Source organism: Falco punctatus, assembly GCF_963210335.1.
Source record: "Falco punctatus genome assembly, chromosome: 2".
Lineage (NCBI taxonomy): Eukaryota > Metazoa > Chordata > Aves > Falconiformes > Falconidae > Falco > Falco punctatus.
In genome coordinates, this window is record NC_137581.1 from 81,493,579 (window position 1) to 81,637,757 (window position 144,179).

The window sequence follows — 144,179 nt, forward strand, 5'->3', positions numbered from 1 at the left end:
AAGCAAGGCCAAAAGTAAACTGGGCTATCCAGTACTACCAATCCAGTTAGATTAAACAAAAGAAAGAGAACCCTGGGATAAATCTGAGCCAGCTGGGAGGACAGAGGGATGCCTGAACCTGAAGCAGCACTTCCCGGCTGGCGAGGATGAAGCGCAGGGTCACCCACCCCACCTCGAAAGTATGACAGAGATGACAGAGTGGTCAAGGCGGGCACTTGCTGGAAACAAGCACGGTGAATTTAAGGCGGAGAAAGGGAAATGTGTGAGTAAAAAACATGAGGAGGGAGAATGGGGATCAGTTTTTCACCAGATTTTCTAGCCTCTTGGATTTCCCAGTCCTCCTCCTTGCCAACAGGGGAAGCCCCCTGTTCCCTGCTTCTTTGTGCTCATTCCCAGCCTGGCTTTGTGTGGCAAGGCAGCAATATTCATTGAGGGACAAATTTGAAATTTTTTATATTAGTATCCTAACTTCACATTTGCCGGGTAATTAAAAACAGACAAACATGCATGCACAAGTTGAAATACAGCAATGTATTTATAAGTGTAACTGAGCTGTGATTAATTCCTCACATTTCATTACAAACTAATAAAAATCCATTACAGGGCAATGAATGCATCCTGCTAGGAGCAGGCCTGCATCCCCTCTGCTCTGCATAATCTGTGGCTGCATACAACTTTGTAAAGCATGGGTAAACGCTAACAGGATGATTTGGCAGTATTACATATATGCGTTGCATATGTGAAAGTGACAGTGCAAGCTGTAAGAACATTTAGCATCAGAATACCAGCAGACCTTTTAAGTCTTACGTAAACTTCTGCCTCTGCGGAGGGTAACAGCGTATCTTCTTTTCCTGAGATAAAGAGCAACTTGCTTTTCTCTCCTTCCCTTCAAAACAGACAGTACCGGGCCAGAGGGATATGATCTTCTTGCTAGTGGCACAAAGGCAGCATCTCAGATATGGATTACCTCAGAATTATCCTTCTTGACAAATAGGTTGTGAAACCATCTCTTAGTCTCGTGGCAGGTCCCAACCCTGCCTTCGCCCAGGGAACCCTGAGCAGCTGCTGCCTTCCCTTTGCCACTGAGTACAGGTACGCATTTTCCTTTCCCTTTGTTACCCTGTGTATTTCAGGGGGTTTTAATCCATCTGGTGCAAAGCAGGTAACTGCACAGAGCAAGCACGGTTAGAGGGGCTTTATCTGCTGCTTGTTCCGTTAGCTCAGTTAAACGCAGAAGCACCTGCCAGCTATTCCACCAGAGCCACAACCCATCTGTGTGTAGCTCTAGCTAAGAAGTTCTTCTGAAATACCCCTTCTGTGCTAAATATACTGATTCCCTGATGGCATCTTACACCATTTGCTCCTGCCCCCAAACTCGTGCAACGGTAGCATCCAGTTTTGCTCCTCTAACATTTAGGGAGACAGGGAAAGGCACAAGGGGTGGGGGTGAGGGGGGTGGTGTGCAATATTTTTAGTTCCTTTCATTGCATTTCAGTATGATTGCTTTCTGGTTTCAAAGGAAATGTAACTGAAACCCAGTGTGGTTTTGGAGTAAGGAAAATGTTAGATTAAAAACCCCATTTTAAATCAGGGAAATTATTTGTGAATTTAAATACTTTCTTCTTGTGGCTTTGCAGAATCACCTTCCCTTTGCCTTCAGGGCAGCCAGAACAATTTTCAGGCCAAACCAATATTTGAATTCGTGTTCTTTCCAAAGAAAACTGTTGGGTGGGTTTCCGTCTAGGATCTAAACCAGAAATTTGCCTTAGGGTTTGGCTGCAGTTCAGCTTTGGGGAGGCCACCGTCCTGTCTGGCTCGCTGGCTTCCACCAATAATGGTCACGTGGTGCCATGCAGCAGACACAGGGACAGAGTTATACCAAGGTTGCTACAATACCTGCTTTCCCACCGATCATGGTAGAAACACAGTCTACAGCAAATACAGCTTCATAAAGGAGTGATCCCCTGCTTCAGACCAACAGCCCTCAGCACTGTCTACAGTTGGCTGTTCTGACTAGCACAACCCAAAAGGAAACAGGGAATATTCAACAAAAAAAAATCTTGCAACAACCTCAACATTGTGTTGCCTTTTTTTTTTTTTAAAAAAAAGTTCCTTCTCTTTGTGCTACGACACAGCCAACTAAGGGAGAGGTTTCTGTTCTTTGGTTTGTTTAACAAGTATGAACAACAATGTTAGAGTCTCTTTCAGTCTTTTGGGCAACTGGAGCTAACAATGTAAGTGCACCATACTAGGCCAAGCAAGGAAGGGCTAGAAGATATGCTTGGTGAAAAAAAAAGAGAAAAACTGCTTCTCAGCCCTCCCTTCAAGCCCCACCTCTGCTTTTCCCTATGTTTGTAACCTACAGTCTCCACAGGGTAGGGCACGATGGCATTTGTTCCCTTAGGTTCAGGATGAGTTTGAGGGACTCTATTATTCATTAAACTCTAGAAAAGGGAATTATTTTCAGTATTGTTTCCAAAGCAGAAGAGTAATTTGGGTAGGTTTTGAACTGTGAACTAGGGAAAATATGTTGGAAGAGCCTAGGCTGTGAAAGCGTTGGCTGGCTGCAGCCCACGTGTAGAGCTGGTGTTGGTCTGCCCTCCCTCGTGGTCTGCTCAGACCACCATCGGAGGGGCCCCATAAAATCCCAGAGACTGCAAATCTAAGATGCAGGAACGGGGCCATGTCTTTTTGTGACATGTTTCCCTGCACTACGCCCCTTTTGGGGGCAGAGTGCCTTTCAGCTCCCATCCCTTCCTTGACCCACTGGCAGCGCGGCAATGGGAGCTGCAGCGCTGGCATTGACGAAGGGCCAGGAAGCCCCAGCGAAGGGTCAGGAGCAAGTGGCTGCTCCATGGGGGCAGGCACCATGTAGGCTGGCTTCCCTGATGGACGCACAGCCTTGTGAGGCTGGGTCCCAGGTTCCCAGCCTCATCTACCTGGGAGCAGAGAGACCTGCCACTTTGGTCCTCTGGAGATGGAGGTTTCCAGTTAGATGCCTGCAGTGCCCTGCAGTGGTGGTGTGAGAACACCCCAACATGGCATGAGTAATTTTTTAAGTCTATTGCACTTTACCGTAATGAACCTTGATTAAAACCAATGCCAAACCACAAATAGAACTTGCTCAGTCAACAACTATAACAGAATTCTTCATTGACAGCACCTTTCAAACCCCGTGCTACAATCATATGATATCTCAAAAGTCAATGATCAGCAAAAGGTATTTCTGCAGGCCAGGAAACACGCAGTAGCAATTCCCACAAAGAAATCCTTTAAAAAAAATCTTCCCATTATTATTTTGTTCATCTAAGGTATCTAGCTAGCCATGATCACTATAGATTTGAGTCTTTCATTCTTTAAAGCATTTATCCTCATAAATTTTCTGAGCTATGGTCCAGATAAGGTGGAGACCCCACCTAACATGATGTAGGAAATGTGAGACAAAATAACACATGAAATCCCAGGCTGTGGTTTTGACCACCGGGCCAACTCCTATAATCTTGCTGGGTTTGGAGAAAAAGAAATTATTCATTTCACCAATAATCTAATAATATGGATTTTACAATATATATATTTTTTTATACACAAAGACAGACATATACAAAATAGAAATGCATGTGCATTTATTTCTGGTAATATTTCTAACTTAATGGCATTTACATAATACATGCATGGTTTATATTACATTTAAATTGTATATACGTTTATGTTTTCAAAATGCATTAGTATGACACAGTATGACATGTTGTCTCTTGCTGCAGAATTACTATTTTCTACTTTTTCTTTCCTGTTCACTGTAACCCACAAGAAACTAGCTTCATCGGTAACTTATTTTGGCTGACATGCACCTAAAAATGTGTAGCATTTACTTGCCATCTTGCTGCTCACAAAATGTTTCCATGCTGTTGCACTCCTTTGTTTAAAGTTCTCCTCTAAAAGGCTGTCTGCAAGGGCTGTGTATGAGGCAAGGAGGTTTGAAATTGTTTTTCTGAAAATTATTCTGAAAAGTCTTTCCTTTTCAAGGTCTTGGCCAGCTGCACAGCTATTTTCCTCTTTTCATTTTCTTTATTTCTGCAGCACTGAATAATAGCCCCTATATAATATTCTATGTATAAAATATATAGTTGAATTTCTACCATCTGCTTCACTCTTTAGCAGCTTTTACTGGGCACTGAGGCACTTTTCAGCGACCCTCCTTTTGCCAGTGTAGTATTCAGTGCCTTAGAGACCAGCCCATCTAGGGGCTGATTTTACCACCATTACACTCATCACGCATTCTTATATTGCATGTCGTCCCTCTGGTGTCAGCAGGTCTGTCATACTTATGGAGTAAACTGATACCACCCATGTCAAAACCTAGTCTTCAGCAGTTGTCTCTTGCTCACCTGTGATGCCAGACAGCTTCACAAGGTATTTCCAGGAATACTGACTATTCAGCATCAGTACAGCCACCAGACCACTGACAGAAAATTGCCTCCAGTTTTGACCACAGCCATGGAAAGGACAACCAAACCCCCCGGCACTGGTAGTCTGCATGGGGTCTTACACTCAGCTCATGTCACCAGAGAAAAAGCACTAGACAGACTTAGAGCCAACCAACTTTTTACACCAAATATTGTAAAGTAGGTGTTGCACTGGGTTAGCAGCCAGGAGTTTGGTCCTAAGCTCCTAATGGATGGGAGCAAAATGGCCCACAAGTGAAAATCCTCATCTGCTTCAAACTGTGACAGCTCCTTTATTCATGGACATCACGAGTATCCTACACAAAACTCAGCACTGATCTGGTTCCTGCACACCCCTCAAGGCAATTCAGCCACGTGAGCAGCGACACTCTCCTCAGCCTACTCACCCAGGAAACCTACCTACGTCCAAAAGTCCTTGCAGGATCCATCCTCGGTTATGCTGTGGCACGGTGCATTTCACATGAAGACAGGAGCAGCCTTAAACTTTTTGCATGCATTGACAAATACATGGAAAAAGTGGATACTTTCCCTTGTTCCAGGCACTTGGACTATAAATCCATAGAGAACTTGAGTAAACATAACTTTCTTAGTATGTTAAAAAGTTCACACTGTGGAAAGAAGACATTTCTGAGAAACAGATTTTAGTCTTTGAAATAATTAGACTGAGCTGAACAGATTTTTGGCATGATTCGTAAGCCAGTCATTGTTCAGCCTTTGTACTTAGAAGAGCAATTATGACTCCTTTGGAAACATCCTTAGTTGAACTCTTAAAATAATAAAAACACTCCTCCATAAGACCACATCAACATATGGTTTTCCTAATGACAGCACAAACAAATCACCCACTCATCAAACACATTTAGGAAGAAGACAGGAACAAACAGAACAAACAAATTTTCTAAAGATTACTTACTGGTCCTGATCAATCAGGAAAAAAAATTAAATTGAATTCAGGAACTGCCTATGGGATATAGAATACACATGAAATAAGCAAAAACATAAATATCACCAAATACTGTAACGCAAAGTTTATAGATAATATGCTGTGAAATTGTATCTCAAAAATATTGAGCAGCTGTTGCCCAGCTTTATGATCCACCCACTGGTTTACTTTTTAACTTTGGTGATACATCATGGGTAAGCAAGAAAGAGATAAAGTACATCGACACTAGTGTTCACTATCAGAACATCCTCCCTGGTTTCTCCACCTTGCTGCTAACTCCAGGGTGAGTTCCCAGCTGAACAAAAGCTGGTGGGTGACGGGCGTCCCTGCTGTAGTTCTCTTTAGTAGATGCTGCTGTGTGGTGACTACGTGGGTGTTAGCTGCTTTGAGATTCACGGAGCCCTGTCACCCTTCTATGGCTCCATCCAGCTTGGCATAGCTCATTGGTGCATTCTGACGAGTTAGTATCACTTCAGAGAAGTGGAGTCCCAAAGCACGTCTGTCTGGGCCTCCGGAGGTTAACGCTACACAGAAAATACTCTGGCAACATAAGCGTCCATGCTTTCCAGGAGCACAGTCCTTGACAGTCCTGAAAGCATCCACATCTTTAGAAATGTGGAAGCTGAGGTAAATGGACACAGGAAGGTTTCAAACTATAAGTCACTCCTGATCTTACCTTGTGTAATATACAGCCATGTGCATGCGCACACACATACAGAAAGCCTATACCTTTTCATAGCTGCAATTTTCTCAGCTCTTTTGAGCACCTTTGGGGTACCAGTCAGGTTTTTCCAGAGCATCGAAGGACTCCCCTTCTCCTTTGGATCACGATGTCTCTGTCTCTGCTTACTGCATCTTTTCGTGCATATGCTGGAGACTGTGCCCAACAGCTGCCGCTCCATAACCTTTTCCTTTGCCAGGCAACACACAGCTCAGTCCTCCTGCATGGCCTGTGTCTGTGCAGCACACCTATGGCTTCCCGGGCCGAGCACTGGGAAACAACCCGGCTGCCAGCAGCAGCCACTGCAGCTTCCACACAGCTCTCTGCAACAACTTCAGCCCAGCCCTGGGATGCAGGAAAAAGGGAGCAAAGCTAGGCAGTCAAAATGGGGTTCGCCATCTAACAAATACCCAGAGAGAGCCCTCAGTATGGGACAGTATTTAAAGAATGAACATAAAACCTCCAGATTCCTACAAGAAGCAACCCTGCCTGCATGTAGCTCTGTTGTTTTTCTTGCCCTCTTCTGTGTATGTGTTCTCTGGCTGTAAGAATAGACTAGAAAACTCTACCTGCTAGTTTTGATTCCAGTCGGAATGTGGACCAAGCACATATCCCACACTTCTCCTCCGAGTAACTCTAGATGAGACTGAATGAGAACAGTATTAAACCACCAGTGGCTGAACCGGAGCCCCTGCTACCATGTTCTCACTGCTGCTGCAGCCTGTAGGACTGGGCAGATGGTATCAGCGCCAGGAAATACATAGCAACAAAACTTCTGTCACTAGAGCCAGTGTCATGCTTGTTGTCAATGCAACGAGTTAATGACAGGATTAGAAACCAAGTTTCCTCCTCTAATCCCTACCCATGCCATTTTCAGGTTTAGTCAGACTCGGGACTGCTGCTGCTACAAATGTTTAGCTCAGAATTATGTCCCAAATAGCTTCAGCAGACAGCACTGCTTCTGTCCTGCCACGTGCTGAAAGCTCTGCATAGTAGTGCTTGGTCTTCTTTCAGGGAGTGTAGCTCTCGCTCTGCAAAAATCATCGTCAGGTCCTCGGAGAGACCATAAGTGCTGAAGATGATCAGTGGTGATAAGTCAGGGTGGGTGGAATACTTCCATGGAAACAAATATTAATGAAAAGCAGGGAGAAAAGGTGAACACTATCTGTCTTTGCACATTTTTGTCAGAGAAAATGCCTGCTTTCAATTTTTGTCGAACTGCATTACTGCTTTATCAGAAATCAAGATCTGAGTATTTTAAAACTGGAAAAATTAACAGTGCTACTGGAAACTACACTGTGATATTCTCTAGTTTATTATTATTGAGCTTTGAAAGGTAACCAAGTCTGATCCTTTGGGGTGTTTCTCAAGACTTAATCTTTGATATAAGGAAATTATTTAAATGTTATTTGACATTGTTGTTGCAAACTTAGGAAGAGTCTTGGTGACGAAGTACCGTTACTTTGTACAAGTGCAATCAGGAACACCTCTCTAACCCGTCAGTCTGTCTGCCCAGTTGCCCAGGGGCCTCAATCTTTGCAGGAAAATTACCCTTGAAAAACAAATCCAGTCCTCCTAATCTCAGTCCTGCTAAAGTAAGCTAGCCCTTTGGCCAGAGAAATGTTATTTTGAGATCTGCAATTCGGAAGGGGATACAGCCACAGGGATCGGGGCAGTTGGCGGAGCCCTGTACTCCGGGAGTCTCATGTTTGAGTCTCTTGGCATGTTTTCAGTTATCTAGGGGGAATTTATATAGTTTTGTTTCAGCCAAAAATGGAAAGCACAGAAGACGATGTAGGAGGGCTCTTCATAAGCTTGAGGTGAGCTGAGAGCAGCCAGGTGTTTCCATGAATACTACCTATGACTAGCAGAGCACTATCTGATTGAAGGTTTTTCCTTGCCAGCAGTGATGACTCACATGAATTATCTTTCCTCTTTGTATACTGTCTAGTGTTTACTCATCACATTTCTGTATTGTTTTTCATTTCTTGCAAGAAAATGAAAAACATTATTACCACATTTCCCTTCAGTTTAGGATTTTTAGACTTTTCTTGGTGCAGGGCTTCACAAACAGAAAAGTGAAATTCTTTGGGCTCTGTGCTGCTCCAAGCATTTTTGGAGGGTCCTCAATTTTTTCAGTGTGGATTGCTTCTAAATCTGCCCTGCTGTCTTATTATCCTATTTCTGTTAGCTTTGTAAAAAGCTATGCAGAAGAGTTTTATTTTTCTCTGAATTGTTTATGTGCACTTACACTACAGAAACTTAATAGGAACATCTGTTAGCTGTGGAAGTGGTATGTATGACTGATCCATCATCACAGCTTCTCTAAAAAAGTAATTCCTTACATTTCCTTTGCAAGCAGACTGCCAGAAGGTCCTCGTGTCAGTCTGTGTTCTCACTCTCTCCGTTGGTTTGTCTGAGTTCTTAAGTTACAGTGGCAGGGAACTCCAGAATACCTATAAGATATAACAAGGGAATCAGATATTTGTCTCTGAAAGACAACTTAAAAATGAAATATACTGCTATATTCATGATCACAGCTAAGAGATATTCTCTAAAATAATACAGCACTACAGTCAGTACCCTTTTCTGAAATTTTATAATATGGATATACAGTAGACAAAAGGTTACCCTGAGAAAGTTCAAAACCTTTTATTTTTTTACTTAGAACAAAACTGCAAATCAAGAACACAAACATTGCAGAACCCTTTTTTAAAAAAAATAAGTCACATTGCATATACATGAGAACAGATTTAACAAGAATATGACAAGAGCTGCATCTCACTGAGACCTGTATCACATTAAAGACAACCTTCCAGTGCATTGCAAGACTTCCAGCTTTTTTAAGACTCTCAGTTCCCCTCCCCACCCTTTATTTGCCTAGGTAATCACAAGAAGCCTCAAATTTTGCTCAACACTCCAGTCTTTATTAAGCATTTTGACTGTGCAAGATTAACCTTCATGAGTCACAGTAGTCCTCTCCTTCTGCAGTCTGCTCCCACTGCTTAAGCATTAGGTACCTCCTGGAGAGATCCTAAAGCAATAATAAGCTCAAGTTCACCAGACGTGTGCTCTACTGCAAAACGTAGCTCCCCTCTTGCCGCGATCTCAGCATTTGCCGCCTGCGTGGCATGCAGAGCGCCCGGACACACTGGTGGGATTTATACAGTAACATGAGGTCATGGACAAAGCTCTGTGCTGCAGTCCAAGTCTAATAACACATCAGAGGCGAGATCAAAAGACTAATGGATCATCAGCTTCTATTATTAATATTGTAAATGAAACAAAGAGGAAAGATCAGTCTCTCCCCTAAACTTTTTATTTCCTTACTTTTCCAGGCTAGGGTAACGGGCATGCATCCTGTTGCAGCCTGACCTGACGCTAACCATCAGTTCTGTTTAGTTAGTAAAATGCAGGTGCTGTGGATCCAGTGTGTCTCGCTTGGGTGATGTCTTTGGTTCTTACCTGTTTAAAAACCTCTCACAGCATGCTAAACTTAGGTTGTTTTTTTTTCCTTTTTGTACCTATTATTATAATGCATCAGTAAGGGACAATTTAAATTCTTGTTAGTTAATACAAACAATAGACGTCCCTTTCTCTGCCCTTTCCTCCCCTCCTCATATATGGATTGTGGTGGGAATTTCTAATTGAAATTTCATTAGGATAAACAAATTAAGATTTATGGTTGGACTCTATGATCTTAAAGATCTTTTCCAACCTAAATGATTCTATGATTCTAAGATGAAAGAAACTGTTGCAGAGTCAGAGGACTACAAAATTGAAAAAAACAGAATTCATATGATGACCACAAAACAGAAAAAAATCTTTAAATAACTTTTTACAAAGTTAAGAAAAGCGACACAGGAAGGTCAATGACAACCAATACAAGCAAGCCAACAAAAGTCTCACACGGGGATAGCACAGGACAGCAGGATATGTATTTCTTAGCATAATAACTACAGGGAAGAGGAGATTTTAACATCTTCCTAGTGCATCACAGTTCAGATTATGGCCCATCTTGGCCAGGCAAGCAAGAAAGAGCTGGGATAACTCCTGGTGCAAACTTTCACTCCTGCTCCAAAAACAATCTGGTGGCTGTTGCAGAAGGGTCATAATGCCCAAGAGTCAGAATCTGCTACCTTCCCACCACAGCCCTTGCCCAGGCTCTCGATGGACTGAGAACCAAATCCCTTCCTGCATCTGAGAAGACATTTCTCTGCCATTTGCCAGCCTACTGAGCTTTGAATAACAGCATGTCCAGTTTGGTTTTTGAAAAATAATCATCCTCTCTTTCCAATATGTTTATTGCCAGGTTATTCAAACTGTATTTACTAGGTTAAATCTGCTGAGAATGTAAGTTCCACTCACATATATGGCCTAGTGAAGATGGTATGCAGTGTGTGTTGCCTTTATTTTTTATAATTAACCACACAACACGGTTAAAAATCCAAGCATGTGCAGCTCAGCTTGGAAGTCCGGTCAGCACCACAAAGGAGCTATTAGGATTGGAGACAGGCAGATGTTTGAAGGTTAGGGGGCTCTCCTCTGCTTTTTGGGTTTTGGGTTGCTTATTGTGGTATATTTTAGTTTTTCAAGGTAAGTATGCCATGTATGTCCTCTTGCAAGCCGTGGTAGGGAACTTGCTTGTCATAAGTATGTGGTCAGATGGTGAATGCACAGTCTGAACATGTAGCCACTTACAGAGCCACTTACAGGCTTGCAGAGCCAAGAGAGTGGTTTTTCTGTACAGTCCTTCTGATGCTACAGGGAAACTTTTTGTTTCTAAAGAGCCTTCAAGGGTGAAGCCAAAATGCAGCCCAAGTTTAAATTGCCTACCTTTCCTTGAAAAATTTCTGTCTGTGGATAGCTTGAAGGTGGCACCTGTGTGCGCTTGATTTGAATGAGTTTGTGGGATTTTATGTATCATGATGGGGCTGATCAAAAGCACTGACTGAGATGATATGAAACCAGATGGCTATAATGACCATCCTGAAAACCTTTTCTCTCTATTCTCTCCAGCCTTACCTACACAATGAGCAAGAGAAGGAAAAGGTTGCAGGAGCTCCACAGGGATGCGCTCAGCCAGAAGAGTAAACAGTAGTAAAAAAATTATCTTCTGGGATCTCCCCAAGAGATAGAACTAGAGCTGCTGAAAGCCAGCCGTACAAATTGCTGTAAGGTTTGCAACTGCCTCAACAGTTGTGAAACTGGCAACAGCCAGCAAGTCTGTCTGTGGTAGCCAAAGCACCTTCCTCGTTCTCCTGGCCAGGAGGAGATCATCTGCTACGGCAACTGGTACCATGCATGCACACACTCAGGTACAAACCCAGACCGACAACAATGAGGAAGACCCAAAATACCTAGATAATGGGAACCTTTTCTAGAGATACCACGGATGAGTTACCTGGGTTGCCTTTTGTCCAGTCTTGGCATCACGAAGGAAGCCAGCAAAGCAGCTTTTTTAGTGTTATTAGCGTACTTCCTTCCACTGTTAGTTATAAGGACTGCATAACACTCTCCAAAGTTGTTTTTTTTTTTTAACAAACTGCTAGTGTTAGAAAAAAAGATTGCAAATCATTTAGTAGTAAAAGTCAACAAGCTTTTTGTTATTATTGGGAAATGAATAAAAAAAAAAATTATGCTTAAACATGAAAAGTCCAAAGATGTTAGGTGTTTGTCAAAACAAATCATGAAAGACACATTTGTGTTCCATACAAAAATAGATTTATTGAAAATCTTAAGGAAAATAGTATGTTCCGCCTGTTGTGCTATCACCTGCTTATCACAATGGCCAATGTTTGTAATAAAAATGTTAATAACCAAACCACTATTTCGTACACTAACTCTGAATTTTATACACCAACTTCAATGTCAAGGCTGATTTAAGAAGTACCTTTACACAGAATATAAGTTTTTCTTGATTCTTTTTTTGCATGTCTGTTAAAGTTAGTGTAATTAAGGGGTTGATGAGAATCTTAAGTGCTTAGTCTGCATGTTGCACGGGTCTTGCTCCATAAAAAATAGCTGTATGACACTGGAAAAAGTGGGTTTGTTTTCATTATAATTGCCCATCTTGTGCATTGGCAGCATGAGTTCAAACGAGAAACAGTAAACCTTTTTAAATCGTATATTTCCCATTTTCTGTTATTATTCATAATAATTGAACCCTCTTGCTTTCTTGATGCTCATATTGCTGCAATGTTCCTGGAGCTGTACATTCTGTATGGTACCCCTAAGTTACGGCTATAAAGGTTGTACAGAGCTGCACACAAAAACCCCAAAATAAAAGCAGTAAAACGCAACAGCGTGGCCTTCAGCCCGCCAGGCCACCACCGGCAGCACCCACTGCTACAAGCAGGGAGGGAGTACAGGGCGTCAGGAGATCCCGAACTTCATCTTTTGAAACGTTCCACGGCTCACATTGATGTCACCTTGGCTCTTTGAGGCGCCTGGGCTGTTCCTTCCCGGTTGCTCATTTTTAGGGGCGTTGAGCGCCCCCGGCACGGCGACGGGCGGCCCTAACCGGCCCCGCTACGGCTGCGGGCGGCCCCTTGTCCAGCCGCGACCGCTGCCACCCCCGCTTCTCGCCCGCGGCAACGGCCACCCTGAGGCGTCCTGCGGCCCGCACGGCTATCACCGGGCTGAGCCGGGCCCGCCGCCCAGGGCAGAAGCCCCAGGCCCCAACCGTCCGGGCCGCCACGGCAGCGGGAGCGCCGCACCATGGGCCCGCGGCCTGCCCGGGCGAGTTCGGGGGGACGGGCCCCGCCGCCGAGGCGCTGCCCGCGGACAAACCCGACCCCGCCGCGCCCCCCCTCCACGGCCCCCCGGGAACTGCCGCCCCAGAACCCTCCGCGGCACCGGGGGACCCGCGCTGCCCGCGCCGCCGCCACGGGGAAGAGCCCCCGGCGGCCCTCGCGCTGCCGCGGGGGGAGGGGCGGGGAGGGCGGCGGGCGCACGCGCGCTGTGGCCCCGCGGCCGCAGAGGGGGCGGCGCCGCGGCGAAGGGGGAGCGCGGAGCGGCGCGGGGCGGGCGGCGCAGAGCGGCCCGCGGGGGGCGGAGCGAGGCGGCCCCGGGCCCGGCTCCGCTGTCAACACCGGCCAACATGGCGGCGCGGAGGCCCCGCGCCGCCTCAGGTCAGTGGGCGCCCCGCGGGCCCGGGTGCGTCCGCAGCGACGCATCCTGTACCGTCCCCTGGCGGGAGAGGGGAGGAGGCGCGGCGCGGCGGCCGCCCTTCCTCTCGGGGGCGAGGGGCAGCCCGGTCCCGGTGCCGGCGCCCGGGGGCGGGGGAGGGATGGCCCGGACTCTGCCCCTCCCCCGTCCCCGTCGTGTCGTCCCCCCCCTCGCCGCGCGCGCGGCCGGTGGGGGAGGGGAGGGGACGGGCGGGGCGCCTGCGCGCCAGGTTGTTGTCGTTGGCTCGTCCCGGGGGGAGGCGGGGCTGGGCCCTCGGCGGGGCGCGGGAGCGCCTTTCCGCACCGCACCGCACCGCACCGCACCGCACCGCGGCCGTGCGAGCGCCGCCCTCCTGCACGGGCAGGGCCCGGCGGCCGGGACAGCCAGCCCAGCCCAGCCCAGCCCAGCCCTGTCCCGTCCCGCGGGGAGGGGGCGGCGGCCACCCGCGGAAGGTGCTCTAGCGTGTTCTCTTTTTCCACGCGACGCGTTACACTTCTGTGAGTTTTGATCCGAGCCATACTAATGAAGGGGCAGAATTAGCTGACGCTCTGTGACAACCTGTTTGTTTTCCTCCACTTAAAAGCAGCTGAACAGTTTGCACTTGATACCCTAAAGCTGGAAGGGCCATTCAGTACCTTCTGAGCATTATGGGCCTTGCTATTTATGTTCTAGTATTCAGGAACGCTTAGGTGATAATAAAGGGAAATAATTCATATCTACGTGTGTATTTCTTGCATTCTCTAACTTTTACCCATACTTGTAGTAATAGTTTAAAAACAGCTGCTGAAATTCTTAATGTTACATATCTGCAGTCTCACTTTATAATTCTAGGAAGTAATTCAACTTCTCTTCCTTTCTGGAATCACCCGGTATCATTGCTGAACTTACATTTCACATTAAATCTATTTAACCAAAGTAGACTTTAGTTCATTTATGTGTGTCCGTAGAGCTATGATGATGCTTTTAAAATATTTTTCTTTAAAAATTTTCAAGCCATCTCTTCCCTTTGATGTCTGAGTATACGTGGTATTTGGGTTCTCTTAACTTGGAGTTGCAGGATGCCTGTTTTGAAAATTTGATGGAATTGTACTGCAAATACGGAGCTTCATGGAAGTCCGAGCTTCATCTATTTCACCTGTTGTGGAAAAGCAGCAGAAGTGTCTCTTCTTGGTTTATTAGTGTATGCTAGTGCGTAGCCCTCTGAGGAAAACACTAGGCTAGAGGTTCTCAATCTTTCAAAGTTTTAGTCTGTCCAGTGGAGATGTGTGAGCTCTTTCATAAGTTTGACGTGTTTCACATTGCTTAAGATCATAAAAGACATTGTAGTAGGTCAGATGAAAGCCCAGCATCCTGTGTCTGAAAGCCATTGGCTGCAGGGTGATCTAAGAAAGATTTAACAGGGTAAGCAGGTATTGTTACTTTCTCAGAATGTTTGTAATGTTTTTCAGCCCAGGACCTCATTAGCCATGGTTAAGATGTTTGTATCTGACAGCCTTTGGCAGATCATTTGGGTCCATCTCCCCCTCTTTAATTTCTTCTGTTGTTATTTGGAGTCCACATCAGCTTTTGGTATCCACAGCATCCTGCGGCCAGCTGTTCCACAGGTTAACTCGGGCTTCCAGCAGGGGCTTGCTTTTTTTGTGTTGAACAAGCTACCTGCTAGTTTCATCCAATACATCTTAGTTCCTGTATTTGAACAGGTAGGAGATCCCTGTTCACCTTTTCTGGTGATGGATTTTATAGATTTTATTTCCCCCTGTGGTCTTCTCTTCCTTACCTGGAACATTATGGCATAAAATCTCAAAATTCTTTATTCTTTGAGCTGCTGGATCATAGGTAGCCTGTATGCTGCAATTTAAACCATTGGATTAGCCAGTTAATACCATAACCAATTCTGTTAACGTTTGGGTTTTTTACATAAATTGTTAATTTACTGTATAACTGAGAAAATTACTTCTTTTTGTTTTGTTTTTCTTTTAAGAGCATGAAAGTGACGATGATTCCTATGAAGTGTTGGATTTAACAGAATATGCACGTCGTCACCATTGGTGGAATCGTGTGTTTGGCCGGAATTCTGGACCAATTGTAGAAAAATACTCTGTAGCTACTCAGATTGTGATGGGTGGTGTGACTGGCTGGTGAGTGAGCATCACTTTTTGTAACTGTCCTAGACATTTTACTGTGTTAGAAGATCCCTTTCCAAGGCTATTTGTATCAGATAAATGTATCCTCTCTAACGGGATTTCATTTATCATTGATCAAGATTATCCATGTGTGAACAATTTCTTAACTCATTACTCTTGACTTATCATTCTGAAGTGTTTTGTAGTATTGGTAAAACACCATTTATTCATACCAGTTACTGTGAAAAGGATTTAGGGAAATGTCAGAGCTTTAAAAATACAAGGAATAAATGGAAAATTACTGCGTATAGCTTTTGTTTGTATGGAAAAGCTTATTTCCTTGCTAGTATAGATTTATAAATCTAGTTATGATATTATGGCTAAGACATACTTTATAAGTAAAAGGAATGAGAAAGGAAAAAAATTGTGGCAGAATATACTTTTAATTAAGAGCCCCATTTCATAGAGACTTTTTTTTGCCTCTAAATTCAGCTGGAGCCATTTTGTACAAATTAAGTCTGCTCTCATGTTAACTGGAGAGAGATACCACAGCATAGTTGTGCTAAAATAGTTCATGGTGAAAGCTAGATAGTACAGATAAGAACTTAAACTGGAAAATATGGCCACAGCCTTAGCAGTTATGTCAAGGTATTTGTTATTCATGCAATGTCTCTATTCTAGTACTCTAAAAAAATGATAAGTACAGTGAAAAGCAGCATTATAGTAGCAGAGTGACTTTTAAAATGGAATTATGCAAGATTTGGAAGATGAAATAGACCAAAAATGAAATTGTCACGTCCAGGCTCAGCACAGCTTTGAGGAGTGTAGGCTTAGCTTTCAGTCTGATTTTTTGGGGTTGTTTTTATTTTGTTTGTTTTTTGCCTCTGTAGCCTTAATATTATTTTTAGAAGTTAGATGTGTATACATAAACTCTGAAGCTTCCAGGGAATAGTTCATCTGGCATCCATAAAAACTGGCTTCTTGAAAGCTGGAAACTGTGTTTCAGTATCTGTAGATGTATATACCTCTCTATGCATTTCATGTATATAAATACAAATTTACTTTTCATGTGCAGGGGGGGAGAAAATTTCCCTCTGTGTGTGGGCTGGGGGCGGCAGGGGGGCAGGTCAGACACCAGCAGAGTTGTCCAGGGAAGTTGTGGAACCATTAGCCTTGGAAAAACTCAGCGCTTGCCCAAGTTAGGACCCTGAGCAACCTGATTTAGCTTGGAGGCTGGATTGGACTTTGCAGGTGGCCCAGTTTTGGGTAGGCCGCTGGACGAGATGACCTCCAGAGGTCCCTTCCTGCCCAAACTATTCTGTATCAATATCTGTGCAGCTCTGTGTTTGATATGAGAGGGGAGACTGCAAACAAGATAATTAATTTTCTGGCTGCCTTGATCCCATTAAAAATAGACTGAGGCCGTGTCCCAGTAGAGGGGCCCCACTGGTTTTTAAGTGTTGTGGTAAGGATGTAACTTCTTTTTACCTGAGATACTTAAGTTATGGGTTGTGTAGTTAATATAAATGATGGTAGAATATATTTACCTTTTGGTAATTACCATTTGGGAACAGTTATAGTGGCACTTTCATATTACTACATTGTGCTTTATTAACATGCTACATTTAATAGGAGCATACAGCTTTTCTGTGCAGACGAGGTCTGGAGATCTCAATCATACTTTAAAGGGGCCATCGGACAGCCACGAATTAGCAACCATTACTCATGTTGACTTGTGTTAGGTATTCTTAATTATTGTTTGTATTAAATATTCTGATTTTGAAATTTTAAAATGTGAAATGATACAGTTGCTTTGTTAAATTAAAAATAATAATAGTTGTAGTTGGGAATTTTAGAGTGTGGCATTTTTCAGCAGACAACTTCATTGGACTGGGTTTTTTTTGTTTTGTTCTCCTAAGGTGTGCGGGATTTTTGTTCCAGAAAGTCGGAAAGCTTGCAGCAACTGCAGTAGGTGGTGGCTTTCTTCTGCTTCAAGTATGTAGCATTTCATGCTTTCTAAGTTGGCAAATATTATTTACTAAACAATAGGAAAAACACAGCTGTTGGGTAAAATTTAATTAGGAAGGCTTCTTATCTACTTCATCTTTTTAGTCTTATCAGTCAAAAACTTACATTTCAGCTGTAATATTGTGTACAAAAGACACATTTCTAAAAAATGAATGGTGAATCAGAATCTACACTGTCCTGTAAAATAGTTTGTAGTAAGCCAAAAGAAACCGGTGTGCAGAAGCTGAGATGCTGTATGTGATTCAGTGTTGTCACATCAGAGGAATTTCCTGTAAACTTGTGGTTAGGGAGATAAGGAATTTAAGCTGAGTTTATATTAAACAGGTTTGAGAATTTTATCAGTGCTTTAGAAGAAGTAGGCTTCTTTGGCAGTTGCTTGGAACACTTGCTCTGGTCCCATTATGAAGCCGTGTTTTTGTCTTTTCTCCCCATGCTGTACTATACTAGTTATATCTGTTGAACCTCTGAAGCTTTGCTGATTTATGATAGCATCGTTGCATTCCTCTGTTCAGTTGGATTTCACATCCAAAAATTTTTAATGATGTTCTCTGGCACGACCATTTCCATTTTTCATCAGGTATTGTGGTATGGGGAGGTCATATTTCCAAAAAGCCTTTAAATTAGATGATGAAACTTTTTAAGTGATGGAGAATTGCACATACCCTTCTGTAAGATGCCAAGTAATTCTTAATTTTTTTACTGGCATTTTTTCATGTTTTAATGCCCATGAGCTTGTCATTTTTCCTCAAATCATTCCAGAGGAAGTAGACCGGTGCCTACTTAGGTTCAATCATATACCATTTTTTGAGACAGGCTGTTAAAGATATATATTTTTTTAATTTATTTAATCTTTTCAGCATCACCCTGGAGGCTTTCTGAAAGGTGTATCCCACTTCCAGTTACTCCTTTGATTGTAATGGCTGTTGCAGTCAACCAGTGATCTGGAAGATTTGGGTAGTACCTGTGATTGTTGCTGCATAATGCATCAAAACATCACAGCTGTGTGAAGTACTTGTAACTTTCTTCATAATCATGTTCGCTACTGGGTTTAGGTTTGGGTTGGGTTTTTTTTTAAGCCATGTACTAAACTTACAACATAGAACTGCAGCAGTCTGTGTGAGAATGTGGACTCCTGGAACTATTTGGTTTAAGTTTTCAACAAATATGAAGTGTATTTTATTTTGAGTTACTCGAAAGCAATGGAAATGCATCCACAATGCAAAAAGTCAAAGAGAAATAGTTCCGACACGAAGCTTTACAGTAGTAGCATTCATTCCACTTCACCATTGTACATTGATGACCTTTTTGAATCTGGAAATCACTGGTTATTGGGCTTGTACCTGAACATAGGGATGAATTTTACAAGGGTGCTGAATCTGAAATAGTTAAGACCATACAGATGTAAATTTTTGGCAAGATGCGCTATGCCAGCAAATGAATCAATGTGATGGAGTACTTTGGACATCTTTAGCCCATAATGTGTATTTCTGGATCATGACGGAAGAATTAATCATTTATTGAGGTATATATATACACACACACAGTGGATCTTGAAGTACTTGTCACCTCTTTCATCCAGTTGACTTTAGGATCTGAATCCCTCTTCCTGTGTTGTGTGCCACTGGTCTTAATTCTTTTAATGACAATTCTAACCTAAGTATGACTGAAGAGCCTACAGAACGGTGGGCTGGCATCCAGGGGTAGCAGGTAGACAATGTTGCCTGCAGGTACCTTCGTTAGTACTTCCAACTACAGAAAGCTGAAAAGTTAAAACTAAGACCTGTAGAGAAAGGAGACTAGAAATTGTTTAAAACACATTACTTGCGCAGTGTTTTTGCTTGTTGAGCTGTGATGCTTGGAGAGCTTTCCGTTACATAAAACTTATTTGTCATGAGTTTGAGTATCTGATTTCTTAGTTGATCTCATTTACAGTGTATCTGAAAAGAGATACTATTCATGAGCAAAAATGAGTTTCATATTTTGAGTTGTCGATATCTTTAATTAAGTAAGACCACATTCTCTTGGAAGGGAATGAAGTAAATGCCGTGGTCTTTCTTTTTAATTCAGAATGTTTTGCATTTTAAAGGTGAGTCATAAATTCTATAGTGTAATTACATTTCCGTAGTCTTTAATTTTTTCATTTAAAGATCACACATTGTAAATTTAATTTCTGTATGAATACATGTTCAGCACTTCCCCTGAGTGGGCAGAGTCACATTTCAGCACATGACTAGAAACTTCCTTTTTATCTGTAAATTTCTCTGAAGTTGCAGATTTCATTCAACTGCTGATTGCACTATTGACATTGTAATTGTGTGCTAAAACAAAAACTACAGAAGGCAAAAGTCTTGGCTAAAGCCCATTCAGTGAATCATTTCAGTCCTGAAATTAAAAAAAAATATGTATTTTTTTCTTCAGCATGTAATGACTTTTCAAAAAATCTAGTAGCAAACTGAAAGCAATACATTTCTGGAGTGTCAGTTTGTACAAGAAGCAAAAAAGATTTGTCAGATTTTTGTAAGTGATCTAAAAGGTTTTCAGTCTTAATACAGATTAAATGAAAAGTAGTCTGAGGAAGAGAATAAAAATGATATTAAAGAATTTTCATAGTCTCAAAATGAAGATCTATTATCACATCTTTGATCAAATTAAGCTGTTGAAATATCCAGCACAATTAGCTATCCTTTTTATTGAAATAGATGTAGTTTTTCAAATATGCTGGTATGAGAGCAATATCCATATACTGTATTAAGGAAAATATAATTCATTTCTCATAACAAGTACAGAATTTTCCTTGGATAACTTCTGTTTTATACAGCACAGTTCAGTGAAATCCTGAAGAGCAGGGAAGTGTGAACTCACGTGGTTCTGCTATAATGAAGTGGTTAAAAGCAGTTGCTCTTAATGAGTGCCTGTTCTCTCTTCTGTGTTTTTAAACTCCTGTATGCTTAATAGTGGTTTCATTGCTTTTTGCTCTGCAGTCAGCGTAAAAATTACAAGTTTTTCCATTGTGTGTTGACTATTATTTGATCATAAAATTGTGGGGGGGGTCAGTTATTTGTGCTTTCACTAATATATTTTGCCTCGTCCTGTTAACATACAATTGATTCAATGCTTCATTAAATTATCTTCTGACTTTAAAAAAGTAAATTTTTGAAAACAACACAAGAGGCAAGCTAAATGCTAAAATATCCTTGGCTGTATCTCGTAGAGTGGTTTGTTGATACCATGCCATGATGATGATGATGATGATGTGGCATTTCAGTGAAGGGTGGAGAGAACAACATGCTTCTAGGGGTGGGGACTTAATAAGAAAGAGTTGTATTCAGTTTTGCCTTGAACATCCCACTTGACAGTTGTGTGCAGACTTTGAGGGAACATTCTGTGGAACAGCCAAAGCAAATGGTAGTTGGAAGTTGACCTTTTAATGAAATAACGTATTTCTGGCAGGTTTTGACATGAAATGGAGGGGTATGGTTTCTCTGTCTTTGTAAATTGGAGTAGTTTCAGTGGTTACAGTGGAGCTGTGCTAGCAGATGACGGCTGAAGATACAGCCTCTGCAGTTTAACTCTTACAAAAAAAAGGTTGTGTCATTTCTCAGTCCCTCATTTTCTTTATGTATTGAAGTTAGAGACTTGTCAGATCTGTTCCGGAAACTGGTTGAGTGTGATGGGGGTTGCTACCTATCTAAATACCAGAAGATACTTAAAAGTGCGCATGGTTTCTGTGTGCTACACAAGCAGCTGAGCACAGGGAGCTCACGTGTATCTTCTGGGCTTAGCTGGACTTTTTTTTAGTATGAGAGATTTTTGTCTTTGAGGAAATTAAGACTCTTTTGTCCCATCTTACCATATACAATTTTTACTCTTAAATATTTTTTGCTCGTTAGTCTTAATACTGTTTCACAATAACAAAGTGCTAGCATACCTCTCCAGTATCACTCCCAAAATGACATCTTCCCATCCAGATTCTCTCTTGAAAGATGCACTTATTTTTAGTATTCCTGCAATGATGTATTTTTCAATTGCCTTTTTGGAAAAAATGAATTCTTTTTTTCAACAGTTTTGGAAGGTCTTGAACAAAAATAAATTTTACTAATGTGATACATGAGAGAGAGAGATGTATGTATATAATATATATAATGCCATTATCATATGTACTTCTCTAGATAGATTTCTGTATATACAGAAATAGATGCACCCCACCCCCATGTCTTTTTTTAAGAGACATGATCTATATGTATAGACTTAGATGACTCTTTATCTTAAGTATGGAACTGATAATGGAGTGTTATTTTAGTTTGTTATTGTAGGGGCTGGGTTTAAGAATACTAGTGAACTTTTAAGAAATTGTGTTTATGTAAATTTACTGTTGAAAGCAAATAATTTTTTTATGATGTATTAGGGTCTAAAAATTGAAAGCTGTCTCACCAGCATTTGAGTCCAGTGGGATTATTTCTGCGCTTGTATACAAAGTTATGTAATTAGTAGGATTGCAGCCAAAGCCAATACGACGCAGGCTCTGACTATCACTGCAGTGAAGTACAACATTTTTTTTCTTCTCAGTTATAGATCTTACATTGAAAACATTGATCTCTGTTGCTTATTTCATAGATGTGTACAAATGCTCAAAAGCAGAACTTAAGATCTCTGCTGCTAAGTTCAGGGAGAAAAGTATAATTTTTATTGTGTACACTGGAGTTTTGGTACAAATTGAAGTTGTAACTACTGCAGAGCTAAACAGAACTTAATTAAAAAATTATGCCTCATCTTTGTACTGTATAGATAACTGAGCTAATTAAACTAGTCTTAATGAAATACTTCCTTTAAAGTCCTTTTACTTAGAATTTTTTTTTTTTTTAATGAGCAAGCAAATATATTAATTTCATACATTTTGTTGACTGGGTAGATCAGTCCATATTTACTTTTCAGTTTTATGAGTTAGAAGGCACTAACTTAATGTTTGGGCCTTTTTGAAATTCTTGTAATAATGTTAAATTCATAAAAGAAAAATTGCCCCAGTGTGCAGCCTTTTCTGTTCCTGGTATGTCATCCAGTGACTGGATGTGCAACCAGTACAGCTTTAAAACCAGTTTTATGTTTTCATACTGTATAATAGACAGTCATTAGTTAGCTATCCCTGCATAAACACCGGTGCCCCTGTGGATAAATGGTTTTACAATAGGCAGTCAAGGTCAATGAATCTGTTACGAATATAGTAACTTAATTTTGCATTTGTCCAGTTAATTGTTTTTTTTTAATCTTGTGCAAAGATGGAAACTGAAATTTACTTTCTTACATAGGTGGTCTTTTAGGAGCTTTGTTTTGAATTCAGACAAAATCTGTCTGAGACTTTTTTCATTTTAGTCTTTCAGGATCGTGAAATTCTTATTTGTGGTAAGGTATCTTGCTTACTTATTGTGGCTGTAGTAAAACAAGCTAGATGGTCTACGTTTAGTTATATGGTATGTGAAAGTCAAAATTCAGTACCAGTAAGCAGTATGAAACATTTCTTTTTATGTCAAACCTAATAAATTGTATATTTAAATGTGTTCCGTGAAAGTTCATCATCTGTGACTTTGATTTACCAATTGTACTGTTTCCATAGAACACTGTTACGTAAGTGACATAAATCTGCCAAACATGACTTTAAGAAGGACCTGAGAAATCTCACTCTTTATGAAGAACTTTTGGTATAACAGTCATTTACCCTGTAAAGTCAGTGGTCTGTATCTATCAGTCTTAGCAGTTAAATAAGCAGTAATCGTTAGTTTTGGGGGGTTTCCTTCTCTCTGTTTTTTTTTTTCCCAACCAGTGAGTTGTTTAACTGTTCTCTAGAGCATGCAGTAATTGCCTGATTGTTTTGGGGTTTTTTTAAGCTGTGATCTTATAAACATTTAAATATTTATTTCTTTTGTGAATTGTCTTAAAGAAATTGGTCAGACTGTCAGTGTTGGTCAAGTAACAGAACATCTTACTTGTTTCCAGGATCAAATCTTAGTCACAGAAATAAGGCAAAATCTCACGGATGTTTAAGCATTTTGGGAGTTCAAGTGTAAATTGGTATGAACAATCCCCCAAAACTTACTCATTTTGCTGATGTTACAGAACTTGTGCTGTACTCAGGTCATGTTATTTTTCTACTCACTGGCTTTGTGTTGTAGAAAGTATGAGAATTCTCTTGTATCTAATACTTTTTTGTTGGACACTTTAAATGATGTAGGACAAAATAATGGTTTTCAGTATTTCTAAGGATGATTCTGATTAGCCCCAGATACCCTCTCACAAATCAGAATTCCACAATTCTGAAAGAAGCTGAAATTAAAGAGTTTTTTCATTGTTGTCCTATGATTGTGGTTTTCTTACAAGTAAAGTTACAGTAAATGCTGAAGGAAAAACATTTTTATTTAAACCTTTTATAGCTGAAAAATAGAGAATGGGTAAAATTAACGAGAGTCTACTGAACTTTGCTGTTGCTTGTTCTAATTTGAACTGCTGTTACTGTGGAAAATATTAGTGTTTGAAGCAGTGTACCTGCTATAACTGAACAATCTCTTTTCCTGTATCTGTAACTATAAAAAAAAACCCCACACCCCTCCAACTTTGTAGGCACTAAGAAACTGTATTTTGACTTGTAAAATGTTAATGACAATTGTACTAAATACCCTTTATTTTCCTAGATCGCTAGTCATAGTGGATATGTACAAGTTGACTGGAAGAGAGTTGAAAAAGATGTAAACAAAGCAAAAAAGCAGTTAAAAAAACGTGCAAATAAGGCAGCACCGGAAATCAATACTTTAATTGAAGAGGTAAGCCTAAGGTGATAAACTCTTTTCTACCAGCCGGTTTTTCTTACCTTCAGCTGCAGGTGATGATTAATTGAAAATGCAGGTGCAAAACTGGAAGGCATCAGAAATACTCTGGCTGTATATTTTATTAAAAGTTATCAGATTTTTCTCTCTTTTATTCATTTAGCATTCTATTTTTTCACTCTTAAAGATGACACAAACACTTCAAAGTTAATGCATTTCTACAGCTGATATGGCTTATGGACTGCTACTGACTTTGCCATTTAGTCTGTGTGGATTCTTGGCTAGCGAGAAAGCCAGTGGGGTCATGACACAGTAAAAAGTTGAAGATACTGTGGTTAAAACATGGTGGCTACAAAGACAAAAGACAAATTTTCTTAGACTGCTGATAACAGAATTACTTGGTTGTACAAGACTGACCTTTCTTTCTGAATAAAAGCTAGGACTACTTCGTAACTAGAGTTGTGGTTTTTACCTCATTTTTATACAGTTCCAAGAATGTCTGTCTGTGGAATCTGTCAGTTATGTACTACATTGAAAAGAGGTAGCCTGTGATACTGATGAGTGTCACTGGGGCTATTTTGTTCTGTCGTTTGAAGACTTTAATTATTTGGTCTTTGGGGTTTTTTTAAAAGTACGTTTAGCCTTTTCCACATATTTTCACACTTCATACAGGCCATCTGAGCTGCTTTCTTAGTGACTGTGAATCCTGGCTTGGAAGATGCTGCAGATAGTGTAACAGCAGCCACACTAACACACTCAGATGTAACCTGTATGGAGTTGCACAGAGGCTGATAACAATTACGTTACATTTTAATGTGAATATGAAGTGGAAGTTGGAGAGATGGTTTTCTAGCTTATTCTAGCTTTTTCTTTTTTCTCATATTTTATTACTTTCTTCTAATTGTGTATTAATAGTTTATCTGAAGTGTTTGAAGTGGAGGATTTATGAAATGGCACGTTTGATATACCGTGTTATACTCTGCTATTAGTTCATGAGACACTGTACACAAATGTCATCATACCTGAGTGTTTCTTGTAGAATGAAGTTGTTAGGAAACTGGCTGATAATGGAGTGAAGTATATCTCTTTTCCAGTGATCTAGTCTTCCAAAAAACAGTTGGTTTGTTTTTAAACGTTTTTCATGTGATTAAAATCGAAGTCATGGTGGTGCTTATGCTTTTTTGCCAAGGGAGTTTGTAAAACATCTGTCTTGTTTTAATCAAAACAAGAGTGGTATTGGCATGAAATTGCTATGACAGTTCCTCTGTATTTTGACTTTGAAAATACTAACTGTATTTTAAATATATTGTTAAAGACAGCTGAGTCTCAGTTTTCACTCCCTTGGTGCCAGCAGTTGCCACCTAGCTTTATATGTTTTTAAACACATTGCTTTCCCCTGCACCCCTCTCCCTAATTTTAGTATTCTTGTTTCCAGGCACTTGTGATTAAGTGTTAAATGCTACAATCGGACACAACTAACTCAGTTCTTTACAAGTATTATTTTTCTTCTCAGTCAACAGAATTTATCAAACAAAACATCGTGGTGTCCGGTGGATTTGTTGGAGGTTTTTTGTTAGGCCTGGCATCCTAAGGACCTGAATCTTCTATTCCTGATGGCATTCATGTCGGCAAAGAACGGTTGTGGTGACAGGCTGTCTATAAGCAGTGTGGGTCACTGGTCCTTCCAGAGCAAGACGAGTGGACTAGCTAGACAACTTGGAAGCTTTTACATTTCAGGCTTTTGCCTCTTGAAGCTTGGCAAAACTAGAATTTGCTGAAAAACTGTGCAGTGCTCATTATAGCATTTCTGGGCAAAACTGGTTCATCTTCATCATGACTCTTTTTATGTATGACCTTTCAAGATCTAGCATTTTTTAAAATGTTAATTCTTGGAATATAGATATGTAGCCATACTGTAAGAAAGAAAGCTCCATTTCTATGTTTTCAGTTAAATACTGTTTATTTTAAAAGTATTTTTCTTCATGCTGTAGTAGATAGTATCAATGACTACATAATGTATATGATACTGTAATTTCAGCCTCATGGCTGTCCAGGTTCTTTAGAAGTCACTGCAATAATGATCAATCTGTAATACCTTTTTACAGAGTATTAAGTAACAAAGAATCATGAGCTTATTAAAGATGAAAATTAACTTTGACTCTGTCCTTTGTGTACACAGAAAATAAGAAAGCCTCGTGTTCATAGCTTGCAAGCATCTGGTACAAATGTTTGCAGAGATGCTTGTGATACTTGTGTGCTAAGTAAATGTATGTATGTTATTTTTCCCAGATGTGTAGATATGCGTAAACTCATTGATAAAACTGTACTACACAGATAATCATTGCAAGCGCATACTCCACAGCTATCTGACGCTTAATTGTTTTGCGTTCAGTAAACCGTGGAGGTCGTTTCAGATTTCAGTAGTTGGCGAGGTGAAGAGATGAGGCTTCTGCCTGAGCACTTCGCAAAGGCTGGTACTTTGTAGGGCTCGACAGGGTGTCAGCACAACGCGCCTGCGATGAACTGAAGGCTGCTCTTGCAGCCCATTTTAGCTGGAAATGATACTCGCTTTCATATTCACCTCTGTTGCCACTGTGTTCTCCCTAACTTAGACACAGTTTTTTGGATTTTTTTTACAGTTGTCACTTAATTTGACTTTCACTGTCTAGGGTGCCAGCTATGGAAAAATGAGGGTACAGATTGGCTTCAGTTAGCTTATTGGAAGAGTGCCTATTTCTTCTGAAGTCTGGGAAAGCAAATGGGACTTAATCTGCTCAATGTGTTTGCTGCCTCTGCCTTTGATGGATCAAAGCAGGAAGTGGATTCTAAAGGAGGTTGGAGGCATAATTGTGGGTGGGCTGGAAAATTTACCCTCAAGTAGGTTTTTAAGGTAGTTTTGGTAATTTGTTACTAGGTTATTCTAAAGAAGTTAAGGATCCAAACAAATACTTAATGCATTTTTCTGCATTTAAACTTGGAACATTTTAGAAATTCTACCCAAGAAGGACTGTTTGCTCTGCCCCTCTTTCTCTGGGTTTTACTGTGCCAGCAAGTTAACGTGAAATGGAGTCTCCCTCACGCGGGTTCTGTTGGGTTCCCGTTCACATGTCTGAACAAGAGTGATTCTTTAGCACCGGATGGACGTGAACTTTGGATGTCCAGGACGTGGGATGAACACCCATCAGCTGGGCTGGGTGTGAAAGGCGTTTGACGTAGTAACCTAGTGTATGTTTAGACTAGTGCATCTGTGGACTTCAGAGGTCTGTATTGTATGTTGACTTCATTTATGCATGCTCGTGGCCAGGGTAAGTTATGAAGCACATCATCCGTATGTGTGAGGTTTAAGGATTAGTTCAGCTAAAGCCTGTGAAGGCTTTTGAAAATAACCTGCCCACGAACCAAACCAAACCCCCAAACCCAAGGAATGGCCGCAAGTAACACGTTAGCATCCTAAACATTCTGTTTTCAGGTGAGTATCTAAAGCGATGTAAACGCATTCGTTGCAGTTTGTTGGAGATGGGAAGCCGAAGGAGGAATATGCATGCCGAGTCATCTGGGGTTTAAAGAAAAATTAAGAAAAACATTAAAATGTGGAAGCTTCTTTGCCTCAGGGTTCGATCCAAATGGTAACGGGAAGGTAACCAGTCAGCTCTTTCTTTTCTGCTGATGAAGCTAATGGATTTTTGGCATGTCAAAAGAGTTGCTGAAGCCAACTGACGTCAGCCACCCGACTGGAATCAACTCGGGTGTCCTGAAGGGCTTTGGGAATGAAGTGACCACCTCAGTAGCATGAACCATAAACTTGCATTTTTAAAAAGAGCCTACTCTGTGAAAGGATTTAAAGGGAGCGTCTTTTAGTGTGCTTGCTAAAAAGGCTGTGCATGTGACCAAGGAATATACTTCATAGTTAAAAGTAGAATTTAAAAAAACCCAACACCCACCTTATATAGTAGTGCAGACTGATCTCTGGAGAGGAAAGTTGTTCTGCTGCTCTGTTACTGTTATCTGAGATTCTTGGTAAGGCAATGAAAAAAAACTGATTGAATTAAATATTTTTGCAGGGTTTATTACAAAAACCTTTTTATTCTAGAAAAAAAAACCCACACCCATATTCTTTGGAATAAGAAGTGTAATGTTGTAAAACAGTCTGAGGGACAAAAAAAGAAAGGAGAAAAGGTATAATTGGAAAGGTGAACCCTGGTGGTTTGTATCGGGATTGGCTTTACACAAAGCATTCATGAGAAGAAGGAGTGCCTGCTGGCGCAGCAATGCTTGCCAAGTCCTCCGATGGTTCCTGTGGTTGGTGAGGTCGAGGGGATGCTACCAGGAACTGCAGCTGGGACTGACAGGGTGAGGAGGCAATGCCGTGGCAGACTTTGATAAACATGAAGCACTGAGACAAATACAGACAGCTTTTCTTGCACGTGCCTGAGATTTTATATGTGTCAGCTCGGAACAGAACCTTGTATATCACTGTACATAAGGGAACGCTCTATAAAGTTACAGTCACAAAAATGAATGTTGATGGGAATTACTGAGAATGGAATGGAACATAATAAATGGTGTTTCTGGTGGTGAGTTCTTTTCTGGAATGATTTTAAGGTACTGTTACCCTCACTAACAAGATCTAATGCAGGCTAAGAAGATTCAGAGAAGGGCGAAACAGAAGGGAGAGGGTTAGAAATAAGTTAATGAAGGGCTGAGCCAGCATTTCTGTGCTTTTTATTGTATAGCTGAAGAACTTAACTGAAAGGTGGAAAACATGAATGTAGCGCAGGGAAACAGCTTTTTACAGAACATGTAATTGGCCCCTGGAACTCATTTCCACTGCGTGCTGTGGAAAGCAAGGAGCAGGCTCCCTTCTGGGAACAGTGGGGCAATTGAGGGAAATCGCAGGAGTGCTCAGGTATAGCTAAAGGTGCAAGAAAAGCAACTTTAGGTTTCTCTAGCCATACCTAATACCGCTCGGTGAACTTTGTGCTAAAACTGGTCTAGTGATCAGATTATCCTACCTTTGCCTTCTACAGGCTTGTGTATTTTATTTTTCCCTCAAGCAGTTGTTAGCAGTCACTTTTTGAGACTGAATGCTAAGCTAAATCATTTACTAAGGCAGGTCATATATCTCTCTAGTGAACAGCTGTTGAAAGTTTACTAAATAATGAGTTTGGGGAGAGATTGCTAATAAATCTTCTATTTCTTTTGTATTAATTGGGTATTCCATTTTTTGAAATTATTTCTTTTGAGTAAAAGCAGCATCGGGCAATAAGTGTTTTAAATTAAAGTGAGATGGTCAAAACCACTGTGATCTTATTACTGAATTTTAAGAGGCCAGGATTTGGCTAAGTCTTTGAAGACAGTTTCTGTTTTAGCAGCCAGACTGAAAATTAAAACGTTATAGTTAAAGATACAGCTGTCTCCTTGATACAAGTGCATTTGTCATGAGGTCTTAAGAAGGGGGGATGTATCCAGAGTAAAATGCCAAAGTCAATACTGTAATTCAAAGTTGATGCCTGTGCAGGTTTCGTAACATACATAGTGTACAGTATTGTGAAGAAGCATCAGTAATACCTCCTCCTAACCTTTTGAAAATTGTTGGAAATATCAATTACTTTAAAAATCAAGCTTCTATGGCCTGCAGCTGCCTGTGTGGGGTCTGTAGGTGATAGTGGAAAAAGATAATATTCACCCAAATTCAGCACAGTTAGAACTACATGACATTTTGGAAGTGAGATTGTTGATAAAGAAAAATGAAAGTGGGTTTTGGTCACCCTAGGACTGTGCATGGGGCAGGTGGGTGGTGGAGGAGAAGGACTAGAATTAAATCTGCCAAGAGCAGGAGGTGTCATCCTCCCTTGTCTTTTGTATTATAGTTCAAAAATTAGACAGGAATGATGAGCTTCAAGAGCTGTCTTTCCCTTGTCTGATGGGGGAGCAGGTCTGATGCAATGTGGTCATGTCCCAGTACTGGGACATAGGGAAAAGCTGGCATTTGTTATTTTGGGGCAATCTGGGAAGCGAGTGGTGAACTTTTGAGTACTGAGACAGCTGACATTCTTCAGGACCTGTAAGACCAGAAGCCAGTTTTAATTAAGATAATTGTGGGGTAAATCTGCACAATGCATCTATTCCTGATACAGCACAGCATGAAACCTCGATCGTGTTTGGCCCCACGTTCAAGCTAAAGGGCCACCTAAATTTTGGAGCACTGAGGAACACGGTGCAGAGATGCAACATGGGCTTTTGTGCTCACACACCAGACTGGAAACAGCATGGCCAACCCTAGCGCAAGTGCTGCCGTGCTTTAAGACACCATGCTGGATCCAAGCTGGCTCCAATTTATAGCTTGGGTAAACCAATACGGTGGTAACAAATGCGACTAGTGCATAGGTTCAGCGCCCAGAAGTCCTCTGCCGCCCTCACCCTCTTCTCTTGTCCCCTGACCTCTGCGTGCCCGGTTTGTCAGAGCGCTGCATGTTCCTATCTCCCTGCGTCTGTTTTGCCCATCTTTTTCACAGCTACATAGAACTGAGCACCACAGCATCTGCCGTCACTGATCTGTGAAAAAGAGGAAATGCAGAGCTTGAAAATGAGGTGGAGCTGGGGGATAAATCCCACAAGCCAGGTCAGCTGTGAGGCTTCCTGCTAGCTAATGCCTCTGGGTTAGAGCTCAAGGAAGCTGGAGACCACGTTCGGTTCCCTCTTCCTGGGAAACCTCTCCTGCTTCCCAGACCAGTACCCTACCTACCAAATCATAAGGTCTTTTGGCATGAGATATCCTTGGTCTCTCCTGCTGACCCATTCTGTTGTGTGGATGTCTCTCAGAATTCACGGGAGTGAGGACAGAAACTTGAGTCTCATCTGATCAAAGTTTACCTTGCGTCATGGCTAAATAGTTAAATATGCTGCTTGAAGCGGAAACGCTCTAACAAGAAGGCAGGCAGGCAGGCAGGCAGGCTACACCCAGGATATTTTGCTGCCTGTTTGGTAGGATGCTTACCTGAGAACCGGAATATATCATTATACATCTAATCCTTGATATAAGGGGGTTTGGCTTCACCATCAAACCTCCACAAAATCAATTGCTCACAGCCTTAAGCTGTAAAAAACCATTTCCACTTATGTGGACTGTATATTTAAAAAAAAACAACAACAAACAACAACAAAACACAAACCCAAAACAAAACAAAAAACAAACACAAAAAAAACTTAATAGAAAATGATAACATCCACAAAGGGACTTAATGAGTATTGAACCATACAATTCCCATTTAATATAGATAGTTTGAACTTTCATTGTAACAAGAGGCTATCTACATACACTTGCCAATACGCACACATGGGACCTAGAAAATTAAGAATTGATGTTTCTAGCATGACTTTTAATTAAACATGTTACTTTCTTGAAGTATTAGTTGTAAAGTAAAGGTTACGCTCTATTCTTGTGTGTTTAACAAACTCATTCTGCAGCCAAATATACAGATTTTTACTTTCAGGCTTCAAATCCTCTCCAGTGAGACAATCAAAATGCCTTGATAGCTAAATGTTTCTCAGACAGAAATCTAAGCCAAAATACATCTGAACAAATCTGCAAATGTAAGAAAAACCTACAGATGTATGAAAGGAATGTATGAAAATCAAGTGTTGTCAAATACTGTTTCAAAATCCACTTAGGACAATAAAAAGGAGGAATGTAAATTAACAGCAATAAGGAGTCTATATTCTTAATGCTGCTATAACATTGTATGATCGTTAAGGTTAAAAAATATCGAGAAATTCCCTCTCTATGACATTAATTTTTTTTATTTATATGATACTCACTTTCCAAACTTAAAAGCTTCTTGTGCCAGCTACATTGCATGCTGGCTTCTGTAGGAGCCTTGTTTTGAGGCTGCTTGTGCAAGTAAAGCTCAGCATATGCTTCAGTGACTAACTGGTTTGTATGTGAAAGCAAAGGTAGAACAAACACGGGAAGCGATATACACTTCCCGCCCCCCCCCCCCCCCCCCCTCTTTTCATGTTGTTACAGGAATCTGTAGTTAGGCTTTGAGACCCTCAGGTAGTCTGCAGTGAGCTAGAAGACCAGGGATTGCACACTGCATGAGGAGTTAAGGGTAAGGCACAAGAAGCAGTATTTGTCTGAAATCAAGCCAGGCACCCTGTGACCTGCTCATGTCACTGAAAGGAAACTGGCATTTCTGTGACAAATTTACCTTACTCTAAACCTGACATCTGCAGCGGCTCAGATGAACCTGACCTGGAAGGACCCATTTTCCCGATTGCTTTTAATGGCAGCCCAGGCCACAACTTGCTCACCGGCAGGTACTGAAGGCTGGGAGACATGAATTTCATGAAACATATTTGAACCGCCAAGGGCATGAAGGATGACAAGGTGATTTACCAAGGGCAAGTCATGCTTGACCAGCCTGCTCTCCTCTGATGAAATGGCTGGCTATATAGAGAAGGGGTCTTCTTATGTGGGCTGAACACTGCCTGGGCTGCTGGGCCCCAAGGGCAGCCATCGATGTCTTGGTGTCCAGCTGGAAGCGGTAACAAGCAGAGCACATCAGGGACTGCTGCTGCACAAACACTTGCTCAGTATCTTCATCAAAGAGCTGTGTGATGGGCCAGAAGGCAGCCCCTTAATGAATTGTGGATGACACCAAATCAGGAGAAGCCTTTGGCACCATCAGCTGCGGAGCTTTGATTCAAAGGCAAAGCTGGGGACGCTGAGCATTGCACAAAGGGCAACCTCACGGGGTTCAGCAAGGAGAAGCAGAAAGCCCAGTGCCTGGGGCAGGCTAACCCCATAGACGGCCACTGCCTGAGTAACGGCTGTGCTGGAGGGGGCATGGTGGTTACGGTGGACCTCAAAATGAATTTGGATGAACCCTGCACCCTTACTGCAAATGAAGGAAAGTGGAAATTTGTGATTTGTCTGTCTGTACTCAGCGCTGGTGAGACTGTGCCTGGAATACTGTGCCCGCTTTGGGGCCCTCTGATTCAAGAGGGATGTGGAGAAAAAGGCAAGGGTCCGGAGAAAAACACCTGAGCTGATTAGAAGCCTAAAGCTAAGAAGCATAGGACCTACAAGGGGAGCTCAGGCTGTTCAGCCTGGGGAAGAGAAGGCTGAGGAGCAAGCTAAGGCAGCCTACAACTAACTGAAGAAGAGTTACAAAGATGATGGAGCCAAAGCCTCCTCAACAAGGGGCAGGAGCCACAAGTTGTGGCTTGGGAAGGTGACACTGGACATTAGAAAAAGGTCTTCCACAAGGAGGGTGGTGCAGCACTGGGACAGGTCACCCTCCTCATCAGTTTATAAGATTTGGCTGAACAAAGCCACAGCTGACCTGATGCAGTGTTGATGTCCAACCACCCTGCTGTGAGCAGAAGACTCCAGTGGTCCCATCCAAGCAGCACATCCATGGGACTATGACAGTCAGGTGTTATCCCACTCAGCCCCTCACTCTTTCTCTGGGGTTTAGCCTTGTGTTCCTGCACATCTGAACATTCATCACAAATGCTCTTCTGTGGCTGGTCTCTGACTATTCACACTGAGCAAGAAAAATAGATGCTAAGGGTATGTGGCTCGGCAACTAATGCCAGGGTTTTGCTTAAAAAAAAAAAAAAAAGAAAATGTATTTATTGTATCGGCATTGGAAAGGTTAGAGACCTGCCAAATGTTTTTGTGATATTAGATATGCATTTAGAAAATTAAGATCCTCTGGTAGGTGACATACAGGAACAGGAATGGAGAGAGATGGGAATGGAAAGTTGGTGACAGATGAGGTTAATAAGGCAAAAGGCCTAAAGGAATTCCTCGCCCCAGTAATCACAGAGGCAGCAGAAGGCAATATCCCAGGAACTGAGATTTGTTTTCCTCAGGGAAGGAAGGAAAATGTCAAAAGGTTTTACTCTTGCACTGGAGTGGATAATAAGGCAATTAGTACTATTAAAAGTTCTCAGAGCACTCAGACTGAGGTGATAAATCACATCCTAGGTTTGTAAGGGGAGAGGGAGATGCTGGAAAGCTTTTGTGGGACAGTTGTGATAATTTACTGGAAAGGGAATTACTAAGAACTGGTGAGTGTTTAATGAAATTTCAGCATTTACAAATCTGTAAACTTGACCGCTTTTGCGGGAGAAACTAAATACTGGTGACTCATGGCTGTGTACATTTGTAAGTGGCAACATGAATATATTATTAAAATTACATTATTTTAACATACATGCCATGGGAGAAGTATATATAATACAAATGACTTGGAGTCTACTGCACAAAACATTTATGCAAATGATCTCTATTAATAGGATTTCTCAGTGCAAATCCTTTCTCGTCAATATGAGGAGGTCTTGGCAATGTTACGCTCGTGCTTTACCTTTCCAAAGGGTTTCTGCTGTTTCTACAGTTTCAAATGTTGTTTTTCCCTACATTAATATGTATTATAGAGGAGGTAACTGCTAACCTTTTGCAAAGCTCTGTAAATATGTGAACTATGCAGTTTATCATCTGCAGGTTGAATAAGAAGGGAGAGGAACGCAGATTCTCTGTATGCTATACCTCCACACACCTTCTTGCATCTGGTCTCCATGCTTTTTTATTGCTTCATCTATTGGAGATAGAAATGATTCCTTTATGAAATAGTTTAACTGCTGCCGATAAAATAAAAATAACAGGCAAACTTCTCCGCTTGGTATTGCGGGCTGGTTAAACGCTGTGTTGCCCAGGGGAGCAAGATCCTGTTCCCCGCATTCATCCCCGGGGCTGGGGCAGCAGGGGCTCCCTGTGGGAAGGTGACTGGGCATCAGGCGCCTCTGTGGGTGGGGGATGTGAGCCCACAGGTGGGGGTCAGGATGAGTGGGGCCCATGGCTGCACAGGGCTGCACCACAGCTGGGGTGGGGACCGGGACGAGGGTCTGCACCGGGCAGTAGCTCCCCAAAGGGGCTGCCCACAGCTCCTTCTCCCTCAGCCCTCTTCCCAGCACCGGCTCCAGGGGGCTGCCTGTGGGGCCCCAACCGTCAGCCTGCACCTCCAGAGATGAAGGGTGCCTGAAGGAGTGAGACCAGGTAGGAAGAAGGTCAAAAGCTTGAGTCACCATCCCTGGAGGTATTTAAAAGATGTGTAAATGTGCCGCTTAGGGACATGGTGTAGCAGTGGACTTGGCAGTGCTCGGTTAATGGTTGGACTCAATGATCTTAAAGGTCTTTTCCAACCTAAATGATTCCATGATTCTATGATCTACCTTCTAGAGCTGCATGTAGTATCTTCCTCGTAAAGCACCAAGGGGATATCTGCTTAAGGGGGGAAAAAAGGAGATAAGGAAATAGGCTGGAAAAACCTGAACCTCTTGAGGAGAGCAGCCTCTGCAGAGAGCAGTTGAATAAACAAGCCCTTCTCCAGCTGGCAGGAGGAATCATCTGCCAGAAGATGCCAGCCAAAGGGTGGCAAAGATGCTTTGCAGAGTGTTTCCACTGTACCCAGCACCATCAGCACTGCTCTGACTGGACTGGCTGAAGGAAACCAGCAAGGTAAGACCTGTGGGAGCAACAGAGTGTGTTAGAATAATCACCGCCGGGAAAATGAGAGAAGCATTCAGGGACAGAAGGGCATCCTTCAGGTATTCCCCGTCTACAGTGACCACCCCGCCCAGTACACTTACCTAGCACCTGCCGCGAGGAGTTTCTTCTCCAGGACTTGTGCAGCCCCAGATCCTAAATGGATGTGAATGGGACATGGTCACCACCACAGGGTGGCTGACAGACCCTCATTAGATACCTGCAGTTCTAATCTAGATCAGGCACGTGCCCAAGGCTGGGAGACCTCATGGGACCACTGTGCAGCTGCACTGCAGAGGCAGAAGAGCTGCCAAGGTCAACTTTGCTGGGACGCCCGGAGGTGTGGCCACCCAGTGCTGGGACCTTGGGCAGTCCCTGTGTCCTGCTCCCATCTGAGGAGGAGCTCACCTCCTCAGCTCCCCATGGACACCAGTTCATCCCCCAACACAGCCTCTGCTCTGCTTCTCAGCTGCTGTGTGGGTTTGGATGTTCAAACTCATCTTTGGCTGAATTTCAGGACTCAGGGAAAAATAAAGGCTCAGCTGAGTCCAGCTGGAATTAGCCTGCTGAGGGCCAGAAAATCTGGTAGTGACCCAGGGAGTGGTTCTGTGTGTTTACATCTAGGCAGGCCCCATGTTCCTGGGGTTTGTGCGCTGGTCCACCAAGCGTGACTCACCTGCATCCTTGCTTCACCTCGTGGTGACAAAATTAATACCTGCTTTTCCACGCTGTGCTGCTCAGACAGGACACGGCCATACCCCTGGTGCTGTTGCAGGAGCATCTGTCCTTCTGGAACAGAACGCCTGAGGCTGGGAGGGACATCTGGGGCTCCAAGCAGGATCACGCACCTTTACTACAAGGGACGACAGGCATTTCAAAAAGTTGGTTATCCCCGTGCAGTGGGAGGTAACACCAATGACATGACATGACCATCCCCTAATTTCTGGCCAGCCTCCAAACAACCTAATTATTTTGTTTTTTAAAGGATTTGATACTATTTCTCTGGAGGTGTTTCCCCTCTTGAATTCTTGAGCTCTACAACAAGCCTGTCTCAGCATCCCTACCTCTGACTGTAATTTTACGTCTCTTATCTGTGTGCTGACTTTCTGCGCTGACTTTCTCATGGCTTTCTCAGCAGCCTGACTCAAGGTTACGCAGCTGTGCCATATCAGGGCTGGGCCTTGGGTCCTTGACACACTGGCAGTGAGCTCCCTGGAGGGGAGATGTTACAGAGATAGGAGGGTACAGCACTGCACTGCCCGTGTTATAGCGCAGGTATTTGGGGAAAGATGATGAAGCCTACAAAACCATGCTTTACTCCTCAGGTCACATAATGCACGGGCATTGCTTCCATCCCTATTGACTTGGGGGTGACAAGACAGTGCCCACCACCGTCACCCATCACTTTTGGTCCTCATTGCTATCATTTCACACCACCAAGGAGCTATATAACATGCAAAACTGGCATTTTCAGAGTGAAACTTGAGCACAAGTATTTCTACAAATGGCTAAAAGTGATAACATTCCTGTGCAATACATATCATTCTCAGGTTTGGGTTTGAGTTTCTTTCAGCCTGCTCAGCACTGGGAGAAATGCAGTCTTGTTTGCTCCTTGCCTCTTCCTCAAACCGATCCCCTTCAAGATAACAAGCAGTGATGGACTTGATCGCCCCAGCTCCGTAATCTAAATTGGAACAGTAGCATGAGGCACCCACAGGTTTTGCGGTGCTTTTCAAAGGCTGTCAGCACTTCTCACGGATGAACAGCAGCAGTGCCAACTGATTCTGGATTTCAGACAGGGTTTCTGTTCCTTGACAAACAGGTTTCATTTTTCAGAAAAGGCAAATCGAGTTTTATGCAAGAGGTTTCTTTCTGAAGAGAGGAAGAGATGTGGACAAGTGCAGCCTGAGGTTTGAACCAGGAGCCAAACACACACGGCTGAAGTAGCAGCATCGGTCCTACACAGTTGCAAAAATGCTCCTGACTGATTTCTAAAATCAGTGTGTTTTGGTTTTGTTGATTATATGCACTGCCTTTCTTAATCTTCAGATTTGTAGGAGGTGGAAAGTCTATTGTGTTACTATCCAGATTACCTAATATAGCTTTCCTTGGTTCAGCAGCTAGTCACTTAGGCTACTGCAAGTTCAACAAGGATCAGAGGCACCAGTCAGTTAAAGTCTCCAAACATATTTTTTTTTTGGAACAAAATTGCAAACCTTTATCTCACTAGAAGGATTTACAGATTACACATGACACTGATAAATAAGGGTATCAGTTTAATGCCTGACAGGTCACATCTCAGAGGACTAAAACGTGCGTTCAGAGGGATAGAGATGGTTATCAAATGATCGTTCCTGTCTCTTTCTTTTATGAAAACTGCCTATTTTGTGGCTCATGGTACAAAAGCAAAATAACTTGGAAGAGTTATTTTAAGGCCAAAATCAAGTTCTCAGAAAATCTGTCTCCCAGTCTTCCAGTATGTACAAGGTTGTTATAAAGAGGATTATGATCAACTGTTCATCATGTCCATCAAAAGAAGGACAAGAAGAAATCAAGTAAAGAAGATTTGGCTGGGCAATAGAGAAAACTTCCTAACGACGGGAATTATGCAGCACTGGAAGACATAACCCAGGGATGTTTTGTTCAACTTTTTAAAGATTAAGGAAACATCCAGCACTGATGGTTCAGAAATGCTCAGCCCTGTCTCAGTGCATGAGGCAGTAAGAGTCAGGAGGGTGTCCCTTCCAGCTGTTAATTCCTGTGACTTTGGGAGGCGCTCATCTAAGGCAGCGAGAGGCTTTCCAGGTAGCCTACTGTTGCTGAGAGATTCACAGAGGCATAACTAAGTCCTTCGGGCATTTTGTCCTCTTAAACATACAAAATTTCACCTGATGGACCTCTTTAGTAAAAAGTGCCATCCCTGCATGAATGCAATTGTTTGTCCAGGATGTTGCAGATCCTTGTGCCACCTTATCTCTGGTGGGGCAACAGAGGGAGCAGGACTCAGGTGCCTGAACAGGCACCTTGGGACCTTGTCCAGCACCCTTGGGACATCTCAGGATATCCAAGCCATCAGTATGGGATTTTGTGTCATCTCTGCCAGCTACAAATGGGTGGCTTGGAGACTGTAGGATGTTTCATATGGGACAGGATGCTTCTGTTTAGATAACTGAATCATAGCCTCGAGAAATCCAACTTGTCTCTACAGCTGGGAGTCTCACCCGCATCTCCATACAGCTCCTGTTTGAAAGTATGCAACCAACTTCCAACCTGTCTTCTTCCCAAATCCAAAACTGCTAAGCCCTAAATGTTTTTTTAGTTACTCAAATTTTAGTAACTCAGTTACTCAAACCTCCTGCAAATTACCTGCAGCAAAACAGAGCAAACAGTGCACTCCAAGGAGTCTCCTGGCTGAGGGAGAAGGCATGGCCAGAATGACCACGCTCCACATGGAATGATGTCCCTTCTCTTTTGCAGGCCCTCAAGTCGATATGATATGATTGGAGAGGCAGACACATTCTGCACTCAGCTCTTGCTGGCAGCTTGGCCCAGAAAAAATCTTTGTGCTTTAACTTACCAGTGCCACCATAACAATCCTCACCATGGCTGACCAAGCACTGAAAAGGCAGAAAACTGGTCAGCCATAGCACAGGACAGACATGACCCATTTTTCTTGGTAATGGGCTGACATCATGCTATGTGCCACTTGTCACTTGATGTGGGGACTGTAAAGTTGTGATTAGACAACCTTCCCTCACCTTTACTTTCTAAACTAAAAGAGAAACTTGACCAAAAAATGGAAAATGTGATTGCAAAGTTATATAAATTAGCAGAGGGATCCTGGTAACTGTAAGCTCCTAAATTTATTTAAAATTATTTTTTTAACTGCCTAGTTTCAGTTTGATGGGTCCCTTTGAGAACTAAGCAGGTCATGTAGCTAAACTAAGCAAAAGCTTGTCTTCTTTATGAACTGCTTCTGAGTCATGCTTGTGCTCAAAGGGAACGGTGTCATGCATTAATTGCATCTCACTGGTTTAATTTCCAATTGACAAGTAAATAGTTCTGGTGCTTGAAAAATTACACAACAGAAACAACTCTCAGTAATACTCTGGTGACGGTCTTCCCAGGTACTTTTTTTTTTTTTTTTTTTTGCTTTCCAGATCAGCACAAACTGCAAATGCAGTTGATATTGCATCATTCTGTTTCTATGGATGTTATTATTATAGTCTGTTGTATTAGTCTGATTATACTGAATTTTGGCTCTCATTTACAGTTAAATTAATTTTACTTATTTAATACAGCTGCATGTTTAGCACTTAATAAAGCTGTTAACCATTTCAGTGAATGTGATTTTGCCCCAAAGCAGAATTCATTAAATCTGCCAAACTGCTGGGTGAGGAATCCAGAAGAAAAGCAGTATGGATACCATGTAAGGGTCATCCTTTCCCAGCTGTTTACAGATGCAGAAGAGAATTCAGGCCTGGTGATCTCTCCACAAGGAACAAGGAAGTTGGAGTACTTCCTTTCCTGATTATAGAAATTACAGATAAATCAGCTTCTCCTTTTGCCAGTTCTGAGGTTGTCCTAGGGTCAAGGAATCCTGGTGGGGGAAGACAGGAGGTAAAAGGCAATTGTGGCTGGGATCTTCTGTGTATATATGTTAACCCATCACCCTGGCTCTGTAGCACAAACCAGCCCAGGCCACTTTTGCCTTAGTTGTGTACTTGCTTCTTGTTAGGAGGCTCACAGCACAGGGGAATGCTTGAGCTGGCAATCGCCTGAACGCAGAATTTTGTCAGAAGCTTGGTAGGTACTTAGGAACCAAGGTATGTGCAGAGGAAAAGGCCTCTTTGTTGGGTTGTTGAACTCTGGAGGTCTGTGGCCTGAGAGAGAAAGACTCCTGCTACCTCCACCCCGCCATCCCCTGCCCAACACAGCTAGGAGAAAAGCAGTGGGTGGTAGTGGATACATCCACACCTACAGGGAGGTCACTGAGATGAGGAAAAGAGGCTCTTCACAGGGGTGCACAGCAGGATGGAGAGACAACGGGAATACGTTGAAACAAGAGGCTCAGAATGGACATAAGAAGGAATTTTTTCCCCATGAGGAAAAGCCCAAAGCGGAGAAGGTTCCCCAGAGAGGTTGTGCAGGTTCCGTCGTTGGAAGTTTCAAAGTCTTGTCTTTCTCAAGCCATCAACAACATGGGTTGGGCTCAGAGCCATGCCTCTGAGGCCCCCAAGGTCCCTTCTGACCTGAGTTATCCTGCGATTCTATGATTGCTTTAACACTTGCTGGTGGCAATGCATCTCCCACAGGTGGGATCAGCCTGACTGGGGCTCTGCCCCAACTACCCCCCTCTGCTGCTATTTCCCCCCACCAAGTGAAAACAACTTATCCTCTGGCCAAGGCTACTCAGTGTTGTGTCACCTCTTGCAAGGTTGCTTGTAGGTTCTAGGTGAGCAGTAACTCACCTAGAACAAGATATAAGATGTGAAAGGAGGAAAACACATGGCAGGATAAATTTGAGCCTCGTAACTTCAGCACTGTAATTTCCCCCTTTTGTAAAATACACAAATGTGCTTCTCCTTCTGTGTTATGATATGCCACATTGTGGAGCACATTTCGCAGGTCATCTGTGGAGGTAATTCCCTCACATCAGTGCAGTTGCACTACTGAGTATATATGGAACGGCTTTTGCAAAAATGACAGAATTGGAAAAAATGCCTTTGATTAGGGATATTACTCATTTACTTCAAAGCAGCAATGACAGAGTCTTTATCTCATTTAGGAATACATGGCATTAATCTCAATCTGACTATGTTTTCACACCTTCTTTTCCTTGACCAGCAGCCAATAAAAAATAAGAATTCGTTCCTAAGAAACTTTACATTTATAAAGTATTTTGCTTCACATAGAACACATTTAAATTTACTAATCTGTATGAATTGTGTTCTTGTAAATTACTCAGAACTGTCCAGTGTCTAGGCTGATAATCATAGCTTAGCTCTGATGGTTACCAAGCACCACAAATTTTTACATTTCCAAAACTATTACTATGATGAAGCAGGCACAGAACACAATTAATATGTTCCTACTCCATTAAAGATGGTGGTTTCACTCATCTAAATATGTCCTAAATGTTATAGGTCTTAGAAAGATGGCCTCTCTCCCCTCTTCTTCATAAAACAGAAAAAAAAAAAATCCATGAGAGAATCCTGTACTGCATCTTGAATTCCCTTTTATGTTGTCGGTACAGGCAGCATGGATCAGAAATGGTGCTGCGTTTTCTCTGTGCCCACCTAGTGACAGTACATTTACCCAGAGACTGCATCCTTGGCCAGAAAAATAGTCCATCTAGTCCAGAATCTACACTGCCTCCCAAATGAGAAGGGATGCTCTAAATAATCGTCTATATACCCATGACTAAAACCTATATTGCTGTACGGAGGGATTTAGATCACAACTACATAAGAAGCCTTAATCCTGGCATCTCCTCTCTTTGTAACTGAAATATTTTTTCAGTCTTTTTTTAGATCCTGTATTAATATTAATACACCAATGGATTGTATAACATGATGAGTGGTATTTGCAGTATCTCTTTGTGATCCAGAAAAGAGGTGGGGGAGAAACATTTGAAGGTAACACAAACTTATTTAGGTTAGACTTAGCCAACAGAGAGAAAAGAATTCCCAAAAGTTTTGTCCAGCCTGAGCATGTGGGCAGTGGGATGGTAAAGCTATGTCGGTGCTTGTTAATGTAAAATCATGTCCAGCAGATGGACCAACCTGAAGCACTCTGCACAGTGCTTGGTCCTAAATCACAGACAACAAAGTCAGGGGAAGACTGGGATGTTCACCTGGAAGCTCAGTGTAAACCAGTAGTGAAATCACAAACAAGACATTGGAGTACACAAAGAATGGGGGAGGAAAACACGCTGAGTATTATGACATTATAGTGCCATTAGGGTTTAGTGATTCACCTGGGATGTTGCATTTGGTTCTGGTCAGCCTAGACCTACTCAGAACAGCTAATTTACCTTAAGGAGCTTACTTTCCCTGAGATCCCTCTGCAGAGAGAGCATTGGGCTCTCTTGTGGGAGGTATTTCAAACGCTTTGCGGTAGGTTACTATTCACCATCCTTCAGACAACCTGGTTTTCTCCATTAAAACAGAGACTACTGTTAGTCCTTTCTCTATTAAGACACACAGAAATGTAAGGCATGGTTAATGAATATTGTTAGGGAAGTTGGGAAAAAACAAATTAAGACCGAGGAAGTTAGGCCAGCAGGGGTTAGAACACAAGCTGTCTCAGGGCTTGGGTACTGGGCTTCAGAGTGCTTCAGGTTACGACTGAACCTCCTTGTGTAGAAGCTGGATTCTCATATTTGCCTTTCTTCCACGAACAAGCAGTTTATTCACTGGTTACCCACTCACGCAGCTTCTGCATTTCTCCCTGAGGTGTTCAGCACAGCTGCCCTCAGAGACAAAACGTGCCACCCACTGCATTGGTCCTTGTGATCTCCTCAGCCATTTCTGAGCTGTGCAGAAGGAAAAGAGTCCACAGGGACAAGCCTGAATGTACCCCTCAGAGCAAACAACGAGCCAGGCTGCTGTGACTGAAAGGCCACCCATTTGCTACCTTTCCAGTGGGGTTCCGGCCAGGCCATTACTGCAGATACACACCGTAATATCCTGGGTGAAAAACAGTGCCAAAAGAGACTGCACAAACTCATTTACAGCATCCCATTGACCCTGGGGTGGATCGGCAGTCCCTAATCCATACCCAGGCAGAAATCTGTCTAATCTGTTGTTACAAGCACTGGAAGATGAGGATGTTCTCCTTAGCAGGGGCATGACACTCCTCTTTGCCATCCTCACCACTACAGTATTTTTCTGGTGTAACTGGATTACTTTTTGTCATGTCTTATCCACTACTCCCATTAAACACAGATAAAGAATCACAGCTCCAGAGAGTTATTTTAAACCCTGGGCTTTCCTACATGCAGTACCTTTCCCTACATTTGGTGCTTTCCTCAAGGCATTGGCCCAAGCACCCGGGATGCAGAAGCAGAGCCAGATGCTGTCAGCACTGGGAAGGTTGGCTCCCTCTCATCTGCAAGACTTTTGGGGTCTTCTCCTTGGTGACACCTTTTCCTGCCGTTCAGCTCAGAAGCCCGGGATGCTCAAAGCTATGCAGCAAATGGCCCCGCCAGCCGCAAGCGCTCCCTGCATCCTCCCCTCCTCACTGCACATCTTTTTCTTTAAAAAAAAGGGCCACAACTGCTCTCGTCTGCAAAAGCACTGCGAGAGCACACCCACCACTCCTGTCTCTCTCCCAGCTCCCGTCAGCTCTGGTGCTCCCTCCATTTCACAGCTATTACAGATCGTACAGTCTTCAGTGCAGGCAGCTGCATAAGCACTGGTAGTGGGAAACAGAGAGGATCTCACATTTTGCCTCTGTTTGAAAGCCCCCTCCAAGAGTATTTGTGGCAGGCCTGTCCAGTCCCCCCTTGAGCCCCGGTGCCCACGCACATGCACGGACACACACATATACAACCTTGTGTGTGGCCCATATTGTTTCTCTTGTACCTGCAACGCCTATTTCCTTGTCTTAAAAGGAAATCTGTTGGATTTGGAAAAAGGCAAATCATATCACGTTACATCTAATTTTTAAATTTCATGGAGTTATAAATCACATGATTGGTTGTTTCAGTCTTTTCTCAGGAATTAGAGAGATGGTGATTATTTCTAATTCCCTGGCTCCACAGTTCCCTGTCCTTACTTTTAACAGAAGCACTACATTTGTCCTCTTCTAGTTTTCTTTAAAAAAGGCACTAAGCTTTCTGAGTTTCTCAGTGTTATCTGCCAATTTTGCTACCCATGAAGTAATTCTTCCCTTGGTTTCCTTTTTGTTACTATCAAAAATGTCCTTAAAATGCTTTATTAGTATAAGCAAAAAATAGGAGAAGTATTTTGTTTTGTGCTTTAAACTTTCTGATTTTGTCTCTGTATGTTCAAGCTGAGGGTTTTTTTTTAACATTCATTTTTAGATATTTGACCTAGTTTCTATGTTCTGTACACTCCTTTCTCGCACTTGAGATTATTGAAGAGCTTGTGATTTCACAGATATCTTACTGCATTTTCTATCGTTTCTACACACTGTGATATTTTGTGATTCTGCTCCTACTGTCTTTTGTTTATTTATTTTTTTATTTAATGAACCATCAACTCTTTCTGGAGCTCTTTTCTTCCATAGATTTGATTCCCAGAGGAATTTACCTGCTAATATCCTCTTGTTCATTAAAGTCTGCTGCCTTCAAGTCCTTTGCCTTCAGCTTTATGTCATCTTTCCTTCAGTCCCTGAGGCTTATAAATCCTGTAACCCTCTCACCAACGTGGTCCTCCACCTTCACTCTCCCCAGCTGTTCCTCTCCCATGGTAGGAACTGACTCCAGGATCACCACCTGGGAAGCTGCTTTCTGTACTGCTGCATGACAAAATGCTGGTGACACACGTGCTGAGCAGGCTGTGCCCTAGTTTATCATGTTCGTCATAACTATCAGGGTAGTTAAAGACCCCTCCAAACCAATCAGTCCTGTTTTTTTTTTTAAATAATTCTGCTAGCTGCTCAAGAGGGAGCCTCATCTATCTGAGTTTCTTAGGGGAAAGAAGATGAGTGTAATGGATATGATTTTTTACCCTATTATTTCCTGCTGTTATTTAGAGATCAGGTCTATTGTGCTCTACACTCCCTGAGAAGAAATGTATGTATCTGCTTTTCCCTCGCTGGTTCATATTTCTCCAGTTCACTGCTTTCCATTTCTTCCTCATGTACACAGTCTCACGTAGACTCTGCAGAGCATCCTTGTGGGAGGGGAGGGCAGAGCTCTGGACAGTCGCGGAGCCTTCCCTGCCGGAGATGTGAGAGTTGCATGGAGAAGCACTTCTTCACAGGCAAAACCTCAAAGGGAGGTTACTTCACCCTTCCAAAAAGTCACAAAAATTAGGCAGTAAGATTTTGCCCAAGTCAGCAGCCATGATTTGACTATGAGGACCGCTTTATTCCCCATTTCTTTAGCAGGGAGCTTTTCTTCTTGAACTTAAAACAGTTTAAAATTTTGTGCTGAGACCACACTGCATCACTCAGTTTAGTCTAATTTGATCTTGTCATGTCCATTATGAAATTACCTTACAGTCTGAAACAGAAACATCATAGCTACATTAAATACCAATAAAATTATGTGCAAATACAAAGATTAACTCATTCTAACTTGACTTTTCACTGCATGATCCTATCCTCCTCATCCGCATAAAAATTATTCAGCCGCAAAAGGCCCTTGAGCATACCATGACATTTACAGCAGCTCTGAGTATTTCTTGTTTCTTTCTCATAAATTTCCTTTGGTAATAACTTAGTCACTCAGCAACACTCCACAGTATACACATACATTACATGATTATCTCATATTTTATACAACACACGTTAAAGTAATTAATTTTTCCAGGCAAATGTCATACCATTTAGTTCATCGTTAGAAGCCAAATATTTGTGCAACCATTTGTTACAAATATATGCATAACCACAGAACACTTCAGTTCCATGGTATTTATTAAGTGTAATTTAAAGGGACACTGTCGAGGTTGTTAGTCTCAACTTTCACATTAGTGTTTGTTCCACTTGAAATTCCCTTAAGGATTCAACCTCAACTCACTTATTTATTTGTTAACTATCCTTGCTACAGCATTTAGCACAGAAAAATAAATATGTTCTCACTGTGGTGTAGAATGTGCTAGCAACCAGCTAATGTCATGCCCTAGTGTGACAGATGGGTTTCATCTCTCATTTAAACCTTCTTTATCCTTTCCATTGACAACATCTGGAGTTTGCCCTGTCTTGAAGGCAGAACCATAGCAAATAAGAATGGGTACCACCTTCATAAAGAGAACTAAGTTTAATCACAAGTTCAAACTGAACTTCAGGTTAAGACGTTTCTTTCTGCGCTAACACAAGTTACCTCCAAACAAACAGACACAACCCCCTCAGGAGGGTGGCTCTAATTTCAACGGACAGAAGACAAGTTAGCCATGCAGCATCAGGACCGGCTGCCTTGCAGAATACATTTTAAGGGCATGAAACCACCTCTGATAGATAGCGAAGTCTGCTTCTCCCAGCCCCTAAATTAGGTCTTACCCATACTCCCTACACACTGACACAAAGCCCTTCAAAGTACATTTAGTGAGAAGAGGAGCAGCGGTGGAGCTGTGCAGTAAGAAATTGTGCTCAGAGACTCGACAGCCTGAACCAGACGGCTCCATTCAAGCTCACAGCCCAATAAATCCTGTTCCCTCCAGACCACTTATTCTTCCGCATGTTCAATCAACAGGTTTGAAAAGGAGGACTTGACACTTTTCTCACTTATTTTGGCCTTCGATGAGAAAAGCAGTGAAGAAAAGAAGCAGAACCAAAAGCAGTACAAATGGGAATGAGAAGGGGTAGGAGGAAGCGCAAACTCGAGAAAGCAGAGAGACAGAAGAAACACTGAGAAGGCACAGCAGAGTGACAGCAGAGATGAGAGTGAGTGGAACAGTGCAGCACCTTGGTGAGACTTCTTTCAGGTTACAGTGAATTACAGTACCTTTGTACAAGGAAGATGGACTCAGATTGGAATGGGCAGAGAGAAAAGCAGACCTTGGTGTTCAGAAGAAAGACGAACCATCACACAAGCAGAGTGCCAAAAAGTCTGGTTTGCTAAACTTGGCGAGAAGCTGAAAGGAGAAATGATTGCTATCTGCCATTACATAAGGAGCAGGCAAGAGATGGAGGCCTTATTCAAAGGCAAATGCCAAAACAAGGATGAAAAAGGACATGTTTCCCAGGAATGCCTTTGGGCTGGAAGTTAGAATAAAGTCCTGATCAGCAAAGGGATTAGGTTTGGGGTAAACCTCAATTCCTCACTTACTCATAATTGACTGATTTCAGACAGTTTTAAGAAGCTTCGTATTGACCAAGACTCTTGATCCATACAGATGACCTCACTATCATTAAGACAGAGTTTAATTTAAGAAACAATTTCTGGTGCAATGCCTGGAATCGCCAATGTCTTGGTCTCTGTGATGGAGGGATTACTGTCATTCCCATGCTGTTCTTATTCTGGCAGCCTTCACCAGACCACTGCTTGGAAACCCACAATGTACTTGCTGCTTTGATATCCTACACTGCCTTCATTTTTCCTATGGACAATGTGCTATCATACTTGAAACAGAATGGATGAGTTCTCAAAGCAGCTTTGATCTATCCTAGATCCTCAGAGCAGCCTGCAAGGATAGCTTGAAAGCTTTTTATTTTAAATAAGTGGCATTTCCTCCCCTCTCATTTTAATTGAAATAGATGCTGAATGCAGAGCAAATTGTATTGTAAGCTTGATTGCAGAAAGCAAGTATACTTCTAAACCAGCCTTGATCAATAGCTATTTCTGGTAATTGACTGTAATCTATCTATCTATTTATTGCCATGGGAATTTTTAAAATTGTTCAGGGTTTTTTTGTTGTTTTAACCATCAGCTAAAAGATTAAGCTGGAAAATGGAGGATGGGAGGAGAGGGAGGAATTGATCAGTCATGCAGCCTCAACCGATGGCATATCCTCAAGGCAACTTGCAAGACTTGGAGACATGCCGACAGAATTTTCCCAGGCAGGAGGAAGCAGACTGGTAAGTCTGGCTGAACAGAGCCAGGGCTGTGGTTTTTGAGTGTCTTGTGGTGCCTCATTGGCTGGATGGGAAGGCTCTGACAATGGGCACGGAGATTCAGGCTACAGGCAAGTTACCCCACTGGTGGAAAGGAGGAAAGATGTGCATTGATGCTTCTGCTGAGCCAAACCCCTCGTTTTTGTCAGCAAGGCAGTGTGCAAGCAAAAAGAGGAAAGTCAGGAAATGTTCGTGACACAGATGGGTTCAGTCCCACTGACAGCCCAAAGCAGAGGAGTAAAGGAAGGAAAACCAAATAGTCAGGAGGGAAACAGCTGCCTCCCTTCTTTATAATGGCCATGTGTATGACCCACCATTCTGCAGTGCCTGACAATGTCATCAGGTGTCTGGATGCTACAGTTGAGGCGATAGCAGCATTTCCCCGACTTCCATGAGGCTTTCTAGGGGTTAGGGACTCTGTTAGGGAGTCACCATGTCCCCCTGCCACAGGGGCTTTGTTTTCTCAGGTAATTTGCCTTCACTCTGAAATAGATGCTATCTGGGTGGAGGAGCACATGCTTTGCTCTTTGTGCAGGTGGTGACCTAACTTGGAGGTCTCGACTGCATTTTGATGAATGGCTGTGCTGCTGCCAAGTGCTGTATTTGTACTCTCTTCCCATCAGTTTTTTAGGCGCATTACTTATCATGGGTTTTTCCTACTCTTCCTCGCAACTACTATGTACTGTATTAAACGCGTGTCTATGGCTTAATTGCAAAAAATCTGCATTCCATTTCTGAATTAATTTAGAGGTTTTTCTGTCAGGTTCGTTTTACTAGCGTGGCTGCTTCTCAAATCAGCCCACATAAGGAGGGTGGAGAGGAGCTGAAAAGCTACTCTGTACTGCAGATCTCACTGAATATATGCAGCGGAGGCAACTCAAAGGTATCTACCAGGCCCAGAATATTTCTCCTTCATGCACTTTCAGAAGTGTGGGGGACTTAGGAAAGCGGCCCCTCATATTCTCCCCAACTTGGATGACAGGGAAGTCAGGCTGATTGCAAACATCCCTGAAAAGCTTACACCTTATGTAAAAGAGCTGAATATCAGATGAGTAGGAACTTCAAAATGCTTTAAACAGGCATGGCAAAGTGAAACACGCCCGCCAAGCTTGTTCTGTGAGACAGCAAACTTCTTCCATTAGGTTTCCAGAGGCTGATGAATTTGTGAGATGGGGTGATGGGGTGATGACAGAAGGGGAGGAAAACCAGCCTACTTGCATGGCCTCTCGTACACAGGCTGCACCAGCGAGGTAGCACCAACGGGGGTACTACAGCTCCCACCTTTCTCCCTGCCCAACGCCTCAAAAGGCACGGCAGACCTGAGCGAGGTGACTCATGTGCAAACGTGCCTCATTAGGACATGCCGAATTGGAGCAATCAGCCATGGAAAAGTCATTCTGGCTAAGGAAACCTAGTGACAGCAGGCTGGATATAACTACTTTTCTGTTCTCCTATCACCCATAGCATTGCCAGGAGAAAAAGGCTATGGGCCACGAGCTGTGAAAACTCATGCTTAACACCTTGCCTTCTTGGAGCACCGGGCAGCCGCAGCAGTAACATGCCAATCACCCATGTGGTACAGGGCCAGCACAGACCCGCAGCCACAAAAGTGCCCCATTTTCCCAGTGTGGGTTGTCTGCCGCACTCCACCGCTGCAGCCAAAAATTATGGCCTGAGCATTGTTTTCTGGCCACTGAAGAAGTATCTTCATATGTCACATATTCACTGACCAGTGAAAACGAAATGAAGACATGGGAAGAAATAAGCAATCAATATTTCTAAGGACTATTCACGGATGGCATCCGTTGACCCATACTACACTGCAATGAACAGCCACATCATGATTTGCCCTTTCCGCCCCTATTTTAGCTAGCTACAGGTAGGGCTGCAGTTCTCTCTGTGTGTATGCATGTTTGATTCCTCTGAGCCTGTCCCCTACACGATTTCTGTGATGACTGTTACAGCATTCGATATTTTGCTAAAACAGACCTAAGGAAGAAGGCATTAATAGGTGACAACTTTCCATTCTTAATTTCTGGTACCTAATTAAGGTTATGTCAGAGTTCAACATATGTTCAGGTTTTAGTGTGCTTGCCTGATGATCCACATCAGCTTATAATTCACTTTAAACTAGGCAGCCTGGAAACAACCTGATTTTGGACAGCTCAGACTGAACATGGTCTATAAAACCAGTCTTAGAAAAAGGATGAAGTAACACATATGACAGGATTAAGACACATGTTTTCAAGTGAAGCGACACTAAATTACGCTGATTTTAGTAAAACTTCCCTGTTCTCCTCTTCATTCCGAACTTTCCTATGCTAAATTGACACAACTTGGAATGGACACAACTTAGACAAATGGACTAACAAAAACCTGGAGCCAATGACATTTGGTCAGATTAAAAAATGGTATTTTGTAAAAAAATTAAGCCTTTTCTGGAGTTTTGAGTTGCTCAGTAGTTTACAATTTGAATACCCTTACTGATTTCAAGTTTGCTAGTACAACTCAATCCCAATACAAAGAGACTAGAATTTGTCTTTTCATCACAAAACCAGTATATTCACCACTATTACCCACAGAGTACTGTCAGAATATATGGCTAATTTACTACTGCCAACTGCTCGCCTTTGTTGTCATTAACAGCCTTCATTTAATAAAAATCTTTTCTCAAAAATGGTTTTCCTGTAGTACTTTTATATTTCCCAGAAAAGGCATTAAAATTAATTTATTTTCACTTGGTCTTTATTCTTGAGTGAATACAGCAAGGAAGAAAAAAACATGTGAGAGGAACCCCAAAGAGAAGGTAATGTAGAAAGAAACAATTCTGTTCTGAAGTAGAATATACCTTTCCCCCTCCCCCAATTTTGAAAGCAAAAAAAAAAATGATTGAAGACTGATAGAAAACATCACATTGCAACTGTGCTTTTGGTGTACAAGGAAGATGCTCCCCTTCTCCACAGCTCCCTGTGGCTTCTTCATTGGGTGAGGTGGAAGATAATCCTGTGCAGAAAGATTTGACCTGAAGGTTAGGGATGATTCACAGGATTTTCTGCTGGAAATGTGTGGGACTCTCTACTGACACTGTGCACTTCACTAACCTTCCTAAAGTACTGCTGTTTCCCTTGCATGTTTTTCACATACAATCTTTGCCCATCCTGCCTGACACCTTGAAGCAGCAGTTTATTATTGATATCAGAAAAGTATTAAGACATTTCAACTGCCCTGCTATGGAATGAGCCACAAAAACTAGACAGGAGATACCAGTTCTGGAGGATAAGTGAGGTCAAAAGACATTCTAGCGCTTCACTGTTGAGTATTGACAATGGTTTCTACCCCAAATGAGAAGTTGTGCTATTAGTTGCAAGGGGCCTATGGGGATTCTGCACGAAGCTGCAGCTAGGCTGGTTCACTCATCTCAGAGACACACTGGCACATACACATTATAAAATGCATTGGATCCACTTTCTGACAATCCTCACTCTCTAATGGCAGCTGCCAAACCTGAAAGGTATGTTTTATAAGTATGCCAGCTGTCTCCCATGCACTGTTTGTGAGGTACATAAAGACATACGGAAAGGGTATCAGGGGATCACATGAATGTGCAAAGAACAATGGGCGATGCTGAAGAGCTTCACTGGTTACGTCCAACAGTGTTGTGTGCACTGCCATGACCCTCTCAGAATCTGCACAGCTTGCTTGCTTTCCTTCCCTCTCTTTTCCTTCCCTTCCCAATTTCAAACTTTTGGCAAAAAATAAAAAATGAAAGAATTTTCACTGAAATGACAGGTTTTGAAATGAGAACAGTTTTGCCAAATACCAATTCAGATATCGAATGCTGCACAAGCGCTCCATGGGAGCTGTTTGGGGAGTGCCTCCTGGACTCATTCAGACTGAACACATCGCCCATGCTGTTCCACAAGCCTCTGTTTCAGGGAGGAAAGATGATATGTTATGGGAATTTCATGGTCTGATGCATCATAGAGTATGAAATATGGCAGGGGAGATCCACTCCATCTATGAGAATAAGGACATGCAGCAACTGAAGTACAGTTCCTCTGAGGCAGTGTGATGACATATCAGAACTGAAGTATTTGGGTTTCAGCTAACTATTTTTTCCATAAACTCACTTTTCTGTAAAAAGCAGTTCTAATTAAAAAATATATATTCATGAACAGCTTTATGTAAAATGGAGGAACATAATGTAGCGTGGTTGCTGTTCTCTGGAGTAGGCTTTAGAGGCGATCTGGAGTGCATCCTCCCTTATTAACAAGGGAAATGTTATTTCCATTAAAGAACGAAACAACCCTTCCCCCCAAGCCACCCGTGAGAAACTCTCAGTGTATTTTCTGTTTGAAATTTAAATTTTAACATAATACCACCCACTGTACAATGAACGTGATTAAAAGGATGGTTCCTTTTATTTTCAATTAAAATATGTTTCAAATGTTTACCTTTCCACACCAAATGCAAATGCAGGTGCCTAACACAGTGCTGGGAAACCAGAAAGTGGAAACCCACTGACCTAGTTTCACCATCCCGGCGGACCAAAGTGCAAACAAAACAAACAAAAAGATGTGGAAGCATCCCCCCCCACCCCCACCCCCAAGCCCACCAGGGCCCCTGAGTAAAACGTAGTGGATGAAAGTCACAAAACGAAAAGCATTAAAGATTGATTTGCGCAGAAAGCTGCAGTTGTGGTGGGATCTGCCCCATCCATGACCCCGGCTCCCGTCGGGTTCTGGGGGGCCGTGTGGGGGCAGCGGTTACCTCACGCCAGCCAGCGGGAGCGCGGGCAGGGGGCTGCACCCCGCCTTGGGCCTGAGGTAAACGCTGACAGATCTGTGAAGAAGACGGCAACGGATTCTGAAAAATCGCATCAGCGGATCTGTATTTAGTTCTCCTCCGCCCCCGAAGGCCGCAAACCCCGACTCGCCCCTCCACCTCCGGGCCCGACCGCCCCGCCGCGGGGCTGGCCTCCCCCCGGTACCGCCTGGGCGGGCTGTAGCACCGTGGGAACCGGCGGCGGGATGACTGGCGGCGGGGACGGCCAGTGCCCGCTGCGCCCGGCAGTCCCCGGCCCAAAGTGCTGCGCGGGGCGCGGGCGAGACCGAGACCGAGACCGAGACCGAGACCGAGGCCGGGACCGGGGCCGGGGCCGGGGCCGGGACCGCCTCGCTCGGCTCCGCTCGGCGTCCGCCGCCCTTCGCCCCGCCCCCGTGACGTCACCGCCCGGTCTCCAGGCAACGGCGCCCCCAGCGGCGCGGGGCTCCCGGTGGGCCGGGGCGGCCATGGCGCTGCCGCTGCTGCCCGGGGCCTCCCGCGACCGGAACGTGAGTGACAGCGGAGGAGACGTCCCGTCCCGTCCTGTCCCATCCCGTCCCCTCCCCTGCTCCGGTGCCGGGGCTGCCGCGGGGGCCGCGCCGGCGTCGGCGTCCGTTGGCGCGGCCGCCCCCCTCAGGCCGGGCCGGGCCGGGCCGGGGGCGACGCGGCCGCCGCACAGCGGGCAGGGGCAGCGCTCCGCCGGCCCGAAGGGGGGACAAGGGCGGAACAAGAGGCGCTTTGGCTGTCGGTGGGCCGGCAGGGCGGGGTGAGGCGCAGGTGCGCCCTGCAGAGTCGGCCCCGGAGGTGCCACGGCGAGGCCTTTCCTCCCGCTCCTTACCCGGCAGGTGGAAGGCGAGGTGCTGTCCGGTGTAGGAACCTGCTCCGGCCTTGCCTTGCCAGCGGGAATACGTTACAGCTAGGCCCAGACTACTGGCAGCTGCTGTGGGGCACTTTGAGCATTTGTTCATCCCCAACAAAGCAAAATGGGATGAGGCAGATAGCCTCTAAATAAACCAAAAGTCTTTGCAGAGGGGGGTAAAAATGCACGGGATGCTAACATGGTTTTCAGAGTTGCCAGTACTGTTAACTACAGATGGCAGTCTGAATGTGTAAGATGGTATTTTTATCATGAGCTACAATAGCAAACAAAAGAGAAGGCTGCCATCGCTACTTCAGACTTGTTCATCAAGGATAGCTAGAAATTTGCTGAATACGATCTGTACTATGAAATGGTGCAGGAGGTAAGGAAGGATTTTGGGCATGGCACTGTAGCTGGTGCCTTCAGGAGGCAGATGAAGCAGTGTAGACTTCCTTAATAATGCTAAAATACCTGGAAGAGAATCTGTCATTTTCAGACTATGAACATGTTAGAGCCCTCATTTCTGCATCCTGACTGCTGGGGTGCTTTGCTAGCTCCTGAGGCTGGTCTGCTGTGTGGGGGACCATGTAGAAGTTGATTATGTAGTTCAGGGACAATTTGCAAATGATTTGTCAAGACACATGTGTTAATGCCAATGATACCGTGAACGTCAGTACCACCTCACTGAGACTTCTCCATGCTGTTAGGGTATCTGGAGCTTGCTTCGTGAGCTAGGAATCAGCTCACATTAAGTGTGGTCCAGTGTAAAACCTCTGGCAGCTCTCTAAAACACCAAGACAGGTAGACGTGATCTTAGCAGCCCAGGTCCTGGTACAGGGATCATGAAATTGCGTAGAAATACGTGGACTCCCCAGCCTTGCTTGGTGTGTCAGCATTGCACAGGTGCATGCAAACACAGGGCCTCTTGCAGGAGGAGCCCAACTTAAAAGCAGCGAGGATCTTTCAGGCAAGTTCTTCCCTGTGAACAGCAGGTTGAGTTCCATTGTTTTAGAAAGAAAAAAGAAGGGGCTTTTGCTGACTATTCAGTCTCTTGCTGAATTCAAATTTGTATTGTAAAGAGTTGGTTGTGTATATAACACTTCAAGTAGCTGTTGAGTAGGCATATCAGCAACACTGGAGTAGGTGTGTACCATTGTTATGTGCTGGGTGGAAGCAGAATAGCTCAGCTTAATTTTATCTGTGACTTTATTGTTATCCAAATTTCAGTTTAACTTAATCATTAGGGATTCTTGGGTTTAGAGTATGGTGAGTGAGTTGTCTCCAGAGCTCCACAAGAGCAGTGAAGAGGCTTTGTGACACACGTGGTACCTCCTTTTTCAAAGAAAACCCACAGTATTTGGCTTCACATCCTTGGGAAGTTACATATAGGGAGCACTGAACACTGCATGCTGGAGTACGTATAGTTCATATATGTGTTATGAGAACTAAAGATGTGAAAACCAAGTCAAAGTTGCCACAAGACAGCATTGTAAAACCATGGTTATACCCTTGTTAGGGCTCCATACTGCTCTTCTGAGAGTCCTTGAGATAGCAGAGTTAACTTGCCTTTCTTGAAAAGCATTTCTGATCTCCACTTAGTTATTAGCTATTAGATTTAATTTTATTTTCATAGAATTCCACAAATGAGAGGCTAAGAAGAGCATACTACAAGGGGGGAAAAAGTGTCACTGCTATAGATAAATTGAAAAGGAAGAAAGTATTTTCACCTGTTGGTACACTGAGCATTGCCAGCAATACCTCTTATTGCACAGAAACAACAGCAGCAAAGCATCCTCTGAAGAAGGACGAGAAGAGCACAGGGTGTTGCTTTTCCTGTCTACCCTTGGTTTATAATTAAGGGTATTAATTCCACTCATCACTGTTCAAGCTACTTTTGCAATCCTCTTTTCTCTGCCCCTAATGCTTCCACCTGCCTCATAGGCTCACGAAAGGCACTGGAAGAGTACATATGCATTTTGTCTACCTCGGAAGTGTTTAGTAAGGGGCTGGGCTGTCTCCAGAAAGTCAGAGCTTTAACGTAGTTAGGGACACAGAGTTTAACTTCAGGGTATCAGGGACAATTGGCAAACGGGACATAAGAAATCTTTTCTCAGCTGTTAGGTCTCTGGATCTAAGAGCCACTGGCCCTTGTATTACCTCTCCATTAGGATTATTATTACTTTTAGCTCACTCTGCCGAGAACACTTACATCACTTACATCCTCTCCAGCCAGGAGCAGAAATGCTTCATCTCTGGCTGGAAGCACTGGCAGTGAGGCCAGGCAGCATGCGGCAGTGCCTGTCATATTCAAATGTGGGTGATCAGGAGACCTAACCATAGAGCAGGCTGGTATTTCAAACACAGATTAGCCCATCTCCTGGCCAGTTGTGAGGCCCCCCTCTTCAGGGGGCTGTCTCATGGGCAGAAGTCAGGCCTTTCCCCTTGCTGAGGCTGGGGTGGTCAGAGTCTGTGCTGGGGCTGCTGCTGCCCCTTGGCAAGGCTGGTGCTCCTCTGTCGTGACAACCTTAGAGAAGTGCCCTTGTCTGCCTGATAGTCCTGTTGCGTTAAAGAGTTTATTAATTTCTTTATTTTCACAAACAGTAACTTGTGTGTTACCTGTTCAGAAATTTGACTGCATGTTGCATACCCTTGAAAAGGGAATTCCTTAATTCTTTTTGTTGTTGTTGTTGTTGTTTTTTTGTTTGTTTTGTTTCTGCCGCTGAAGCCAATGTTTAAGAGCTGTGGGAAAACCTAGGTACTGTGGCTTCTACCTGCAGAGCCCAACTGATATTGAAATTGTGTGATAATGAGATTTTCAGCTTTGTTCATACAAGTTACATGTGTGTTGCCTGTTTGTCAGGGCAGAAAATCACAGATCTTGATAACCATCTTAGTCCTGCACATGATGGAAACGTAGCATATAATAGGTTTGCTCTCTTACTGCAAGAAAAAGTTTGTGCATTTGGAGCCTGGACTGTGTTAGGGATGATGCTGGTTGCAATGCAACAGCTTCAGTACTTCCTTTGTTAGTGTTACTGGTCTACCTCCTGTCCTTAAAGGCAGCTGCCCCTTCTGATACCAGATTGGTGTTCTTGCCTTGTATCAGCAGCTAACGGAGAGGACCACATATTCGCATGGGTCACATTTACCAAATGTTAGCTGACCAGTGTATTTTCTTGCCTGAGGTTTGAAATCCCTCTCAGAGAATTCTGTACAATAATTCTGCATGGCATTTCTCAGAGAATCAGGCAATAAGTTTATAGGTCTCAGGGGAAAGTACATCCTTGAGAATATCAGTTACTGTTGCAAACTTTATGGTGCAGTAGAAAATCCACATCTTCCTTGTTTACAGTGAAAGCTTGGAGGTGCCCTCAATTGTGCTGCTCTTGCTGTCTCTGTGTTTCCTGGATTGAGTGTTTGCTGCTGCTCTTGTAATCATTGGCACCAAAAGGGGACATTTGTTTTTCTTGACAGAGCACTTGCCAACCTCTTTGTAAGTAAGCTGGCCTGCTGTGCCTTCCCTTCTTCTTTCCCTGGCCTTCTTTCCTGAACCTCTTCTACTACCTCCTGCCTCCTACTCCCCCAGAATCACCAAAACCAAATCTTCTTGTAGCTGCCTGTCAGAGTTGCATTTTGATCCTTTTACTTTATATCTATCTGTTGTCTCCTTTCAGACTGTACCAGATGAGTCAGTAAGAGCAAGCTAATAAAATCATAGAATGATTTGTATTGGAAGGGGCCTTTAAAGGTCATCTAGTCCAATTCCCCTGTGATGGACATCTTCACCTAGATCAGGTTGCTCAGAGCCCTGACCAACCTGGCCTTGAATGTTTCCAGGGATGGGGCATCTACCACCTCTCTGGGAAACCTGTTCCAGGGTTGCACCACCCTCATTGTAAAAATTTTCTTCCTTATATCTAGTCTGAATCTATCCTCTTTTAGTTTAGAACCCCCTGTCCTATTGCTACAGGCCCTACTGAAATGTTTTCTCCCTTCTTTCTTATAAGCCCCAGTTAAGTACTGAAAAGCTGCAGAAAGGTCCCCCCGGAGCCTTCTCTTCTCCAGGCTTTCAGCCTGTCCCCACAGGAGAGGTGCTCCAGCCCTCTGATCATTTTTGTGGCCCTCCTCTGGAGATGCTCCAACAGGTCCATGTCTTTCTTGTGCTGATCCAGGCTGTTAGTGTTGAGGTACCTTGTTCTGAGATGTGTTAGGGGGACAGCAGAGTTGCTGGGATCAATGTCTTAAGGTATTCCTCCTTTTAAAGTACTGCTTAACCTCTGAACATACTGAAAACTGCAGCAAGCCAGGGATGATAAAAGAGTTGAAAATCGGTCACATGAATTTGACTGCCACAATGTGCAGCATTTACATGTATTTCTGTTGCTTAGCTGAAGCAACCAAGAGACTGTATGAGCGGTCTAGAGTAGTTCAGAAATGCCGTAAGTTCATCCTGATACAGGAATTGAGCAGGAACTCCACAGTGAAGCTGCTGTTCTCAAGGCTGGAATTAAAAATGTATATGGGGAAGAGAACTGGATTGCTACCAGTGGCTTCTGCCATAACTCCCTGTGGGACTTGGTTAAAAACATGTAGCTCCTGAGACAGCATGTGTCACAGGGCTCCCTTATCACTCTAACCTCCGTGGTGAGCAATTTCCAGTTGTGTTTGGTTCAGCTGAAACGTGCAGCTCCCCAATGAGTTTGCTGTGACTCTGTACCAGAGTATTAAAGAGCAAAACGGAGAAAGCATGAGGCAGTGTTCCCCAAGGACTGCAGTGCCTGAATTTGCAAAGCCAATAGCTGCAGTCAAAGAATCCTGACCTTTGCATTAGTCACTATTGAATGTCTCCTCAATATTTATTTCAGGCTCACCGCACAGAAAATGGCCAGCCTTGTTCAGCAGATCTACAGCCTGTTCAGTTTAGCTGCATTAGCACAGCAGACACAGTAAAGCTCTTTCCCTGCACTCTTACAGATTTCTTTTAGAAGTCATTTAATATTACTGTGGAGGTAACATGATGTTCTGTCACTATTTTAGGCTGGATGTGGTCTGAGTTCATTAGCTGAAGTTTCCCAGATGTCATTTTTCTCTTTTGTGATCTTCAACTATAATTACTCTTTTTCTTGAACTTTCTTTTGGCTTTTTTTTTTACTTTGTTGGTTTGGTAACTGTGCTGACTTTTAGAAGAGATTATTTTGCATATGGGTTTAAGTGCTTTTCATGGAGAAGGGGCTTATAAGTAATACTGTGATTGGGAATCTAGACCAGTCTTTCTGTCAAACCCTAAAAAGTTACAAGAATGCCACAAAAGATTCTTAACCGTTGAGTTGGAGCTGTTGGGCCATGTATTTTTCATATAAAATTGTGAACGATGTTGCAATTTCATCCCTAAATTCTAGAAAGTTTCCAGCAGGAGAAAACTGGATTACTTTGATGAACACTTTACCACAAAAAGTAGTAAAGCTCACCAAAACCCAGAAACAGTTGAACAGCAAATGCTTCTAGAAGAAGCCTTAAGGACTTGAAAAGCTTTCCTTTGCTCAGGAAAACTGCCTCCCTCACTGTGCTTTGATAACTATGCCTTTCTCCCGAACTCATGCTTTGGTAATAGGGAGAAAAGAATTAAGTACTTGCTGTGCTAAAAAGTGAATCTGTTCTATAGCACCTTCAGTATAAATCAGATGTTTCTACTGTGAAATTTCCCTTTTAAAACTCAGTTTGACTATAGTTATTTCACATTTGAACTGATAAATGCAGAAAGCTCCCTTCCATTCTGACTTGTCCCCAACCCTTTATTATTAAAAAAAGGAAGAGAAGAAGAAAGGGCAGCTTAGTAGCGCCCAAAGGAGAGGGAGAAAACTATCCCAAGTGCAGGTGTGTTACAAAGTGGGTGCCAGAGCCATCAGTGCTTGTCTGTTCCAGAGTCCCATACCAGAAGAGCACCTGTGCTCGCTTCTTGAGGGAGAGTTGGGATGACCACATGACGATTCGCTCCTAATGCCCAAATGTCAGTACTGACGCTGCACACTGAAGCATGACATTTTATATAACAGCTCAAAAAACAGTGCTGATATGAAATATTTTATTTTGGGCATTACTCCTGCAAATATACACCTCTTTTTTTTAAGTCTTATTAAATTCCTGGTTTGAGCAATGCTGTGTGGCCGGGGTGCCTTAGGGTTAACTAGTCATTACACAAGTTTTTTTTTTATTTTATTGAGCTTCCCTTTTATTCAGTAACCTTTGTTCTTGAGTTATAAACATATGGTTCAGGAGTACTTATTTTTTTCCTTTGTATTATTCTCTAAACTATGATACTTGCCATGTCCCCTTTAATTCACCTCTATTCAAAACATTGCTTACCTTTTAAGTATCTTCTTTGGGGAAGTGGTTCCATACTCCTGATCATTACTGTCCCCAGTATGTGGCCCTTATTTTGTTTTGCAATGACTTTCAAAGTGTGCTGGCTAGCCCAGGTTTTGTTAACTTAAGCAAGGTATGGCCACTGATGATTATGGTATTAAAAATAGTAGGTATTTTATTATTTTTCATACCACTGTCCTTGCAAAAGTGGTATGCAAATGGATTTTAAGCAAATGTTAAGCTAAAGTGGAGATGAAGGTGTTTGTGTCAAGGGCAGTTCTCCGTCTGGGTCATTGAATTTAGAGCACTGCAAGGCAGGTGAAGAGTTCAGATTGTAACCTTCAGTGTGCAGTACTTTGTATAGATGAGCACTGAATGTTCTGAGCCATGAGGCTGGTTAGCTGCCTTTCAGATTCCTCACTCTCTTTCATATTGGCAGAATGAAGTAACTACTCAGTTACTTTTAGATTTTGCTGCTTCACTGCTTGCTTGTTCCCAGAACTGCTGTGCTGAGTGTGTACAGCTACGTAATCTTGGAGCACTTGAATGCTGCCATGATGAAAAATGATTATTTGTACCATTTTTTGATTTATGATAGTAACTTAGAGTTGTCTACACCTTTTTGGGAAGTAGTGATTTAAATATATGTGTGTGATGATTAGTGATACCTAGTTTTCCAAATGTAGCGAGGGAGACAGTTTTGGCTCTTTTCTACTTTACTGACATACCTGCTCTGGTGCTGCTGTGAAAAATTTTGCTGTCCAGACTTTTCCTCTGCCCAGGGCCTTCTATGTGCTTGCCAGAACATCAGTTCCTCTCCCTTAGCCTCATCTTCCCTCATGTTCTCCCAGGCCGGGGGAGGGCACAGCTGTGGTAGTCCCCATCTCCCCTTACTCGGTGTTCCAGGGTGCAGTTACCCAGTGACCCTTCTCTGCCTTCCCCGACAAAGTGTGTCAAGGATTTGAGAAGGTGGAGAAGGCGCGGGGGGGAGGAATAGCAGAGCAAGAGGGGCTAATGATTTGGGATTGCCGCTCATGGGAGGAAGGGTTAGTGGAGCTTTCTGTTGGCTTTTCCTATTTCCCTGTCCTCTTGTGTGAGACTGATACATGGGGTTGTTAGGGCATTGCTGTCCAAGCACAACTCACACCGGCTGCCTGCATCCAAGGGAACTGTCTAGCAAAGCAGGCAGCTCATTAGGAGGGGCATTCCCACAGGCAGGGCTGGTATTCATGTGAGGCCAGAGGCTTTTCTATATCGCTTCAAGACTGGCTTCCAGTCCCAGCCAAGAAACGTGAATCGGCAAGATGGGTTTCTTTGCAGTTGGTTGTGCATATTTTTTTAAGTACTACATCCTTAATTGCCTGAAAAAATAGTAATAATATAAAGAAATCACTACAGAGACCTTCTTTTGGAATAAGCCCAGATGGAATGAATATTCTGTTTTTTGATTAAGGTCCAACCTCCCAAAACTCAAATGGATTCATGTAAGGAGCTATTTTTTTTGCACTCGGGGATGCAAGTGTAAATAGGATCTTTGACATAAGTAATGAGAGCAGGCTGTTCTCTGGTACTCCTGAACCGTTTCCATTTGTGCTGTGGAGATATGTAGAAAAGGTTTTTCCCCTCTACCTTTTGCAACAGTTCTCATGGGTGACTTGCTTCTTTCTACTGTATGCCTCAATCCTTGTTGCCGGGAAGGAGGGGGGCGGGAAATGGCTGGTATCATCCTGTCTCTCAGCCAGGGTAAATTACTGAAATATTTTTCCATTTTCATCTGTAAGGCTGGCAAATTGACCACTGAAATGTGTCACTTCACTTGAATCATTCCAGTTGTTACAGGTTTTTAGACTGCATTAAAAGTAATCATAGAGAAACTCTTACATGTTTAATCCCTCTTGCCTAGATAGTTAACTCTTGTGGATTTAAAAACAAACATTTTTTTTTTTTATCTTTTTCTTCCAAACTTTTGACAGATTGGGAAAGAAAAGTTCCACAAGTCACAGCACTGGGGTTACTGCAATAATGTTGCTATGCTGGTTGGAGAAGATAAACCTGGAATAGGAGGTGAACCGTTACCTGGTCAGAAGCTGAAACCTAAATATAGTGTGTTTCCTGAAGGAATAGGGAGTGATGCTCCTGCTTGGGTAGCATTTGACAAGCAGGTACATTGAAATCTGTATTTGTATGTTTTTTTATGAATAGCTACAATATGGCAAAGATGGCATGTAAGTGAAATTCAGTTAGTCATATATTTCGGAAGTTTATTTTGTGCATGCAAAAAAAGCTCGTAGGTAGACAAAAGGAGTGGTAACATCTATTTTTCCATCATATTGGTATGTTGGACAATTAATATAAACATATATCATGCCATACAGCAACATAAAAAATATTTCTGTATTGGGGTACATCTACAGGCTATAAAAAAAATGAGGGAGTAGTTGGCTTATTTCTTTTTAGAGAAAATGGTGACAGTAAAAGAATTATTTGGCGACCTGGTAATAATGAATGTAGGGCAGGGCCCAGTCCAGGCGAAAATGTTCATGGGCACCTATAGGCTTGGAATTCACTTATGCCATCAGGTTTGCTTGCTCAAAATCCTGTTGACTTTTGTGTGATTGGTTCATGTGTAATATAGGTATATTGTGTCATAGACACAGGAATTTAAAATCAGTATTTTTATTTTGGAAGAATGTATTGACACCATTAGAGAGTTATCAAATAACTGTAATTTGTGATGATATGAATTTTGTAGCACAGTCATTACTTTCCATGTTTAAATTTACATTAAATTGTAGTTAGCAGTGTCTTATTTCTAAAGCAAAAAGCCTACAATCAGGGAATGAAAATGATCTAGAAAAAGAAATCATTCAGCAGATCACATAAATGTTGCATGACTAAATGAGTACGGTATTTAAATATTGGGAAGAATGGCTAATCTCGTAATTTTTGCTTTAAAAGAAAAAGCCATGCAGGTAATTGCAGTACAATTACGCATTTGTCTCTTTGACAGACCAGAACTACTGCAGGAAAATATAAGGCTTGAACAGATGCACGTGACTTCGGTTAGCATTGCCTCTGAAATCCCAGTATTGCTCACGTAGTGTTCAGCAATGTGTTCAAGTATGAATTGGTCTAACGTGCCAAAGTGTTAAGACTTCAGCCAGGCATGGACTTGCTTTATCTACACCCTTCTTTCAACAGGGAGCTGTGCCTTGGCTTCTCAAGTTAACGGGGCTTGGACCCAGCTTTATGAAATAAAGGGGGTAGGCAGGAGGCAGTGGGGACCTTCCACTGAGCATCAGACATTGAACTTGGCTGGTGAGATGAGCTAGCTGGCCTTCAGAGGTTCCTTCTCAGTGTATTCCTCCACAGGGCAATGTAGGACAGCAGTTTGCAGGTTTGGAATTGGCCTCCAGAGGGCTCATGTGTTTGCATTAATTGCAGGCTGTTAAAGGGTACTGCCCAACTCATTTAGCTTTCTCACTTAGGAGCCTAGAGTGCAGCTATGTCCTCCGCTGCTGTAGTCGGTGACAGCAGAATGGACGACATGAAAAATAGTTTGAGTAGGTGTTTATCTTTTTAAATGTAGTCTGCTTTCTTACCATTTTTCTTTGGTTTCTAACTTTCAGCAGCACCATAGTAATTCAAGGAAGGACAGGCATAAAACTTCATTATTAAGTGGATTGAGAAACAGCTTTTCCAATTTCATATGCCTGATAGGAAGCAGGTGTAAATTTAATTTCTTCTATGATTAAGTATACACACAGGGCCTCCTGGTCTTGAAATGACGTTTATAATTTGACTACCACAGGTGCCAGAGAAACCTTGTGCCAAATTTACAAAATGCCACAGTTTATTCAATCTTTATTACTTTTGGTTTTCATAGGTAGTGTTTAATTCTTTTAAGAGTAGGATGGGAACTTTGGACACAGCAATGTACTACAGACGAGACACGCATTAGGAAGTGTTACATTTCAAGTACTTTGAAAATGAACTTTGCTTTAAGAAGAAAAGTTAAGTTGTCATCTTTTCTGTTCCTTCTCCTCACCCTTCCTGAATCGTCTGTTTTGATCTGCAAAATTGCAGGTGGCTGCTGCATCTGTTTCAGTCATACTGTAGCATGTTGTCATACACTTGCTCAAACTCCTTGAATGGAGTAGACCAGGGCACGTGTATGCTCAGTGAAAGAAATAAATACAGTTTATGTAGGACCTGATTGTGCTTGGATATCTGTGCAAGCAGACTTTTGACTGGCTGTTGTCTCATGAGACAACCATTCTCAGTAAAGATCATTGACAAAATTAAGAACAATTAGTAATCAAATAGGGCACTTGAACAATATGCTTATCAAATGACTATACTCTGGTGGGACTAGCAGGATAGGGAGAAGAAGGTACTTCATCTAAGCGAGTTCCAGTGGTTTCATGGCTTATCAGCAGCTAGGCAAGGAATGAAATTCAGCTTCTTTTCAGCTGAACCCCAGGTTGTTCAGACTGGGATATAGTCATTCCAGCACTGTAGTACCTTTTAAGTCTCCTGGAGTATTTAAGAGATTTGCACAGGGCCCCTGGTCATTCCAGAACAGTAGCTGGAGGCCAGGAAAGATACCTTGGTCACCAAAAATGGCACTATACGCCAATGTTTAGACAAATGGAAAGAAGAAGAGATGTTAAAGGATGATAGAGTTTGTGTTGACTCTGTTGTATGTCAGATGTTTTATCTAGTGGTTTTGTGTTTGATACATAAAACGGTGAAATCCACAGTTAAAAATCACTGTGGCCAGAATAACTTTATTTATTTATTTATTTATTTATTTATTTTCAACTATTTTATGTGTAGTGTGTTCAGAAACTTGTGTATTGTACTACTTAAACCATAACTGATGGTGTCTAGATTCTTCTGTGTGAAGATTTAATGCCATTAGGTTTAACTGGTAACAGTTATGTCATTTGATTATAATTTAAAATTTATTTCTCTAATGGTGATGGGTAACAGTGCAGTTGGAGTTGATACCAAAAATGTGTCTGTTATATTGTTTGATGCATGCTGAAAATCAGTGGGGTCTTAGCCTTTGAAATAGTTTGCGGAAACACAGTTTTCTTCATCTTGGCATTTATCTTGCCTGAAAGAAGGGAGAGTGGCCTCTTGAGAAGTCTGACTAGGACACAGGGTGGCTGTTCCTGTGTGCTCCTGAGCAAGCCACTAGCTCTCTCTCCCCAGATGTAGAGAAAGAGGCTGTGTTTGTCTGTTGGGGTGTTTTAAAATCTCTGTCATTAGTATTCATGGAAGTACTTTGAGGTTCTCAAAGGCACATGCTAAAGGCATACAGACTGTTAACCAGTCTGTTCTGTCATTTAGGGATCTTGGCCAGCTTACTAGATTTCAAGCAATTTCAACCCATGGTCTGCCAGATGCTTATGGAAACATAAGCAACAGCTAAGTTGTCTTTTTTTCAATGCTTCAGTCTGTCTAATGAATCAAGAATAAAGGCCATTGAATTTATTAAATAGAATAATTGTGAAAAGTGAAGTATGAATTAGCACTGATTTGACCCAAATGTGTTGGGGAGCAGGATGGAAACCTATGTTAATTAGTGCTTTCCTGCACATACTTACCACAGCAAGCATCCTAGTAGATAACTGAGATACTTCTTGCATGTTCCCTTAAAATTGGTCTTGGGGATTAAAGACCATAAATGATAGCAAAAAGTATAAAACTTGTGTAATGATTTGGCAAGTTTGAGCTGGGATCTCCACACATGAAGGCCACTGTAGTAAACCACTGATCACCTCACCTATGAAGGTGGGTTTTTTTGCATTATTGCGATTGCAAGAGACTATGAAGATCCATTGGTATACTTGCTGAGATTTCCCCACTCGCTGAATTGCAGGACCAGGTAAGTTTTGAAATTACAATATTGCACAGCTCTAAATTACTCCTGAAAAATGTCATTTCTGTCTGATAGTTCTTCAGTACCATTCATTAGACAGCTTGCAAGGTCTGCTTAAAAAGATCTCTTCTTTCCACTTACCTCAATGGTAAAGCCATTACTGTCATAATGCACTTTATTTTCCAGCAATTCATTGAATAGCAGTCTAAAATTTGCTTCAGGACCTAGGTAGCTCATTGTGTTATCAAAGTGCTTTGTTCAGAAGATTTTCCAAGCAGCCTGCTGATAGTTTTATATTTGATTTACTTCTTTACTTTAGAGTTCCATCTCTGCTTAGATGTTGTGATAATAAAAATGCCAAGCAAAGAATTTTAAATTTACGTGATTTAATGTGGATATCTGTTCTTACATTTCTGAGAAATAAATCTAGCTCCTGAAATCCATACATTTAGTTACTTATAATCTATATAAGTTTATTTTATTGACATATTTTGCAAAAGCATTGGGAGATTTTGCTGCTTTATACATATTTATTGTTTTTAATAGGTACTGTCTTTTGATGCCTATTTTGAGGAAGAAGTGCCTGACCAAAACCAAGAACTATATAGAATCAGACATTGTAAAATATACTTCTACCTTGAAGATGATACAATTCAAGTGATTGAACCCCAAGTGAAAAATAGTGGCATAACTCAAGGTATCTATTTTTGGTAGTACTCTTCTTTTTTTTTCCTTTTTTTTTTTTTTACCCTTTATATCTTTCTTCAGTACAGTCTTGGTCCATTCCAAAAGATACCTAACATAGCTTCTTGTAGTTAAAATGGGATGTAAGTGAACAGCCATAATTGTCTTTTCTTGTTATGGATCATAATGTTAACTTTTTTTTATTCTCTTAGTTTGAAGATGTAGATTTTGTAAGGCAGGATCCTCTCTCATACTCAAACATACATCTTTCTCTCCAGTATAGTTGTTTGAAATCATATGATAGTAGGTCTTTTGTCAGTGTTGTGTCACTTCTGCAAAAGCAGTTTGTGTTCTAGATCTTCAATCCTGAGTCTGGCTCCTCCCATCTTGGCACTGACTCTACTGGCAGCTCTGTAGTTGTTCATTAGCTGCTGCCGTATCTCTGCTGCCATTGAAGGAGAGCACCTTTTGTGACTCTGGCTGTTGATTCTTCTATGATTAAAGTGTCCTTGGCACAGCAATTTTTCCTTGACTCCTCTAAGCTGAGAGGCTGCCTTGCCTTAGTGTCACATCACTGCACTTGGGCCAGCCTGAGGACTTTTGGAAGAGGGTTTACTGAGCTGAATTACTGGAGTATTAAAGGACTTTGTTTACATTAAGAAAATGTGATCTAGCGGTCAGCATCCTGTTGCAGAAGGGGAGCACAGCTGCTGTTTCTTGGTGTTTATGGGTCACTGCCAGAATTAAAAAAGTTTTCAAGGGCTATAGTCCAGATAAGCAGGATGTCTTGGGATGAGTATCTTGGGATGATTGCGCCTCCCAATCCCTGAAGATATTTTGTGCATTCTGGTGGATCTTACAAAAAATAAGTTAACCGTTTAACTGCCATATTCTTTTCCAAGATGAGCAGATGCTATCAATCTCTCTGTCTACAGAGTAGGATAATATTTAAAGGTGTTATGTGCATCATTACTGTTAGAGCTGGGATATAATTACCTGTGAATCTTTTCTTAAACCAGTACTTCAGGCTCTGCTCTCCCAGTGTTGACTAGTTCTTCTTGCCAGAAATCTCGTTGGCTCTTCATCAGGAGCTGATTTTGAATCCAGAGAAACCTTGTCCTACTCCTACCTGAGCAAATGCTTTTCCAGACCTGAAGAAAAGCATGTCGTATCTCTTCTCCTGGGAACTTGCAAGTTAATTACCCTCTTTCTGCACTCATATGCATAAGGCAGGAGACATCATTGTGTTTAGGTTTTCCTTGACCTGTGTGTCACTGGCGTGGGAGTGACTGTTTTTTGGTATTTGTGATTTTGTGGCTTTGAACAATGACCATTGACAAAGGAAGTACAGTTAACCTGAGAAGCAGAGGTGACATTTTTGAAAGGGAAGGTGGAAGCCAGGTTCATTAGAGCAGGATAAAGCAAATTTAAAGCTGATTCCTTTGAATATAGGAGAGAGTAATTTTCATTGTCTTTATAGTATCGGTTGTGCAGGCTGCCCCTTCAGGCCTGATGTTCCTGGCAGCCTAGTCATGTTCCTGTGGTGACAGGAAGGCTGCAGTTTTCCCTCATTTCAAATGGTTGTTGGAGGCACCTTTGGTACCAAATCTAAAATTAACTGAATAGTATTAGAGAGAAACAAGAATTCTCTCTGTCTTCCATGCAAGGATGTTTTGAAGGCCTCTATGAATTTGTATGAGTACATTATGTGGGATAAATGTGTATCTACAATGTATTAAGCTGAAGGATAAGAAAGAAATGTTCCAGGATCTCGAAGTACACTTAATTTATTTGTTGCTGGTGTCTGGGCTGGTAAGGAAGCTCTGCATATTGATTGTGTGTAGGAAGGAGGAGATACTGTAGATTGAAAGGCCCAAGGACTGTTAGGGACGTATTTAGACTTCACAGTTGATGAGAAGATCTGGGCCCTATACTTTATCATAAACATCTACATAAATATTCTTATTATCCTAGACATTAATATGATGTAGAGGGAAAAAGGTGGTGGGATGCCTGTCAGAGATTTTTTACTCATATGCACTTGGGCATTAAATTTATGCTGCATAACTGAAGACCAAGCACAAAGTTGTTATGTTAAAGGAACTAAATATGTGCTGTTGAACATATGCAAAGGCAGGGTTTCTTAAAAAGAAATCCCAAAACACTAACTGCTAGTCTTACTCCGTTTTCAATCACAAATTGGCCTGTTGCCTCTTTTATTGTATTTTTATATATATATATAAATAAATACATATATAATCTTATTCAAATTCTCTGTCCTGACTGGGAATTTGTAAGCCTGAGAATAACAGAAGTGTAATTGTCTACATTGTGAAGCTTGTAAACTGAAGCACAAAGGAATGAAAATCTTGCCCATGATCATGCAGAAAAGGTTGTAACAGGGTGATGAAGGGAACTGAAGTTCAGGATCTTAACCATAATGCTGTCCTCTGCATGTCTGCTGAAATACAGTGTTGCAGTTAATTAAAGTGCCAGGGGGTCGTAGAGGGAGAGTTCAACTGTAGGAGAGCTTGGGTTGTTGAAAGGCGAACTGTACTGAATGGAAGAGCACAGGCATGGGGATACAAAGGAAGAAAGAACAGTGGGAACATCAGGAGCAGGATAGGCTCAGTCTGTGTGAGCAGTTGGAGAGTTGCAGTGGCAGGAAAGGGGTTGTGTAAAGGAGGAACAGTGAAAAACAGTGATGGAAAAAGTGGAATTGAGCTGTTGAAGGCAGAAAGTGGTGGGGATCTTAACTTGGATGTTTACCCCAGTGGGAAAGATGTAAAAGAGACAGCTGAAATGGCTGTTCTCAGCAGTCTTCTTGAAGAGTAGACATAGCAGTGGTGGGGTAGATCAAAGGCAGGTGGTGGGGCAGATCAAAGGTAGATCTTCTTAGCTTGGCTGGTTAATGCCTTAAGGCCATGGGTTTACCAGTGCTTGTGCCATAACCCACAAATGAGAGCTTGATGATCTGAATGGGTGTCCCTGGGCATGGTGGGATCAGAGAAATGTAGTAGTTTCCCACCGTACTCTCCACTGTGGGTAGTACTTGTGGCTTTGCAGAAAAAAATAAAGAGGCTTATGGACTGCAGGAAGATTTGGTGAAGCTGTGGTCAAAGAAGACAGAAGAATTTAAAACTTCAATTATGATTTTACAAAACTAAAAAAACTTGGTTTCGGGGGGAAAACCAGCTAAGAAACGTGCTTTTACTATTGATCAAACCCTCAGAGTGACAAAGTAATGATCTGTGGGAAGTGTATTTCAGTGACTTTAAAAAATGCTTTATGGAATTGGCTGCTGTACTTGGACATGAATTTGGGCAGATAAGGTTGCTACTAAATAACTGAAGTTTAAACTTCATTTAATTTTGGAAACTGCCTTGCTGTAGTTTGAACTTTGGAAAGTATTAGAAGCATTAGAAGAAATCTATACAAACAGAGATTCAATGCAAAACACAAAGGAATGCAGAGGCCAACCTGAACTTTAGAAAACAGAATCAGAGCAAAAAATACCAGGACACTCACAGTGCACAAGAACTGACTAAAGATAAGTGAGTACAGAGTGAAGAGAAGGATGGTAAACTCGACCACATAACAAACTCCACTGTGTTCTTCCAGAACCAGAGTGCTAGTTATTCTTCCCATATAAAAAGAAATTCTCCCATAGAGAGCCAGGCTCAATATGGCAGTGCAAGTGTTTTGTAGATCTAAATTCCCAGTTAACAGGACTGTGGCTGGCTGATACAGTCTTATCAAAAGGTCATTTATGTCCCATGGGGTTGACTGTAGCTTCCAGTGTAATCCAGACCCTGCAAGCTAGAGCAGAGTGGAGCAGCTGGCTGGTTTCCCCAAGGTCAGCCAGCTGAAAAAGAGAGTGGAGCAGCCTGCTGGCTGGGTTCCCAAGGCCAGCTGGCTGAAGAGGAGGAAAGTACAAGCGGGAAAGTGAAGCTGCAGTCAGCTCCTCCAATGTGACCGATTATCTAAGAGGCCTCCCTTGAGGCCTGGAAGTAATTGTGATTTTGCCTTACTTGATGGTAGCCAAATCATGACCTTACTATATTTTGAGATGAGTGAATAAGTGAATGTAAGAAGCCCCCTTGTTTATTGCAGCAACAGTAGTGGTTGCTTCTCCTCCTTTCTGTGCAAGCAGTCGAAGAGTGTCCAAACTCCAGGTGTTACCCATTCCTCTCTTCTCTCTGATGCACTCTTGAGTAGTGCAGAGGGAGTCAGAAAGCTGTGCTGAGGAAGTTCTTGGATACCACTTCATTTCTCCTGCAGAGCAGTGTAGCAGCAGAGATATAATCATTTGCTGCTCAGCTTCATGAGCTGCCCCGTAGTCAAAAAGCCTTCACTACTATTCAGGTCTTCTTAAGCTGCTGCTGTAGTTGCCAAATAATCAGAAGCCCTGAGAGAAAAGAAGATACGCTGCAGATTATGGTGTGGGAACTCATTGCCACCCTCACTGTCAGAGAAAAGCAGTACTTCAACTTCCTTTACAAGAGCACAGTAGAGAGCTTTAGCCTGATGAGATGCAAATATTTAAAATAATGCTTGGTGGTGCAGTAGGATAGCCTGCTCAATAAACTAACAAAAGAAACATCAAGAATAGCCATCCATCCTGAGCAATCTGAGTGTTGCACATGCCCAGATCCTCCTTTAACAGCTTGTAGCAAATTTCTAGAAAAGTAGAGATGTAATTATTTTCCAGAAGGAAGGACAATTTTAAAAATGCTGTTTTGAAACCTAACCTCAGCTGATCAGGTTTTATTAAATTTCAAATTCAACAATATGAAATGTATCCTCTACATGTGTAGATCAGGTACAGTGATACCTAATAAAAGCAAAGGATTGCTACAGTTATTATCTTCACAAGCCACTTTCCATTAGGAAGGAAATTCTTATCCCTCAGAAGAAAATGGGCATGTGTACTATACTTTGAAAAGTGATATGAAAAACTAGCTGAAGGCTTATTCACCAGATTGGAGGTGAATATGCCCTCAGAAAACACCTCATATTAGAAAATTGTGAGCCATTATGTTTCCACTAAAATGATGATTCAACAGGATTTGCATTTATATAGAGGACTATTCTGACAGCATATTATCTGATGATTTTTGTAGGGGTGACTGAAGGATTAGTGTAAAACAGGTAACATTTTAAAGTATGTGGTTTTGTTAATGGTAATGTGATGCAGTTTTGCATCATATTATAATGTACTAATTACCATGTTTTCTAACTAATATTTCCACAAGGATGAATCTTAAATATGTGTCTAAGTATGTTTAAGGAGGTAGAGGTTCAAATTTGTTTTACAATCAAAGGTCAGTAACCAGAATATCGGATTCGGTACGTGTGAAACGTCAGGATGCTCAAGGGTTCTTAAATAATTATTTTAATGAGAACATAAAGTAAATCTGCTTTGCTGCTTTATTCACATGAAAAATTAAGGGTATGTTTTCATTGTAGGAGTTGGAAGTTAACAAACAACTCAGATAATGTAGCAGTGGAAGGTATTTCATACAGATTAGTCCTTGGGGAAATAGAGCGAACAATGAAGAATTTCCGTGGACTAACTTGGGAATAAGGCCATTCAACAGCAGACAAAACCACACAGAGATATCTTTCTCTGTCCTTTTCTGCTTCTCTTTATCCACTCTCTCCCCAGGCCCTCCTCCACCCCCACCTACCTCCAAAACAAAATAGCAGTGCTGGAAAATCATCAAACGGGACTCAGTGGGAAACCCTACCAGATGCACAGCTGAAGGGCACTGGATCCAGTTCTGTAGTGAGAGATAATGAGATGGACCTTTTACATAATTGTGTCTAATAAACTGTTACTGTAGTAGTAGGTTAGTACTGGCACTATTTTTAGTTCTGGAATTTTTTTGTTTACTGTAGCTGTCTTGAAGTTGAACCTTTTGTAATTACTGTAATTTTAAAGTTGTTGGGAACCCATGGTAGCAAGGAATTATTATAATAGTATGGGTTGCTGGTTCCTCTCTGGTCTTAGCCAGTGGGTATCTGCATTATAAAGCTGGTGTTACAGAGGTGTCTGGCTTGGTAAGCCCAGTGAAGATCCTGAGGTTGAAGGCTGGCCGATCTTTTTATTCTCTGCAGGGTATTTTCACATGACTATATTGAGGTATTGATGTGGCAAAAATTCCACTGTTGTCCTTTTTGTTCTCTCATAATGCTGAAAAAAAGTTTAGTCCCAGGTATGCTGATCTGCTGTTCTTTGTGAACTCTTAACTTTATTCAAAATAAATCGTAGTTCGTCATACATGCAGCTGCACACCTTTCTTTAATGTATGTGTCACATTTTTGTTTAATCTGCTGAGTTTATATGTTGTTTCTAAAACAATTGTAGTATCACCGGATCATTGAGGTTGGAAGGAGTGTCTAAAGATGCCTAGTCCAACCCACCTGCTCCAAGCAGGGTCAGCTAAAGCTAGATACCCAGGGCCATGTCCAGTTGGGTTTTAAGTATCTCCAGGAATGGAGACTTCACAACCTTTCTGGGCAGTCTGTTCCAGTGTTTGATCACCGTCAGAGTAAAAAAATTTTTCTTGTGTTAAGATGGAATTTTCTATCTTTTAATTTGTGCCCATTGCTTCTTGTCCTGTCCGTGGGCACCACAGAGCAGTCTGGCTCTGTCGTCTTCATTCCCTCCCATCAGCTATTTATAAACATTGATTAGTCCACCTGCCCGTGCCCCCTCCCCCCCCCCCCCCCCCCCGCCCCGCCATCTCTGTTCTAGGCTGAACAGACCCAGCTCTCTCAACCTTTCCTCTTATGAGAGATGCTTCAGTCTCTTAATCATCAGCAGTGAGTATATTTGAAGCATTACCCAATTCATCAATGTATTTGTGAGTTTTCAGGTGATAGACCAAGAGCAGATTCCTTCTCTTTTAATGTGTTAAATATAAACAAACACAATGATCTCAGAATAACAGTCCTTTCATTTGAAGACTATCGGAAAATTTAAGTGTGTGCTTACTTTAACAAAGCTAAAATGTCTCTTTTTTTTCTTCTGCTCCACCCTCCTGGCCTTTCTTTTTCTTTTGGATAGTGTTCCTGTTAAGACTATGGGTTATGAGTTCCTGGCTCTGTATTTTTGAGCTGGATTCTTTACTGCAGCCCACCAATCAGCCCAGCTCATCTCTGTGGTCTCAACTTTCAGTGTGCTCCTTAAGGAAGCTTAGTCGAATGTGCCTGCCTCCATGCTGGATAGGGTCACACTTTTTTCCTTGGTAGGGCAGGTTTTTTCTCTAACCTTAGCTACATACGGCTTTTCTCACCCTGCAGAACTTACAGATGAATGTTGTCCCTCCCATACAACCCCACCACATGTTTTTTGCACAACTTTATGGGTGTGTTTTTTTAAAAGAAAAGTTAATGATACTAATGAGTACTGGAGACTGCTGTTGCTTTTAAAAAAAGACATCTCTTTTCATAGTGAGAAATAATACTGACCTGTTATGTTTGCACCAACAAATGGGAATTTATTCCAGTGGTTCCAGTTTTCTCCAGAAGGTGGTAATTTTCTGTATTAACCTCAATAAAATACTAGAACTTACAGTTACAGAAGATGATCAGTGTGAAATATTGTTGTTATTAAAAAGGATACTCTTACCTAGTAGTTCTTTTGTTTAATGGAGGATAATTTTGTTTGTCCCATATGGCTTCAGCTGTTTTGGTCATATCAGCATAGAAAATTAGCAAGTCTGTGAAGTGATCCTTAGAGCAAAGGATATTTACTCTATGAATTTATTCTAATTCTTTTACAGGAACTATTGTTCGACGGCATCGGATTCCACTTCCACCTCCTTATGAAAATCAGTTCTATACTATAGATCATTTTAATATCAACATAGAAGTAATCCTTTATGCCCGAAAATACAAGATTATAGATTGTGACCAGTTTACAAAACATTTCTTGAGGAAGATGGGAGTTAGATTAAATCCTCCCGCAGATCGTCCAGATGACCCATACACCAAAGAACGGCAAAAGGTCAGATGAGGCAATAATAGTGAAAACTTGGGTTTAATAGAACTGCCATTGCTATTAGTAATATGCATTATATAAAATATTTCTCTAATAGCAAATAGCAAAGTAGCTATTTCAACATAATAAATCCCAAGAAAAAACTTGCTTTTAAAAATTTTATTATATGGCTCATTGTACTAACATAGTGAAGTCCAAAATATAACTGATTTTCTCCTGATGTGTTCACACATCTTTTGAAATAAACCAAAATTAATTGGTAAAAATAAAATAAACCTTTCAGTATTAAACCAAAAAGAAAAAAATGGACCTATTATATGTTCTACTTATGGTTTTGCTTGAGCTAATTTAATGATAATAAACACTTTTAAAATGTTTAAAGGAAGATCTAATTGGAGTTGTGGTTCAAGCACATCCACGGCTTCCTGCACACTCACTTGGTCTATTCATATGTCTATCTTTCATGTCTACCCCACATGTTAGTAACAGCCCTTTGCATATATAAAGCAAATTCTTCTGCCACACAGAACACAGCACTCTGCAGTTTTAAGGATTGTGAAGTTTTATTTGAAGGCAGTTCTCCCTTCCATGAGTATATGGGAGCACATACATGCCTCCTCCAAAAATGTCACTCACTGCTCCTGGATGCTATGTGGATTTCCCTCTGCAGGATTTGGGGTCTTTTCTCTTTGTAGTGGGAGTGATGTTTTCTGTAGGGAATAATGACAGTTTCTTTCAGTTCTGTTTTTCTTGAATAATATGAGTGCAGATGGCACACTATTTTTCTCTTGACCTGACTCGGTTAGGACTGTTGGTCCTCGATATGCAGCCTGTTGTTATATATCCAGCCTAATACTCTGAAAGCAACAAATACTCCATGTGTCTGTTGCATTCAACTTAATCCTTCTATTGAGAAAACTGCTGCAGCTCTCAGCAGCAAAAATGGAAGGTAATTATGACTGAGATGTGTAGGACAATTTGCATATCTCTAAGGCACTCTCGGGCCAACATGTTGATTTCACTTCATTGATACTTTTAGGGTTTTTGCAGTCCCCCAGTGAAAAGTAGTATTTGTAGTACGTCTCCTGGTTCTGCATAGTGGTGACTCAGGCTAGCCATGGGTTCCTTTTCCCTTGCTTAGGCCTCATAGGTACAGGTGTATATTGACACATGCTGACTTGTCTTGATATTGGCAGACTGTCAGCATTACATATGGTACTGTGTCACCTGCTTAGATTTATTTTTTTAAGGGGAAAAAAAGCGCAAAACATTCAAATATTGTGCATACATGTGTCTAAAGAGAATGGAGCAGGGGAAAAAGGTTTGTGAAATGAGAGCATCAGAAGACCAAAAATTACTGAAATCTATGTCTTAGTATTCTCAGTTGTTGAGAAATTACGATAAAGTTATTTAGCAAATTCTGGATGCTTTATGCTCTCACTTTCCTGTGACATATTTGTGGAAGGTAATTTTTTTATTTATTTAGTGTGTATTGTGTATTGCTCTGGACTGTTCTGAGCAAAATTAAATCATTTTGCACCAGACTCTTAATAGATGTCCAGAAAATGAAGGTATCGAGGAAAGTAAGGAATATGATGAGATAGGAAGTGACATCAATGAAAAATGTAGCAGACCCCTTAGATTCATATTTCTGTGTTGTTGGAGGCAATATCCCGTGGATGCTGTTATCTGTCTCTGTCGCTCTATTTGGTTTTTCATTGCATCTTCAAGGGTCAGGAGGGAGAAAAGATGGTACTGGGAAGGCAAATAACTGGGTTGTAGCAGTATGAGCATGATGATGCCTGAAATGGAAGGAGTGCTGCAGATCAGCAGGGACATTGGCAGGCAAAACTTAGTTCTGCTCTCCTTATTTTAAAATTTGATGCTCTGAACAGGCCTTTTCCCTCTCAGATTTTTAAGGCCAGAAATCATGTCAGTGGATAGATATAAATATAGACAATGATATAAGCTGCGCAGAGTCAACAGTTCTTTCTGTTAAGATAGTGCAGCTTACATTGTCTCGTTGAGGTCTCTCACCATTCTTCTTTGAAAGCAATTTTGTAAAATTTTGTGTATCAGAAGGACTGTCTTGCCCCTTTAACCGATTTTGGACATGATGCATTTTGACTTGGGAAAAACACCCTGTTCAGGTCACCATTTATGTATGTGACTGTAACTAACAGTACGTAAATGCAGTTCTCAGGTTGAATCATCATCCTGGAATCTGATTTATTGTAGTATTACTAATATTGCAGCAACCATGACTGTAGATAGCATCTTGTCATAGATCACATTAGCTGGAATATATCTGTAGTTGGAGATTTGCTATTCCTTTTCAGACCTATTGGTGTATGTTGAGAGAACACACATACCCAGTACCTGCCAACTGTATGACATGAAGCAAAAGTTAAGAAACTATGTTTTAAAGCTAAAAGAAAGAAAACATTAAAGGGAAAGGAAAGAATTAATTCTTTATACCACATCATCTATAAAAAATACTTTTTAAGGAGGTAAATCAGGAAGGGTGATGCTGTTTGGAGTTGTAGTCATCTGATTACCGTGGGCAATTTGAAAATATGAGCTGTACTATAAATAATTCAACAGTTCCCTGATCTGGAGGACCTTATTGCAAGAAAAACAAGGATCAAAACCAATCCAAAATTCTTTTCATATGTTTTCTGAGGGCACAGCAACCCTGTAAATAGTTCTTTGGTAATGGCTTAAATAGTGTTTCATGTATTGTAGTTATGTGGTGTTATTTGAAAATCTTAAAAGCATGTTTTCAGATTAGATGGTACACTGCAGTTTGTTATCTTGTTTTTAAGAGCAAATAATTAAAAAGGTGTTTCTCTAAATTTCTACTTTATCTGCAGATTCTGGATAATATGAAGCCACTGCGTCCTTATGAGCGCATTGACACTTTGAAACAATTTCTGGAGCATGATGGACATGTTTTACGTTTTTTCTGTGTGTGGGATGATCCCAAATCCATGTTTCATGACCCACGGGAACTTGTTCTGCACTATTATTTGTCTGATGATACTATTGATCTAAAAGAAATCATACCAGTAAACTCAGGCCGGGATGCAGTTCCACTTTTCCTCAGAAGAGATAAGCTTCCAAAGGTCAGGAATGAAAATTTCAGTTTATTTCAAATTCTTCTGCTAATTAAGAAATATTAAATGCCTTATTTTGAAAATCCTGTATTAGGTTTGTAATGATGTTTAGAAAGTGTTGTCAAGAGTATTAATCATAATTGCATGATTTAGGTTTTGCACACATTTGTATAATAATAAGTGATAGGAAAAAAATAACTTCAGGCTTGTCATGCCTAAATTAAAGGAGACAGTTTAGTCAGAAAGTTATCCTATGGTTTTCTTTCTGCCGTGTTAGAGTATTAAGGTAAAGGTATTAATAAAGCTCTGCATTAATGGAAGTCCATAAAAGTAATTAATACTGATAAACTAACGTAAAACTGAGGTGAATTCAGATTTGATCCATGTCTTATATTTGGAACCTTTGGAAAAGTCCAGGTTTAGTATTCCATAACATTACTGCTTTCTAGCAAATCTAGAGTGATTTCTTAAAATTGAGGCCTTATGCAAATCTAGTTAAAATCAATAGGAATCCATGAATGAGCTTTGTCAGGCATTAATCAGGTGCTTATTTGGGAATGCTCCTCTTGACGAAATCTTTAAGGGGTTTGAGTCCTCTAACTTATTATAACTATAAAATTAATGAGCTGGATACAATTCTGTATCACTCTGAACAGAACCTGGTGATAGAATAACTCAACCCACAGACGGAGTGAAATACTGGGAAATATTTTCTCTCCTTTCCTTCTAATACTAGTCATCTATTTGTGATGCTATAGATCTATGTGAGATTTTATAGCAAAAAAAATTCAGAAAAATACTGCATTTTTCTCACCTTGTGTATCTGATGTTCTGAGATGCTGATTTAGCAGTGGCTCTATTACCAGACCTCTTCTACCACTGAAGTGTATGTTGCAATTTTAAGGGCTGTCTTTCTCTGAATTCAGTGGAAATTTTGAGAAGGACAGCAGAGGAGATCAGTCAAAAGTTGGGGTGTCAGGGAAGGTGGTAAGACAAAATAACTCAATTTGGTTACCCTGCATCAACAGTTTGTTCATAATTTTTAAAAATGTAGTGCATTTGTGTATTAAGTTTGATATTACTAGGATAAATTACTATTGTAATTTTGAAACTCACAATAGAAACAAAAATACTAACATTTTTAGCAATAGAATCATTCTGACTTGAATCCCATGTATATGTGCAGTGTTTAGCGTACAGTAGGACCAACTCTGAGTGGTTCTTATGCATGTTTGTATAATTATTACCCATCAAAATAATAGCTTTTAGAACAGATGTTGACAACGATGTGCTACTTTGTGTGCGCTAACCTTTACTTTCTGTTTACTTCCAAGAAAATGCAGACTTTACTCCTGGATGCACAGTAAGATTCTGAATGCTGCTTCTGGCATACATACCGGCTTTTGATGTATAACTGGCTTTTAGGTTTAGTGTTGTAATCTTAACTTACAATTTACTAAAAAGTCTCCCAAGAAAATACTGCAGTAACAGTCTGTAAAAAACCTGCTAATTCTAAGGTAACAGTTCTTTTTCTTTGCTGTTAACTCTATTTCTTAAGAGTTTGTCTTTTTTCTTGCAGTATGCTCCTAGTGAGCTGTATCAGCCAGGTGCAATCACCAGTCGCACTGTTCTCAATGTGTTTGGAAAGTTAGGAAACAGAGACCGGTACATTCTGGACAATCGTAAGGTCAGATGTTATTGAATGCTTCCAGCTGTTGGATGTCTTTATAGTAGTTTTTGTAATTTCTGTGGTTGTTAGCCTCTACAACAGAGTTAGTTATAATATTGTGTTTCCACTGGAGAATAGTGCAAATGAAAACTACTGAGATTTAGTGTATGTAAATTCTGTATTTGTGAAAGTGATGTAGGTTAGCATGGGGTGAAAAATGCTTGCAAATGGGCTATGAAGGTTATACTTTAAATCACATGCACTAAATGACCTAGATTTTAAGAAAGGTTGTGGGATTCTGAGATTTATAGAGCTGCTATATAAAAGTTTCCTCTTTCATTAGACAGGAGCAGTGCATCAGGAATTTTACAGAGACAGTGACCTGAAAGTAGGGGCAGTAATTAATGTTTGGGGAAGGAAGATAATACTCTGTGATTGTGATGAATTCACTAAAGAATATTACAGGACAAAGTACGGAATTGGTAAGTAGTGATAATTATCCTTTCCTTATGAGCATTTTTACACTTTGTTTGACAGAGCTGTCTTTGAATTTTATTACTGACAAAACATGTTCATTAAAACCTTTAGCAATAACAATCTGTTGTAGGCTGTTAACAGCAAAGCAGTAATTTTGCAGGTGATCCAGAAGGGCTTTTTTATATGTTACTCCATTGAAAACTAACACATAATGTAGATTTTCTGTTCCTAACTGCCTCTATTTTAAAACTAGAATGACAAAATAGTCATATGGATAGGCTGCCATTTCTTCTCCTTTCCTTTCCCCTCCCATTCCAATAGCTGTGTTTGCAGTCAGAAAATAATGAAGAGCATGTAGTGAGCGAGTAAGTAGAATGAGCTAAATTATTCCCCATTATACTATGTTTCATTTTATATGGATGTCAGAATCCTCACATAATAAGATTTTCTGACAAGGCAGTAGTAGTGTATCACATTATTGGTTTTTACAATGCAGTTTTGTATATTCTGGACCATTAGAGTATGTATCCCGTGAAGTTTCAGTGCTGAATTCTGGAAACATTTAGCAACTATGTCCACAATGGAAAAGCATTTTGGAAATGTATAACAATAGGGGCTTTCATTTATCTGTCTTTGAATTCCCTCAGTCAGACTTGCTAATGGTTCTATTATGGACATCTTTGTGCAAAAACAACTTAGTTAATTTCTGGCAGTTCATTCGTTCAAAAAGTATAGCTAAGTGTCTGACTGTTCAGAGATGGTTGGAAGAATCCTACTATGGCCTTTCTCTCACATTGTGAAACAAAATACCTGAGTAGACTATTTCTTTCAGCTTGACTTGTGATCAGATAGTGTAGTGTTTGGATCAAAGCTTGTCTGCTGCATTGGGGGAAAGAAATGTTGTAGCACTGCCATTAAAACATTAAATTTCTTAATTGCAAAACATGACTCATAAGGACTTTTTTAATAATAGTTTGGCACATCTGTACTGAAATAAATCTTTTCTTATACTGGCCAGTGTGTGAGGAAGCCATATTCAATATCCATAGTATTATCTATAATAATAGTGAGTCTGACTCCAGAGATGCAAAACAGGGGGTTCTTCCCTGAGTATTTCTTCAGCCAAGACTGCTGCCGCTGTTTGGCAGCAATATCTTCTGTCTGAGCAAAATATCCTGGAACAGTGAATGGGGATTTCTTACTCACAGCAGGCAATAAATGAAACGCAGCTGACCATTCTGTATCAACCAAGCAATATAGCCAAGTGTTACATGAACGCAAAGGCTCTCCCCCTCTTATAACGCTGGCTCAGTCATTACTGGTTCTGTCTCTGGGTATTAAAGTTAGGTGGTTTATAAGTTAGGAGAAGTCAGAAGTTGTTGATGTGCAGAATTCTAGAAAAGTGGGACCGTAGGTGGTCTAGTCCATTCCCATTGTTCTGAGGCAGGATAGCATATATACATAGATGGTCACTGACTGATGTTTGTATAGCCTTTTATCAGCACTCTCCAGTAAAGGAGATTTCTTTGCCTCCTGAGGTATCTTGTCCTAACCTCATAGTTAAAAATGCTGCTTAATAGCTACTCAGAAGCTTGTTTGTGTAAACTGAGAAAGTAACTTTTTTGTCTTACATGTTACTGGACATGGAGAAAAATGGCTCAGTATCCTCTTTTTGTAACAACCTTGTACATATTCGAACACTATTCCAATACACCGTTTTACCAACCTACCCTCCTCCCAGGCCATTTGCTGCTAGGGGAAACCTTTCAGTCTTTCCCCATAGTCCATTCTTTTATATCTGTGATAATTTTTCTGTTTTTTCTCAGTGCTCTCTCCAGTTTCTCTGCCTCCTTAACACATAACACACAAAGATGTGCTCTAGCTGAGACCTGCAGAAAACTGGGAAGCATTTTGCACGTACCCTTAAGGATACATGATGGCAGAGACTCTGTCTCACATGAAAAAAACATCCATCTTGATGCAGCCTGTCTTGTTCAGAGAAAATACACACTTTCTTCGAGATAAAAGATTCTCACAATTTGCTGTGAAATTCCTCCTTCTTCCCCATCAGGATTAAAAAAAAAAAGTAGGGTGACTTTTTAACTAGCAGGGACTAGGAGTAGAATCAAGGTAGTTTTTGGCTTAGAAGCAGGCTTTGAAAAGGTGAGGTTTCACCATTTATTCTTAGTGAGTTAGAAATTTTGTTTGTGTCTGGTGGACATACAAGGTACTCTCAGTGGGCTTAGTCCCACAAAGTGCCTGGCATTCTGCTTCCATCCAATTAAACACTGAAACATGCTTAATTGCAGTTTGAGTCCAGGGAGACCATTTACTTAAGTAAAAGTAAGCAAGTGGATAAATTAGTTCTTAAATCAAGGCACAGGGCTCAGCACCTCATGGTATCAATTCAGCTGTTTGTTACTGTGTTTTCACATTACTTCAATTTATACTCTTCTGCCAAAGCCATTAAAGAGTCCAACATTTATTTTTGACTCCACAGTTTCAGTAGTAGTTGTTTTCTGGTGGAATTTGCCCTTTAGGAGAATTAAGGGCAGTTTAGATTTCCCTCGAAGTGAGTGATTATGATATCTGATATATTTCCAATGTTGGGTTTGCCTGTTTTACTCTTTATACCGTTTGTGAAAAGCAAAGGAGAGCTTTTCCACGGGTAAACAATAGCTAATGCCCTTCAACAGGAAGCTAATGACATTAATGTCATCTAGCAGTGCTATGAATACAAGAGAAAAAACGCCTTAATGTGTGTGATATTATCTGTCCAGACTTGCTAGTGTAGCCTCAGAGGAGAAAAATATTCTATAGCCATGTAGGTGTTATGGTCAGCCAGCTGAAACTTAAAATATACTGATGTGCGGGGCGTGGGGGGAGGCTGATACTCATTCTTTTCACTAAATACAGTATCTTAGCACAGAATTGAGTATAAAGTGTAGAGTTGAGTATCAAGTGTTCTTTTTTAAGTAACAGATTGCTCTTGAAGGAACAAAACCAGTAAAATCTGGTTTCCTACTGATTTTTATTCAATGTCCTGGCACCTCCCAAGCCTGTCTGTTACGCCTTTTCGCAGCACCCTGTGATTCCTCTCCTGTCCCAGCTCTCCTCCCTCTCCCACCCCCTCATTTCTCAGGCTCCCTCTCTGACCTGCTGCCTGGGCAGAGCAGCGTGCGGGGTGATCGGCTGGCCAGTACGTGTGTGCTTTTGGCCAGGCAGCTGTTGCTGGATAACAGCTGACTTCTTACTTTTCCCTCAGTGGGGGCATTAAAGCCTGCTGCCAATTTTCAGTAGACTCATCAGAGATCAGAGTCTCTGTGGCGTCTAACCTCTCCACTACATGTGGTGGAGACTGAGCAGCAGCTTCTAAATATACTTGTGCATTTACAGATGCCTTTTTTCCTTAGGTAACTGGAATAATCATGAAGGCAGACTCTGTTAAAGGAGATTTTCTTTGAATCAGAGTGAACGCTGCCATGTTTTAGCTGCATGGACGGTTCTATGAGCATTAGGTTTTCTTTAATCCTGCATGTCAAAGTTGTGAAAGTGGTGGTATTGTCTTCTTATTTTACTTCTTGCCTAAATTGTGGGACAGACTCTCACAAAAACAGGTCTCAGCTGTTTGTTATACATCTCCTCTTATGTGTAGGAATCATCATGTTAAAGTGTCATCCCTCCGGGTTATCACCACCTCTTCTATTGTCAAAGGCTAGTGGGATTTCTCTCTCCTGTTCTCAGCTGTAATGCTCAGAGGTGTCTGTCCTCTTCCTCTGGAGGTAGAATTTCTTGCCTGCTTGCGATATGCTGATATTCAGTATGGTTATCACTCTAATCCAAAATACGTAGCACTTGACTCTTCCTTGAAAATGGTTTTATCTAGCACGAGGGGTTTCTTACAGTTCTTCAACTGAGGGCAGAAGGTAATCTTATGATGTATACCAAAATCTTAAAGTCTATACTGAAACTAAAAGCAGACAAGCCTATTCAAGCTGGTTTAATGCTGCCTCTGTGGCAACAAATTCTTCTTGAGGAGTTTAGTTTTTCTTAAGAAGGCTGTGCTTATCTTCAGCTTGTTTATATGCTAAAGATGTTAAAAATGCTAAAGCTGGAGTTGTTTTGTTTCTTGCTGTTACTGGTGCTTTTTCAACTCTCACTCAGATTTTGATGTCATGAGAAAAAGTTACTAGTATGTGGTACATTTGATATACTATATATCTGAAATATATATGTGAAATAAATCCCCTAGAGCCAGCCTTCTCCTGCTGGGCATCAATTGATGCAGTAACAAGGGGTGAAATTGTCTATGGGAGAAATACTTGTGCTATTCTTTCTGGAAGTAGAAATTTGTAATCCTGGACTTTCAATTTATCCTCTACCCACTGTAGATTCTCACTGAAAATGTTACAGCCTGGAAGAAGAGAGCATTGATTCTTTTTCCAGACTAGACAGAGGTAATTTTCTTAAGAAACAGTGATAACCTTGAGGGGAGTGCATTTTTTGTGTAAGTGCAAGTTGTCTGATTCTACCCCACCGTTGTGTGGCAGAGCAAAGTTGAAATGAGATTTGAGGTTGGGTACGGCCGTTAGTCTACTGCACCTCGTGGGGCTGTTCAAATGTTGCAGAAACAGGTTTTTAACTAGTTTCATAAACTGTATTTCTGCATGGCAATTTCTTTCTGAACGTTGTTATTCACAGGAGAGAATCTGAATATATAATCCTTTAAAATCCTGGAAGCTGTAGGTGGCACGAGGCTGGACATTTGCCTTGCTCTCTGTAGTGAATCTGAATGAAACAAGGTCGTTTTATTTGGGGAAAGGGTGGGAGCCAAAGCACAGAACTTCCCTTTGGACTCTGTTTACTCCAGTCTTGGGTTGTGAGGGATTCAGTGTACTCTGGGGCTAACACGATATTCCTCTTTATTTGTAGTTTCCTTCTAGTTTATAAATCTAATTTTCATCCACATGTGCTAAAGTACATGCAAAGGGAAATGCTTTAGGATTTCTTGATGAATGCCTTATGCGTGAGTACTAATGTGCATGCACTGTGACCAGCGTGGAAACACATGAGCTTGTCTTTTGGGTTCATCAGTTCAACCGCCTGTCCTGGCTTCCCAAACTCTTCTGGCAGGAAGCGAGTTATTTGCGGCCGTGCAAAGAGACGGGGTTTGTTTCTGCTGGAATACACTGCCACAAACCTCCGGACGCTGAGGGAGAAATTATTAGTGCCGATTCACATACTGAATAATTAAAAAAAAATAAAAATTGTTAAGGATGATAAAGAGAGTCAAGACCCTAATTAGAAGCAGTGGAGCTGCGGACCTCAGCGCGCGGCGGGGCGGGGCGGGGCGGGGCGCGGCGCGGCGCGTGGGCTGCCGCGCGGCCACGAGGTGGCGCTGTGGGAGCGCGGGAACGGCGCGTGCCAGCCCCCGGCGGGGCGGTGGGCGCCATCCCTGGGGAGCGGGGTGTGCCTCCCGGCTCCCGGTAGCTCGGATGGCATCGCCCCCGGTAACCGTCACGGGAACGGCGTGCCGAAGGGGTGCAACGTGGCACACTGCACAGGGCTCGGGAGGCAATTTTGTCACAAACAGCGTCTGGGAAACGGTATTTCGATGCACGTTTACATACACACGTGAGATGGCTGTGAAAATTGCTGAATGGAGTTTCTTTCACGTAGGGGCTTGGCCTTTGCACTTCTGAATCACAGAAAGGGCACGTGCATTTTTTATGGAAAAAAATGTTGGCATGATTTTTGCAAAACCCCCTTTCACCTGATCCAGGTGAAGGCATTAGCTTTTCAGACCATATTCTTCTGAGAGGTAAAGGCCAAAGAAGATCTCATTGTTTTTTCAAGTCAAAGAAAAACTCTGACATCTGAATGCTTTCTATATTTTTCAATTTCATACTGATGTTAGGCAAGTCAAGATTTTAAGAAAGTATGTTGCTTTGATCTTCTGATATATCCGTGTTTAAAACATTTTAATCACAAACCAATTCAGAAAATGTTCCGAGTGATGGCAGTTTTGTCATTCTCCTCTACTTGCACTGAAACCCATGCTACACATTTAGGTTATTCATCTCTCTTCGGTTCTGGGTAGAAAAGCTAAATTTTTGAAAATCTTTTTTTACAGGATCCACTTTTATACACTGGTCACCTAAATCACCTTTTGCCCCCTAGGCTGTGGTTTGTGATCCATCTTCCAGTTTGCCTCGTTTCTCTTTCAGTTACTAGCCCAGGCAGCTCTCCCTTCTTCAGGGCAGCATCTCCAGCCCACCCAGGCGTGGAGGTGATGCTCCGTGCAGGCAGTGCTGTGCCACTTGGCTCCGACCTACATGTTGCATCCGTGTTGGTGCAGGAAGGGCTCTGTGGGTTGTGGGGGGCAGCAGGCTGGGCTTGGGGCCACAGCAAAGAGGACCAGCTGCAGCCTGGGCTGCCCCAAAATCAAGGAAAGTGACTATCCCCCTCTGCTCAGCACTTGTTAGACCTCATCAAGTTACTGCGTCCCCTTTTGGGTATGCCAGGAGAGGAAAGACAGGGACCGGCCAGTGTGAGGTCAGGTGGGGCCACAGGACAGTCAGGGCTGAGGAACACATCCCAGGGAGCAGGGCTTGCTCAGCCTGGGAAGGGCCCCAAGCCCCTGCCGGCACCCACCCATGGGGAGGTGGCTGAGACAAGGCAGCCTGGCTCCTCGCAGGGGTGTATGGCAGGAAGGCACGAGACAGCATGCCTAAGTGGAAACAAGAGGCTCAGGGCTGGGCGTCAGGAAAAACTTTGCTGCCAGGGCAGGCTGTGCAGGCTCCGTCCTGGAAGGTGTCAAGCCCCAGCTGAACACAGCCCTGAGCAGCCTGCTCTGGCCTGGGGCTGACTCTCCTAAGCAGGAGACTACACTAGAGACCTCCTGAGGTCCCATCCAACCTGAATTATCCTATATTCCTGTGATTTATGTCTTCATTTGCCTCAGGCCTGCCCGTTTACTTTCTCCCATATACAAGTTACTTACTTCCTCTTGCCTTTTCCATTTTCCATTAACCTTATTTAAGCAGCAGACGGTATTACTCTGTTGAAGTTTTACGTGAACCCCACTGGCAGCTGGAAGCTGTATTGCAGCAGGAGAGCAGTGCAGGGAAGCAAAGGGGCCAAATGGTACAGTAAGATTTTCACCAAGAGAGGAGTAACGAGGGACCATAGGGCAGCTGGGCTTTTGGGAGCAACTGCTACGGGAAGTGAGTGCACGTCCCTGACCAGTCATGTCTCTGCTAAGTCAGGAGAGCTCCTGCTGTGTATCTGGGATAGTCAGGACCATTGATCACTGCAAGGAAAGACTTTTGACTGGGGAGAATGAGGGAAAACAAAGCTTCCAAAACTCTATATAAAGTGAGGTGTGGACTGAAGCTATTGGCTTCAATGTACCAAATTCTTCACGTATATGTATGATTTAAATAATGAATAAAATTTTATTTACTTATGTATTTATTTTCCTCTGGCAAAAAGCAGAGGGCAGGAAACTCATATTTACTTAGTCAAGTTGTCTCAAAGAATAAAACTGAAAAATTAATTTAGAATGGCTAATTTATTATTTTATCCCATTTTGAAACTCTATTTGTCTTTCCTTTTGCCTGTGTGTCTTAATGATATTTGTCAAACATTTTAAGATTATAGGTGAAGTCCTGAAAGCCTTGAAGAAATTATGATTTTGCTGTTGGCTTCTATGGAGTAACTCTACACTGTAACAGTAGGAAGGATCCTGGTTTGACATTGATCAGTGCTCTGTTACAGAAATAGGCTAATAAGTATTCATATTGGAAGTTTTAATCCTTCGTAGAATGGCTTCATCAGAACAGTAATAAATAAGTCTTGCTGTCTTTGTTGTAGAGGATTTCACCCCCGTTCCATATAAGACTCCATCACCTCCAAAACCAAAAATCCCATTTCCTCCTTATACTGGATTTGGTTCCGAAGAGGATTCTCTGTGCTCCTGTATGGGTCTGCTTCCCAAGCCTCCCCAAAAAGATTTCAAGAAATTCATGGAGAAAGACAGGTATTTCAGTGAAAAATAATTCCAGTTTATTTAATTACATCTTTTCATGAAGGAGATAAATGTTAAGTAGGGCTGTAATTTTTTCAGCAAAATTTGCAGCTCATCAGACTTCTAAGGGACAGGTGCACCAGGACTAGTTTAGTGACATGGTACCCTAATAATTATTCTCCAAACTCAGTAAAATTTATCTTTTGAGAAGGCAAATATTCTCACCCTCCCATCGCCTACCTCCTCCCCTTTTGCTGTCTTCAGTGGGAGTTTGATAGAAGTCTTAGTCTAGGTATTAGTCAGGAATTTCATATGCTTCAGCAGTCCAACACTGATTTGTTTTTCTGTTTGACTTTCTGGCATTTGCTTTTTCTGTCTGCTGAATTTCATGCAGTTTACTCTAGCTATATTAAAGCATTAACTTTTTCCCTTCCATTATGAAATGTTTTGTCAGACGGTGGTTGTTGAAGCCTAAGCAGAACACAAGGTCATATGCTAGAGATTCACCTGTAGAACCTCCCTAAAAGAAGAAAGCTATTAGCAAAAGGCTTGGGAATGTATTGATAGTGTATATATAGTGGTGCAATAAAACATTTGCAGCACAATCACTGAACAAATATCCAAATAGTAACATCATCTGGTGGGCCTGATTTTGTGGAGATAATCCTAGTATGTATTGCTGTTCAGAATTTGATTTGAAAATATACCTACCTAAATGTGTTCTTCCTTCATAAATTTTCTGGAATGAATACAAATTCATTCCAGACCTGTGGCAGAGAAGTAATTTTCTCCTGAAAATGATTCTTTTCTATCTGACTGACTAGCTGGTTCTGTTAATTTAAGCTGAAAATGGTTTTTGACAAAAGTAGGGAATCTTACACCATTTCCCTTCTTGGTCCAGGAATAACACAATTAATGTATGTTACAAAACTCAGGAGAATGCATTTCTTAGTGCTGACTCTGTTTTTGATTTCTTGCCTCTTTGCTTTTTAGAAGTGGCATGCAAAGTAACATACTGCGCTTTCTTGCAAAACTCACCACAGATAGTCCTGTTGACAAGGATCGGAAATTTATTATTTCCTACTTCCTGAGTGATGACACCATTTCAGTTTTTGAACATACACAGCAAAACACAGGTAAGATGCAGTAATGTCTTGCAATCAGTCCCAGTTGCCCTGCTCATTTGATTAGAGTTTACAATAAACATTGTGGCCAGACTCGGCACTAGCAGAAGCAGGGATATGGATTTTTAAATGCAATGGGAATTACATCAGCAGGTCTACTGCATTATCTTGCATAGCTCTATGTCACATTAATTTATAACCTTCATCACTCAGAACAGCTCTGTTCATTGTATGACAGTACTTCACAATATCCTTTCGGAAGTGGATGTTTAATGTGTTAGAACTTTTATTACATTTTAATTTGCAAATCTGGCCTTTAAACATTTGCTTTTGTAGTAGATAACATACAGGAATTGTAACTGGTGATAAATAGGGATGCGAAATGTAAGACATCAAGAATGAAAGAGTAAATGCTTTATTTTGTGAGATTGTGTTATGGTGTTATGAAACCTATATAGCATCCATTGTATAGAAGCAGCTTATGAAAACAAAACAGCTGTGATATTTTTAACACACTTCAACATTAATCATGTAGTGTTGAGCATCTGAAGAGTGAAGATTGCCCTGCACTAGTGTCTGTGTATGCACGTGTGTGTGTATAATACTGAACTGAAGATCAAGAGCCAGACTACCCGTGTTTTAAGTGACAAATGCTTTGTTACTTCTCAGTTGCTTTATCACATTTATCCTATTGCTGGAGCATGGTCACCCAATGTTGTCATGGTTAAATTCTTTTGACTACTGTTGTCTGTTGTAGGCTGCCTCCAACTGAGGATATGAAAGGTTTTGTGATTTTCAAGCATTTTTTTATTTCCTTGGAGTGTCTTGCACACAGGTGGAAGGACACAGCACTGGAAAGGGTGTCAGAAAGTCAGTAACTCAGAGAGACAGGGAAGCCTTGGGCTAAGAGTGATCTTGTTGGAGAGATTAGTGTATTTCTGTGAAGGCCACAAAACGTCTGCAGGAACAGTTTCAGAACAGTTAACATCCAGAAATGCTGTGGCATCTCTCAACATGTGCAGTCAAAGGACTGACTGATAAATCAGAGAGAAAAAAAATCAGGAAATCACATTCTCTCAGAGACAAGGAGGAAAGAGTAATAGAAGGTTTCCTTAGTTATCTTGTTAGGTTCTTGTGAAACCTCGTGACTAGCTCTTTTGATACTGCTTGAATTGCCCTCTATCACAATATCACTTCTTGGCACAGAGTACCTTAGCGTGGTATTTCAGGTGCACCCTGCAATGGGGGCCAGCTCACCGTGCTCAGTACTGGCCTATCTGGTACTTCCAGCTCACTGTCTAGAGCGAAGACTGCCCTAGGGGGACTGTTCACTCCCCTTTGCTTCAGGCTCTGGTTCCAGCAGTTGACTTTCTGAGGTCGAGTTATTTAGCTTACAGTTGAAGACTAAGTACTCTCGCAACCCCACATTTAAGCCTTTATTGAAAATGATTTCTGATGTTAATCCTTTTCAGACCTATGATGAACATCACATCCATAAAAAATGAAGGTGTGGTGAATGTCTAGACCCTCCTGTATTCCTAGAGTACTCTTTTCTGTGCCAGTGGTGCTGCTAAGTCATTTAGAGTGCCCTGCACATAGGTAGGTTTTTGGGAAGGCCTGAGCCTTTTCGATGCCAAGAACTTCTAATGGTATCTCTGCTTGTATCCACCTATATTATGACTGCATAAATAGGGACCACACCCCCAACTACAATACAAGCAATTCTCTGGGAAATATTTTGAAAATATGTAGAGTACCTGCCTAGGCTTCAATGAGTTAGCCCCGCTCCACTGCAACATTAAGATATAGCACTGTCTATGGAAGCAATGATCTGTCATTATTATTTTATGAGTTTCCTGCCATCCAGTGGCCTCTAATTTATGCAACTTCTTGTATTACAGCTAAATACACATACAATTATGTATATATTTATTATGTAACACTGCTGTGAGGCTCAAAATCAGCCCAGTTCTCTACTAGTGAATTACATTTGACTGGCATTCCTTTTGTCCGGAGACATAAAGGATGCTAAGGGTACAGCTGCACTGTTAAATTAAAGAAGTCAAGGGAACGGTTTGATTCTCAGACCCCAATCATATGTATTATCTGTTCCGTCACCGCTGGTTCTCCTTTGCCATTGCAAAAGGCCCCACAGAGCCTGGGGCCCCTCCTGGAGGATGCTGAACTCCAGAAAACTCTTCTGCAAGGCAGTAAGGGCAGGGCTGCACCAGGTTTGGCTTGCTCCACTCTTACAAGTCATCTAACACTATACCAGGAGGTTTTGCACACTCAAAAATTCAGATCCTTCTGCCACACCCAGGGGCTGCAATACATACCCTTGTTTTATGCTGTAAAGCACCACTCTGTTGGACTGCAGCACAGCCCTCACATACTTTCACACAAAAATAATAGTTGTGTCTTTAGACCCCAGATTCATCCCATAGCACCCAGAGCAGGATCAGTCACACACTGTGCAGTGTAGATGTGGTCAGTTGGTCAGGCTCTAAACAGCATGGGACCAGAGATTGCTTCCTGGCTACCTTCTATTTTGGAATGAGAATATATGCTGGGATTGCAGCTGGGAGCCTGTTGAACATTGCTAGTCAAACAAAATGAAAAACAAAAAATGAGCAAGTTTGCATACCAACAATAACAAATGCTTTAAGATGCATTTGAAAGGCATATATTTGTAAATGGCTTTTAAACTTCCCCGGGATGTTAAAGTGAATGGAGTAGCTGACTTTCAGAGGTGGTAGAAAGGTGAAGTGGAAGGATGTGGCTAAAACTGGCCATTGGAGGGTTTAGTGAGAACAGCTTTGAAAAAGCAGGATAAGAAGTAGGGATGGGGAGGGGTGGCAGAGCAGCAGTGGGAAAGAAGCCTGGGACTGCAGACATTTCTGTTCCCACCTTCCTTCGTTTCTTTCTTCTCCCTTTCTCTTCTCTCTATCCCTCCCTCATTTTAGTCATCTCTGAAGGAAAAGTGAACAGGTTTCTTTGAGGTTAAGAATGAGAAGGCTTTGTGAAGGTCAGATAAAAGTGGCTAGAAAAAAGGAATAAGGCATGCAAAATGGGAGTAAGGAGAACATTCCTGTGTGAGGAGTAGTGTTGAAGTGGATGGGGTGGGAGAACAGTAAGTTTGAGCACATCCTACAGAGGGGATGAGTTAAAATCGTAAATGAGTCCCAAAATAACAACTTGACTGTCCCCTTTATGCACAGGTTGAAAGGGCTATTTTCTCCTTTTTATTTGCATGAATTGATACAAATCAGCAAGTAAAAATGTTTCAAATCTCAGACCTAAGATGGAAGTAGTAAGTTGCTCTTACTTTTCTCAGTCCAGTAACCTAAAGGTTGCAGAGAAGTTCTTCACATGATTAGTAACACTGTGAAACTGTATTTGAAATGCACAGGGCTGGACATCTTGAAGCACTTGTTGAGATGGGGGTCAAAGCATGAGAACCTTGGCTCCCCATGCAGAAGATCACAACCCCTTTTTTACTCAGTGTAAGACCAAGCCAACAGCTGTACAAACACCTGCAAAGTCTGATCTGATCTTAATGGAAGAGACTCTTCGGTTGTGGTGTTTATTTTGTGCTTTGAGCCTGGCTCCTGTAGATTTCCATCAAAATTTCTCTTCAGGTTTCAGTGTAAAATCTCTAACCTAATGAAATATTTTGGATTGCTTTTCTTTATAACACTTGGAATGTACTAACCTGTAATGTTTACAAAACAATTATGGGACAAAGGTATTAAGGTAAGTTTCCAATCTGAGTGCACAGTTGTAGGGATATAGAGACAAGAGTGAAGTTCCAATCTTACGAAGACCAGTTCTGTTTAAATATTACAGACAATTGCCAGGATTATATAGCCTAAAATTTCATATTTGTTTTAGTAGCTAGGTGAAAAGGACTGTGTTGAGATTAGAGTTACATTAGTGATTTGAATTGTTTTTTGATTCAAGCTAGATCCGACCATTACCATAGTGTAGTTTTTGTCCTCTGCTTTTACGGTGCTAGTAAAGCAATTAAGACAGACATCTACTCCAAACTCTGGTTTAAGGAGTAACTCTGGTTTCACATTTATTTATAATTTTGACTATAAAAGGCATTTTATTACACGGTTCATCAGCCTTTTATTGGACTTGCATAACTACCTAATATGTAAGATGTCATTAAACGTTACTAAAGTATGCTTTTTGGCTTTTGGCTTGGAAGCTGAAATATAAACAGGAAACAAACCCCAGGCACTCCAGAGTTGTTGTAGGGCACATGTCCTGACAAAACTAAACATGTGACAGAATGTTTTCTAGAAAGCTTGATACATACAATGCAACCTTGTGGTGTACCAGAAGATAGTACTAGAAAGTGAAATATTCCTTTTAGTATCTTACATACCCTTGAGGACCACATGCAGTTTCCAGTGGCACAAATAAAATCATGGCAATGTGAAAAGAAAGAATGTGACATACACAGCTCACAAATAAAATAACAGATCACAATTAAATTGCATTGGCAGAACAGTATGTGGAAGATAGTGTCATGTCACTCCTACTTTTTTTTATATTCAAAAACCCTTAAAACCAAGTTAGAATTAGAGCACACCATAATTCATGATCTAGGACTGTGCTATCCTAAGTTGTGAATATTTTTTTCTTTTTTGCTTTAACAGTTCAAGGATGATTGCCTGCATCTTACATTTTGCACCTTAATGTTTCTCAAGGTCAGTCCCAAGGCTGGCAACAGGGTTATGGGAATGATTTGAAGAGGCACATTTCTGTCCCATTTTAAAGAAAAGAAAAAAAGGAAAAAGTGTTTGGCAGGCATTCAAATGAGACGTGTCACAGAATATGCACAATGTAACAGTTGCTGTGGACACTGGCAGAGACAGCTCTTTTAGCAGTGAGAGGGAGGGGGAGAGTATATTGTAAGACAAGGAATTTAAGGATGAACACTGATATTTAAACACAAATCAGCTGGTTTGGGGTACCTTTTGAGTTTTCTTTTGTGGTTTTGGGTTTTTTTTTTCCCCAAGTAAGGCCACAATTAATTATTTACAATTCTATTCCCATAGGGATACGTGGTGGGAAGTTCTTGGAAAGAGGTCGCATTAAGAAGCCAGGGCAGGAGCTCTTTAAGAGTGAGCCATCTGAATACTTCAAGGCTCAGAATCTGTTTGTTGGAGCCAGAGTTTGTTTCCATGGTCACAACTTTCTTTTGGTGGATGCTGATGAGTACACGTTCAACTACATGGAGAAGCATGCAAATGAGGTGAAGCAGGCTTTTGTTATTTTCTATTATCTTTAAGGATTATACCTTATCTAGATATTTTTCAGCATTATTTATACCTAGTTACTTCACCCAAAGTTCACAGCCCAGCGCTCTCTGTCTAGCAATGGATTTAGGAGGTGCTTGCTAGGGAGTGCATGCAAGCCTGGCCGCTCTTTACCATCCGTTCCCCTTCTACTTTCTCAGTGTCCACTGTTACTGTATTAGAGGTTGTTAGATGGTATATTCCTGCCTATTCCTTCTCAAGACCTCTCGCCCCTGAATTGATCTAACTTTGTTGAACCTACAGATAACTGTCTGCTTCCACAGCTTTCTGTGGCAGCAGTTGAAAAATTCACTGCCTGCTATGTAAAAAAACCTAAAAAACAAAAACCAACAAAGTATGATATAAGAAGTAAGTATCTTTTATCTGTTTAAAACTAACTCCCACTAATTTCAATGTCAGTTCTAGTTTTCTGGGGTTTGATGAAGATCCTCATTCACTTTATGCACCACCTTCATAATTTTTAAATCTCACACATTCTTCCCTCTCAGCCTAATCCTATCCAGTTAAGAGTCTCACCCTTTTCAGTCTGTCCTTGCAAGGCAACTGTGAGATGTGGAGACTGGAACAGTGCACAGTTAAGATGTGGGCCTATCCAATTTAGTCTTACTGATGAAGTTATTTTACTTTATTATTATTATTTATTATCCCTGATTTTACTTTTGGGTTCATACATATTTATCTGCCAAAACATTTCCCTTGTGATATTAGAAATTCGTATCACAGTCAGGAATTTAAGCTAACAGTTTATACTGAGCTTCACTATCTTTTGGTGTTGCTTTCAGAGGGGAGAGCAACAACAGAGAGCTGGGGTGCCTCTGCTGTTGTATGCTTTATGCTACCAGTCATGACACAAATGGCTGGTAAAGAAGCCCTCATTCCCCAAAGCTGGGAACGTATCCAACAGGAAGACATTAATTATCTATAGCAATTGTCACAGAGGTCAAAAAAGAAAAGATACAGGGATAGAAAACCACAGAAGAGTCACAGAGCTTTTGTGGGATTTTTTCTTGGTTTGGTAAGAAATGTAGATTACTATTTCTTTTTTATGATGAAGTTTCTGCAGCAATATTTGAATAAATGTACCCTAGTATACTTGGAAATTCCTGTTATGTGCAGCTCTGACCCATTCACTCTGAAAGGCAGCTCAGGAGCCAAGACATTTTTGCCTCACAATCCCTATTCTGGATTGTTCCTTCATCACAGTGTGTTCTTGAACATCAGCCTTAGGACTAGACTGTGGTCTGACGACTTTGGTGTAGTGCATATGCTTCATAGCTCATGGTAGGCTGTCAGCATGACTTGTGCCTTCAGCAGACCTTCTCCAGAGCTGCCCTTTTGCTTAGGCTTGCTGAGGGCACACCTAAGGAAAATATACAAGTGGGTTTATCAAGCTGTGGTCCTCTGCCCATTTGTCATCCATCTTTTGTGGATGGAGGAGGGAGAAGGTTCTCAGTGCAAGCCTTGAATTGTTCCATGCCTGCTGGCTCACCAAAGTGAGCAGGACTCCCAAGGTGCCAGTAGGCCTAGTGCAGTCTTGGAGACTGCGAGTCTCACTGTCATTGTGCTGCTGAGGCAGAGGTAGATGCAACCTGACCCTGTGCTGCCTTTGGGCCACACGTGCTGTTCTCACTCAAATGAAAACAGCAGAACTGTGTGATTTCTTTGTAAATGAATGTGGAGTTAGCCCCACCTGCCTTTCCTGGAATAATGAGGAGGGTCTGCAAAATGCTTATTGATATAAAATGCTACAACTGCTAAATGGTTTAAGCAGTAAAATGTAAAGCTCTATACATTATGTTTTCTTACTGCTGGACTGACTGGTTCTCCTCCCAGCAGAATCAAAACCAAAGCTATTCTCCAAAATGCAGTGCATCATTAGGTTGTAAATGTTCTTTGGAACTGCTCTTTGCATTATCTTGGGTCAAACAGGTGAGATCTTAGTTTTCCAGACTGAATGGTTGTATATTATCAGAATAAAATCTGCAGAATGGGAAGACGCAACACTAAAAATACTTCTTTAAAGTGAATTTTGAAATGTTCTTTGCACAGTTAAGATTTTAAAACAGCTAGTAGAAAAAAAGATTTATTCTTCCAATGATAGGTGCTTTGTTCATATCCTTGGAATAGAGCTCTAGAAGTAAGGACACACCTTGTTTGCCTCAGTTCATCAGGAGATTGCATACTCAGATCACAAGAACTTCAGCAATTATTGGAGAAGAGCAGAGCTGGAAGATAGTTTGAAGAAGGGGAAGCATTTTAAGATCATAGAATCATTGAGTGATTTGGGTTGGAAGAGACCTTTAAAGATCCTCTAGTTCCAACCCCACTGACTGTTTGTCAGTTATTTCTAAAATTAGAAAATAAATAATTTTCCTTTTGAATAGACAGAAGTTTCCTTTCAACAGAACACATCAACACATTCTCTGAAAACTGGTGAGAAAAATCCAGATGGAATGTTTTTCTTCTGGAAAATGGCATTTTGGCCACTTTTCTATAGGCATATGTTGATTTAGGTGAAATTTTGATCGGTAATCATGATACAGGTAGGAATTGATTTTCCTACCATTGAAACATTTGTCACTATATAAGGTATTTGGAAAGTTTTAATTTTCTGTTTCAAAATTGTGTTTATTGTATTGTTTTTAAGTTATGAGGAGAGAAGAATAATTGAGTCTTGTAATTTTGATTGCCACCTGTACTGAAAGTAACTTTTCTACACTTTTAGTTCTTTTCAAATTTGAGGAAAAATAATGTATGTAAAAAGCGTAAATTTGCTCGCAAAACAGAACATGTGTGTTGCGCAGTCCTACCGGTATTATCCAGGTTTGAGGAGGACTCTTTCAAACAAGGCATCACTGTGCCTCCTTGGAAATTAATTCATCATCTCTGAAACAGTCTCAGTTGTTCAAACTGTATTGTCTTCTGCAGCAGAAATATGGAGGTTGATTTTACTTCCATTGAATTCAACAGAGTAACCTCTGACTTAAGCAAGACAATCAAATAAAACTAGCATGACTACTAGCATGTCAGCAGTTACATGAGAAGGGGAGAAAGCGAGTAGGGTTATTACCATGCTGCTCGGGTACTTGATGTCTATGTAGCTGTTTGGAATATGTAGTTCAGAAAAAAAGATGTAAAAATATCTGCTTTGATAATGTAGAGAAGACAGGTTTTTAAATAGACAGAACACTTTGTCCATCTGTAAATACTCATTGATTCCTTCTACTCAGTCTTTTCTCAGTCTCTGTTCCTTGCTTTTTCAGCAAAAAGCTGTGTGCTTATGGCCCAGACAATAACGGCTTGGGCAGGGTATTTCTGTCTCTAAAACTTGATTGCTGGTCCGCCTGCTCCACACCACTGCCTTGTGTGGCATTGCATCCCAGGGTTGTTCCTGGAGTTTTGGCATAGGCAGCAACTGTCTTCTGTAAATCTGAGCATGTTACCTGCAACCACTGATGTATTAATTAATCGTGGATAATTTGTACTGCTCTGGCAGTGTCATAGGGACTTTAAATACCCTTTTCAAAGTAGTTGCCTTTGAACTGATACAAAGCTGTAGACAGACTTCAGCATAAATGGGAGTGAAACCCAGTCTCTGTTGTGATTAGGTTCTTATTACCAGTCACGCCAAATTCCAAATAATTGCCGGTTAAAGCAACATTTCTTACTGGAAGAAATGGGAGAAAACTTTTCAGACTGCTCATTGTGCTTTATGAGTTAGGGTAGGGCATGACATATGTAAGGACATATCAGCTATTCATACCTGGACTTGACCCTAATTTAATGACTGAATACCCTAGATGTTAAAAATTAGTATAGCAAATAAATCTTTGGTAGAGCTCTTACACAACAATATGAATATAGGGTGGAAGTCTTAGTGCTCTGGTTTTGTTTATCTAAATTCAAATTTATTTTAATGGCCTATTTAATAAGAAAAAAGCATTCATCTTACGTGACAGGAAAAATTGGTTCCTAACAAATTTCGTCTGCTAATTCTGAGTATGTAAGACAACATAGTCTAATATGAATGACAGCATCTGTGGGAAAAGTTCATTGGAGCCAATGGTGAAAAGATTAGTTTTAACTTGGTGAAATTTATTGATTGAGAATTAAGTGAGGTGCACCAATATAATATAAAGACCATGTTATTAGAACTGTAGTTTAAATGTTTCTACTGCTTTAACAATGCAGTGTTTGAAACAAAAGTAGATGTTCTTTTATGTAGCTGGAATAAGCTTTCTGAGAGTGCATGATCTGATGATTTTTTTATATTCTTGGTAGGAAGCAATTTTTTTCAGCGCAGCAAGCTTCCCTCCAAATTTAACACAGTGCTGATAGATGCATTCAAAGTGAGACAATGAAGAAACTAATATTACTTGACAGTTCAGCATTGCCCTGCATCTTGACAGCTCTTGCTGGTACATGAACAGTTGGTTGCAAAGTGCTTTTTGATCTAATCTATGTCTTGCTTTCCTTTGTTAAGTTCTGTATGGCTGATATTGGTGTCATCCTCAAGAAACTGAAAGACATAGCCAAACCTCGTTCCCAAGAAATCAGACAGGTGTTTGCAGCCACTGACCCTGAGCATACCAAGGTGATTGAGTATGACCCTTTCAGGTAAGATAGTGGATTTTAGGTTTTGATATTTAATGAAGGCACATTCCCCAAAAATGTATAGAGCATGACTGTTTCTTGATGTTTTCTGCACATGTTAGCTGACAAATGGCATACATTTGTTTTGCATTTACTTGGAGACTGTATGTGAAAAATAAAGTGAATCCATGCCCCAGGAAAAAAGAGAAATGTGATAGTTTCAAGTAAGCTGAAAAGTTTCAAATAAGCTGAAAATCTGTCTACTATTTATGGAGCTGGCACAGGGTGTTATGGAGAAGGGCATGTCAGCAGTAATATATACACTGAAAGATAAAGAAAAGTCTATCCTGGGAGTGAAACAAATTAATGAGTAGTTTTGAAATTCAAAAGGGAATGTTTGGAGTTGTCTCCTGAAAATGGTATTATTTGGGTTTTGGATCATTGATAAAGAAGAGAATCTTCACGGAACCAAGGTATATTGAAATTACAGAATGCAGTGGTAGGCATCTTTAAAAAAGTCTGGAAAGTAGTAGTCAGAGCAATAACTAGTGCTTGGATAGTAATTTCAGCATAGGTAGAGGGAACAGAAATTTGGATTCTGGCAATTGTCCAGATGTGGCAATGGGGAAATGTATAGATACTTGAAAGAGGAAATCATGCTCAATGGAAGCTGATTTCAGTTCGTCCCACAGCCGGAATACTGGAGCATATGAACTGTGTTACGTACTGGTAAAGTTAATGATCTGGAACAGAGGAGGAAGTTTTACCTAGAAGCATTTTTTTTTCGCAGTGGTAATAACTATGTATTTAGGAACTGTCGTAGTAACTAAAGCATATAAGTAGATGTATATTGGGTGGAATGTCATCCCTATAGGAATGTTAACCAAGGCAGAATTACTTCTGAACTACCTCAGAAGAGTTATAGATCAGTAGAAGGTTCTTCCAGCAATTTAAAGTGAAAGTAGTGAGAATTTAAAACAAGCTGGTATTCAGAAATGAAAAACAAGTCATTAAAAGGTAGGATTTAAACTAAGAGAGAACACAGTTACTGGCAGCTTTTGGTCAAAACATTTCTAGACTTAGATATTTTACTCCACAGAAGCAAGATTCTGACTTGTTAATTACATTAAGAGGGAAAATGTAATTACTAGAGTAAGAAGGGAAGAAAATTTACTTAGTGTGTATCTGGAGAAACTTCATAGCACTTGGAAAAGGGTTTTACTTGATATGCACAATAAAGGTTTAAAATAAAATAATTATGGTTTAAATTTAAATTATGAAATAATCATCTGCAAAACTTTTGTGTTCTTACATGAACTAAGAGCAGGTCAGAGGTTTGGAACATTTGCATGACAAAATAGGTGGAGCACACTTTTAGAAGGGTTGGTTGTGCTTTTAAACAGCAGGGAAAAAAATTATTTTATCAAGAAGAGGCTCAGCTGAGTGTAGATTTAATCATAGTCATATTCAGCGCAGCTGTGAAAAGCCCAACTGTTTAATTTAGGCTAGTGCTGTTCTGTGGCATGGAGAAAGATATGTGTACTTATATAGCATTAAGGCACTTGGTTTCAGCAACAGAAATGCAGTAACCCCCTCCATAAGCAAGAGAGGAAGAAGGGGAACCCACGTCATAAATGTTATCTTGGCCTCAGTGCTCACCTGGGCCAGCCTGAACACGTGCTAATGGTCTGCATCCCTCCTGCGGTGGTGGGACTGCAGGGGGTCTAACAGGAAGCATTCACACTACCAGAGGAAGAATTTGCCTCTAAATTTTGTGCTTTATAGTGATAATTGATTTTGTTTCTGTTCATTCATATTATATCCTGTAATTTAAAGACTCTCTTCTTTTTATTATCCATGTGTCTTATTTTAGAATGAAAGAAACATTTTTAGTGGTGAAGACAAGAACGATTGTTTGCATTTATGAAAAGTTGAAGATATTTTTCTGTGAACAGAATATGTATTTTTCTTTCAGTTTTGTATTTTTTTATGTACATCACTGCTTATTTTTAATCTGTCATGGCATTTCATGATTATAACTAACTACAAATGATTATTTTTAGTACAGGCAATTATCTGTGTGACAGCTTCCACCAGCATGATAATCCTCTTTTCTTATCTTAAATACAGCTAAAGCTTTACTGTGCTCTGAATTGGGCTCTTCAGATTTCTTCCTTTCTACCTATGTAATTTTTTATGATCTGCTTTTAAAAAGGTACCTGTAAGTATGATGTAGTGAAGCAGAATTGTAATTAAACAATTTAACTAATTTCAGAACCCAGATCTATGGCACATTGTCCAGGAAATAAGTACATGACATACACTGAAGCTATCCCCTAAGCTGTTGTTAAAACTACTGAAATCTTTGTTAAGAAGAGAAGAAAAAAATAACTAAAATTTAGATGCCTGTGCATCATGGTCCTATCCAGACTGCTTTTTCTCATAAGCCACTGGCAAGACCCTTTACTGTTAGAGACAAAGTACCATGTGGGTTTAACAAAGATGCCTGTCTTCCTTTTAACTTGAGAAAGAGCTTTCTTAAGCAGTTCATTATTTTTTCTTCTTTCTCCACCAAATTCAGATTGCAATCTGTCATGTTTTTCTAGAACAAAAAAAAAAGTAAACCAAAAGAGAACTAAGCTGTGAAAACAATTCTTGCAACTTGTTTCTTTTTGTCAGGAAGAGTTTAGATGTAATTTTGTTTGCGAATCTTGGGTCTCACTCATTAGTCCCTAGCAATCACTAAAATATTCCTTAATTCCCAAACGAGACAATAATTTTATCTGGGGTTTTTGTAGACTTGATTGTCACTGACTGGCTTGAGAAAATAAAAGACTTCTAAAATCCTGAGACAGGAAAAATCTATGCCATGTATGGAAATCCAGTCTGTGGAAATATTCAGATAGATGATGTTATCTACATGCTTTGAGCTTCACCAGCCCAAGCATTTAAGAGTGCCAGGCTTATCAAGGTATATTGTCATCTTCTTTGTGTTTGTAGTAGTATTACTGTGGGCTCCAGAAAACAGGCTCCAGTTTTGACTGGATCTCTGAATGCTGCTACAATACAAATAATATTATTTAGTAAGTGGAAAAATCGTACTGACAAGAGAATGATAATATTAATAGATGGACTATGTTTTTGTCATTGAGTTTGCATAATCTCAAATACAGCTTGCTACTGCCAACATCTTGTCTTCTTCTGATACTTATCTCTTGCCACTGCACATAAAGGATCTTTCTAAATTATTTCAAGGTTAAAAAAGCAGCAGTTGAATCAAAATAGACACAATATGATGCTTAGCATCCTTTTTTGAATAGCTGTGTAAGTGCGATCATATTCTATGAAGAGATTCTTCATTTGAACAGGGCCGCACAAGCCTCTGAGAGGAAGCAAGTGAGAAATTGGTGATAAAATTTGTCAGTCTCAAAGGGTACTAAGTTTCTGTGCTTTCAGTTCACATGTGGATGTTAAGAGACCCATTATCAAATTCATTCAAGAATTTTAACTATTCTTCAGCCAGCAGTTCAAATCTTGTGTCAGAACTTTGTGCATCACTAATAATTCCTTCCATTTGTTTTCAAAGATTGGTATATAATCACAGTGATGCACTACCCTCAAGAATACCACAAGGTAGAGCTCTAATTGGATCAGCAATTACGGTAAAGTTTATTCTTAGTGCAGTTTATCCAGAAGTATATATAATTAATCTAATTTTGACTGAGGTACGTAGGCCTATGTTGATGCTTTTGTTAAAAAATAATCCTGTTGAACATGAGTTCAGCAGAGACAGATGTTTGGTGTCATAACACCAATGTAGTTACACTAAGGCAGGTTTGACAAGAGGCCTTGTAACAGCTGAGTTAACCTACAGTTCAGGCCAGTTTTTTCCAGGAGAGCAGAATTTCCTTGCATACCTTGCTACTGGTGGTTTTCTTTCCTTATGTTGTGTTATCATCCAAGACAAAGAAGAAATCTGTAATTGCGTGAAGGCAACAGTCTTCAAAATTGGTCCTTCTCCTCCCCCTTACCAACAATATAAATCAGAGGGACATTCTTCTAACCTGTAATTACTAGTCCTGATCCTTAAGCTCCAAAGCTTGTGTCCATTTGCTGATATACTACAAGTGCCTTCAGCTTACCCGGAAGTCACTCCAGCTGTATTATCAGCAACAAATTCTTGATATTAACAGGAATGAATAGTCATTCAGTGCCAGCACTGACCCGTCAGATGGATCTCAGAAACATTTCTCCTTCTTTGGAATGGGCTGATTTCTTTGAGTAGCACAAGCAGTCTTGGGAGAGCACGTCTCAGGTTCTTCCCTTCATGTGATCTGATGCTCTGCTGACAGTGTCCAAGTGTAACCTGGTCATGCTACTGCCTCCTATCTCCCGTTCTTGCCAGGAGGGCTTGTGATTACAAGCTGGGTGTAATTTTCTGCCCTCTTTCTGTGACCAATTTCTGTTTCCCTTCCCCCAGCTTTCCCCTGAAAGCTACCTATCACAGCCAGCTTTCACAATGCTTTGTGAAGTGTGGCTTGCCACTTGGTTAATATTCTGTTCTCTGTTGGGATCTTCTGCCCCACTTCTCCTCTGCTGTTGTTAATTCTCTCTATATATTTTATGCAACAGTTGTTGTGCCTGCTTTGTGTTTACTGATAATCGTGTGTTACAGAATGCAAAATATAATTAGGAACAGAACAGGCTAATACCTTGTTAATTCACTATCTTGTTAGATAAATGCAATGACAAAATTAATCTCTGCTAATATTCTATGCCACTATGGCATCTCTGGGAAAAAGTTTCAGTCATGAGTATTATGTATTTTTGTATGTATAGCCAACTACTGGGGAAATGTGGAAATTCTGCAAAAGTTTAAGAGTTCAGGTAATTGCCATTATACCTTCTTGAACAGATCTGGATTTTAAATTGAAGTAGATACATTCTTTAAAGATCTAAATACAGTATTTTGTAATGAGTGCACTTTATCCTCCCCCCCCCCCCAGTTTAGTAATTATTAACTGTTTTTAACTTCTTTACTTAAAACTAACGTAGACTGTTGTTTTTGTGAACAGAAGTTTGATAGTCGATATCGCTGATGGAGCATTTTCAGAACATGAAATTATAACTCTTGGGCGCTATTACAGTGTGAGAGATGAATATGAAATAGACCTCCAGTTCCTCCTTGCAGTGGCTCAAGAACGACTAAAGAAAAATAGCTTTGAGAATTTTGAACAACTGTCTGCAGTGCTTGTATACAATGACCGTGAAAAGTAAATTTCCTCTATTTATCCTAAGATATTATTTGGGAAGCTCTGCTTGTAAACCTATCTACTTTCTGTTTGTTGCTGAGCAAATTACATATTGCAGATGAAGTATATTATTTGTGATGTTAAGCCTTTCTCAACACTTGGCTGTAGACGAGTAAAGGATAGCTTTTTTGTCTTTTTTTTTTCATTTTGTTTGGGGACTTTTTATTATAGCTGCTGTACTGAACATTCTGTGACATAATCACATGCCCAGAATCAGAGGAAAAATTGTGATTTAAGGGAAAAAAGAAAGGATTTGTAGCTGATTCTGATGTCACAGATAAAGAATCCCAGAGAACCACTAAGGACCTCAGCATGTGGGAGAACAGGTCACCTCATGCACTTCCAAATTTCTGGGCTTTGTAATAGCGAAATTTCATAAAACGTTGTTTTCTTTACCTCTACCCCAATATTTCTTATGTGTTTTCCTATTCGCAGCAACATTCACTTGAAATAAATCTGAGAAATACCTAATGTACACTTCCTCCCTTCTCTTTCTGTTTGTGTAGATGTGGAGTGCTGCCCCATGAGATGTGCAGGACTGTTTGCAAGTCCTTTAAGTTGCCACTGGCTGATGATGACCTGCAAGCTTTACTGACCATGTAAGTTAAGGGCAGACAGTATGACCTGCATGCATGGATGCATATCAATGCTAAATATCGACTTCACACACAGTTCTTAACAATTTTTCATTTGTATAATATTAATCATTTCATGATGCTGATTTTGTCCCTATATACATATACAAACTTTCTTATTATAGAATATTTATGATCAACTGAGGTCCATCCATCTTAGCAACTTCTCTTCATTTTATCTGACACAGTAGATTATGTGGGGTTTGCCAGAATTCTATGGAATTAGTCTTATGGGTATCAGCTACTGATACTTATCATTATCAATGCGATTAACTTCTTTTGCTTTAGTTGTTCCTATGTCTATGTAAAAAAAAAAAAGAGCACATTATGTAAGTTTAAGAAGCATACCAATGCAATTAAATGTCCTTGAATCAAGTAGGCAACATCAGTAGTAAATAAAAGTTACTTGCTATTCCTATTCATCTCACCTGAAACATATTTTATTGTAATTTTTAGAAAGGAAAAGGAATGTTGTTTTTTGTATTTTTCCATAGCACATTTAATTGTTTTGAGATAAATAGGTTGGCTAGCTGAATTAATGGGAATAGAAGTGAAAAGCGCTGATATTCAGTGCACTTGTATTAAAGGCTGGAGTTCAGAGTAACCTGTGGTGTTTTGAACACTCATGTGATGTTGAGTTTGGTTTTCATGGCCAGAGTTTCTGGCAATAGGTTTAAATGCATGCGCATTGGACTCTTCTTTCTCGCGTGGGAAATCCTTAAGTGTTTTGTCTGTGCCTTCATACTGTGTTAAAAGCAGGAGCAGGTCTTGTCTTCCATCATGTTTAAATGCTTTCAGGTAGATACGCTTCTTGATTTCAGGAAGAATTGCAAACTAAGCATCTGGATTTATCACAAAATGAAAAGACTCTTGGCAGGCAGAAATGTGGAATCCATTTTAATAAAGCATCTTCATACGGCAAGCAAAACTTCCTACTTAAATGAGTATCAATAAGACTGCTATAAGAATTCTAAGGGGCTGTTTTTCATAAAGCCCCCATTTCCAGACCAAAAAAATTTCAGAATATCTCCCTGCAGTAGCCAGATAGACAACTTTGACAATTTGTGTGCTGTTCATCACTTCTGACAGTTAGGATGCACACATTAGTCATCAGAAGTATGTCTAAATTTTAGTATTTGTCTAAAACTCATTTTTTAGAACACCCACTAAGCTGCCCAATACAAAAAGTGTTGGAGAACAATTGACATCCTGTACTAGACAAGGACTTCTCATATTTTCCACTTCATAAAAGCTGAAATTGAATAGATGCACAGACAAGGGACTGGAGGTTTTCCTTTATGTACTAACTCAATGCTGATGAAAAACAGACAAGCCTAACACATCATAGGCTCTAGAGACATGTTTATTGTTTGTGAATTCAAACCAGGGAAAGGTTTTATGAGATGAACCTCTTCTCTCCTGAAGAGTCTTAGTGTAGGCATTTAAAAAGAATAAGCCGAGTTCATTATGATAAAAATTGGAGACAATCTTAGAAGACAAGGAGGAGACTAAAAGGACTGGATTTCACCCAGCTTTAGCCGGGTACCTGTGATGGCTGAATTAGGATTCAGCTGCTCTAAGTTCTTTCTGTAGGTGATGGAGGAGAGTTATCTCCTCAGTTTGTGTAAGAGATGGATTTCTAAATTACCATCCATTTTCCTTTGTTTATAAAGGGGCTGTGGCCAGCCTTTATTGCAGATTTCTGTATGAGTAAGGTAAATGGTGTGAAGCTGGGCCTCAGATATCAGTGTGAGAAGTACTTTGTTTGATGGAGTGCTATGTGTAATGCCAGTTCTAAGTTACAATATCAGCTGCTTTGAAAGATGGCAGTTTATATGGTGAATCACTGCACTGCCAGTAAGAAGGAAGGCTGTCACATTCTTAATAATGTGTGCAGTTGGCACTGCTTGGTAAGTTTATTGTTTCGTGAAGGTGCAGAGTCAGGGAAAGATTTTTTTTAAGTGTATTTGGTGGGAGTTAATTTCCAGTAATATGGAAATCAAAGAATAGAGTTAGATGAATGAGATTTAGACTTTTCCTTTCCTCTTGCTTCCTGTAGTTTTCTTTGAGAGTGAAGAATGACGAAACAAGCAGGTTTATTGTTAATGAAGAACAGTCTCACTCCTGGGGAGTAGGCAGTTCAGTGTGGGCAAAGTTTGTCAACAATATTCTTTCCCTGGTTTTTTTTTTGGTTGAGGAAGCATGTCCACTGATGTTTCTGAAGCAAGTGGTGGTGGTATTCCTACTGTCTGTACCTGTATTTATGAAGGAAGAAAATGGTACAATAAAAGTTGTTGGATTGATTCCCACAAAATCAGTGTATATAGCTAATGCAGTAGCTGGACCCTGTTCAGCTATAAAATGATGCTGGATAATGTGATCAGATAATAGTTGAAGACTGAAGCTATATGTTTATTCAGCTTTGCTATCTGTGATTAGGTGGCAAAGAATTTCTGTAGGACTTAATGGTTCTATTTTTCCATTTTGAAAGGTAATACTCTTAAAGTATTTATTATTTACATTTGTAAATTATACTGCAGTGATCTGTCACGTATTAAAAGGATGGGATGGGAGTGGAAGTTCCTTTCTTAGTTTTGTGGTCACCTCCAGATGACCCAAGACTTTGTTTACTTTGCCCAAAGACCATTCAGTTTGCATAGAGTGCAGGGAGAATTAACACAAACATGGAGGTTTCATAAAACCCTTTCATATTTTCTGCCTACAGTAAATTTAAATTTTTTATTTTGTGATAGTGAAATAGTAGGATTTAGGTACCCAACAATGTGTCTGTTTTTCCAGTTTACCTGACCTGGCTTATTACAAACTATTTCCTTTCTCCATCAGCATTTTCTCACTCAGTTTTTTAATCACAGGGCAATACAGACTTCTAATCGCAATGTATTAAGTAATGCAGATGGTACACAATTGTTTCTGCCAGAAAACTACAATTGTCATTATAAACATTTCTTTAAATTCATGCAGGCATAATGAATAATTACAGTTTGTTTAATAAATAAATGTTGCTGAAGTGCTTAAGTAGTGAATTTAGGGTTTTTTTCCTTCTATTTTTATTTACTGCAATGCTAAATGCATGCTAACAAGGACTTAAAAAGATGCAGTCCTTCCCTAGAGGATATATAAACAGCTGACAGATAAGGAAAGGAGAAATGCAGGGAAGAAAAAGTGGATGACAAGTGTACAAGTATTACACGTTGATTGTTCCGCGTTAGTTTAGTTGTTAAGCATATGTCCCTATTTTTAAAAATGTATCTTAATTTCTGTTAAAAGCAGCTGTGTAGTTCTTCATTTCTCAGCGGTATGAGGGTGAGACTGTTGGATGCTGGAGTGGGGCTTGTTTGGAAGTGAATCCCTAGTGTTTCAGGTAACCATGCCTGACAACAATGCGCCTCCTACCTGGTCATCCCAGTTCTCAAGTCACTAATAGGCCAGGCCAGGACACTCCTGCCTGCTCAGCTTTACCCTGGTTTGTGGCTGGGTAATATTTTTTTACCTAGTTGCCTACCTCTAATGTCTTTTTTTTAGGGCTGACCTAGTTCTTTCAGGCAGCAAACCCTCTTTTCCTACTACAGCAAGAGTCCTGGTAGCAGGAGCAAGATTGGAAATGGTCACAAGATCTTTCTCCTGCATTCTGTCTTCTGCTTGTTGCCTTTGATGAGTGAGACTCCCTGGGCCATTTGTGATGAAAAGACTCTCTACCATTAATATTTAGATCTCTTAAATTATTTCTGTTATTTGGTATGCTGAGGAACTGTTGGTTCAATTTATAGTTGTTCAAGATGTGAACAAATGTATACACAAGATAGGAGCCATTACTTAATTCATCCTAATCAGCTGCACAGACTTGTCCATGCTTGCCATTTTAAATCTTTTCATATGAACAGTTTATGACGATTTAGGTATATACCTGTGTTAAACAGAGACTATCAAACACGCTGAAGAATCCCAACATTTTCTCTAAGGTTAAAGCAGCATGGTGCTTCTCATTTATTATTATCAGATTAATGTCTTAATAAATGTTATTCAAAACTAAGGAATTAAAAAAAATCTGCATGTACATTAACTTTTCACGTAAATGTTTGTGTTACAGATGTCTTGATGGGAAAGAAAAAACATTTGTAAGTGGCCTTTACTCACGAAAGTATCCTTGGGAATGGTCATATTGTGGTTTAACCAGTTTTTCACACATCTGGAGTATTTCATTATGAATACATTTTTAGAAGCCAAAAAGTAGGGTCATTTCTGTAATGTCAAAGAAAAAAAAAGCTCTGCAAACTATGATAGGGATGGGGGCGTGACTTTCATAGTCTAAAATAACGTGCATTGGTACAGTCCTAGGGCAAAATTGAAGAGAAGCATGGTTTCAAGAGATCTTTGTTGCATCTTCTTGGTAAGACAAATCAAATTTCCTTTCCTGAAGAGCACTGTTAGTTTCAGTCATATTAATTCCAACCACTGAAACGCATGACATCTCTGTCCTAATAATGCACAAATTGATAACATCTCCACAGTCCATCTGGATACTCTGTGCCATATTGCAAGTGTGTGCTTTTAGTAGATTGATACAATAAGTCACAGCAGCAAAAAGATCTGAAAAGTAGATTATTTTTTTTTCTTTTTTTCCTTCTGGATTATTCTAGCATAATATTTTAAGCTGCTTTCTGTAGCTATTTAAATACGAGATTTAGGAATCCCGTTTCCTCTGCCCATATTAAAATCTTTGGTTATAGTTAACTGCATGCCCATGTTATCATCTCAGTTTGCCAGTGCTGTCACATCAAAGGACTTTTCTCCTTGTTAATGCTTGTCGAAAGCAGAAGCAATGCTTCCCTTGACTTCATTGCCTCAGCATAAAGTTTAAGTATGTTACACATCTTCTCTTGTTCTTTTTTTAAAATCCTGCTTTACAGCTCTGCATCTTGGCAGTAGATTTAATCTTTTGACTTTTCACAATGTGCAAAAGATAAACACATATGTAATAACAGAAAAAAATAATAGTCGTGATAGTTCTGAAATTCAGAATCTGTGTGCATAGATTTTTTTTCCAAGAGTTATAAGCTATTTTATTGTCTTGCTACTTCTAATGCAAAACTTCCTTTTCCCAACTGCCACCTGTAAAAAACTTGAAACAAACAAGAACCCCTGAGAATTGGGAATGATAATTTTATTTTATATTGGATATGTTCCCCAAAAGTAAGGCTTTGTGAAAACGTTAACTTGCGTGTGAGCTATTACAAAGAAGCAAGCTATCATAGCAGGGTTTCTTATGGCAATGTTTCAGACTCCTCTTTAATATTAGTAACAGTAGCATTCTTTTCTGACTTTGCTTTAATCTTCAGCATAACTCATTGTACTTAACATTCCAGTTTATCGCTAGCATCTCTTGTTTATGGCTGTCAGTATATTTTATTATTATCTCTTCTGCTGACTATTAAATGAAAGGTGTGGGGGGAGGAGAAGGAAAGGATGAGTTGCTGATTATTGCAGTTTATTTTTGTCACTGGATTTATTTCTCCTCTTCTCTGGTATTGTTTTCCAAGTTTGTGCTGTAAATTCTCTCTTAAAGTACCTTCATGTTTAATTTTTACCAGAACCCTCTGCAGTGACCGAAGAGTTTTGAGGCCCATGTTTTGTGCAGTGCTGTTTATTTAAGAGCAAGATAAAGTGATTTTCTAAAATACTTGTTTCCTGGAGATGTTCCTGTGCAGTAGTGTTTGTCTCACCAGATTACAGAATTGTTTAACCTGATGTTTCCCACCCAAGAATAGGTGTTGAGTCTTGCTAGCTGCATTTGTCTCTATGGACTCCAGTGAAGCACAGACACTTCCAGGGTGTACTGATAAACCTAAACCAGGTCTCTTTTATATGTAGATAGTGTTAGGTGAGACAGACATCATTCACAGAAACTGCTAGTACAGTATTTATAGCAGAGCAGTCAAGCTGTTCATTTCAAGAATGATTTGCATGGCAGCTTCACCTTGCAGGTATCTTTCAAGCACTTAACTAGTGCCACTGAAATAACAGTGGTTCCCAAGTGTCTTAATCACCTAAATGTTTTGCTGAATGAAGGTCTTTTTTTCTGAAGCTGTTTCATCCAAATCAGTGGCAAAAGGATGATGTGACTTATGAATTTTCTCTCATGGGGTTTATTACTGTGGGGATTTTAGAAATTTGGGGGAGGAAGACAGTGTGTTCCACATGTACCTGTAGACCTTAGCTGGCAGCATATATATCTTCATGCATGTAGGGGAGCCTCATAACTGACACAAATTTATTTATTCCATAGAAATAAAGAACAATGCCATTAAACAACTACCGAATGACAAGGCTCGTGATTTTTAAAGCTGGCTATTATTTGATAGGTTAGAGAGCTGTGTGGTTTTCAATTGTAAATTGATCCCAAGGTGTGTGTAAACAGCATTTTTGAAGGTTTGCTTATTTTTAGGAAATGATTGCAGAAGCCATGTAAAGCAGGTCAGTTGCGTTATAGCACAGTGCTCTCGTATCACTCTACCTGTTTCTCACTTAATGCTTGTCACCAGTTCTGAGATCACAGTATTGGAGAAGGTTTGGGCGATGCTTCAAAAGTAAAATGAAATTAGTTGAAATGTAATAAACTTTAAAGAATTTGGATTCTTCTATAAGAGACAATAATAAGGTATAAGAATATGGAATAGAATGTATGATATAGAAGTCCTGGCAGTTTAGTATTGTTTTTCTGTACTACTGCTAGTGTTTGGTAATAAAGGAGTAAAAAATTATTACCCAAAAGGTAATATATTAGTATGGTGTGACATGATACAACTTTGTTGAAAATTTCCTTTAATGTTGCGTCATCTTATGGATATTCTGCTTAGGTTTGAAGATGAGCATAAGCAAGTGGAATATAAAAAATTTGTGGATGGGCTGAACTGGAGAGAGAATCAAATCCCTGCTTTCCAGACAATAAAGGTTCCTCTTAAGGTAAAACCAGTGTATCTGAGCAAAGGAACAGTACAGTACATTGATATAGTTTGTCCAGCTTTAACATGATTGCTTTATCCAATGGAGACCACAACAGTTTTCAAATTTTTGTATTTGTGCCTGTTTTCTTCAAGTAATAAATTATTTCTGGGAGGTTTAGAATGAAGCAGAAAAGTCAATCAGGGACAAGGAACCCTGTAACACATCCATGCCTCATAGGTGTACATCTCTGTGAAGTTTTTCTAGAAGAAAAAAAAAAAAAAAGGGAAACAGGTGTTTTTGTCCATGAACAATGGGTGTGAATACCACTTCACCCACAGATATCACTGTCACATGTCAAACGATCTGTTCACTTGCTGACATAGTCAGGAAATACTTTAAACTTCACCGACACTGCAGAAAATAGCTATGTATTTTTTATAACTCCATACATACTTGTACATAATACACCACATCACTGGTAGGCATACAGCAAGAGCAGGACTGATGGATCAACTTTGTATGTCTCCACCAGCCTGCTACTTAGGGTAAATAAAAATGTGGTGTCAACAAACTGCAGAGATTAATCTGATCATGCCTTCTTATGCTGAATGGAACATTTTAAAATAGATGCTGCATAAGGCAATTATGCTGATTTTTAAAAACTTTGTAACAAAGAAATCTGAAGCCCTTCTGGCAACATGTAGTTTTGCTCTTCTGGCCTATCCAATGTGTTGCTATGCTTGTATGGAATGTGTTTGATTGTATTCAGACTGTTTAGAAACATAGCATTCCTTTAATTTCAAGTGCAACAGTGACAGTGTTTAAAACAATATTCCTCAGGTACAGTGGTATTAACGTGACTCCTCTCTCTTACTTGGCTTACCAGCTCTTTCTCCTGTAGTGTCTCAAACTGTTGGTGACGTCTATTGAGGGCCCAATGCTGCTGCTTTGCGCTGCTTTCCATGGTGGTTTATTTTTCACTTTGTCATTGAGAAGAGTTTTTCCATCTTGTACAGATAAAATCAAAGCCCTTCCATGTGTTTTATACAGCAGTCCTGTGGTTCAAAGTGTGCATTAGGCTTTGTTCAGTGGATATTCTTTGTTTTTCCAGAAGAATTCTGTGCTTCAGTTACAACTCACTGTTTAAACAGTGACTGCTCTTAGGAGATTGTGTCAGGATAAGGAGCCTCATGAGCCTCAGCACCACAGAAAGAAGATTGGAACTTGTACCCAGAGGATTTTTGCCTTGAAGATGGTGCTAAGCTCTGTACCAAAAAGCAAGGGTGAAAAACACTTGCTGTTGAATGTGTTTGACCGTTTTTCCCCCCCTCACAGAAATGGCTTATCTAGCCATTGAGCATGACCTCATTTCTGGCAGGTGAGGGAAGGAAATGGCTCCTACAGGGTGAAGGTCAGGGGCAAGTGGTGGCGGAACCAAGAGACAGCCTTCACAAGTTGAAGGTGTGGAGGAAAAGATGCTTGTGAAACAAGCAGGAGGTTAAGGTGGACATTTGTGGTGAACTGTATGTTCTGATCAGCATAAGAGATGAGGTTTTGTTTGGGTGTGAAGAAGACATTATCTTTGCTTGGAGGACAGCCAGTGGATGGGCTTTCAGGGGGTGGCTGGTGCCTAAGACCCCCAGCTGAGAATGGTACATGGAGTTATGGGAGGAAGGTTACAGCTGAAATCAAAACCCGAGAAAGACCATTGATAGAAATTATAACCAGTCATCATCACATACAGCACTGGTTTTAATGAACTACACCCGAACTGGTGCCAGTATACTTTACTGAGGTTTATTGACTTTATTGTTTTGTAAGTTAACTGCAATACTTAGGCTATCTTTGGTACAGTACAAGAATATTTTAATGAAGAGATCAATACAAAATGGTAAAAATCAGAGAAAGGAAGGGATTTAAATCTTGTTCAAATTTAGAAACCAATCATCATTCTATTCATGACTTAACCATGACTTAACAGCAATATTTTGGGGCTACAGTACCTATATTTGACAGATAGATTTCAGCAACAGAGTTGGGCTTATTTAGCTGACATTTTTCTTCTTCATCTCATTATTTCGTATGATTTCTAGTGTCAAGACTTAGATGACTTGAGAGACTTTCAAGTATAAGCATCTTAATGAAGAAAATATAGCATTATTTAATTTGAAAATATCTGCAAAAGGGCTAATGATAGAAAATATTTTTAATAAAATATTCCACAAGATGGATAAAAATGTGCATGTATTAATATTTCAAGAGCATGTGCTACATAAAGGTCCACTTTTTCACAGATTTATATATGAAAATGAAGCAGCTCATTCAATCTTATGTTGACCAGTTTTTAATTATTTTTGTTTTCAGTATTATATTCTAAGATATTCTCTGGGTTACTGATTTCAGAATGAAGGTGACGGCAGTGGACAACCACCATTCCTTCCTGTGAAACGAATCAAATACTTACCTCTCCTGGATGATCTGTTTGGCAAGGAAGAATAACCTGATCTGTGCAAGGCACTACTTTTGGATTAGTGTTTCAGCTCTAAAACTTACTTAGATATTGAAAACATTCCTTGTAAAACATAAAGATCAGATAGAGGCTTTATTGCGTTGAATTTCTTATTCCAACATATATATACTTTGTGTGTTTTTGTAACTCCTTCTAAATCAACAGTACTCTTTCATACTTCTACAAGCATAATTAAAACTGTATCCTCTGATCTTTGTGTCTGTTTATATGGAGAATTTAGAAGTATTGAGAAATCTTTCAGTCAAACAGCAAAATCTGACTAACCCTGCTTCGTTCTGCAAACAAAGTTTCTTGGATGACCTCTTAAAATATTAGGTTGGACTATGTTAGCGCAATAAGGTAATTCCATTCAAATATCCTTTCTTGCTCTTTAGTTTATGTCTGTGTTTCTGCTGTATCCCTGTGGTGATGCTTAGGTACTGTTTATGTCAAAGTTTGTTATTTTCTGGAGGAAATACTAGAAAGGTTTTAGCACACTATAAAGTTGCTCTGGTGTCAGAGATAATTATAGCCTTCCAATGTAGAAGTAAATATTTTGCAGGCACAGCACGGAAGCTACCAGTTCTTGCTTTTTGTTTTAAATATGACTCAGATTAGTAGCCACCCAAGTTTACTTGAGTGAGATATGTATGAAGATAAGGTGTTTCAGTACAATTTTAGTGTGCAGCTTTCTTGCAGTAACGCTGTACTTGCCCTTTGAAAATTAATTGATGCCTTTCTCTTTGCTCAAAGTCATGATGACTAAATGGAGTTCCTGATAGCATTTTTCTATCATTTTAAGCATGTGCCACCTCAAAGCCATGATTAGATGTGAATTTAATGGCATGCTTTTGTGAAAGAATTACCCCAGTTTGAAGAATGGAAGAGCTGACGTGAAGAGGGGACCTGGCTCATCCACGGTGATTCCACAGGGGAAGAGCCAGCACACCTCTGCCAGTGGCTGGGAAACTCACGTATTCAGTAGGCTGCACTTTCTGTAATCTGAAATTACAATTCAGGGAGGAAGTGTTTGATTTAGAACATTGAGAATTCAACTTATCTAAGTCCTCAAACTGAGGGAAAGATAATATTTCAAAGAATAACTTAACTCAGTAAATCTGTATCTTTTTGGAAACTTGGAGATCCCTTTTAGAATTATGATTCCATTTAGAAATACCTTGCTGCATTTTTGCATGATAGGGTAAATGAAATTTTTAATTATATGTCTTCTTTCTAACCCTCCATATGGCAAAATATGAAGCTTTTGGCAGCTTTTTACCTTTTTTGTCAGCAAAAAAAGACTTAAGGCAAGGCATAATTATGAGTGTTGCTGCTACTTAGGAAGATGTTTGCAATAACATGGGTAAGTGGTGTCTGTGTCCAGGGGGTCAGAAAGAAAACTGTGAAAACTTGTTAAAATGCTCCAAGTTGTAGACAAGACCATGTACTGTTTTTTGATCCAAAAGAGGAAAATGGTTTCCTACATGACAAGAAAAATGTCTGACCACAGGAACAGTGTCAGGAGCCAAAACGATAACTTGGCATTTGAAGCCAGTTTGATCAAAGCGGAAGATTTTTAAAACATGCCACCAAGACTGAGCTTGACACTTCAAATGAATGCAGTTGTCCTTGTAAATTTTTAATGTTCCCCAGACTTTAGAAAGGTGTTTCAGTTGTGGAGATCTTGTACAGCTGAGGGTTTCCAAGAAAGGTTGACTCTGAACATTTAGAACTTCCCAAGTAGCTTTTAGAGATGGGAAATACACTTCAGTTTGTTTTCCTTTATGTGTATAGGACAAAGAGGAGCCTCTTTTCAGAAAAAAAAAAAAAAAAAAAATCAGTACAAGAAATATAATTTCTTATAATTTCATGTGGAACCCTGTGTATAGGTCTGGTCAATCATGGTCTGGTCTGGTTGTGGTCAAGAAAGGTGACTGCAACCTGGAACCAGTGCAGAGAAAAACTAGAAAGGTGGCCAAGAGAATGGAGATAAGAAAGGAAATGAAAGGAGCTTGGCTTATTTAGTGCCATAAAATGAAGTCTCAGAGAGAATGTGGCTGCTTGATGTAAAAACATTAAGGCCAGACCAGGAAAATAATGTTTTAGGTAAGAATGTTGGTAGTCTTAAGAACAAACAGGTATAATTTGCCACAAATAATTTTAAACTGGACAACAAAAGGTAGTTTCTCACTTCTAAAATGAGGATGTGAAACAGCCTTCCAAGAACAAAGTACTCAGTTTTAAAGCTGAGATGGGTCATCTGATGACAGTAATTTTAGGATGTTTATTAATACTGTTCCAAATTATTATTCTCACTTCTCTTTCTCCTCTTTTCCCATGCATCTTGCATAACCCTGATGAGCATAAAAAGATCTCCTACGAGCAGGGCAGACAGGGCCTGAAAAATATTTTCAGTGCTTGTCACTGTGCTCACAATGTGTCATATGCTGTGGTCTGATGTGTGATAAACACTTTTCACCAGGTTTTCTTTTTTAGAAGCAGCAGTGCTTCCAGAAGGGAAAGCCCTAGCCAATGAGCAGTCCAATAATACTCTTTGTATAATGTGACTTACAGCATATGCTGCCCAGAATATTTCAACCTCTCCTCTAATCCTGCCACCAGCTTCTTCTCTCTTTTCACATTGCTGATGAGGGGCCTGAATGAAGACAATACCACAAGATTATGTTTCAAGATGGCAGGAGGCCACAGCTTTAAAGCATGCATGGCATAAAGGGGAAGGCAGCCCTCACAGTTGCCATTAATCTCATCTCTCGATCTCTGTAGGGGAGCCAAAGATATCTTATTTCCACAAGTATCTGTGCTGTCCACGGCAGGAGCGAAGAGATTCACATTACAGTACCAGCTCCCCATCTCACTGCTGGGGTTTGCTGCATGTTCAGTGTTAATTTTTATTTCCTCAACTTGGCATTTGAGAATAAGAGGCTTTGAGTTCTCTGGAATAGCTGCTGCTGAAAGCAAATGGCAGGCTGCAAACGGCAAAGAGGACCAGTCCTCGTGTGCAGGTAGCGTGCTGGTTAGCTCATGGCCTTGCATCAGCTTCCGCTCCTGTCCAGTTCAGAGTGCTGGCTCTGGTCACCAGCAGATGGGCCCCTCAGACATGGTAGCCACAAGCAGCCATGGAAAATCTGTGGACAAAAATGAAGTTCCTCACTAGGCAGTATTTTCCTGTGTTCTGCCCGTCATACAGGCATCTACTGTATTCTTCTAGACAGAGCTATTTGTACCAAAGTCAGACATGTTCATCTACATAAATGAAAAGATGTTGAAGTCCTCATTCTGCATTTGTTCCTCACGGGAGTTGTTCCTACTTCATGGCAGGGAAGCTCTTCACAGGAAAATTTTGGGCTCAGTTGACTCCCATGTCTGCTCTACCTGTGATGTCCTTTTAGCCCAGAAGACATTTCTGCCTCTTGAAGGTGAACTTTCTGTGGGAGAACAGCAGGGATCCTAATTCCGCTATAACCAAAATACTGGATGTTTTCAGTCATTTGACAGCATTCAGACAACAGCAGCCTATATATTACTGATAGTTAATAATTAATTAATAGTAATTAATCACTAGATCACTGGTCTCTTGCTTGCTGGGCCCTTCCATGTGTTCCCATGGTTTGAGACATGGAACTAATCACTAGAAGAAATTTCCATTTTTAATATGTAGGTTATTCAGTGACATGGAGGGAGACATTACTTCTTTAAACAATAATGTCCTGTACCCTCAGTAATTTATCTGTGGCATATTTACTTGTAGCATTTCTTCATCCTTGAATTTGCTTAGCCAGCAGCCCCATTACGGTGAGAAAGACAAAATGGCACTGTGGTTGTGAAGAAGTTACAATATGAGGAAGAAAAAACCACCACAATTTCTGCTCAGTCCAATTTTTTAAATTATTTTAAGGTTTTAGAAGGCAGTATAGAGAAAGAAAGAGGGAAAACTGTCTTGGAAGAAGACTTTTTAAAGTTACTGTTTGCTCTGAATTGATTTATTGTTGTTTTTTGTTTAGGATGGTGACTCAGGCCCAGTCAGAAGCAGCACTTATGTTTTAGGCAATGGTTAAACAACCCAGATAGGAGGGTGGGGGGAAGTCCATGCGCCTACCGGTTTCCAACGTGAAGTTCTAAACCAGTGAGGGAGCACAACTAAGACAAGGAAGGAAGTTAATATAGATATATTAAGGTTATAGATTGACCATATAAAATCTTTCTCTGCACAGCTGGTGATTACTGAATCATCTGGAAGTTTCTTACAGTATGTATTGCACACAAATAAACTAGCTATCCTCCTCTGCCCTTTACCCAAGCCATCTGTCTGTCCTCTTCACTGTCCTCATTTGTCAGGTTGGTTTCATACTAAGAATTACAAAGAGAAGTAAAGGAACTGATTCACAGAGTTCTCCGAAATCTGACGCAGATCCCTGGCAAGCAGCATGGTGAAATGATCTACATCAGAAAAAATTCATTGTATCACCGAACAGTACTTGAAAGAGCTCCCACTTTCAAAGGCAAATCTGTCAGAAGAATGGCATTGGCTTGAAAGACAAGAGGAAGACCTCTTGCAGAGCTGCTGTGGTGTGGGTGGGACACAGCTTCCTCTAAATTAGCATGAGGTTTATGGGTGAGACTTACGTTCCTTGCCTTCAGATGTCTACAGTGCAGATGTCTGCACCTGCACTAGCTCTCTGGGTCCCTTGCCGATGGAAGGGTGATGGGCATCTCTAGGGGGTGACTAGCCTACAGGACTATCTACAGGAGGCCTGTTATCCATACAGTGCCCCTTCCTCTGCACTGACTGTGAAGGGACTTTAAAAAACCAGCTAAATGTAGATGTTTGCGTTGCTGTTGTGTGAGATGAATCCCACCCTTGGGGTTCATCAGCATTGCTAGAGGAACACTGTGGTCAAGCATGGTGACCGCTTGGCTGCTCCCCACCCTTGCAGCCATGCTGCAGGGAGTACGGTACGTGTAGGAAGGGCTGAGCTTCAGCCAGCTGTGGATAGTCCAGGTTGAGCTGGGCAGACTGGACAGAGGAGAGTGTAAGTCCATGCTATGTGCTGAACATGCCTGTGATCCCTCTCATGGGGTATTCTGGATCTTAGGCTGAGCAGAGGCTCAGCTCCATGCTTAGACCTGACTCTCCTCAATGAGCTTGACTCAGGCTCTGGCCAGTGGGTCTTGGTCAAATTTCATTCCAGCTAGGTAAACAGGAAAACCTGGGTTGATTTAAATGGAACTATTTCTCTTGTTAGAGCTCTCTGAGAATGTAATTTAGCAAAGTATTTAAGCGTATGCGTAAGGACTGTCCCTTTTGCACAAAGCCATTTGAGTGTGTGCAGGCAACATGCTAAAATCTGTCAAATGAAGCACTGGTGGAAATGCTTTCCTGACAAAGAGGAATCCATAATTTGAGGTATTTAGGAATTAAATCATTGTAATAAGAAAACCCACCATATCAGAAGGTAGCAGTGAAAGGAGGTAATATAGAATTGTCTGGACATGTTTATATAGGCTATATATTGTGTGGTGCTGTAGTTCTTCTGCAAATAAGCTAGCATTTAGCAATTAAATTCCCATTATGGGATCAGGTTGGTAATTGAGATAAACTGTAAGTGTGTAACTGTTTTAAACCTTTCTTTTAACTAACCCAAATACTGTAGTACTTACATAATTTAGAGATAATATCCCCATTAGTAGAGTTTATGACTCAATAAACAGCTCCCACAAGTTCATAAAAGCCAAAAATGTAAACATCAGGACTATTAATGTAATAGAAATTCTGTGCCTCCCTCTTTTCTTGGTGGTCTAGATAGAGCAAAGGGAAATGCTATCTCAGAAAAAAAACATTTATTTTGGCTGTATAAATATAAATGAATTGTCTTAAAACCCATCTGGAAATTTCCTCTCCTCCCCGTGTCCCAGGTGGTCTGGCAACAGCGATGCATTCTGCTTTTGTCTGCAGGCAAGAGCAAGAGCTCCTATTTGAAATCATTTACATGAAAGGATTGCATGTAAAAGCTCTGGTGGTATCCTCACCCTGCCTCTCCCTCCTGGAGAAACGGGAACAAAATATTCTCTGGAGTTGGGTTTCAGTGTGGTTTTCTGTTGTAATTATTATTTTTTTAAGGAAAATCCTCATCGAAGTGCCTGGACTTCAGAGTTTTTGCACCTTTCTGCTGCTGACTTTTTTTTCCCCATTTTGACAGCCAAATAAATTTTAGGGAAGAACGTCTGCTTGCCTGGAGGTTAATACAAGCAGAGCTTTTGTAGATCAAGCCTCTTTCCCTTTGGAGCTAAGGGAAGTGATTCATTAAGCCATTTGCCACAAAAAAGGAACCCTTTGTCCAAAAGAGTTTTATTTTGCAGTGTGGTAGGGCGCCGTTCTGCTTAGCAAATCATCACTCAATGAAACACCTCTATCTAGTCACTTTGCTGCTGAAGGACTTTTCTTCCTGTGTTGTTGAAGTCATGTTGTTTGAGTTCATTAAAATGCAGGAAGTTTTTGTCATTGCTAGCTGGCTGGGTTCAAATGGACGTGAAAAGCTGGAGGCACACAACAGAGCCACTGCTCTTGCCCTCCCTCTCCCAGTAGGTAACTCATCCTGGGACAAAACACACGGTTGGTTTTCATTTGTTTTGCTGTTGCATCGTGTCTTCTGTTCTAGCCACTTTTGTGTGAGAGTTTGTTTCCAGAGTAAGCATCTCTAGTGGCTGTTGGGATTCATGTCTATCACCTCACCACTGCTGGTTCCTGACCTTTACGCCTACGAGGGAGCTTGGCCTTTAGGACCCCGGGAAACCTCATTTTCATAAAAGGCAGAAACTCAGACATTTTGTTCTGTGGAAGTGTGGTAAGTAGTGAGCAAATAGCTCTCTCTTGGGCTTTGTGCCATTTGCATTTTACTGGCCTTCCTGAAGTTTCCATAAGAATGGTATCAAACAGGGAGGCACTCCCTCAGGAATGTGCCTGCCCACTGCTCTTGCCCCACACATAACACTCCCTCCTAAAGCTTCATGGCCTCACAGCAGGTTCAGAGATGCCCCTTTTGACTCTCTGTTGGCAACCAGATAATGAAGACAACCCAAGACCCAAAACAAATCAAATATTTGAATTAGAAAGAATCAGCATTTTAATTCCTTTTAGGAGGCAAGCAATCACAAAGGACCTGAACTGTCGCTGCTGAGGGCGCAGCAGTTTCGCCATTCATTTCTGTGGGAACAGGTTATGCCTTTACTTTCTGGGAAAGGGCAATTGATTTGCTGCTTTCATACCCCTGCACACAAAATCCTCTACTCATCTTGGGGTAGTCCCCATGCTTCAGCTGCTGCAGCCAGGTCCTAGGATTTGGTCAGGTCCTGGCAAATCCCAGCTTAAAATGTAGTATTGCAGATATGCAGGTATGGGGGTCTGTGGTGGATACACTCAACCCCTTAACCAAACTAGCAGTAGTTTGGTACAGGCTCCAAAGGCAGTAAAGACCTAAGCCATAACCGGGTCAAGAACTTCTCTAGTTCCAATCTGTTCTCTGAAAACCCACAAAGGAACAGAGTGACACTGAGCATTAATGGCTATGAGCTTGGAACACCAATCCATCATGCAATTAACACATGAATAGCAGGTGAGTTTTCCATGACTCATTTATCAAGGAACAAAGAAAGTTGTGGGTACAAGGAGTCTCATGCACACCTTTTCCACTGTATGTAATTTGACTACAAGCCAACCGCTTTATTCCATAAATATGACAGCCTAAGTGAGCTGCCTTTGAGCTCACCCTGCTAAGCAGCCTGGCTGTATGGCAGTGATCTCCCCTCGAGCTGGGACGCTTCTCAAGGTTGCTCCTCAAGGCAGAGAGACCTTTCACCAACGGCAGGTCTTTGGTCAGGGACTGATATTGTACATAATGTTGTGTCTTGGTAACTCTGATTTTGCCTTGGTAACTTTGACTCTGCCTTGGCAGTTTTGAATTATTGTTCAAATGATTGTGCAGTGCAGTAGTAGAGTAAACCTTCCCATCAAACTTTGTTAAGTGGCACTTTTACAACATATTTCAATAAATTGACTTTTGCTGATAGCTTTGACAGTGATTCTTTAAGTGATCTGAATCACCCATTTGTAACAGCGTTGCACTGTCTTCTCTGTGGCTTCAGCATCAGAGGCTCTGGCTCCCAGCACCTGGTGGAATGGAGAGCCAGGAGGAGCCGTGCTCTGGCTCCTAGCAAGATGACAGGCTGGATCAAAGCCTCTTGCAGACAGAAAAGACAGATGGTGAGTCCAGTGCCAGCTCCAACCTGTGAGTAGCGAGGTTTTGCAAGTTACAGTAGCAAGACTGCACAGGGATGGGAAAAGGAATAATTTCTAGGTATGAGATAATGTTCCTGATGCCTCGTAAGTATGTTGATAAGCGGGACAGGATGTGAGATTCTGCAGCACAAAAAAATGTTATATTGTCTGCCTGATCTACTACATCTCTACCATCCTGTGTCAATGAAGGGAATTGATGGAGTAACAGGGAAATTTTCTTAAGAAACTGTCGTAATAAGAGAATTAATGACTTTTCATTATCCTGAAGTACACCTTAATCTAAGTATGTGGGTGGGCTGTTACTTGAATTAGAGAGAAGAAAACTGGACTTCTCAGGCTTTGCCTGCATTGTATGCAGTTATGAAATGCTCCAAAGCCTCCTGAGATGTTAGAAACTCAACATTCGAAGTCTGCGGGTAGTGCAGGTCTCATGGCTTCCCTGACTTGCTGCATGTAGCTCGGGAGGCAATGAGGAGCTGTTTTCCCAAAGCAGGCCCAGCAGCTGCGGGATTGCCTCCTCACCAAGGAGAGATTCCAGCTTTTTGATTGTTCGTTTCCCTCTTGACTTGCTCTACTCAGTTGCACAAACCGGCCACTTTCCTTGGGTAACAAGCAACGGTCCCTTTCTCGTGGGTCAGGGCAACCGCATAAGTCTTCCTTCTGCTTCATCAGCTGAGGCTTTCAGATACCCTGAGACTGTTTAGCCCTGCCCTGCAGAGCCCCTGGCTGAGCTTTTCCTACTGATGGCACATGGAGAACTACAGAAAGAGTGAACGGCATGAGTATTAACACCTGACAAGCAGGAGGAAGAGCTGCATAACTAATGCACGGATGTTGATGAACGCTTCTCTCCCCTCACACTCTTTCTATAAAAATGTCCCGTTGGTGGCATCTGAGGCATCTCTGCTTCTGTGCCAAAGGCCTCTCGTATTGCAGGAAGTAAATCATAAATCACAGTGTGAGGTACGATTTTTTGGATTTAATATTGCTTTAATATTTAATCCATGTTAGTGATGCTGAGCATACATCAGCTAAGCAAAGCAACTGGCTGACCATCTTTCGGGAGTGTTTTCAGGTCCAAAAGGTGAAACCCAAGTTTATCTAACAGGATATTTCCAGCATGAGTGAGTGGAAATCATTCTTGGGGTGTTACGGTATAATGTTGCATTTATCTCAGAAGTACCACTAATAGATAATGTACCAGTGCAAATATATTTTAGAATATAATGTCATCGCAGCCTTTCACCTGTGTGCCTATATATTTAAACCAGAATAGCATCCTTGAGGGAAATGGTTACTGTCCTTCTGGAAGAGAATAATGCAGGATTCAGCCTAAGAAGTTGGCCTCATCCAGTAGACTGGACTACATCTACAATGTAGATGTAGTCAAAACAATGGTGGTAATATAAACAAAACATAGGTGGGTTTATTACGATAGTAATGGGATGGGACCGTTGCCTCTTCCCTCTCCCCATTTGCATCACTCACTGTATCTGCTCTGGGTAATACAGCGGAGAGAAAATATGGACCTCAGTGTCTGCCAGGAAAGAAAAAGAGTGGGTTGCAACAGGGCATGTGGTTTCCCAGAGTCGGGCCACTTCAGGAAGGATAAGCAAGGATTGGGAAAGACTAGCTGCACAAAGATGGTTACAGTTAGGTGAGTCAGCCTTGCTGTGCCCACAGGGAACTCGTGGCTTTTGTTTCAAGGAAGCCAATGTGTGTCAGATGGTTGCAGGTGACTCGTTAAACAGCACATGTTAAAATTACACTAGTGTTGTAGTGAGAAGGATCAGGAATGGAAGGAGAAAGAAATAATAAACATTTATTTTCTTTTAACTATACTGAAATTAAGCTGTTTGTTTGTTTGTTTTCAGGGCTAGTTCCTGAGGTTGCTATGCTCCCTGAACCTCTGTTCATGACTGTTGCTATTCCTTACCCAGAGTGGTCTTCCACATGAGGTGAAAGCCAGCATTTTGAGTTGGATACTGGCCAATGTGACCAAGGAAGGCTGTGTATCTGCCAGGCTGCACTTGCAATTTAAGTGGTAAAGATTTCAATCTGTATTTTTTTTTTTTTTTTCAGTTCGAAGAGTGATGCTGTAATGTTGGACTGGTGGGAACAACTGCTGCACACAGTTGCTAGGGAAACATCTTCAAGTTCATTTTCCTTTGAGTTTTGTCATTCAACTCACAGCATGGCCATAATTGTTCTTTTAAAAGTGGGATGTGTGAGCCATGAAGGGGTGCCAGTCACTGATGTAAGAGCTGGCATTGACCAAATGCTCTGGCTTGAATCTCACCAAGGGTCTTGGGGTCAGCAGAGAGGTTTCTGCAGGTGCTGGAGTGGGGTGGGAAGCAAAACAGCATCAACATGGATTTGAATAATGTGTTGAGAAACCCCTTCAATTATATCCTCAGCAATGATTCAAGCCCAAGCTTACATGCTTGAGATGTTTTGCTAGACTTTGTATTTACATTTGAGTAGCCTTTTCTTCTGGCAGTGATGCCCCTTATTTTGTTAATGAGTCTGCTAGCAGTGCATTGGTAGGCTCTGTAATGAAAGAAAATATGACAAGAGTTATTGACATAATACTCAATACTGATCAGAAAATTGTCCCCTAAAGAGGAAGTGAAATGACAAGCCTTTATCTAGTATTCAACCTTGAACATCGTTAAAATCATCCCTCATCAGCATGCCACAGAGGCAGTGATGGAAGCTGTAAACACCAGCCTTTGTGGAAGAAGAAGCCTCTCAAAACAGGTGGGTCTCCCAAGCATTTGTGTGTCTAAACTCTCTCTTGCAGAGATAATCAGGCACAAAATCACCCACCCCTCTCTAGGGACTGAGCTGGGAACTAACTTTATAGTGAACAATACTAGGAACTGCTCTGTGAGCAGAGGCAAAGCAGACATTTCGGAAAAACTGTTGCGGTTTTGTCATCATCTCTTTGCAATGCCTGTATGTCAGCAAAGTTGCGTGTGGGGCCTCGTTGTCTCATTGCACAGACACAGCAGGAATTGGCTTGTGATCCACAGATATCACCCTTCAAGTAGGTCAGACAAAAGTCAGGAAGGGGTCCCAAGAAGTGAGATGAAGTGGCACATCCAAGATCAGTGTGGCAGACCCGAGGTAAAATCCTCACCCTCTGAACCCTAAAGAGCACCTCCTCCAGTGGGCTTCATCTTTCCCTTTTTCTTTTTGGGTCTACAGCTCAAGTAACACCTTCAGGGGATGGCTGCTCTTCCCCAGAACTTGCCAGCTGAACCAGGATGGGGTCTTCTGTGGGTTTTGTGTCCCCTGGGGGCCCAGTGTCCTGTTCTGGGTGATGATTTGCATCACGGGGAAAGGGGGCTGTGCAGGAGGGTGACCCCTCTGGGCCATGACCTACTCCTAGCAGCTCGAACATTTGTCCTGCTCCTGTCCTCAGTCTCCTTCACAGCCACAGGCTGCCAAGCACAGGGAGGCTTTTTTTTGGAGTGAGATGGGATCCTGGGCATTGGGAGGGAAGAAGAACGATCCCATACCGGCTCTCTCATCCCTGTCCCCTGCTTTGACAGAAAGTTGGGTCAGTGTTGTTTTTGTTTCTGCTGCTTTCTCCCTTGCCAAAGTAATCATTGTGACTAACTCCTCACCATACGCATTTGACAGTGTTTCTGGGATCCGGACCTTTTCATGAAAACAAAAATAATCCCTCTTGCCTCTGCTCCCAGCTATCCCATAACATACGTAAGCGTTGAAGGAAGCCAGGAATGTATTTTAATTTAGATCATTATTAATAAGTTCAGGAGCTATGATTTTCCCCCTCTTCATTCAAAATGAATTATGTCTTGGAGAAAAATATATCCATCTTACAAAGTTTTCATCCAAAGGGACACCTCTTAATTAAATTAACCAGTGGAAAGGAAATACTTGTAATAAGGGTGCAAGATAAATTCTTGTACCATGCACATTCTAATTTATCACAGCCTTAAAAGAGTCCATAAGGTTTGTTTTTCTTCACTGAAATGTGACGCGTTCAGATATCGTTCTCATTTATAAATTAGTGTATGCCGCATGGGATACCCCCCTATGGGTTAAGGTTATTGGCCTGTGAGTGATATACTGCAGCTGAGAGAGCTGCGAGGTGAGGATGAGTAGTCCTGAAGCACAAGCCCTGAATTTAACATTACCCGGAGGCAAACACAGCCCTGAACTAACTCGAAGGTGGAGGCGGGGCTGGGCAGCCATGATGTATTATCGTGCGGGAATGCACAGTGCCACCACAGTGCTGCTAATTTTGAGGGAGAGAGGCGAAAGCACCCACACTCCCTCCATTAATCTGCATTTGTTTACGTAGGTGGTACCATGGTGATACCCACTGAAGCCCTGGGTAGGCAAAATATTTAAGTGGGAGCCTATTTTTAAAGCACCTGATAGGTTGTGTTAATTTCACAGACAGCGCTTTCATATTTTTAATTACGTGCATTAACATAAACACTTGATGCCTTCACTGCAATAGTTAACTTCTACCTCTTTTGGATTTATTTAGCATTTTTTTGAAATAAACCACAATTCCTGTACACATGCCTTTACCTTCTCTAATGTCTACATGAATGCTTGTGCAGTATTGCGCACACACATGCACATGTACACGCTCAGGTGTATAAAAGAAAAATAACTCAATACAGACTTACATATTTTTATCCTATGTTATACATTTGACTACATTTTAAAAGTATGCAAATGTCTGCTTTGTAAACCTGAGGGTAGCAATGCTGAAGGAAAATATGCCAAAACATCAACAAATTTGCACAATTATTTCAGGAAAGGATTGAGCACAGGGAAAGCTCAGATTTAGAATAGACTAGACTATTTCATTTGGAAGGGACCTACAAGGACCACCTAGTCCAACTGCCTGACCAGTTCAGGGCTGACCTAAAGTTAAAGCATGTCATTAAAGGCATTGTCAGAAGAACTTTAAACAGTGACAGGCTTGGGTCATCAACCACTGTACCAATATAACCAGAATTATAGAGGCAAAATAATGCTAGTGAATTTCCGAGTGTAGGAGGGCTCTAATTAATTGTGAACCCAGATCACAGTATTAATGGCAGATGCCAAACTATATGACAGCTTCTTCATGTTCAGTCAATGCCTTATATTATGTTTGATCCACAAGAGACTACAGGAGCAAAATTGTGAATACAAAAATGGAGTTTATGGGGGAAGAAATTGTGAGCGCATTTTGCAGTGCAAAAACTAAATCAACACTCTGTTCAAGGAACAGAGGCAACTTTCCAAAGATTTTAATTGTGGGCATACTTTGGCCCAGTTTGTGGAAGAAGTTATGCTTTTAATAGGGAAACTAGCACAGATAACTGAGTTTGTCTACAGGTGTCCTGTTTTTTCCTGGGATAGAGTTAATTTTCTTCATAGTAGCTGGATGGGGCTATGTTTCAGATTTGTGCTGAAAACTGTTGATAATACAGGGATATTTTAGTTCCTGCTGAGCAGCGCTTACACAGAGCCAAGGGCTTTTCTGCTCCTCACCCCACCCCACCAGCAACTGGGGGGGCACAAGCAGCTGGGAGGGCACACAGCTGGGACAGCTGGCCCCAGCTGACCAAAGGGATATTCCATACCATACGGCATTATGCTCAGCATAAAAAGCTGGGTGAAGAGGAAGGAATGGGAGGACGTTCAGAGTGATGGCATTTGTCTTCCCAAGTAACAGTTATAGAGTGTGACGGAGCCCGGCTTTCCTGGGGATGGCTGAACACCTGCCTGCTTATGGGAAGTGGTGAATGAACTCCTTGTTTTGTTTTCCTTGCAAGTGTGGCTTTTGATTTACCTATCAAACTGTCTTTATCTCAGCCCATGAGTTTTCTCACATTTACCATTCTGATTCTCTTCCCCATCCTACTGGGGTTGGGGGGAGTGAGAGAGCAGCTGTGCGATGCTTACCTGCTGGGTTAAACCATGACAACAGGGAACATTTGTTGTCCTTCTCATTATTAATAAAAGCTCACATCTGAACCTTTTATTCCAGATATGTTGATTACACCTAGAAATAATTCAAAAATGAATCTGAGAACTGCAAACTAATGTTCTGGCCTTCTATACTGGGCAGGGTATTGAAAACTATATCATAGATTAGAATTGACAGATGTGGATTGCTCCCATGTGTGTGAGATAGATGGTGAAAGAAGTGTTGCTTCTGTGGGGGAGAGTCAGGCTTTGCAAATCTGTTGGCAGTCTTTGCAGAGGTCAGTAAGTATGTGACTAAGCAAGGCATCACCAATAAAGCATATCCAGCTTTCTAAAAATGGTACTTTGCCCCAGGCCCATTGGAAAGCCAAGCTGCGGAGGGAAAAAGGCCCAATCCTTTCACGGATCTGCTTTAGCCTAGAAAGCAGTGTACATGAATGTAGTATACTCCAATGTATTGATCAAAGATCTGGAAGAGAGGATAAACAGCAAAGTAACCACATTTGCAGATGATGCAAAACTCTTTGGAAGAGCCAACAGCAAACAGTTGCAGGAGGATCTCACACTGCTGAGTGGCTGGGAGATAAAATGTCAGGAGAAAGCCAGTGCTTGTAAGAAAAAAGTAATGAAACAGAGGGGAAGTAAGAAAATGACTATTGCTTAGCCAATAGTTGGCTCTCAGCAAGCTGCTGCCTTTTGGAAAGAAGTTTGGAATAATGATGGAGAATTCTATGAAAGTATGGTTTTGATATGCAGCAATGTAGGAAAAACCAGGCAAATTACATACTAGATACTATCAGGAAAGGAAGTTGTCATATGAATCACAAGTCCAAGCCATGTCATATTTCAACCCCCCTAGAATGGATATGGGAGAGGCAGAGGTACAGAGAGAAGAAAACCAAGAATGAGGAGGGCTGTGAACAAGCTTTCATGAGAGGAGAGATGACACAGCTTACAAAAAAAGGCGTATTCAGGAAAAAAGGCTATTCAGTGTTTCTTGTAAGAACTAAGAGTCTTCTAAGGACATTATCAGGTTTAAAAAGAGGGCAAGAAGTATTGCTTTCACATGCAGTGTGGCTGCCTTGTGCCTGTGTCTGCCACAGGACGCTGCAAAGGCCAAGACGGCAGAGGGGCTCGAAAGGGGGTTAGACGAATTTGGAGAGGACCAGGCTGTTTGTGACTGTCACATGCAGCGGTCCAGCTGCAGCTCCAGCTCAGGAAGCCCTGTGACCACTGTGCACTGGGAGCACAGCGGGGACACCAGGAGACCCCCCTGGGTGCTGGTCCTGTTTCCTCTGTGCTTTGCTCTGAGCATCTGCTACTGACCGGCCGCTGTTGGAGGCAGGATACGGGGTTGGACCAGCCCTTGGTGTGACCTCACCGAGCAGTTCTTATGTTCCTCTGTCTCACCGAGAAATACAGATGTGCCGTGCTGACATCTAAATAAAATAAAATAATCTAAGTCTAAATAAACTGAATGTTCTCCTTGAACTAAAAAACACCCCAAACAAAACAACAAAAAATCCCCAAAATAAAACCAAGATAATGTTTATACTGGGAAATGTGCATTTTTTTCTTCCTGGATAATTAAAAAACAGCTGTAGGGGTTTTATTTAGATACCCCCCCACCCCCCTCAAAAGTTCACTTTTAGGTTGAGACAAATGTTTTTAGTGCCAAAGAAGACATTTGAAGAAGGCTGTAAATGAGAGAAAACAGAGTTTAGATGCAAATTGCATTTTGCTGCAACCTTAACCAGTAATCTCACAATTTATAGTCATTTTGCTAACATTTGCTTATCTTCAAGCAGAGAATGGCTCTGGTTTTGTGGAAGCTGTGCTTTACCAGGAGGATAAACAATGGTCTTACTGACTAATCAGGATTTCCCAATGTTGTCTCATGAAGATTTCAGGAAAAATCTCCTCAGAATAATGCTCTTGATACCAGGGCTGAGAGATTTGAAAGAGAGCATTACACCTGATAGTGCTTAGCAGCTGCTGGGACAGGCCCTGTGCCTGTCACAGAACCTGAGGAAATCTGGAATTAATCTCGGTGGCAGGCACAGCAGGGGTTTTTGTCTTCGGTAAAGACAGGATTCCCTAGCGCTTCCCATTATAAGCTTTTGCTTATGGTTTCCCATAACATTGGCAAACTTTAGCTCTTCGTGCTAGAATTACACACATTGGATATCTTTCCCTACTTTACAAGTTTGGAAAAACGTAAATGCAAATGGAAACTTCTGAGGAGGAGGAGAGAATGGAGACAGAAATGGGCTCTTACATCCCACCTGCGAGCTCGTTCCTGTAAAGGTTACTGTTCCTCTGGAGGTGTGGCAAAGACTTGAAACCTGGCAAAGGAGCTGGTGTCAAGAAAGTGTGTTTCCCTGCTCTCACCACAAAAACTAGCTGCCAGTTAGTTATGTGACGCTCTAAAGTCCCGTTTTTACATGCTTAGAGATGAGCGGAGAGGCTGCTAATGCATCAGCAGTACTGGGAATGCTCCTACCCTGTTATACAATTCCTCACCATCCTAGAGAAGAGGGATTACCCTGAACAATGTTTCATGGGGTTAGGAAGAATCACGCATTCTTGGTGTGGCTCTTCCCCTTGCAGGTAACTAGGAGCTGATTTTGTAAGAGCACCAGGTGGTGTGACTGCAGGCCCTGGTGCGTTAGGGAGTGCAGGAACAGAGTGTGCAACCTTGGCAAGGCTGGACTTCAAGAACAAGGTCCTAGAACTTCAAGGTGAAGTCCCAACACCCTCCCGTCTTCCAGGTTGGGTCAACCTGGTGCTCCAATGGTAACGTCAGAGGCAAGATTGTGTGTTAGCAGCCATGGTTCTTCCCCTTTGAAGGGGAGATAAGAAATGACCAAGGGCGACAAGGACCAAAAAGTTGTTGACGTGCATTCAGGACTCTGGGAAGGAACGTAGGAAATTTGTGTTTCCTGTTCTGCCAGAGGCACATTTGATGAAACTACTGTAATACATATGTGCAGAAGGTTTGAATGAAGTGTTGTCATACATTAAATTAACTGTATTGCAAGAGCATTAAAGAAAACAAGAACAGGAGAAACTCTTCAATCCACGAGAGGATTTGTGTGATGCCTCAGAAAAATAGATCTTCTTGTTAGCAGGAGGCCTATCATTCTTGCGGGGTCATTGGAAGAGACCCAGGGCTTTTTGCACTCTGCATGTGTAGCATAAAATAGCTTTGCATTTATTTGATCTTTTTCATTACCTTATACAACCTTGAGGAAAGAAAAGCAAGCATCGGATTTGTGATTTATGGCTTGATATTTACTTGCCGTATCCGGGTGCAAGACCTAGTCCAAGAAACAAAAAGAGACTGTGAGCCCAGAACAAAAGCTACACGCTTAAGAACTAAATGTATTTTTCTTGGAGCACTGTCACCACTAGCTCTGCTTGGAAAGCCGACCGCCTGTTCACCCTGTGAGGGTTTCCAAGCTCATGTGCTTCCACGTTGAAGCCTCTCTCTCTCTCTGCTCTTCGCACTTGGCTCAGTGGACTTTAACCCCCGTCCTCACTGCTCCTTGCAGAGGAGATTCCTGCAACCCATGGCTGGGCTGAGAAAACCCTTTTAAAATAAATTAACACAGTATGATGTGATGCAGGGTCATCTGGTGCTCCCAGTTCTGATTTATTTCCTCAGCAACACACAAAACATTGAGTGATAAATTATTGAAAGTCAATGGGCCATTGGAGAATAGGGCCGTGATGAATAGCGAGCTGTTGGCATCCCACATAACCGTGTGTCCCAGAGGGCTACCTAGGGAGACGGTAAGGGAAAGAAAAGGCTGAAGCCTTTGAAGGATACAGCTGTTAGGAATGTCTTCCTTTCAATGAGAGATTACTTTGATTTTTAACACCTTATTTCAGCAATGGGAAATGGGATTAGTAGTCGGGTGGGAATAAATAGTAACCACTAAACTCACTCTCACCTGCAGCCCGGTCTGCTACAGGATGACAATAAAGCTGAATATTGATTTACACTAAATGAATTTTTCATTAAGGACACCAGGGGCTCTCTCAAAAGACGTTGCAGACACCAGAGCTGTCTTTTGTAACTTCCAAGGCTGGGAAATTCACAGTCTGTGCCTCACCAGCAAAGAGGCCACAATGTGCTTGTTTCATATGAAAATCAGAATTCTTTCGGAGTCAGTGTTTAAAGTAAAAACTGGAACAAATGCTCAATAGTGTAGATGCTTCCCGATTGCCCTGGTTGTGTAGGACTTTCACAAAGAGTAGTGGAGAAACCATTGAGAAATATCTTTCCTTAATGAACCTGGAGCTTGTGGTCATGGGGAAAAAAGCCTCCAGGCGAGCGGATGTGGTGACTGGGATCACTGCAGGGGGCTGCTGGCTGGGGCTGCTGGGTGGCACTGGGGCAGGTAATCACTCCCTGTGCCTCCCTCCCGTAACTTGGGACCTAGGTGCAGAAAACACACAGTCAGACAGGAAAGACGAGTTGACGGAATGTTGGTTTTACATCAAATATTGTTACGGCAGACTTTTCCAAGCCTGCACAAACCGTGACCTCCACCACATCCTCTGAAGGAAAATATGCGCATATCTTGTATACATGGGTGTGAGAGTTAAAATGATCCCTGTGCCCAGAAGTGAAAAAACTGAGCCAGTGTGAGAACAAGAGAGGGTAGTGCTCTGGGCCTCAAACCCCCCTGCCTAACTCCAGCTTTTCCCACTGGATTTCCTTTCAGGAGGGCATGCAGGTACCTGTGCATCCTTGTGCAAGCACTTTGAAAATCTTGAGCTGGTGCTTCTGCCTGTCATGCTTTCAGAGTGATATGACTATTTATCTGTATTACAGCTGGCAGGTAGGGTATATCCCATAGTCTTATTTGGAGTCACTCTCATTTGCAAAGATTGTATCTGGCAATTAACGATAACTTCACTTTGGCTCCAAAATTTTCATTTCAGTTCCCACAAAAGCCATCAAATGCTACATCTTCGTAGCTCATTCTGCTTCAGACAGCTCTGCTTTCAGGTACTTGACTTCGGGGGAGTTGTTCACATGCATATCTGCCTCAGTGAGAAATAAGTCAGTACAACATTTTCGTGTTTGTTTTCTCTTGTTTGCATCTGACTCCATCTTCTGCTAGAATGGGTATTCGTATTTATTAGTCATTGTTCAGTAACTGGGGAATTCCTTACTGGTGGTGTTTTTTCTGCTTTGCTTTTGGCTGAACTACATGTTTCGGAAGTCCCTAAAAATTGCTAGTTAGATGATTCTTATAAACCACTATGAGTTATTCTAAACAGAAAGGCAGAAACACCAGAACACCAGCGTAATTTATAATGGCTCATCGAAAACCTGCATGTGGGCTTTTGTTGTAACCTTGAATTGCTCAATGGGCCAGTTGAGCTGTTTGTTTTAAAATGTCATGGGCAGTTGCAAAACTGCAGGTGTGGAGCAGGAGGGTGCCCACAGGGTGGAGGGGGTGCAGGAGGAGCTGGTCACGTACACCCCATGTACATCAGCGGCAGCTCTGGCTTTCCCTGCCCAGCCTGGGCTGTGACGGCGTGTCAGCCGATGAAAGCTGACTTTGACTGTGCTAACTTGAGAACCACGGGGTATGGCGTGGAGTCTAGAGCAGACAAACTTCTACTACTTCCCTGGTTGGCTTCACAGCCCAGGCTGGGCTCTGGTCTGGCAGGGGCCGGTTCAGGCTGCTTCTGGTGTTTCAGACTTTATCCACTGCTACTTACACCCTTAGTGCACCTATCACAAGGCAACAGCTGCTGAGTCGCTCCTATCCCTTCCAACCCAAACCATTCTATGAAGGCGCTTAAAACACAGCCATGTCAGGATGTTTTGGTCCCCATTTCAAACCTTCCTCACTACCTAAATCTCAATTTCCAGCCTCTCCTTCTTCCACAGTAAAATCAGCGCAGGTTGTCCATACTGCCTTGCCTCCCTTCCCATCCATTCTTGCTGCCAGCTTGTGTTTAAAACTTCAGCAAAGAGACCAGGGTCTGAAGTGACATTAGAGACTGAATTACTTCCAACAGCCTCTCTCCTTGCCAGCCCTCTGAATGCACCCCACAGCGCTGGCTCTGCTTCCTGAGCTGGGAGACACCATTGGGGTGCAGCAGGTACCTACTCTGCTCCCACAAGACTTTGGTTTTTCTGTGGCTAAACCAGTGGTTTTCATTAGTGCGCTGCATGAAAGAAAGACACAGCACAGATATATCATTTAAAGTACCTTAATTAGAATAAATTCACCACTGGTAGTATCTACAGTATCCTTCTTATAGCATGAAAACAAAGCATTTATTTTTTTTCATGAAGCTTTTTTCGCCTCTGCTTCTCATATGAACAGGGGCTTATTATCACCACTTCCACTCCCATATTCCATATGTGACTCCAAATCAAATCCTGAGTTATTTCATCTCTTGCCTGGCAGGGTCAGTTTAACGTATCAAAATCAGCCTGACTTACATCTGCTCTGCAGATTATCACTGGTATACGTTAAAAATTGTTATATGTCTATAGCAATGCCTTCCTCCCCTCCCCCAACGCTCCAGTAATGTCAAGATTTATTGAATCTGAAGGTCCAGTTGTGACCTTGGCTCCCACTCACTAAATCTGAACCTCTGGGGTCTATAAATCTTTGCACGCTGTTCAATTTATAGAAGCGAACATCTGCTTATCATACAATATTTAAGTTGCAGGTGTATTCTACCAGTAAAATAAACACATGAGTTCATGATTGCCTAGGCTATAGGACACTAGACAGATGTTGGAGAGATGGCAATGGTTTCGCCTGTTGGGAGAGCCTTCAGTGGGGGCACAGCGTTGGCAGAACTGCTGGATGGCGAGGTGGCTTTTGGGGCTCTGTGTCACCGAGAAGTGAAGGAGGCATAACTTTTACCCCAAAACCTCAGCCTAGCCATCTTGCCGTGTGGAGAGCAATGTCTGGCTGAGATGCACACAAATCATCTTGCTGTGTGGAGAGCAATGTCTGGCTGAGATGCACACAAATCTCATAAGGGGGAAAAAATCTTATCTTCCTGCCTCTCCCACGTCTGGTGGGAAAGGCATCGTCCCACGTAGGGATGGTTGGCTTTCTGCACAACCTGGCGAACGAAAGGCAGAGTAGTGACTCTCTTTCTTCATTCACATGATGCAAAATATGGTGCACAAGAGAACGCCATCTCAGAGTGTGCATGGAGAGGGAGAGACCTGTGAGAATGATATGGTGAGAAAGGCTGAAGAATCCTGCTCCACAGTGTAAGGAAAGCATTACAGACCACAAGTCATTGACGAGAGAAAACAAAAGGAGCAGAAAGTATCCACTATGAGTGGAAAGGAGGAAAGAGGAGGAGGAGGAGGAAAGAGGAGGTGACCAAGTAAACATAATTAGAGAGTCAGTGATGGCTGAGCTGGGGAACAGAAGGGCAGCACAAAACCAAGATGACGTTGGGCAACCCAGAGGAAGTGACCAGGACAGATGATTTTTTACAATAACAGAGCAAGCCAGGGGAGATAGCAGTTTCACTAACAAAAGGAGGAGGAGATAAAATAAATTACTAAAATGACTGAAAATCTTCCTAGTTTGGAAGGAAACAGCTGAGCTTTAAATACTGCTTATATTTTAAGGCTATCTCACAAAAAAACACTCCTAAGTCCTAGCAAGCATCCCAGCTAGATCTTAACTGCCTGTTGGGAAGTTACTCTTCTCCCTGCCTCCTTGCTCACTGGGAAGGAATGTGGCCACAGGGCCCAGTCAGGAGCTGTGGTGTGCCCAGGACCTCCTCAGGCATGTGGTCTGATGCCCTGCAGAGATGAAGGAAGCTGATACAGCCATTTGGGACAGTAGGATCACTCCACTCGGCTCCTCTGCTCTCTCCATGGCTCGGAGCTGGCCATACCACACACAGAAGTACCACTGCAAGCAGTGCCTGGAAAGTAACTGAGACCACAGCTGTGGTGAGCGTGCAGAGAGCCTGGGGCAGCATTTCTGGTTGCCCTCCATCCCCATGGCTGGCATGGGCAGAGCTTCTCTCCCAGCTTTGCCTGGGTGGTTCCCTGTAAAAGGCTTTGGCCCAGCACCCTGTGGAGTGTCACTGCAAGCAGGTAGCAGAAGTGCCTTTGGTCATGAGGCATTTAAAAAAGGCATGTTTGCATTTTAAAAAGTGCTTATGCTCCCTTTTTCAGGTTAAAGAACCTCTCTGCAAGAAGCTCAGCTCCCACACTGGAGCCTGGGTCTTTCTCTCCCCAGCGTGCAGCTGGCTGGGGAGAGAACTGGCCACAGTGGCCTGAGCCACACAGCATGGCACGGTGCTGGGCTGAGAAACTGGTTGGGGTCTCACTCGCCAGGTAGCTGTGCCAGCAGTGGGCTGGCCCCCAGCTAGGTAGTCCTGTTTTGCAGGAGGAGAAAGGAGGACCAGCTCTGGAATATTTCCGAGGCAGAAGCCTGGACCCTGTTCTGCCCAGACACGTGGCTGGCCACTGTGCTTCTCCTTGCTCACCGCTCCCTTGATGCTCCATGGTGTGCAGGTGGCCCTGGGTCAGCCATGGCACTGCCAGAGCTGCCTCACAAGCCTTGCACTGAAAATGTGAATTAACTAATTGGAGGGGTTGAACGCGACATGAAGAGTTGCAGTGGTGCAGGATGTATTTTAGTTTGCTTTTGTTCCTTCATGTCCATGTGGAAGGCAGAGTCCTGCAGTTAGAGACGGTCTCATCAACCTGTTGCACATATTTTGGAGAGTGACCAGCTCAGTTCATTAAGTTGCCCATGAAGGAGGGCAGGAGGGCAACAAGTTAACATAACAAAGCACCTGAAGAAAAAAAGATTGTGAAATATTTTAGCTCTACCTCTATCAAAACATCTATTAATATATTTCAAGACCTTCCATAGTTGTTTTCTCCTCCCTCTAGGCTAGTCTAACCCCAGCCATAATTTAGTATGAGGCATGAATATCTTCACTTATTTTACCCATAAAAGAAGAAAATCGGGAATTTGTTCAGACTGCCAGGAATCTGGAATTTGTTGATGAATGGACATTTGGCTGAACATAGTGAATTCCCAGCTAATTGAAAGCAGATAATGAAAGTAATGCATTTACCTTGAAAAACATAATTTTCTTAATAAATAATTGAAATGACAATCTTCTGACAGATGAAATAAGAAAAAATACTAAATAAATTCAGGATTAATTCCTGTCCTATATATTATAGCATATTTAACAGTCATACCTTATGAGGAGATTAAAAACTATAAATCTTTTTTTCAGCACAGTCCCAGAGAGTACTTTGGTCTAGAAAGTGCAAGGGCCATCCTGTTCAGGGGAGTGTGGTTTCAGTCATCATCAGCCCATGTTTCTGTCTCCAAATATCATACCTAAGGAGAAGAATGCAGAAGCTAGGGGAAGAAACCAACCTCAGAAAAATGTAGGGAGCAGCCAGTGTGATCACAAACAATTGAAAGAGCATCTTTGTAGGTGTTCACCCTTCTCAACTCCTTCCTTTCGATGAGTGTGGGCCAGCAAACCCGTTTCACATTACACTGGTGGGGAACTGTGGCTAGATATTACACTTCAGTCAAGGGGCAGTGATATTCAGCTAAAGGGAGGTTAACAGCTGAAAACATGTTAGCTTGAAACACTTGCAGATGATCTGAGCACGCCCTCCATTTTAAGGAAAAAAATAGGGAATGATCCAAACAAAAGCATATGGGTCCAAATATCCCGATCTGGGTAGGGCTATGACTTGGAAACCATTCTGGATCTAGAAGCAGGTTCCTCCCATCTTTATGCAACAGGACTAAATTAAACTGCAGATCTGAACTCCACCAAAGTGTAGAGTTTTCAAAATGCAAAGGTGGAATTTTTTTTATAACTTTAGTTTGGCGGTCATAATTTGTTGTTGAATTGTGGTTTAAGTGGAACAAAATGTTCACAAAAAGACATGAAACCTGACAATTTTTAGTCTGTTAAACTGCAAAACTTGGCCATACTAATTGGAAGCATTATTAATATGGGTTAAGTTTGGAATTACTTTTCAATGAATTTGTAGCAGGTTGTTGTTTTGGGCAAAAGCCATGGAAAACTTGGTAGTTTCACAGATTTTTAATGGGAAAAGGAGGAAAGCCATGGTGATTTTGCTTGAGTTGTGATTTAAGACTTTAGACTTGGTCAAACTGATGGGCTGCAAGGTCACGTGAACTAAAAGAACAAGTCCTGCAAATGGAAACTTTATCATCACCTGCAGCAGAGCTGCTCACAAAGGTGCTTCCTCTCAGGTCAGCTCCCTAGCTGATAAGCAGCAAGAGATGCATTTAGCTTCTTCATAAAGAAGTTCTGCAAGGCCACAAAAGGAGCTGAGGAGTATGTAGAAATGGCATAAATGGTTTTGAACCTCTAGCTTACTTGCTACTAAATGTTCACTAATTTGCAAGATCTTTAAGTCCTACTAGCATGGGGAAATTGCCAAGCTCACAGGATGGTCAAAAGAACAACTGCTGAAATGCTTGGCTAAACATGGTGGCTGCACTAGCTGAGACATCTTGTTTTGTCTGTCTGTAAGAACATCTAGCTGGTAAAAGCAAACAGTAACTTTGGGACTGTTTGAGCACTCTATTGTGTAAAGAAAGGTCTTCCTAGTTGACTCAGTGGTGAGAAAGTCTGCTGGACGAAAGACTCACTGAAAGTGTTTGTCATTACTGACAATCTATTTTCTCAGATCTTTTAAGGTTAGAATAGACTTGAGGGCCTTCTAGACAGATCTTCGTTGTTATACAAACCATGGGACCTACCTCGGTTTCTTCCTGCTTGAAATTTCCCAATTTCAATGTTTTACTGTACCTTTTTTTTTTTTTTTTTTTCAGAGAATCCCCCAAGATTTATTAGAAACTGATAAATAACAAGGAGCCTGTTGGTGAGGAATCCTGGCCATTGATTATTCTGCTCTCTGAAAAACAGTGTCTTATTTCTGTCAGGATGAATCTAAGTTCAGCATCAGACCATGAGATTTGTTAAACATCTGTCCAACAAGTGAAAAAGCCTATCTTTGTGAAAGCTCTGCTGTCTGGGCAACCGTTACTCATTAGTATCAAGTCATCCCCCTCCTTTGGACCTGGTACATAAACTGAGTTCTTGAGTCTCTCAGGTTAAGGCACGCTTTTCTATTCTTTAATCAAGTTAGTGTATTTTTTTTCTGAATCCTCTCCATATTTTTTTTTTGCAAGACCCTTTTTCTGAACACCAGAACAATTGTAGGAGCCATCACACCATCATGAACCACAGAAGATACCTTGCTCCTTAATGGACGCTGCTTTGCACAGCCAAAGGCTGCCTTGGCCTCCTTAGACACTGAGCTTGAGTCTGGCTGACTTCCTACCGGGATCTGGAAACCTTTTCAGAATCACCGATCCACTTTGCTGTCCCTTATTTGTGCTGTGTCACAGTTATGGAGCAAACCAGATTGATCTCCTACATCAGGTGTTACATCTTCGCTGTTCACCAGTTCCTCAATCTTTGTCTTATTTGCCAATTCCATCAGCAGGGAACAGTAGTTAAAGAGTGAAGGGCTAAGGATCCAGCTCATGAGATTGCCCAGTTCCCCAAAGACGGTTTTATTTGAGGACCTATCGGTTGATAAAATAGTCCAACAGGATCATTTACATCAGCACTGTTACCTTTACCGATTGAACCTGCACATGCTCCAACATTATAAAATTATTTGGATAGAGTCTGTTTTTAATAAGTTCATGATAATTTCAATGTAATTCTATTCTTGCCCCTTTAATTCTTAATAAAGTCCCTAAATAATTGTTCTATTATTTTGTTCAGATTGATGTGAAGCTGACAGGACTATATTTATTCATGTCATCATAGTTACTCTGTTTAAGTGCTGGCACAACATTATCTTTCCTTCACATCTCTAACTTCTCTGGTGTTCCAAGACTTATTCAAAATCAGCAGCAGGGGTTCAGTGAACATCTTTGCTTCTTGGATGCAAATTATTCAGGAACTGCCAATTAAAAATTTCTAAGTTTAGAAATTATTGTTATAAAAGAAAGGCTTGTTTTTCTTACATAAGATGCAATGCACTATCTGGCTTTCCCCCAAATACAAATGGGAAATATTTACTCAACATTTGCACTTCTTTTTGTGCTTATTATTGGTGGTCTTATCATGTCCATTTAGAAACAATGTAGTAACTTTCTGATGATCCCACCTGTAGCTGACCACAGATGTCTACTTGTGTCCTTTTCTTACCATACTGCTATAAATTACAGCTTGTAGTTCATATTAATTACCATCAATTTACTCTTTTTGCTCAGTGACTTCTCTGGATGTAACCCTTTAGTACAGGTTCTCAACTTACTAGATCAGAGGACCCACCCGAGAGGCACCCCTTACGAATAGCCAGCGGTAAGCAAAGCTTTGGCCAAGCTCAAGCTGTACCAAACACCAGTAGTCACTTAGTGGTGAAAGACATTCCTCACACACCAGGATTCATTAATCTTAGTCCTCACTGATCTGCTGCCATCAAACAGCTGTCAATCATCCATGTTTCTCTCTTTGCATTTTTCCTTGTGATATTTTCAGCTTTCTGAAGCCAGGCTTTTCCAAACACCCAGTCCAGACTGGGGCTTTATGATGATGACCCCATCCAGCCATGATGCAGCCACTGCTTTCACTGTCTGATCTGCTGGTAACCTGTAAAGAAAAAAATCTAGCAGATAGTATGTTGCACACCAGGTTTTACACATTACATGCTATACACTGCATGCATTTGTTATGCTGTGTCTTCTGTATGTCTGGACATGCCGTAAATATGTTAGGAGGTGCAACGGGAGGTTTCTCACTTGCACTACACAGGCTGCAGCACCCATGACAATGCAGGTTTTTGTCCCTATGCATCATAATCCAGGGAGCGAAATTCACCCTTGCCCGCTGGCTTTAGAGTTGATGCTGATTGTACCCATCTCAGACACCATTTCTGAGGACGCTAATCCTTAATAACACGAGAACGTTTGTTCCCAAGTTGCTAAAAACTTGGAAGCAGGTCAAAACCCTTTTCACAAACAGTGCAAAGCTTCCTTAGTTTTTGCTCAGCTGATCCTCCTGAAATAATAAAGATTGATTTAAACATTCCAGCCATGGGAATCCTCCCACCAGATTTCAGCGACAGTGACCAGGTCAACTCATGTTTCTAAAAGAGCAAAAATTGTTCCCAGTTCGCTGTATGAGCAATTACAGAATGTCTTCTCTTGGTCTATAAAGACATTTTTTTCCTGAACTTTCTGGTTTGGTGCTAAAAAAATGGTCGTGTCTTCTCTTGATTGTCACCACTTTGCTCCAGGTTGGTTCCCTCCTGAGGCAGAGGCTCCCCAGGCTGCTGCAGCCCCTGCACCAGAGAACAGAGCCAGCTGAACCACAGTCTAATGATAGCGGCTCTTGGCATTTTAAAATGGCTAGTGGTAATTTTGCTTATGAAATAAAGTCTCTAGCTGTTTCTCATGTAGCACAGGAGACAGCCTGTCTCAGTGCAGATTGAATTATTATAATGAAGCAATCATCCTTTTACTGCCAATCTACCCATTGTCTGACGGGGTTGTGCCAAGTGATAAACAGAGACAATAGCAAATGCAGCTAAGATATTGGCTGGCTCCCTCAAAAAGTCCCCTCAGGTCTTTACAGACGCATAGAAAGAAAGTCTAAGTTGGGCCAATGTTCTGTAATAATTGAAAGCCTAATTGATTCATTAAGTTTATTAGGATAGTCTGGCTGTTTTTCATACTGATTTAATGGAAATGTGTCACTTGCATTTCCCAGCTTTATTTTCTTGTTGGTATTCAATTCTGGGTGAAAAGCACAGAAAGAATAAGTTAACTCAAAACAAACTGGTCATCTGTTAGCAATGGCTTCTTCTGACTTTTGTAGGTGTTTGTGGGATGATAATGGTGAGGCTGAGGTCAGTCACCTTAAAAATCATTCTCCAAAATGAAACCAAATTGTACTTGGGGCTGATGGCTTGCTCTGACTGCAGAGGTGGAGTCTACCTGAAGGCTTGAATAAACCCAGGGCAGGATTCATCTTACCTGGCTTTAAGAAGCTAGAAAGAAGCTTTTGTCATCAATGGAGAAGAACAGGTTTTTCCAGGGCCTCAGTCTTTCCTATAGTAGGTGTTCTCACAAGCATCCACACTCTCTTCAGTTTTAGTTAACCACTGTTACTCATTCTTATATGCCCCAAACTCTGTGGGCAGCACAGGTCCCCTCAGCAGGACTCCCCAAGGAGCCGAGTCCTGCCCAGGCTGGGTGAGGCTGGCAGAGTGCAGGTCTAAGCCAGTCCATCGTTTTGCCCTGAAAGTGCGGTGATTCAATCCATTTCTTTAGTTTTCAAAGTCTGAGAGAAAACAATGCAATTCTTGCAGTTCTTTCCTTCCAACTGTCCTGCCAGACCTGGAATGCTCTTCAGCCATTTGGGAAGGTATTATACTTGCAAATCCATTTATTACTTTGACTTTGGCATTCTTATTAGAGCCCTGGCTGTACATCCAAACTATTACCCCAGCTCAGTTTACCTTCTTGTAAACCTTGCTGATATGTGAAGTGTTGGATGGGTCCTCTGTAAAGCACAGTGTCCCATTAAAACACATTTAAAGAGTCTTGTAAACCCTGGAGATTAACCCCAATGTTTATGGAGAGTTATACATGCTAATTCTTGCATATTTGTCATTCCAGAGCATGGCCTGTTGGCAAATATTCTTGCTACCCCACAGCATTTACGTCAATGGGATTTGTCCATGCTCTGATTCCTTAGGACAGAGAAAAGAAATGGTGGGAAAGTGAGAAATATGGGCATTTACCATCCTGGACTACATTAGCTTGTCATAAAATCTTATATCTATCTCATAACAGGAGACCTCAGACTGGGAATAGAAGAAGGACCTTCCCCAGAGGA

General features: G+C 41.4%; 2 protein-coding genes across 4 annotated transcripts; both read left to right on the forward strand.

The window, feature by feature from the left end:
- The first annotated feature begins 13,102 nt into the window (after positions 1–13,102).
- FUNDC1 (FUN14 domain containing 1) lies at positions 13,103–26,418 on the forward strand. Of its 2 annotated transcripts, none has more exons than XM_080374273.1 (5): positions 13,103–13,260; positions 15,279–15,435; positions 17,340–17,415; positions 24,129–24,257; positions 25,774–26,418. In XM_080374273.1, the coding sequence occupies exons 1-5, from the start codon at positions 13,230–13,232 to the stop codon at positions 25,849–25,851; spliced, it is 471 nt and encodes a 156-aa protein (XP_080230399.1). In that variant the 5' UTR covers positions 13,103–13,229; the 3' UTR covers positions 25,852–26,418. The 2 variants fall into 2 exon arrangements, with proteins under 2 accessions (XP_080230399.1, XP_080230400.1); XM_080374274.1 differs by lacking the exon at positions 13,103–13,260 and adding an exon at positions 13,280–13,749.
- A 24,703-nt stretch (positions 26,419–51,121) lies between these two features.
- Positions 51,122–116,181, forward strand: EFHC2 (EF-hand domain containing 2). Of its 2 annotated transcripts, XM_080374275.1 has the most exons (15): positions 51,122–53,891; positions 62,578–62,766; positions 67,041–67,191; positions 74,969–75,192; positions 78,060–78,311; positions 79,882–79,989; positions 80,315–80,453; positions 88,324–88,489; positions 89,471–89,613; positions 94,671–94,867; positions 99,415–99,548; positions 104,600–104,797; positions 105,343–105,435; positions 112,347–112,452; positions 114,838–116,181. In XM_080374275.1, exons 1-15 carry the CDS (start codon positions 53,589–53,591, stop codon positions 114,931–114,933), a joined length of 2,499 nt encoding a protein of 832 aa, XP_080230401.1. In that variant the 5' UTR covers positions 51,122–53,588; the 3' UTR covers positions 114,934–116,181. The 2 variants fall into 2 exon arrangements, with proteins under 2 accessions (XP_080230401.1, XP_080230402.1); XM_080374276.1 differs by lacking the exon at positions 62,578–62,766.
- The last annotated feature ends 27,998 nt before the right edge of the window (positions 116,182–144,179 follow it).

What these genes read in the sequence shown, in the direction of transcription:
- FUNDC1 (XM_080374274.1), top strand. Translation starts at nt 13,419, where the DNA reads ATGGCCCGGACTCTGCCCCTCCCCCGTCCCCGTCGTGTCGTCCCCCCC. An exon ending in GCGGCGGCCACCCGCGGAAG is followed by an intron (nt 13,750 to 15,278) that starts GTGCTCTAGCGT and finishes TTTTCTTTTAAG; the next exon opens with AGCATGAAAGTGACGATGAT. An exon ending in GTGGCTTTCTTCTGCTTCAA is followed by an intron (nt 17,416 to 24,128) that starts GTATGTAGCATT and finishes TTATTTTCCTAG; the next exon opens with ATCGCTAGTCATAGTGGATA.
- EFHC2 (XM_080374275.1), top strand. Translation starts at nt 53,589, where the DNA reads ATGACTGGCGGCGGGGACGGCCAGTGCCCGCTGCGCCCGGCAGTCCCC. An exon ending in CAGGACAAAGTACGGAATTG is followed by an intron (nt 80,454 to 88,323) that starts GTAAGTAGTGAT and finishes TCTTTGTTGTAG; the next exon opens with AGGATTTCACCCCCGTTCCA. An exon ending in CTGCAAGCTTTACTGACCAT is followed by an intron (nt 105,436 to 112,346) that starts GTAAGTTAAGGG and finishes TATTCTGCTTAG; the next exon opens with GTTTGAAGATGAGCATAAGC.